The sequence below is a fragment of the Dendronephthya gigantea genome, unplaced genomic scaffold (genome assembly GCF_004324835.1).
Source record: "Dendronephthya gigantea isolate DGI-Jeju-01 unplaced genomic scaffold, DenGig_1.0 000037F, whole genome shotgun sequence".
In the NCBI taxonomy this organism is placed as follows: Eukaryota; Metazoa; Cnidaria; class Anthozoa; order Malacalcyonacea; family Nephtheidae; genus Dendronephthya; species Dendronephthya gigantea.
The window spans coordinates 390,610-522,975 of record NW_021163047.1 but is presented as its reverse complement, the minus strand read 5'-3'; the positions used below and the strand labels follow the sequence as shown (position 1 = coordinate 522,975).

Here is a 132,366-nt window from a genome sequence, read left to right as displayed (position 1 = left end):
ATTAAGTACTATTTCATATTGACGGACTAAAGTTCAATCAATCTGAATTGATTTAACTCTCGTGTCAATGTGATGACTGAATTAATCACTCGTCGTCCGTAAATCGTGATTGTTTTAATAAAGAGATTGGCGAATAGAAGAGTTTTAAATTTCTATCTGCAAAAACGCAAATATAGAATTTCAAGAGACATTATTCAAAAGCATCGCACTGGTCACTTTCATTTTGTTTTTGCGTGGAATCTTTGGTGTTTATCGATCATTTTCGTTCTGCTAATAGAAGTTGAGGTAAATCTTATTTTGTTAACCTAGATATCAAACTAAAGCTTTGCTTTCTTATCATATAAGTCACATGTCACCAATAATAGACGATCGGCATCGTCTGGCTGTTTTTACGAAGAAAATTTACTCACATAATAACATATTGACGACCTTAATTGTGCGAAATCATTGTCAAAAGCTATCTCCCATGATTGCAATATTTTATTTCCACGCTAAAGGTTCCCGTATTGATAAACTTACTTATGACTAAAAATATTTGGTTCACTGCAAAATGTATTAAATTTCACTACCCTCTCGTTCGCAGAAAGTATATAATATAATAAACAGGACTCTTGATTTCTAATTATTTCTGAATAGAAATACAACTTGGCCACCTAAATCCCCGTGTTGAAGAGGAGAATACCAAAGGATTCTATACGGAACTGAAGCGAGGTCAAGTAGTTTGACGTTTAGTATTTCGCCGTGCGATGGAATTTTCATTTAGTTTTCCTACTAGGTTTGATTCAGTCGTAATTGTCGTGAACAAGTCATTTTAAACGAAATACTGTTGAGGGAAATTGTTCGATATACTAATACTCTGTATGAAAATTGTAATTGTTGACTGCACTGCAGCATTCTAATATAAGAACCATCTTGACATGTTGACGAACAATTACGACGAAAAATGAAAACCAGCCTTGAGAGTCAATGTCATTGAAATATGAGAAAATTGAGAACTGACTACTTAATATTGATTGACTGCTGTGAATTACAATTTTACAGATGGTGTGAGTTGAAAAAAGTGTTACTAATATAAAACAAATTAAATGCAGACAAACACACTCTCGTATAGTTTAAAAATACAAGAAGTGCGACCAGGGTTCAATATATAATTATTAAGAAACATGAGAAATTCTTTGGCTGCCAGTCTGAAATGAACAATTTGATACGGCTACGGTTTATAATTACAGTTACGTCTTTGGCTGCGATTTACAATTACAAAAGCATACAAAAAATTGTAGCTACATGTAGCAAAATCTGTGGTGTAACTTTATTGCGTTTTATGGTAAATTAGTAACTGGTCATCTTTTGATGAATATTGTGTAACAGTTTGAAATCAGGAGAGTTAGCACATCATCAAGCTAAAGTATTTCACATGATGCTTATATACAATAACTTCATTTCAGATGCTTAAATTTGCAATTGTTACTGCAGCATTGTTCTTGCTCTCTTTATTCAACGCACAGGTATTTTTTCGTGTTTTGTTTTAAGCCCAAATCAAAACGAAAGGCAACTATATATAGAATTACCTACGTCTTAATGGACTAGAGGGAAATGAAAGTAACCCGACAAGAAAGCGGATGAATGTTGAATTACCGTGTACCATACCAATGAATACTCTAATCTTTCAGAAGCTGGTGTTACTGTGTTTAACCGTTAACGAAAGCACGTAAAGAAGACTATATCATATTCAACACAGATAATTTAGTACATTCCTACGATTTTCCTGTTTCCAATCAGTTTCGAAAGATGTGAAAAAAGTTTTTGGGGCTCTTTTAGTTATTTATTTCAAAACCCAATAATTTCTTTAAGATGTTGACAGTCCGAAAAACTCATGATCCCGGAAGCTGTTCAAAATCAAATCATGGCGAACAGATACTAATAAAAGATCGAGAGAACAGAGATACCATATTAGTTTGTACTGAGAATGATGAAGTTTTTAGTTGGAAGACGACTGACAGTAAGTAAAACAAACTACAAAGTAGAAAACGTTACCGTTGTTGTCGATTATCGAGCGTCGTTGTACTGAAATGCAAATACTTTATTTTCTACCTGTGATAAAATATTTCAGTTTCAAAATATTTATAATAGATTCGAAACCACCTGGAGAATTTTTTAATCCTGGTTACGACTGCCTGGATATTTTAAACAAGAACACAAAATCGAAAGATGGATATTATTGGGTAGATTTCAATGCAGGAAAACCAAAAAAGGTAACTTTTAACTTTTCGTGGTCATAAAGGTATGTATTCCTGCCCAATGCAAACCTTGTATGAACCTATGCTGATTGAAACGATTCACAGTCTAATAACCCCCTATTAGGTGGTCCAACGATGATTTGTTTCACCAACTATATAGTATTAGCTACATGTATCCTTTTCACGGTTCCACCCAGGTCTACTGTGACATGACAACAGATGGTGGTGGGTATATATTGTTTGGTTACATAAATGGCACTGTAACATGGGGCGTCCCATCAAATAATGAAACTGTTCAACCATTTGGTGATCCACACTGGTCAAGTGAGTTTGGCGATGTTTCTGTTCTGGATTTCAGAATTCAAGTTGCTTCAGACGATGATATGGAAAATACAAAGGCTCACTGGTAAATATAAGTTGTTCTAAAGTGTGATTCCGCGAACAACACTAGTCTGTTCATTTTTCACATTGCGAGAGTTAGAACATCTCTGACTATGTGTGTTAATTTGAGAAGGTCTCAGATGAAATGAAGCTAGACAAGTACCCTTTTTTCCTTATTAAAGGATTTTTTTACAGAAAAGGGAACGAAATATTTATCCTTCCACCAGATTGTGCGAGGGCTTGTTGAATTTTCCTATAATTTACCCGCATGCAAATCAAAAAATATCTTCCTGGGGGCGGTTGTATCAAGCCCGTATTTAGCTTAAACGGTGGATAAGTCAAAATTAAACAACACTCTTACATCTCTCTTGAATGAGTCAACTTGAATATTATGCACTGAATACGCAAATTTATGCATGCCCAATGCATTATAAAGTTAAGTCAATGGATCAAGTAGCCAGGTGAAAAGTCGTGAGATTTCTTCCTATCTTGAATTCAAAGTCCAACTCTGGCATGTCATCACTCATTTGTTGACTCCATATGGTCTTAACGCGCGGCCTATAGGGCAATTAAACGAAACCAATGAGATTCCTTAACACAAAACCCGCCAAAATGTCTACCAATGAATGTTTGGGTCCCCATGTAGCCTCGCCCATGCATATCGTCACAAGCTGCATTCTGTCTCGGGTTTTGGAAAGAGCTCCCATGTTTAAGGCAAAATATATACCACCGACTGACCCGCCCTCTTTCGTGAATCACACAAGATACGGTTACACACGGGTACATGCACGTTTTATGATATAAAAAAACATAAATGTAAATAAATAAAGAAAAAAAAATGACGTACACAATGACCATCTCGAGGATTTACGACCCCATTTAGGATGACCATCTTGGGGAGAATTATTGTATATTTCTAACATTCAGCATAACCTGTCTTTAGGGTAGCACTTTCACCATAATTTTGCTACATAGTCGGAGCATTTCTTTTCCAGTGTTTTTTCAACGTATGACGGTCTATGTTTACTTTTAGGGCATTTCGTTTCAAGAACAAACGCCAACTGAAAAATTTGATGATCGTTGATCAAGGAGGATGTCCCAGTGACTTTCCTGGTGTTGGAGATGTTTCTTATGTAAAAGATCTGATCAGAGATGAAATTGTTTCGAAAGATTTCTCTTGCTCAACATTTGGACCATACTCCCATCCCTTGGCAAAAACTGGTTGGGTAAGTTTTTTCAACTCTGCATCGCACATGCTACATATGAACTTTGAGGTTTTACACTGGGTATTGTTATATAGGTGCTGGGTATTTTAAATGTGATTGGTTCATTCATTCACATGACGTTAAATGAATGCAAATGAAAAAGTGAAAACTTGTCGCCTGCAAATTTCTATTATAAAATATAACCGCTATGGAGCCGAAAACTAAAAAACAACGTTCTTCAAGCTTGTCAAGCGATGAAATTCAACTTTTAACTAATACAAAAAGGTTTCAGAAAACACTTGGAAGTGAAGAAAAAATGTTGTGCCTTATAGTTATAGCATTTAGCAACTTAACGAAATTTCCTTGGACGAATCTCCGCGGCCGATTTTAATTCTGCTTTTGCCGGAGTAAATGTGACATTAAACTTTTACAAAAAATTACATCTCACAGTATATAACTATATTGTTTGTAAGAGGTTTAATAGTTTGCTGCATGCAAATTAAGGCGTGAGAAGGCTTGTTTGTTATATTTCAAAGCTACATACATAAAATTTTTGTGCAACATTATGTTTTGGTTTCAATATAACAAAGCACTTACAAGTGCTTAAGGGATATCACTATAATTTTATGAAATGACTCAATATTTTTATCATTTGGTGCAAAATATAGTCACAACATTGAAGTTGATGTCACCCGTTTTTCTTAGATAACTGTATAAATTTCAACATTTGGGGCTTCAGATAAAACATCAAAACAGTACAAAAGCTTTGACTTGAAACGATAGTTTACAAATATAAATTTACGTTTAAAAAATAATTTACGAAGTTAAAGCTATGGTGTAAAAGCCTTTCACTGCTTCATAGCACACTTTCCATTGGATCGGTTATTGTTTTTCCCATTTTATTTAGTATTTTTCGGTTTTTGGCGTCTATTCTTAAAAACATTCCTTTCATTATTGAAATAAAAAAATTCTGACTCAGCCAATCAGAAAGTTGCTGATTAACGGTTTCAACTCATTTAAATTTCGGGCATGAGCAACTAACAGAACCATCCAACGGCGATGACATAGAATTTGACAACTTTGGATTCCACTATGTTCTGTCACAATACCCCGGTGTATCTCCTAATCTCCGGATGGAATTAGTACCCAGGCACGGTGCTCCGCCCTGGCTCGGGAATTATATACATCTTAGCACGGCTGTGATTGGCGTATTTGTCGGGGCAGAGAGGTTGTACACTCAACAATCATTTTATAGCCATTTTTTAACTTCAAATACAAAATAAGTATGTCCCACTTGAAGCCAATCGTCTCTAATCCCGCGTAACGTCACTAATCTTAAATACTCTCCGTTACTGCAACGTTCTGTTATTACTGTGTGCGATCCTTTACACGGTATACGTTACTTGATAACCATGTTTTCTTCCATATTTTAATAGACCATGATGAATCTTTGTTTGCAAAAACCATGTCCAAATGGGTTTGCTTTTCATCCGATATTTCCATTCCAACTTGATTACTCAGGGGGATTCAGGTACTGTTCGTAATAATTCATAGATAAGGTGCAAAATGTGAATTTTTAAGTCTTGTTAATTAATCATTATATAAAAAAACATAAGGAAGTTTAATTTTTTTTAATAACTTATTTAACGTTTCAGTTATCTCGTCCGGAGAAACATTTCAACACCAAGTGGGGGTTCAACCGCATTCTTTGGGTGCGAGAAAAACAAGGTAGGTATGGATGGCTTTTAACACATAAATTTATTCCAGTACGACTGAGAGGATTCGCCCTTTTCGTGCAAAATGGCGTCCCATCACTATTAAAACGCACGACTCTTGTAAATATATTGTATATTTATTTTTATATTTGCATGCTCCTGTTCCTTATTATTTTATTTGTAATAAAAGGAGAGCAAATTGGGGCAAACAAAGTTTATCTTCATCACCATTTTCCCTATATATCACGCAGTAAGTCATTGGATCAGGACGAGTAAAAACGATCTTTCTATTGACAATCAAGCACTGAGTTTCGCCTCAAAATTTGATATATTGAATATTGTTGTTTGGTGTCGAGCACACGAATTATAAACAATTATTGGATGAGGCTGAGCACGATAACATTGACCGAGGCGTAAATTATTCTGGATATCAAGCGAAAGCCGAATTCAATAATTGTTTTATTATTCATTGGATTTTGAAAAACAAGCACATGAGCAGAAACAAATTGTAAATATTCAAAACAAATTTATTAGTCGATTTAAATGGTTACATTCAGTTTTCAAAAATAGTACTTTGCAGACTTCTTCCTGTTTTTCGAACCTTTATTAGCGAATAATTTTTCCATCTCATGCCTTGAAACTGATGTAAAATGAGCACCCGTGCTTGCAGCCATTGTAAATTTTATGTAAAAGAGAGGACAAGCCCCGGCGCGAATTTCCCACGGGCACCGACAGATAACACAATGTCCGCTGAAAAATAGCGCGGTTACCTGAAATTATCCGTACATTTTCAGCCAATCAGCAGACGATTACACTATCTAATGAATAACAAGACGCCTTCTAGGCGTTAAGGTCGTGTGATACGGAAAATTAGCATTTCGTAAGGCAGATTGCAGCACTTCGCAAGGCTATCCATTGACACAACTGTATAATAGAGTTTTCAAGTGATACTATATAGTGAGATCTCGTGAGATTGTATTGTGATTTTATTCAGTTTGATCAGAGTATTCAGCGAATTCAAGATAATCAACTTTGGTTCAACATATATTTTGATCGCTTTCTTGATTCTTTTATATCGCTTTGAAGGTGAAATGAAGTATGCCCAAAGTGAATAAGAGACGTGACATAATAATAGAGCCAATTATAGAAACTCGGTTAACCGTAGCCTAGCAACTTACCTGTGCGCAGGTCCCCGATTAGGATGATAAGGCCTGCAGCTAGCAACGCCCGGCTGAGACCAGAGAGGAAAATAATAAAAATATCAAAAATAACCAAGCCGAACCTATTGGTCGTTGTCGCTAGACGACGCGACTAAAAACACCGCTTATTATGCAGGATCGCTTGAATAATGAAGTATTAATTATACGAGCACAAAAATGTGGTATTGTGAATACAGACAGAGATTTTAAAACTTATATACGTTTTTCAATGAAAATTTGCAGCAATTGCTGGATTTATCAGCTTCGAGTCACAAAAAATTAGATTTAAGGCTGTTTTCCATTGTCGCGTTTTTCATACGGACGTACACGCACGTAAAAGTCTTAATGCTTACATAAGTGATCTTTAAAAAAAAAAGTGAATAAATCATTAATAAATAATGCATTTGTTGACCTATATGTTTAATAACAAAAATTTGAAAAATTTAAACCTTTACGCACATGCGTGCAAAAAAGCGAGAGTGGAAAGCAGCCCTTATAAAGGTAAAAGGCTAAACTACAGTATTTTCTCATGGTACGCATATTTCAGTGTTGTGCATGTTATGGACCACGTGGTGGAAGAGATGTTTATTGTCACAAAGGATGTCAAGCAACGAATGGTGGTACAATAACAAAACATGCATCAGCTTGGTTCTGGATCAGATCAAATCCACCTCGTAAAGTTTGGGAAAAATGTATGGAGTATAGAAGCGAAGACGAGAGTGGTGATAGTGCCTGGTATAAATTGGAAGGAGATAGGAATATTCCTGTCAAGGTGAGAAAGTACATTTTTGCCCTTCGTTAGGGAAGAGAAACTATAACTAGGGGAGTTTTAAAATCGCGATGAGGATTGCATTATATTGCAAACCAAAACCGTCAAATTTTCATTAAACTTAACGCAAAATAATTATCCTGAAGTAACTTGCATGTCACGTATTGCTGCGGTCACCAGTCGCCATTTTAAGGCAAAAGTTAAAGTGATAATGTGGTAAAAGATAACAGTCTAATACGATAACAGAAGAATGTTGCTAGTGCTTAGCTATTAAAATTAAAATTTGTCAAAATCGTATTGCACTAATGACGTGTTTACCATACCCCTTCCTTATCTACTCCAGTGATTACTTTTGTGACATCTTGCAATAACTAGTGGTGTACTTGCCTCTTACTCAGGGAAGATGCGGAAAAAGCGAACTACTGTTAAATGATGGAGTAAGTGTGAAGTTGTCATTGTGAAGTGGAAGTAACCCTTCATATTCCCTATTAAAATCCTGGTTACAATCTTTATTTAGGTTGTGGTCATAGAAGATGGCACGAAGTTGAAAAACGTTCCAGCAATAGAAGGATTGTTGGCTTATCGAGAAGACAATCACACTTTAAATATCAGAAGTAACAAAACCTGGAAAGCTCTCGCTGAAATTGAAAAGGTCCGTAAACAAGAGATTCATTGTCATATAACTTCAGGCTACACTTCGGTGATTTTTACTAGTCGCCGATTTTTCGCCGATTTTGAATTTCAGGCAGTTGTAACATGGGGGGGACAGTTGAAGCAAATCCTACGTTAATCCCATGTTAGAAAATAGGACATTGTGAGAAACATGGCGACAGCGCGACCATCGCCAAAGTATATCGCTGCTAAAAAATTTGGAACATTGGAAGACTTTCACTGTTTATTCAATTTTTAAACCGAAAGTGGAGTTAAAGAAACTACAGAAGACCCCTTTTTTGAGTTAAAATTACTTTAGTAATTTAAATCTCTATGCATGTACCTAATAGGCACTTTTCGAGTAAAATGCTTGATTTGAAAAGGAAGTTAAAATACCGAAGTATTGCTCCAAGAAAGCGCATAAGTGCTTCTCCTTTTTTGTAGTAAAACTTCAGCATTTTAATTTTTTCTTTAAAGTAATCAAGTATTTTACTCCAAAAGTGCCCATTAAGTGCATGGGATTTAAATTGCTGAAGGAATTTCAACTTCTAATGTTCTGCTATGTTTCCTTTCGTTTAAAGCTTTTCAGGAGCGATATTATTTTTATCAGTGCCAGTGGTTTAGCTGTCGTCATAATTTTTACCATGCACGTCCTGTTACTCTTTTCTAACGTATACGCTTTTTTTTCCAAGGGTTTTGCCTTACCTGTCCCCATCATGTTATAACTGCGTCATAGTTCGCGCCCTAAAATTGAGTTTAGGTGGCCTAAGTGAAATACATATAAATTACCTCTTATAAAGGCTCTTGACAAGCGATGAAGTGACTCATTTTCATGACGGAGAAGTTTAAATAGCAATTACTGTCTGGGTTGACGCACGTGGAGACATTTTTTCCGCAGTGTAGGACAGCTATAATGTCTAACAATAATTTAGTTATATATACGCATGGACTCTTACTCAAAATCCTGGGGCAGTTAAGGCTTATCAGAGTATTTTTTTCATTACTCAATGATATCTTTTTAAAGGTTTCTGACATAGAGGAAAGGCTTTCAAATTTTATGGAAAATATTTACAATTGTAAGTATTTATAAAATTATTATGCTAACCATAGCTAAACTTTAGTGAAATATGGATAGATAACAGAGCCACTATATATTTTTGAAGCCAAACGAGGTTTCATTGCCAATTTCTTTTTATATTGTTTTCATTAGCACCTCTTTAAAGCTAGTAAAAAACGTTCGTCTTTAAATTTTAATATTTGATCAGAAGAAATATCTATAGTAGATGTAGTTCACCCTATTAGGTAATTTACACGGGGGGCGTGTCCGAAAATGTAACAAAACATACACGTAAAATATGGTTTACTCTTTACAAAGTGTCAACGTTTTAAAAGATAAGGAATAACAGTTCAAAAAAGGAACAAATTTAGGAAAGGATTATAGAAATTATAAAGGTAATAATATATAATTCTTTTCATGCCTTATGCAAGCAATGATTTTTCTTTGATATTGAGAGATAATTCCAAAGGTGTGCCTTGTTATACATAAACTAGAACAAAATAACCAGTAACCAACTAAGTATAAACTACAACCAAATGAATTATCACAATGAAAATATTAACCTAAAATTACGCTGGTATGCTGATGGTTGTAGTGTTTTTATATCTCTTCATTTAAAACTGACTAACTAAATACAAAAATACACGTGCCTTTATATAAACTAATTATGTTAATGTCTAGTGTGTGCAGCCGGACACTTCCGGTTCCGGTCAATATACTACAATGGTATGACGATGTTGGTATATTTTCTTTGCTTAAGCTTACAGCTGCAAGTCATTGGGCCGATCAAAACCTCATCTTCAAAATGGAGTATATATTTTTGGGTCATTAAAGGTGGGTGGAAACATTTCTTTGTATAGTCAATGCAAAACTACTAATTTGCTGACTGTTATTAAAAATTAGCTCTTTAAGAATTTATTAATAAGGTCTGCCGAATTCTATCTGCATTTTTTTATTGATCCCATCATGTACACCACTGAGACAAATGAGATATAGAATTTAGTAAAAAATGTGTTTGCACTGTGCCTTGCTGGTATTTTGAACATGAAAATGAAATATAACCCAACCGCGTTAAAATATGTATTAGCTACCATAACCCACTTTTCTACTTTTCATACAAAAAAATTTAGCATCGATATTTTGATAATTAATTTAACCTTATTTTAATAAAGTTTTCTATTATAAAATAATCATTTGATGGTTTTCAATATGCTTTCTTTCTGCTTTATACGTAAAGTTGAAAAAGTATTTTTTTTTATTTTTTTTTTTTCAACAGGTATACTGTGACATGTCTTCAGGTTGGACACTTTTGGCCCGTTTTTCTAATAACGATGAGAAACACTGGATGAGTAATGCCCATTTATGGTATGACAGAATTGCGACGCATGGAGCAGTTGTTGATCCTTCCTACAATCAAGATATGTTTTCTGAGTCATTCTGGAGAACTCCAGGATATGAAATAAAAATCACCAGAAGTGATGATCCAACACACACAGCATTGTTAGAAACAACAAACAATTGTGTCAAAGGTAATACCTTTCGTGAGTTAATCACCTCTTTTGGAAACTTTCGTAATGGAACTGTTTGGTCGAACAACAAATGTCTGGGTAGTTGTGCGATCAAATATGGCGGGTTATATCAGAGCACGACTGGATTTGGGATGCATAGTTGCAGCAGTGATATTCAAAGTAGTAACTACATCGGGTTTTGGTGTAATTGGGGTCATGGTGATGGTGCAGTGATGATGATTGGTGGAGGTGGAAATAGTTGTCGTAGGGCGGATCATGGGATTGGAATAACAGAAGAGGATGAAGCAAAGTTTGGAGGATCTGGGGATTTTGTTGACTTTGGTCAGGACTGGATGCAAACCGACAATTATGAGCAAAATGAAGTACCAACATCTTATGCGCTAAATTTGTGGATACGCTAAAGTACGGATTGGGCTGATTATTTTCACCAGGAATTTTTAATCGTTTTAAACACGTAAATATTATACACTTTCTCATGTAAATGCAATATGTATGGTTTAAACTTCACGTTTACCGATATTATACTATAAATATTTGCTGACTATATACTTTTTTCCTGTGATAGTGATATGAAATCGTGGCTGTGGTCGAGAACAGTTACTTTTACCGTTGGTCATCACAGCTTAAGCTAGTTGTTATAATTAAGTAATTTATTGCTTTTAAGTTGAATAATTGAAGTTGTCCAGGAGAAGTCCACGATTCGGATTTTGACCAACGAATTTCAACTTTGAACAGCGAATTTCCCTTTCTAGATAGATATAAGTAATCCGTATTTAAAGTAGCGGCGAAGTGCAAGTTTTGTACCCGAAAAGAACTTCGCCTTCATTGCTTGTTTTTTAAGCTTTTATTCTTGAACATTCGGGCAGCTATGTCAAACATTTCACCTCCTAACCCTGTACAACAAGAGCTTATCGAAAAATGTCAATTGTGCTAAAAATTTGTTATTCGGGAAAAGGTCAAAAAACATGCACAGATGGGACACCAAAAGAACTTCTTACGTTTGAAGCTCTCCCAGCTGAACCATCCCTGTACATTATAACACACCTCAAAGAAATCTCGAACATGCGCCCGCGATGCCTTTCAGCGGTTAGTCACAGTTAATAGAATTCGTATTCAAAATGGCCATGTCATGTAGCCTGAACTTTGTCAAGCAACATTAACAAACCTAAACGGGTAATTACTTCAAATGTTTAGAGGAAGCCAACCTGATGTCGTGGAATATCAACCAGATGTCAGAACGCATAGTGTACCATTAAAAATGTCTGCAACGGTAAGTTTCTCAAGTTTATATCTGTACATCAATCACGTATGGATCCATATATATACAAATATTTTATATAAGTAATCCTCGCTCGAATATGATAAAATATAAGATTTTTTGAAGCAGAGCTAATACAAATGTTGCTTAGTAAAACGGGATTTTCTTTGTGCCGTCGACGTCAAACAGTTGATATATATCATTTTCTGAGATCGCCATGTTATAAACATAACACAAAAAATGTTACTTTTCGCAAAAAAAAGTTACAAATATGTAAATGTGTTAACTCTTCAGTGATATGTATTGTAATGCCATAATACTTGAGAGATATTTCGCGTGCGTAGTGACAGCATGTAAATGATTTCTGGCAATGAACCACAAATCCAACTTAGAGAATTCTGATAATTAAACAGCGTGGGAAGCACCGTACGAAAGGCAATTCCGCTAAGAGATTTAGGATTGCTAAAACATTAAATTTATAAGATCTGCGAGAGCAACGTTCAAGATCGTTTTATTTTATATAGTTGCTATATAGTGAATTCAATAGCGACTACCATTTTACTGCCATCACCAAACCCATTCAGAATATAATGTAAGTATATAATCTCTCTATATAACTTTAAAATAATAACAAACTCTATATATCACTGTAAAATTACCATACATTCATACTACGAGAAACAGATTTAATTGGAAGTGAGATTATGTGATAAATCCTTCTTAAATCGTTTCCGCATAAAACCTGCAGCATTAATGTTGTATAGAATTGGAACATATCCGTTCAATATTGTTGAGTAACTCTTTCAGTCGTTATATTATACATCCATAAGCTTCAATTATTGTGAAGCACTTTATCGTATTGACGAACAAAAGTTCAGTCAATGACTGTCAATGTGAATCGATTAACCCCGTACGTGTGAATGTGATGACTAAATTAATCACTCGTCGTCGGTTATTGTTTTAATGAAGAGATTGGCGAATAGAAGAGTTTTAAATTTCTTTCTGCAATGACACAAATATAGAATTTCAAGAGATATTATTAAAAAACATCGCACTGGTCACTTTCACTTTGTTTTTGCTTGGAATTTTTGGTGTTTCTCGATCATTTTTGTTCTGCTAATAGAAGTCGAGCTAATAGAATTTTATTTTGTTAACATCGATATGAAACTTAAGCTTCGCTCTCTTATATAAATCATATGTCAACAATAATATAGCCGATCAGCCATTGTCTGCCTGTTTTTGTGAAGAAAATTTATTCTTATAATAATAAACTGACAAACGTAATTCCGGGAAATCGTTGACAAAAGCCATCTCCGAAAATTGTAATATTTTATTTCCAGGCTAAATGTCCCAGCATTTACAAACTTATTTATGACTAAAACATATCTAGATTCACTGCAAAATGTATTAAATTTTACTACCTTCTCGTTCGCAAAAAGTATGTATGACAAACAAAACTCTTGATTTCTCATTCTTTCTCAATAGAAATACAAATTAGCCACCTAAATCCCTGACTTGAAGAGGAGAATACCAAAGGATTGTTTACGAAACTGAAGCGAGGTCAAGTACATAGTGTGACTTTCATAATTTTGCCGCGCGATGGAATCTTCATTTAGTTTTCATAGTAGGTTTGATTCAGTCTTAATTGTCGTGAACAAATAATTTTAAGCGAAATACTGTTGAGGGAAATCGTTCGACATACGTGTAATTCTCTGTGCGAAAATTGTAATTGTTGAATGCACTGCAGCATTCCAATTCATCAGCCATCTTGACATGTTGGCGAACAATTACGACTATAAATGAAAATCAGCCTTGAAAGTTAATGTCATTGAAGTATGAGAAAAATGAGAATTGACTACTTAAATTCGATTGACTGTTGTGAATTACAACTTTACAGATGGTGTGAGTTGAAAAAGTGTAATACTCATATACAGTAAATTAAGTGCGGACGAACAAACTCTCGTATAGTTTAAAAATACTAGAAGCGCGACCAGGGTTCAACATATTAATAAAATTGAGACATTCTTTGGCTGCCAGTCTTGATAAAATATGTAGCTATTAGGGTACTTAGTATGAATGTAATTTAGAATCGCTGGGCGATTTCTTTGAATTTTCCATAAGAGAAGCCAATATAAACCTCATTACTAGGGTGCCTTGCTGTTCAAACAAATGACTTTTAAAATGTCTCTTCAGGCTTCATATTTTGCATGTAACAAAATAGAATAGCACTATATTAGGTGTGTGACCAAAGAATCGTCCTATTAAATTTATCTGAACTTAAAGAATATAACTGATTAGCATTGGCACGTTTGTCACTATTATGTCATTAAATTTATTTGAACTAAAAATATATCACTGCTGAATTGCGCGTTTAATGGTAAGTTGGTAACAGGTCATCTTTTGATATAGCATGAACATTGCGCAACAGTTTGAAATCGGGAGAGTAATTAGCGCATCATCAAGCTAAAATATTCTACAATGCTTATATGCAATAACTTCTTTTCAGATGCTTAAATTTCCGATTGTTACTGCAGCACTGGTCTTGCTTTCTTTGTTCAACGCTAAGGTATTTTTTTGTGTTTAAGGAAAGTATAGAATTTTAATTAGCGACTTAGTCCTGGAAAGACCCGATATAAAAGTAAATGAATGTTGAATTATCGTGTACCACATGCACCAATGAATACTCTAATATTTCAGAAGCTGGCGTTACTGCATGTGTTTAACCGTTAACGAAATCACTGTAAATATCACAAAAACACATTGCAATAACAAGAAGAAAGCTATACAAAGGCCGATAATTTTTTACCATAGTTTTTTCTTTCAAAGGTCAATAATTTTTTACAGATGTTAACAGTCCGAAAAAATCATGATCCAGGAAATTGTTCAAAATCAAATCATGGCGAACTCATATTAGTAAAAGATAGGGAGAACAAAGATACCATATTAGTTTGTACTGAAGATGATGAAATTTTTAGTTGGAAGACGACTGACAGTAAGTTTAAAAAACTGCAAACGTTACTATTGTTACTGTTGATTTATTGAAATGCAATTCAAATACTTTTTTTTACCCATGATTAAATTTTTGAGGTTCAAAATATTTTAGACTCCAAACCCCCGGGAGAATTTTTAATCCTGGTTACGACTGCCTGGATATTTTAAACAAGAACCCAAAGTCTAAAGATGGATATTATTGGGTGAATTTCAATGCGGGAATACCAAAAAAGGTAATCCGGCTTTTCGTGATCATAAAGTTGACAAACAAAAAGCAAATCCGACGCCTTCAGCCCATGCAAACCTGGTATGCATGATCACACTAACAATCCCCATCAGGTACTTCCATAACAATTTGTTTCCCATACTAGTTTAACTTCATGTACTTCAACCTCCCATCAGGTACTTCCATTTGTTTCCCTTACTATAGTATTAATTAGCTACATGTATCCTTTCCAATCCAGGTCTACTGTGACATGACAACAGATGGTGGTGGGTATATATTGTTTGGTTACATAAATGGCACTGTAACATGGGGCGTCCCATCAAATAATGAAACTGTTCAACCATTTGGTGATCCACATTGGTCCAGTGAGTTTGGCGATGTTTCAGTTTTGGATTTCAGAATTCAAGTTGCTTCGGATGATGATATGAAAAAGACGAAGGCTCACTGGTAATTAGTTTATTCGAAAGCGTGGACCAGGGAGAAAACGTGTTTTGCTTGAACTTAGCTACATAATACATATTTTTCGGAAGAATAGTCTCCAAAATGGTGACCAGGCATGGGAATAAAATATCGGCAACATAATAAAATATCGGCAACATAAAACATTTAATTCATATTTTTTATATAAGAATTTATTTTATAGATCAATATTTGGAGATAAAACTGTTGTTCATTTCAGGGCATTTCGATTTAAGAATAAACGTGTCTTGAAGAATTTGATGATCGTCGATCAAGGAGGATGTCCAAGCAATTTTCCTGGTGTTGGAGATGTGTCTTATGTCAAAGATTTGATGACGGGTGAAATTGTTTCGAAAGATTTCTTTTGCTCAATATTTGGACCGTATTCTTATCCTACTGCAAAAGTTGGCTGGGTGAGATAATCTAATATTACTTCCAAACAACGAAAACTCGATAAAATTAGATATCTATCCAAGCCAGACAAAATATTAAAGGACAATTTGAGAATCAATTAAATTTGTAGGAATTTAAGGTGGGAAATATGAACAGTAATGCAGCTAAAAAATTGCGCTATCAAACTGACGAGGTTACCAATCATCCTTGAATTTGACGAATTTCCAATCGTGATCTCTAACTTTGAAATATTTCTCCGCTCCGTTCCAATCATTTTTTCATATCTCTTCTCTCTATATGCAAGCTGCGTCTGATCGCGTCTGCGCGATGATATTGTTATTGTCATCAAGAGATAAAATGTTTTCAAGTGTTTTGACAATCCATGTTAGTTAGGCCAAGTTTGTCGCTCCCATAACTAAAAAGAAGGCTCCGATTCAGCTTCTATAAATTAATATATAAGGCCAATCGGTTCAACTTTGCGAAATATGTGAAATTTTAATCAATAAAAAATCTACAAATAAAATTCTTCTCTCATGCAACCGCAAATGCGTTAATATAACAACGGAATAATTTAAGACTCGTTTAATTTACCATAGAAATTTGGAAGCATAAATACTTACCATACATAGAGAAACTGACAATTACGAGAATTAATACACAATTTAGGATTTTTAAGTTTAAACAGCAAAGAGACTTGTATAAATCCTTTTTAAAACAACATGCGTGTTATATCCGAATTCTACATCATTTTATATGTTATCTTAAAATTTTCACAGACAATGATGAATCTTTGTTTGGAACAACCATGTCCATATGGTTTTGCTTACCATTGGTTATTTCCAGTTCAGGTTGATTTCTCTGGGGGATTCAGGTATAAATGATCTAAATATGTTGGGAAATGTGTACATGATCAAGGCAAGAATTGCAGGTTTTTGTAATTGCGGACTGAACTGTAAAATAAGCTTTAAAGTGCCTATATCACTTGTGGGATCTTTACGGATTTGAATAGAGCTTGAAAAATTTGTTTATAAGTTCTACAACCCTTTTTTGATATAATTAAATAGTTTCGAAAATACGTTGGTTGGGGGGACTGGGACTCAGGAATGATTTGCAAACACGCCGTCTTTTATAATGTAAACATGAAGAGTTTCACTGCCGATATAGTTTGCGCTTTTCCATAAAAAAATGCGGGAACGGTGCGTTGTGTATGGCTGTAGTAACTGGGCGAGTTTTTCTCAAAATGTTTTACGTTATTGGAAGATCGAAGTAAAATTACAATTGATTATAATATGTTTGACAAGAACTCGGTTCCTGAGTCCCAGGCCCCCGAGCACGACGGAAATTTAGGCAAATCGTCATGTTTAGATGTAAATATTTCCGAAACTGTTTAATTTTATCAAAAAGGGTTGTAGAGCTTATAAATTAATTTTCAAGTTCCATTCAAATCCGTAAAGATCCCATAAGTGATATAGGCACTTTAATTTTCAGTTACGTCAGCAAAACAAACAACAGCAGTAGTGGTTTAACTGCATTTTTTGGTTGCGATAAAGGAAAGGTAAGGTTCTTTTTATTCAAATCCACTAATCAGTTTAGTTTAAAAGGTTGGGCGAGTTACGCCGAAGTGTAACGAACGAGCCAGGCTTAATAATGTCATGTGATTTTATCCCACCGTTATAATGAGGATCACTACTTTTGCCAATTGATTTAAACAATATCATAAGTATACTACTTTACTTTTCCTTTCAAAACTCATATACTCATTTAAAAACTCAATTATCAATTTTTGCGGTACACGGTATTTCAGTGTTGTGCATGTTATGGACCACGTGGTGGAAGAGATGTTTACTGTCTCAAAGGATGTCAAACAACAAATGGTGGTATAATAACAAAACATGCATCAGCTTGGTTCTGGGTCAGATCAAATCTTCCTCGTAAAATTTGGGAAAAATGTATGGAGTATAGAAGCGAAGACGAGAGTGGTGATAGTGCCTGGTATAAACTAGAGGGAGAGAGAAATATTCCTGTCAAGGTAAGTCTTATTCAGCAGTTGAAAAATTTGCGAATTCTAAAGCATTGTGTATGACTTATATCCAGAAAAAATCTGCAATTGAACGTTTGATAGAATTAACACTTTGATCTGTTTAGGGAAGGTGCGGAAGAAGTGAACCGTTAATAAATAATGGGGTAAGTGGATCTGAGGCATTTTTTCGCCAGTAATACATTCGCAATTTATTGAACGTTCTCACGGCCTTTATATAAAACTATATAACTGGGGGACAGAAGACCCCTCACCTCGCCCGCTTGTAGTGTAAATAATTCCTAGCCCAGTGACGGTGTTTAGAGTCAGTAGAAAGTAGCTAATAATGATCTCTCAACAAACCCTGCTACATGAATTAGTGTGCCATAATTTACCCGGAAATCAGGTCACCGCGACTTGCGAAAATGCTTTAAGGAAGGATGCCAGGAACCCTCCAACTGCCTGCATTTTTAAATTGTTAAATGTATGAAGGGGTTATCGTAAGCTTTCGATCCATAAGTTGACGGTGGTTACTAAAATTTTATTTTCACTGCGCCGTGTTTGTTTGTTAGTTACTTATCGCTACGCACTAAGCAGTTTATATGCACTAGCTGCAACACACTGCTATAATAAGTAACCTAATTCGTTAAACAGGAAGGGCTAATGGCTATCCACAATTTCGTCCCATACTCTTGTCAATAAGATAGAGCGTTGCGAACAGAGACCAGAATTGTCCAGGAAATACATAGCGATGACGTTAGTTCTCAGTCTCTTTTTTAGTTAAGAATTAGAACAACAACCTATTGTTCTAATTAACATGTTCTCAATACTCGTTTGAATTGACTAATAGCAGCTTTTCACCCTTTGATTGAATTGTGATTGTCTCGAACCTACTTTCGCGGGGCGGTTAGGAATAAGTCAACGTTGGAAGACATGTCATGAACAGATAATGTTGGCCTTAATTTTGACAAAATTAGAACACACAACATTTGACACATTTGAAATCTGTCTGAAAGATCAACAATCTTTTTCCAATAATACCTTATCTCGTGAAATATGAGGCTGCATGTAACACGCATTCTTATACATTATGGTAGTAAAAGCAATTTGATTGGCTAATAATTGACAGATAAATGGCGCAATCATGCAAAATTCAGTTATCTGCTAGCAGATAACTGAGTTATCTACAAGTGAACCTGCGGTGGTTAACAAGCGGTATTCATTTAAATGTATTATTTATGTATTAATAATTGATGTGTTTTTGGACGTTGCTATTAAAAAAGGTTTTTCATTCGTTAATACTATGTTTATTATTCTTCTTGTGTATAATAAAACAATTATTGAATTCGGCTTTGGTGATGTGCAGAGTTATCAAGGTGTCGGTAAGCGTTATCAGCCTCGCCTTTTGCTGGCTGATAACTCTTACCTCCACCAAAAACCTCAACCAATAATTGTTTATTACTAGCCTAGCCCACGTAATAACAAAGATGTACGAAACTTTTTAAGTCTTACTGGTTACTGCCGTAAATTCATTCCAGCATACAATAATAAACTCTCGCACTCTCTTTATGTTTATTGTAGGGTTTAATCGCTGTTATAACGGGGAAATCTTCCCAAGCTCCCATGCGTCGTACTTAATTAACTCTAGTTCTTCTCTGAACAGCATTATGTAATTTTTCAGGTGGTTGTCGTGGAAAACTTGCAGGACATTCCGGCAGTCACTGGATTGTTGGCCTTTCAGAAAGATAGTCAAACTCTAAATTTCAGAGGCAACGAGACATGGAAAACTCTTGCTGAAGAGGAAAAGGTGCGTAAAGATTCAATATTGCTGAGATTCAATATTGCGCTTCTCAAACTTGGCGAGTCTTGTATGCAAGAAGTTTCGCAACTGCATGACATAGACATAGACACCGCCACCGCACGAACGAGAATTCACGTTCATTACAAACGAGAAAGAAATTCAGTAATAGTAAAGCGGAATCTGGTATATTAGGTGACAACCACGTTTCGGTGATGAACATAATGTTAACCTCATTCAGTTTCGCAACCTCTTCAAGTTCATCAATTTTAGAAGCTAGGGAATAAACATTTGATAACAATAAGCTTGGCAAATATAATCTAGAAGATTTATCATCCTGTCTTAGGGCGGTGGAGGTAGCCATGTTAAAAATAGTGGCGTAGAGTCTTGAAGAGCTAGGCATCCTACCGCTACCGACCTTGGCGGTTCTAAAACATAAGGGGCCTTGCCGGGATTCCCATTATTAGAAAGGAATGAGAGGGGTAGTTCATAAGATGGTGGTAATTTGGTGATCTCTTACCGTGGAATGGAGGGAATCCTATATGCGGCAAAATATATGAATATGATAATGTGGGTCCGGAAAAAAAGGTACTCAACTGCATGCCTTAAATAAACAAAACACTTCTCAAGTTTCGACCTGAGGGCCTTCTTAAGGAGAGTTAGTATGAAAATAAATACGGGAGAATACATGTTTTGTATGGGGGCAAAACACGTGATAAAAATGACCCAATAGAAAATAAAAAAAAACAAATTGGAAAAGATTTCATTGCCAAAGAGAGGCCTGATTATGGGCTAAGAATAGCTCGCAATGAGGGAAGCCTCATCAGCAACGAAAATGCATTACAACCAGCTTTTATGTAAACAAAGAAATGGTAGTCATATTACTCTGGGTGAAGTTGCTTAAATGAAAGCTATAGTCTTTCATTATAAAGGAAGAGATGTAATGTTTTATAAACATACTATCATTAGGAATAATTTTGTATGAATAATTTAGTAGATATGTTTCTATAAACTGAATTATTACCTTTAATAATTCAGTTTATAGAAATATACACACTAAATTATTCATTACTTAGCGGTAACGGTAGTGAAAATTATAGTTCTCAACCACGATAAGACAACAGCATATCGTTCGTGATCTCTTTCTGCTAATTTTTGCGCCGAATGAGTAAGAACCTTGTGGCGTTTCGGTCCTATTCCACCATTGGTTCCGAAAACGAGTGGTGTAAAAGAGCCCATTTAAACGTCCATAACTGTCTATTGGTGTTTTTTCTTATTTTCGTTCTCATGTTCCTTGAAAATCGCCCGGGTGACCGGCCTTGGTTATGTTTGTAGTTTACATCTATCACGCATACGTCGAAAAATGCAGCAGCTCCACGTAACCGTAATCCGTCTGCCTTCATGTCCAATCTCGCTTTAGGACTTTTGATGGCCGATCTCAGGTCAAATCTCTCCTTGTTGAGGGGGTTATAATTGAGTTGAGTGCAATTCTTTATCGTTTATTGATGAACTCCATACATGTCACTACAAACATATAATATGACTTAATTTTTGCTGAAAATTAATAGGAACATCATGCAAAAATTTTAATACAGTAAACCTTAATACTGGCACGCTGTCATAACTGAGTCATTATCTTCCTCACTTATATAGATGATGCACACTGTGTTGGAGTAATTACGACTTTTACGACGATACTCCAACTTTTGCGCGTGCTTCTCTCTGCATTTTCACCTTTTAGGATTGTGAAGAAAAGATCAGTATAACCCCAAAATTTCGGTTTATCCGCGCTACAAATTCTTCATAAAGTAATTATATCTAGCTATATGTATGAAAATAATTTACAGATCACGCAAGGTGTGTCCGAGATTAATGGGCAATTGGCAATTGTGAAAGAGAGCTTAGAGGATTTGAAAAATCGTAAGTCTATAAAGATTTATGAGTTACTCTGTTACTGCTTTTTCATGCAACATGCGATTAACATTTATTTCTTCTTTTTTCAAATTATATAGAGACGGTGAAGAATTTCAGATATTTGGAGGTAACTATAAAAGCAGTTGAATTAATATTGTATAAAAAAATTATGAAGTATAAATCATTGAGCATAACGCACACAAGAAACTTACTGACGCTGGCTAAATACTTCCGTTAATATTGATCCCGGAATAATTTCCGTGCACATTTTATTCTTACGAGTTATGTTCAAAGGTACCAAACACCTCCCTTCAAGATGCATGGAAACGAATTATCTTCTTCTGCCCATAAATATAAACCCCCACTTACACCACAGTCAATTTATCGGCACAGCCAGGCTATTATTGATGCTCATGCAGGCTACCAAAACAAAGACTAACTTTAACCAACCTCTTACGAGTTAGCCTACATGTTATCCAAATGTTAAAAATTGATTAAATCGCTATTGTATTAAGATTTGAGAAAGAATATGGGTATCGCCATACCAATATGGAAAACGTAGGAAATAATGATCATATAAGTCGGTCAATATCATATGATTAATATACTCTGGAAAAAATATACCCACAGGTATATTTAGCTCCCCACAGTTCTCGAAAATTTTCACTAGACTCTAGACTCCGGTATAGTGTCTTGATCAGAGGTGACCTGACGTTTAAAACTTTGACCTTATATACTTTCAACATGCATGACGGCATATTCCGAAAGGAGGTAATTATTTTCTGGGTCACCCCTAGGGCAGTTTTACCATAGTTTTGCCCCAAAGGGCAGACCATATATGAATATTTTATACCCAAAGCTGCTAAGGTGGTAGAAATCAAATTTGGTGTTTTGTGTTCCATGGACATTGTTCTCTTACTATCAGCTCCGTTTTAGCGGTTTTGTCTGCTTACTTATGAGTAATTCACTCTTTTATATTTTTTACTTTTTTGCGCTTATAGCACACCCTTAGAAACCGATTTGTTGTTGTAAATTCGGCAATGAACGCTTGTTTTATAGTCTGATCGTAGAACCAAAAGTATTCCCACCTCTTCCCCCTTACATATATTTCATAAATGCCAAGCATTAAGGTACCTTGTAAAGACAAACTTCGGCAGCCATCTTGTCACAGTGTATATAATTTTGAACGTCACCAGATGCTGACACCGCAGAAATTGGTGTTTTAGACGTTTCAACCCGAAAATCTAATCGCTGGTTCACAATTGTGCATTTCTGTATCGCCCTATCAAAGAGAAACCTTTTGAATATCTTAAAAAAGTTCAATTTTTCTTCTGAATACGCATTCTGCAATCTTTTGACAGCTCATCATACACATCTGACCGCTGTGAAATGGCCATTTTGAGGCTTAAAGTATACACAAGGTTATTAATTCAGACGATTCGTTTTTACCGTGAGCAAGCTTCAAATCTTTTGTGCAAGACATATTTTCTTGAATATTTATAATTCTTTTTCCTCACCAAGTTTGAAGTCTAAGTATCGAGAATTGCGGTTAAGCCTATACCAATTTCCGCGGTGTCCCAGATGCTATTCCGGGTTTTCGCCTTCTGGATGATGTATGATTTAAAATATTCTGATCAAATTTTTATACTAACTAGATATTTTTATGACGATTACCCAACTGTGACATATATACATATATACATATATATACATATATATATATATATATATATATATATATATATATATATATATATATATATATATATATATATATATATATATATATATATATATATATATTATATATATATATGGGACACAGGACGTACGGTTACACATTGTTGGAGTTGTATATATATATATATATATATATATATATATATATATATATATATATATATATATATATAATATATATATCTATATATATATATATATATATATATATATATATATATATATATATATATATATATATATATATATATATAAATATATATATATATATAATTACTCTGGAAAAAAAAATATATATATATATATATAAACGTCACCTTACGGAAGTACAAGAGATCCTACCCTGAACCAGGACATGATATCCGAAGCATTTTGGTTTTCACCTGCGAATAACATAAAAATTACCAGAAGTGATGATCCAACACATACAGCATTATTACAAACAACCAACAAGTGTCTGAATGGGAAAACATTTCGTCAGTTTATCACTTCTTTTGGTAACTTTCGTAATGGAGCTGTTTGGTCGAACGAAAAATGTCTGGGTAGTTGTGCGATCAAATATGGGGGTTATATCAGAGCACGACTGGGTTTGGGATGCATAATTGCAGCAGTAATCTTCAAAGTAGTAACTATATCGGGGTTTGGTGTGATTGGGGTGATGGTGATGGTGCAGTGATGACGATTGGTGGGGGTGGAATTGGTTGCCGTAGGGCGGATCATGGGATTGGAATAACAGAAGAGCACTCAAGGTTCAATAGACTTCTCCGCCGGCGTTTTGACTTTGGTGACGACTTGAATGACAACAACCAGTTCGAGGAAAATGAAGTGCCAAAATCGTATGCGCTAAATTTGTGGGTACGCTGAAGAACAGATTGGGCTGATTAGTTTCACAAGGATCTTTTAATCATTTTAGGTACATTAAATGTTACACTTTTCTCTTGTAAAATGCAATATATGTATGTTTTAAACGATACTGATCACGTTTACTGATATTATACTATAAATAGTTACTAGCTGTACTTTTTTCGTGTGATAGTGATATAATTTTGATTTCCTGCGAAATCGTGATTGTGGAATTTTTTCATTGCCTTGTAGTGCGAACGAATTTCCTATCAATTTTGACAATTACAGGGTGCAATTTTACCAAGCTAGTTGAATAGCTTAACCTCTCGCATGAGCTTAAACTTATTGTTTTAATTACGTGAAACAATTGAAGTCGCCTGGGAGAAGTCTAAAATTCAGGTATTAACTGCCTATTACCATGCATGCATGCAGTCAAGCCCGCGGTAAGTACAGCCATGCAGAAATTCAATGAAAGATTTTTTTTGGCGAAAATTTACCGTAAAAAGACATTTTTCCAAAGTTCAGACAAAATTTTTCTTTTCCGGGCAACGTTTCAGAAATTCTTGTCGATTCGAATGTCGAATATCGGCTGCCTGCGAGTTTAAAAGCTCTGGCATTAGCGAGAATCTTGTAACCACTGAATCGAGAAGGGCATAGCGTCGGAGACGTTTCGATCAGCAGTTTTTGAATGACTGCTGATTTTACTTCTTTGTCGATATCTGCGAATTTACAGTTTATAAAATTCTTGTGATTTAATGATATCACATAATTATAAATTAGCTCGTAGGTACACCACGGAAGTATTTCAAAAAATTATACAACCCACTGGCATCCTGCACGGTAATACCAAAATGACCGAATCAACCTGGTATCCTCTCATTAGACTAATCCTATTGCAACAACGGCATTTTTCATTCCGATTTGTTTTATAGAACTCTACACGCTGTGCCGCCAAACAAATATAATCCCATTTGGCCAATACCCTCTTGTTAAACAGTGAATGAAGGGTATTTTCGAATTACAATGCGACACAAATCTATTTGGGACGAGAATATTGTTTTTAATCATTTGAGAAAGCAACCGTATGTACACGAACTGCCACTTAGTTCAAGCAACAATTCTGCTGTTACTTCTCAGCGGTCAGCGATATCAAACATTTCGCCTCCTAACGCTGGACAACAAGACCTTATCGAAAAATAAATGTGAGTGTGTTATTCGGGAAATGGTTAAAAGAACACAGGTGGGACACCACAATTATAGAGCTTTTTACGTTTGAAGCTCATCCAGCTGAACCATTCCTATGCATGTAACACACCCAGTAGCGTAGCCAGCCTGTCGATTTGTCATGCTATGCTAATATTTTGATATTCACTGACTGTAAAAACAATATATTTCTAAAGACATGAATAATTATAATAACTCGAAATTTATATAGCGGAACAAAATCGTTAGGCTGACTACGCCACTGAACACACCTTAAAGAAATCGCGAACATGCGCCCGTTGCCTTTCAGCGGTTAGTCACAGCTAATAGTTTTCATAATCAAAATGGAAATGTCATGTAGGTTAAACTTTGTTAAACAACATTAATTAATAAACCTAAACGGGAAAAAGCCAACCTGAGGTCGAGGAATATCAACCATGCAGAGCTTATTGCTCACATAGAGTGTACCATAGAAAAGGGCAAGGGTATATAAGTTTCTCAAGTATATCTGTACATCAATCTCATATGGATCCATGTAAAAATATAAGTATAATTATCGCTCAAATATGATAAAAATATAAGAATTTTTAAAGCGGAGCTAATACAAATCATTGCTCAGTAAAAAGGAATTTTCTTTCCGCTGTCAAGCAGTTTTTAAATCAACTTCTGATGTCGCCAAGTTATAAGCATGACACAAATAATTTTTTAATGTATAAATTATGTTAATGTTTCCCCATGCAGTGATTTGTATTGTAATAATATTGGAGAAATATTTCGTGTGCGTAGTGACATCAGTCCATCATTTCTGGCCATGAATCTCAAGTCAAAGTAGGAGAATTCTGATACTTAAAAAGTGTTGGAAGCACCGTGAAAAGCAAATCCGCCCACAGATTTCGTATTGCTAAAACGTTTTAGAAACTTTGAGTGCAACGATCGAGACCTTTCTACTTTGTGTTGCGCAATTCAGAGCTATCTATAGTAAATTCAATAGCAACTAACACTTTTTCTACCACAAAACCCATTCAGAATTAAGGTAATTCCTAAGTAATATTATATCTCTTGAATGACCAACTTTTTGCGATTGTACGTATTAAGGATATACAGGGTGTATCAAAAAAATATAATCCAACTTCAACACGCAATTGTACCTGAACTACTCAGTCTATGAACGAATTTTTTTCACATTCGGAAAGATCAGGCTTTTAACTATCGCATGACATGCTTTCAATACCAAACGGTGAAAAAAGTGAGCACATACGAGGCTGATAAAAAAGGTTAGTCACAATCGCATATTTTCACCTTTGAGCCTAATTAAAGCAGTGCATAACAAAAGAAAAAACAATTAGTCACGAACATGTCACAGCTTGCAATGGTTTTCCAACATGTTTATTGCAATTATTTACATTTACACTTTTAAAAAGTGATTATGCGCCGATGCCTTCAACTTGACCACCATCGCTATCGCTATCGATACAAAGTTGACATCGCGGCCGCATTGCTTCACATGCCTCTCCTCCAACCTCATTTATTGCATTTCATGCAACAAATTAATGTGGTTTACTATATAACGGCGAAACTGGAAGATCTCTAAGGGTAAAGTTTGGTGAACACCTTAGGTCGGTTAGCAACCACGTACGATGACACCAACCCTGTTGCTAGACACTTTACCTCTGGTAATCATTGTGTCAAGGACATGAAAATTAGAGCCGTCTGTCGCAATTTCCGGTACTAACGATAGCCGTAAACGACAAGAAATGCGACTCATCCACAGTCTTGGCACTCTCCATCCCTCGGGCATAAAAGACTCTCTTTCATTTAAGCTACTTCACCCATAGTAATATGACTACCATTTCTTTGTTTACATCAAAGCTGGTTGTAATGCGTTTTCGTTGCTCATCAGGCTTCCCTCATTGCAGGCTACATAATCTTAGCCCACAATCAAGCGTCTCTTTAGCAATGTAATGTATGCGAATTTGTTTTGACTTTTTTGTTTTCCATTTGCCCTTTTTTATCACGTGTTTTTCCTCCATACAAAACATGTATTCTCCTCTTTTTATTTTCATACTAACTCTCGTGACGAAGGCCCTCAGGTCGAAACGTCGAGAAGTGTTTTTGTCTATTTAGGCAGTTGTTATACCACATTTGATGCTATATATATCCTAGCTTTTTCAAAAGAGTGCAATTGGGAAAGATCTAATCAGTCCTTCGTGTAAGAGTAGTATTTCGGCCAAAAATAGCATTTCATGGTTAAAATTAAAGTAGATGAAGCATTGAAAATTTGGGGCCGGGTCGTTCTGCAGTTGCGGCACAAATATATAATATAGGCCTGTGTATACAAATTCAGCTACCAATTCTTAATAGCTATAGTTACTTTTTGCTGTGCATTACTGTTGCCAGAGACATGCTTGCCGGGCGGAAAGTGTATTCGGAATATAAATATCAAAGTCCAACGTAGTGCTTTTAGTAAAGTTATTAAAGACAATATCCACAATTTGAGTGCAATAAAAATATATTTTAACTTACGACATCTTCAGACTAAGTGATAAATTACATGCAAATCTGAATATGTAGATTAGTAATATATTTACAAGGTTTTAATTTACAAAAGGGTGATAAAAAGGACGAAGTAAGGACAAACAGTACATGAGAGGACAAGGGACAGATCGTCAAGACACGATGACAATTACCAAATAAGGACCAAAATAAATTGAGAGGAATAGAGTTGCCTTGAACAATAATAATAGAAGGCTTGAGTTTGGTGATGAAGAGACTCTAAAATGAGAGGATTTTAAATTTGTCAAAGGCTTTCGAACACTCGGCTAGCTTTGACGAATTTAAAATCCTCTTCTCTTCGTCTGACTCGTACGAGTTAATGATACATGAGAGTCTCCTCATCACCAAACTCAAGTCTTCTTTTAATGTTCCAGGCAACTTTGTCCCTCTCAATTTATTTTAGTCCTTATGTTTATCCTTACTTTGCCCTTGTTATCACCCTTCGTAAATTGATACCTTGTAAGTCTACATATTCAAATTTGCATGTAATTTATCACTTAGTCTGAAGATGTCTTAAGTTAAGACAAGTTATTACCCTCAAATTGTTGAAATTATCTTTTATGGCTTTACTAAAAGCACTATGTTGGGCTTTAATATTTATATTCCGAATAAGTACATACTTTATATTTAAACTTGTTCGTGCTTACTCAAACAGTTATAAGCTTAATTTGTTTATTTGTTCAAGCTGACGTCTATACTATACAGCGTCCTAGTAGTTAATATTCACCGAAGGCGTTAAACAAACGCAAAGTCTCGAACTGGGCAAAACAATCGTTAAAATACAGTTTCCTATTAGCTAATAGCGCTGAATCCGTAGAAAAGCATGCTCTTATTGGACAAACGTTTAATAGCGTCCGGCTTAATTTATTCGCACGAAAGTTGCTAGCTTGGAGAACAGAACGCTTGCTTGCTTACGTACGGGACGCGAACATAGAATTTGCTTGCATGAGATGTTATAACGTATAACTCTGGCCTGGCTGTGGCATGTCACAAATTTTATATTAATTTTCATAACTTGGGGAAACGGTATAATTATATTGCTTACTGACTCTAAGATCGTCGTGCATGTAGCTCTGTCCGAATGTATCCCATGCACGGCAGTTTTTTTGCTCTTTATTACGTTGTAAGGGCCGCACAAAAAACGAATTTTATTTCCTTGTCACTCTTGTGGCTGTGCCTAGAAATGTTTCTTATTTTTAAACTCTGCACGATTATGAACAACTTGACATGTACGAAACGATAAGTTAGGGAATGTAATGAATTATACTTTAGCCGTGTACATGCAGGTGCATACATAGCTACGTTCGATCCGAAATTGATATTGAGCAAATTGAAGCACAATAAATTCTTCACAATTTGCACATTCTACAGTACATACGATATGTGCATATGAACATTTACATATATTACAAATGCTGCCACTCAGAATTCAACTTCATACGTTAGATATTTATACATAACTGAATTACGTTCGTTTAACGCCTTCGGTGAATGTTAACTAATTATAGCTGCGTCATTTGTTATGAATTTAAATTTATTCGTGCTTACTCAAACAGTTTTAAGCCTAATTATTTTTTTTTGTTCAAGCTGACGTCTATACTACAGCGTCCTACTTATATACTGCGTCATTTGTTATGAACTTAAATTTATTTTTATGGCTTTACTAAAAGCACTATGTTGGGCTTTAATATTTATATTCCGAAAAAGTATATACTTTATATTTAAATTTGTTCGTGCTTACTCAAACACTTATAAGCTTAATTAGTTTATTTGTTCAAGCTGACGTCTATACATAAAAATTTATACATAACTGAATTTACGTTCGTTTAACGCCTTCGGTGAATGTTAATAACTAGTTATAGCTGCGTCATTTGTTATAAATTTAAATTTATTCGTGCTTACTCAAACAGTTTTAAGCCTAATTAGTTTATTTGTTCAAGCTGACGTCTATACTTCAGCGACGAACTGCGTCATACTTATAGCTACGTCTTTTGTTATGTATTTAAATTTGTTCGTGCTGCTCAAACAGCTATAAGCTGAATTGGTTCATTTGTTCAAGCTGACTTCTATACTACAGCGTGCTACTTATAGCTTCACGTGCATCTTTTGTTATGTATACCGTCTTGGAGATATTTTATTGAACAGATCAGTTCATGACACTTTTGGGGGTAAGTTGTAGTTTTAAAAATTTCGTATCATTTCCCATTTTTTATATGGCTCTTTTTTGCGGTAAGATTTTGCCGTAAAATTCTGAGGTTTTTTGGTGCATATTATATAGTTTCGCTTTAGACAGAACTTCATTTCAATTTGAAAAACATCTGATAGCATATGGCAGTTATTATGTTAACTTTCGCGACTAGTGCAATCCAATAGCTGTGAAGAAATATAGTATTTGTTTCCTGCTGATGATTATTGCCTTGGTTCTGGTACCCGCAATATTATCAAGAAATGAAAATTTGGTTTGTTTCAAACAACAACGTTGTTTCTCACTGTTTGTCAGACAAACAGAGAATAATACCTGGATGCTGAATATATAAAATTTATTTTATGTGATGAATGAATTTTCATTTGTCCCAACAAAATCATTACGCACATATACATGTACAATAACAGAGGAGTGTTATTTCCAGTGCTAGCATATTTATGCAGCCCAAATTTGTGCATGCACTGTACCATTTGACAGCGTTTATAGCGCTTGAAGATTTTGTACTGTTTTATTGATGTTTGTGAAGATTCATGCAAACGTTGAAATTTTAATAGTCATTTTAAGTTTGAAGGGTCCAAAAAAATTGAAGCAGTTTTTCAAATTTAAGTCGTCTGCTTCACTATTTATGAAATACAGCTTCATTAAATTTATTCACGATCGATTTCTAATTGTCTTGTTTGTCAAAAAAATTTCAGACTTGCGTTACAAAGTCCGAAAGAGAAGCTTTAAACGATGTTACAGCAACTTTTTACTGTATAAAAATTGTGCAAACGGTCGGAAAAAATATCGTGAAGTCGGTTTTTAATGTCTCAAAGATATTAGCTACCACACACCTAAAGTGACAAGCAGCTGCATGTGAGCCTGAATAGTTGGTTGAAGCCAATAACTGTATAACCGCGTTTACTGCATGCAGGCTGCGGTTTTGTATAACATCATTGAGAAATTTTATTTAACAGATCGTAATCACGAAATTGGCAAGTCGTTTTGAATATTTCTGTTTCAGTAGCTATTTTGTAACGTTCATGCATAATAAAAGAAGAAGTTATGTCAAAAGTCGTGTCATTTTATGTAGAACAAACTGCATTAAGTTTGAGAAAAGGAGTTGTGTGATGGTATAATATATCAGTCTTTGCATGTTATAGCTTTATCAAATAAATGCAATTCGAAAGACTTAATGGCCTTGTGTAAGAGTAGTATTCCAAAAAAACATCTCACGGTGGATGAAGCAATGAAAATTTAGGTTTGTTTTGGCGCAAATCTATAGTCCATGTAAAAAGACAGCTAGCAATTCTGAGAATAGGCAAAAATAAAATACGTTTTAAATATCTCAGAAAGATGATTACCATCCACTTTAAGAGACGGTGATGAGCAGCTGTGCATGAGCTGAAGTAGTATGTTTGTTTAAGCCCCGTTAAGATTGTGCTGTATATTGGGGGGGGGGGGATTGTGCTAAAAATTCAGAGGGAGAAGCAGTTGGGTTAATATATTTTCGGTTTAAAAAAAACTTCTGATCATCACAATTGACAAAGAGCTGATAGCATAGATCAGTATACACGTTAGCTTCCTCGACAAATGATGCAATTTAAACGACCCAATGGCCTCCCTGAATAACTATATCATTTCACGGATGTCCGAATATACGAAATTTATTTCCAGTGCATGTATTTGCAGCTTATGCAACGGAAATTTGCGTTATGCTGCAGCATTTGACGTTTATACTGCTTGGCGATTTTGTACTATTTTAAGATTTTATAGGCAGTAAGGTTCCAAAAAATTTAATTGAAAAAATACCCTACTTATGAGTGTAAGTACATGTCAAGGCTGTGGCAACAAAATTTAACTTGCAAAATTTTCATCAAATTAAATACAGCGAACATCATTATCCTCGATCAATTCTATTCGACTCCTTTTCTGGCATCTCTGGTAAAAAGTTTCAGACTGCGTTACAAAGTCGGACAAAAGACGATTTAAACGATGCTTGTAACAGGAACCTTGATCTTGCTGTTCCTTGACATTGGAAGTATTTCTGCAAACCATTGTTCCCCGACGAATTACGACACGATCATAAGAGGTGGGTCGTCTTTGCACGTTTGTTCAGAAAAAGTTATGTCGTTAAACACCTTTCGATACTTCATATTAATTATAAAACATACAAATTAAGTTGAAAATTGGACATTTTTCATTCTTTTTAACGAATTTTGATGATTTTATTTAGGAGGTCCCTCGTTGCCTTCGTATGAAATAATATCAAGACACAATATTACATCTTCAGACGTCATGTTAGGATGTCACACTCACTGCCAAGACAAAGAAGAATGTGTTGGATTCAACTACAGAACAACAAAAAATTTTGAAAACTGCCAACTGACCTACGTTACTAAAAAGAAAGAAGAAACAAAAACGGGAGATTGGATACTGATGCAAGATGTTGAAGCGGTAGGATTGACAATTTATATTTTTTAATTTCTAATTTGGACGCTGTATAATATCAGTTATTTATTATTTAATTCCATAAACAAAACAAAGTGAATCAATAGTCTGTTACGCAATAGTCTATGAGCATTGGAATTCCAATAATTACAGCATTACTTATCTGCACGGTATCACGGTATAGTCCTAATTAAGCATGAAAGTAAATATAAAATATATCAAATAATTAATTAAGTATTATATATATATATATATATATATATATATATATATATATATATATATATATATATATTAATAAGAAATTGTTGAAAAAAAGGGGCTGTGGCAAGTCAAATTTACCGTACTTAAAAGTTATTTAACAGGTATTAAAGATAGGAATTAAGGTCACTAAGGACCTAAGAAGCAAGTCGTTAAATTTAAAACGAGAAAAACTGGGATTCTAGACGGTTATTCACCAACATGCCTAAAATGTTTGTCCTAATAAGATTACCCAGACCATTATACCATTGTTGCAAAACCATGCAAAGAGTGTCGCTAATGCTAATCAAACTATCGTTAATGAAAATTAAAATACGTGATATAAGAGACAACGGTTGAAGGTCACTGGGAAGATGGATTATAGAGAAAAATTGGATTAATGTGTATAACAATGCCTCTTCTGAAAAAAAACTTTATTATGTTCATGAGAGAACTTCATCCTGCTTTTGACACTTTCCTGCCGACTATAACATTCAAGAAGCATCCTACAGATAAGCCATGCATAACAAAGAAAACTAAAAGTTTGATCTATAAACGCCAAATTGCCTTTATTAAACATGGGAAATAAAAATGGCTAAAAACCGAAACTATAAGAACAGAGTTACTAATTTGGAATTTACTAATTCCAGCGAGTGTTGGAAAGAAATTAAAGTCTCTCTGCAAAGGAAGTTCAGCAAAAATGGCACCATAGATATAAGGATTCTAAAGCGCTGGCAAAAAAAATAAATTATATGCTTAAGTTGATCTGACAGATAGTTTTGAACCACTATAAACCTAAATTATATTTTAACAATAGTCACCTATTGTTAACCCCATTCCCAAAGTAAACCGCCCGAAAGATTTGGAAAATGACCTTAGCCGGCAAAGGTTTCAATCTGACAAAACTAACCTCACAGCTGGAAGGCAAGATTGATTAAAGACAATATGCCCGGAAAGCATACGCCACTTGCTGTACTTATTACAAGCTATTTTCGAGACGATAGACAGTGTAAATGCAGCTGCCAGAATATTTTTATGCCGATTTTTCAAAAGGGTATGATCTAATAAACTCATGGCCAGAAATTGCGGACATGGAATATGCAGATTGCCGTAGCAAATTTGCATATCTGTTCAAATATTATTCGTTTGCAGAACTATAAATTATATTGCGCATTCTTAAATTTTGCAAAATTTAAGAAAATCATTGCATCTTTGCTATTTGCCCTGGTTGTTTCTTGTAACTCGTGTCATATTGAAGATCCTGAGGTAATATTTTGCTGGCAAAGGTTTATGTCGGCTCTGCATTTTTATTTTATTTCTACGCTATTACGGTTTTCGTTTTATATGGTATTCAACGTTATAAATGACCAAAACTTTGTTTTGAAAATGCAGGACGAATATTGATAAAACATTTTGAAATACTATATAAAAATATTAAGATTAACTTGCTCTGCAACGAGCAATTAAGGCAAATTATAATCGACCTACCTAAAGGTGTATTTTTAGCGTTTAGTACTGTGCACATTACAGTTTACTATAAACTCACGAAGCTTTATTTTGACACCGTATGCAAATTTAGGCGGAAGTAGAATGTTAAATATGTCCGAATTTTCTGGCCATGACGTTACACTACTGCGTGAGTTGGATAACAACCAGCTGTAAGGATTAAATGTTGTTTATCCGATTGGAAAACTTTAAAAGGAGGAACTCTGAGGGAAGAGACTTGGTCCTGGGAGTAACCCTATTCGCCATTAAAGTTCGTAGATGACACCTCAGCTTTGGAGATAATACGAAGAAATTCTATTAGTATCTTAAAGCACGCGGTAATGCATGGATATTCATCATTTTGCTAGGAGTCAACTCGGGGAAATATAAGGAAATATTTATTAACTTTATATAGGATCATAATAATTATGGGAATAAATAAATTGAACGAGTGATAAGCTATAAACTGTTGGGAGTTTATTTAGATGACGACTTAAAATAGAATAACCACGTTGACTATATATATCTCTAAAAAAGCATGAAAATACTCTATTCAATCCGAGTTTTAAGTAAAGCTATAGCGTTGCTCGATCCTTCAAGTATTGTAACGGTATACCTATCTACCATTCGAGATCGACGAATGATGGAATATGCCCTCCCGTGTGGCAATCTATTTAAAAGACTCGTCTGCTATGCTAGAGCCCATGATTATCTTCCCATATGCTGAATCATATCCAGAAGCGCTACAGCTAGCTGGAATTGAAAAACAATCTGACAAAAGAACTACAGATTGCGAAAAACTAGCAAATCACCCTTTACATCGATTATTGCCGAAGATAAAAAACAGGACTGCACCAATGTGCTAGGTAATAGAAGTGAAAAAGCGCGAATGTACCAAAGCATTTATTTTTGTAGAAGAAAAACAGCGGAGAACTTTTTTATCTTTAAACACTACTGATTATTAAACATTATGATTAATAACCTATATATTCTTTCGAGATATAATTGTAAGAAGAATAACTCACTAACCATTTCGATCAATTTTAATATCAATCAATTATCTATATTTATTATTTATATTATTTATATTAATTATGTACAATAAGGAATTAAATTATATATTAATAGGAATTATTGTTAGACCTCCCTTTTAATGTTGTAGCCAGCTCAGCCATTAATGTTGTCGCTGAATTTAAAACTAATAAATATACTAAGAATCCACAGAAATAATGAACAGGACTAACTATGTGTTTAGGAACTGCGTGTTTGGAAGCTTGTGGCTCGTTTTTCAAACAACGATGGAAAAAATTGGATGAAAGATGCCAATTACTGGTTTGACAAAACGTCACCTAACGGAAGTACAACGGATCCTTCCATGAACGAGGACATGATATCCAAAGCTTTTTGGCTTTCAGCTGCGAATAACATAAAAATTACACGAAGTGATGATCCAACACATACAGCATTATTACAAACAACCAACAATTGTCTCAACGGAAAAACATTTCGTCAGTTTATCACTTCTTTTGGAAACTTTCGTAATGGAACTGTCTGGTCGAACGACAAATGTCTGGGTAGTTGTGCGATCAAATATGGCGGGTTATATCAGAGCACGACTGGATTTGGGATGCATAGTTGCAACGGTAATATTCAAAGCAGTAACTATATCGGGTTTTGGTGTAATTGGGATGCTGGTGATGGTGCAGTGATGATGATTGGTGGAGGTGGAAGTGGTTGCAGTAGAGCAGATCATGGGATTGGAATAACGGAAGAGAATCACCCAAAGTTCGGTGGGAGCGACACTTACGCAGATTTTGGCTATGAGACAAAAGAAGCTAGGTATATCGAAAGCGACCTTCAAAGATCATACGCTTTAAATTTGTGGGTCCGTTAAAGTTATATAATGCATTTTTAATTTACAAAATCATTTTTCGTTGCTTAATAAAAATTCAGAGTTGTATAATTGAAATCAATGAATTGAACTAGGAGATGTTATAACACTGCATAGAAACTCGTCATTAAAGCTATATCGAGCAGATCACTGTTTTTTATATTATTTTAATTATGATTAAACGCTATAATTTTATTTGTTATTAATGTTTATTAGTTAGCGAAAAGTAAATTTGAACTGATTCCTCCAAGTGTGAAATTCCAATCAAGTTTTCAATGGCGAATATAGCAAATACCTCATGCCAGATCTAATTTAAAGATAATTTAAGGTTCGTTCCAACATAACCACGAGCAACGTGGTAGCAGCGTCTTTAAACTACTTCCGATCAAATGTGGTATAACACTTGCCTAAAATAGACAGAAACACTTCTCGACGTTTTAACCCAATTGTCTTTCGTCAGCAGAGTTAGACATGTAATAATAATCTGCGACTTCGTACATTATCATAGAGAACTCTGGGACATGCCTGAAGATAACCTAGGGCACTAAATAATTTTCTCCAATTTTTGGTTGGCACTGTGCGCCCTATAGACCTATGTCGTCCCATGCAGTGTCAATCAGAGAGACGTATTTTACAATACCAAATCGGATAATTGCTAATTTGTTTCTATCTGTATGTCGGTGAACAAATATATTTCTATGTTACATCACATTAACCATACATCAAATTTGTGTTCCTTATCAAAAGCCTTGCCAATTTCCGCTGCGGTGTCCATTTACCAATATACACCCAAGGAGCTGCGTCTGAAGTTTTTTCAATCATTAATATAGAAATTAATATGATATAAATGATAATTATTAAGACATGTGTTTTGGAATGTCAAAGGGATATGGGTTCTGTTTCTGTACTGTCTTGAAAGGAAACTTATCGATGGCACCAGTGCATCAAAACCCTGTTACTGGAGATTGTGTTGACCAAGATTTGGACCTGGGCAGTTGTTTTGTCACTGCGCATGCGTGGTGCCAGATAGCAACAAAATGAAATAACGCCACTCCAAAAAGCGAGGCCCATAAATAAAAGTAAATGCCTTTAAAGCTTACAATAAGCAATCGGAGCAAAATAAATAACGCAAGCTCTTATGAATCAAAGCGTGATGCCCAATAAGGTACCCCTGCGATGCAACCAGATAAAGCTTCTCCCAAGAAAATTGTAGGGTGATGGGGACATCTAGAAATTGAAAACTTGAAGTAAAGGCAGAGCCGCCCAGTGGGGAGGGGTCAAAGGGAACGTTTTCCACGGGACCAAGGGTTGCAAGGGCCCACGAAACGCTAGAAGAATAAAAATTAAGCTGTTGTTGGAAGTATATAGTCCCCTTTCAGAAAACATTTTTAGGTTATTTATAGTTCAGGTAAGCTGAAATCTCACCTCCAAAACGCAAGAAATCGCACTTTGCTACACTCTAAAACTTTAAAATTTTCTTTAGGGATTATACCCTTAAACCCCCCTCATCCTGCGTCTTCCCCAAAATTCACCTTTCCTACACCTCTCAATGCTCTGGTCATGGATTATCGCGCTACAGCAGTAAAAAAGCAGTGCAAAAGACTTTTACAAAATTATTGGTCTAAATTTTCCTTTTGCCGCGGACAACGCTTCAGAAATATGTCTTGATTCAAATGTTGAATATCGGCTGCCTGCGAGTTCAAAAGCTCTGGCATTAGCGAGAATCTCAAATAAGGTAACCTTGAATCGAAAATATTTCAAAAAATTATACAGAAAAGACCACCCGGCATCCTGGTAATTGGTATTACCGAAACCTACCGAAACAACCCCTTTCATTATCCTTTCAACTCTCATTACGCCACTTTTATGTTTGCAACACAGAAAATTCCGGTTTGTCTTAAGTCCAATGAACTGTACACGCAGTGCCCTGTCATCAATTTACTCAAACTCACACAAATACAACCCCATTTGGCCAACACCCTCTAGTAAAACAATTCATGAATTAAGGTTATTTTCGAAGTACGACCTCCCTTCGCGCGATTAAAGTCTATTTGGGACGCGAATATTGTTTTTAATCATTTGAGAAAGCAACTATTGGTTCACGAACTGACATTAAAAGCATCTCAGTTCAAGTAAAATTTCACCTCCTAACCCTGGACAACTTGACAATATCAACGTATCTTAGAAATAAAATAACAATGACTGTCACTCGTACTTTTGACTAGTTTGTGAATAATACACTGAGCCATACATTTTTTAAGGTGCTTTAATTTTAGGCTCTTTCTTAAGTCCTGGGTCCCTTCAGATTGTGGGCCAGGGGCAAAATGACCCCCTCCCCTCGCTTCTATGCGGCCCTGTCCGGTCACCATAAGAACTTCTTATGTTTGAAGCTCATTTAACTGAACCATTCCTGTGCATTACATTGATGGTGCATTATAACACACATCAAATAAAGCGCGGACATGCGCCCGATGCCTTTCAGCGGTTGGTCACAGTTAATAGAATTCGTATTCAAAATGGCCATGTCATACAGCTTAAACTTTGTCAAACAACATCAATTAGGAGACCTAAACTGGAAATTTTAAAATATTTAGACTTTAGTGGAAGCCAACGGGAGGTCGAGGAATATCAACCAGAGGTCGGCACACATAGAGTGTACTCTTGAAAACGGCAACGGTACGTTTCTCAAGTTTGTATCTCTATACATCAATCTCATATGGATCCATGTAAAAATATAAGTATTTATCGCTCAAATATGATAAAAATATAGGATTTTTTAAGCACAGCTAATACAAGTGTAAATTTTGCTCTGTAAAACGGCATTTTCTTCATGCCGCCAAACATTTGTTAAATCAACTTCTCAGTGATGTCGCCAGGTTATAAACATAACAAAAATATGTAATGTTTAAAATATGTAAATGTGTTCACTCCTCAATACCACAATATACTAGGAGAAATATTTCGCGTGCGTAGTGGCTTCAGTCCATCAATTCTGCCATTTCAATCGAAGAATTCATGGATACATTTACGAGGGGTAACTCTGCCCAGAGAATTCGAAATTTCACATTGCAAAACGTTAAATTAATAAGATATCCGTGTGCAACGATAACGAACTTTTAATTTTTTTGTTGCATAATTGGTATATCTATAATGAATTCAATAGCGACAACCATTTTACTGCCATCACCAAAGCCTTTCAGAATATAATGTCGGTATATAATCTCTCTATATAACTTTAAAATAATAACGAACTCTATATATCACTGCAAAATTACTATACATTCATACTACGAGAAACAGATTCAATTGGAAGTGAAATTATATGTTAACCCTCCTTAAAACGTTTCCGTATAAAACCTGCAGCAATCATGTTGTATAGAATTAGAACATATCCGTTTAATATTGTTAAGTAACTCTTTCAGTCGTTATATTATACATCCATAAGCTTCATCTTATTATTAATAAGCACCCTTTCGTATTGACGGACAAAAGTTCAGTCAACGTGGATCAATTAACTCCGTGTGTCAATGTGATGACTAAATTAATCACTCGTCGACGGTGATTGTTTTAATAAAGAGATTAGAAGAGTTTTAAATTTCTGTCTGCAATGACGCAAATATAGAATTTTAAGAGACATTATTCAAAAGCATCGCACTGGTCACTTTCACTTAGTTTTTGCTTCGAATCTTTGGTGGTTTTTTTGTCATTTTTATTCTGCTAATAGAAGTGGAGGTAAGTTTGATTTTGCTAACCTAGACATCAAACCAAAGCTTTGCTTTCTTATCATATAAGTCAGATGTCACTAATATTAGACGATCGACATCGTCTGGCTGTTTTTACGACGAAAATTTACTCTCATAATAACACACTGTCGAACGTAATTATGGGAAATCATTGGCTGACGACGGCCATCTCTGATGATTCTAGTATTTTATTTCTCAGGCTAAAGGTTTCAGCATTGATAAACTTGCATGTTTATGACTAAAACATAATTATCTAGATTCACTGCAAAATGTATTAAATTTTACTCTCGTTCGCAGAAAGTATCTATGACAAACATAACTCTTGATTTCTAATTCTTTCTCAATAGAAATACAATTTGGCCACCTAAATTCCCGTCTTGAAGAGGAGAATACCAAAGCATTGTTTACGAAACTGAAGCGAGGTCAAGTAGTTTGACTTTTAGTATTTCGCCGCGCGATGGAATTTTCATTTAGTTTTCATACTAGGTTTGATTCAGTCGTAATTGTCGTGAACAAATCATTTTAAGCGAAATACTGTTGAGGAAAATTTGTCTATATATTATCATTTCTCTGTATGAAAATTGTAATTGTTGACTGCACTGCAGCATTCCAATACATCAACCATCTTGAAATGTTGACGACAACTTCGATTATAGCTAAATGAAAACAAGCCTTGAGAGTCAGTGTCATTGAAATATGAGAAAAATGAGAACTGCCTACTTAAATTCGATTGACCACCTTGAATTACAATTTTACAGATGGTGTGAGTTAAAAAAGTGTAATACTAATATATAGGAAATTAACTCTCATATAGTTTAAAAATACAAGAAGCGCGACCAGGGTTCAACATATTAATAAACTTGAGACATTCTTTGTCTGACAGTCTGAATTGAACAAATTGATAGACCTACGGTTTATAATTACATGGAGTTACGTCTTTGACTGCGATTAACAATCACAAAAGCATATAAGCCCAAAACTCTGGCTGTAACAAAATCAGTGAATTAACTCTATATATTGCTTTTTAAAAAGAAAATCAGATTCTGATTTTCAACTCAATCTGATTGAGCTGATGTTCTTGTAGACTTTTCCCAATATTATTTGCATTGTTAGTAACTGCAGTAGGTTAAATAAACGTTTAGGAAATTTTAATACAGCAGAAAATTCGTTTTTCCAAATAGCTTTCACTGATCCTCTCATATTTGGATCAAAACTCTTAGAAACATAAAATATATAGCCATTAGGGTAGGATAAATGCAATTTAGAATCGCTAAGCGATTTCTTCGAAAGTTTTGCATAACAAAAGCAAATATAAACTTTTTGATATAGGGTTATTTTTTGGTCACACATGTAATATTGCTGTTTCTTCAAGCTTCATATTTTCCATCTAACAAAATAGAATAACATTGTGAGGTGCGTGACCAGAGAATCACCATATATCATTAAATTCATCTGAACTAAAAATGTTGGAATTGCGTTAGATGGTAAGTTGGTAACTGGTCATTTTTGATATAGCATGAATATTACGTAACAGTTTGAAATCAGGAGAGTTAGCACATCATCAAGCTAAAGTATTTCACATGATGCTTATATGCAATAACTTCTTTTCAGATGCTTAAATTTCCGATTGTCACTGCAGCACTGGTCTTGCTTTCTTTGTTCAACGCAAAGGTATTTTTTGTGTTTAATTATAAAAGCCTAAATCAAAACGAAAAGAAAGTACAGAATTTTAATTTAGCGACCTAAGACTTATTGGGAAAGAGCTAATGGGGATAACTCGATATAAAAGTAAATGATTGTTGAATTATCGTGTACCACATCAAAGAATACTCTAATATTTCAGAAGTTGGCGTCACTGTGTTTAACCGTTAACGAAGGCACTGTAAATATCTCAAAACTACATTGTAACAACAAGAATAAAATTATACCATAGTTTTTTTTATTTCAAAGGCCGGCAATTTTTTACAGATGTTGATAGTCCGAAAAAATCATGATCCAGGTAATTGTTCAAAATCGAATCATGGCGAACTCATATTGGTAAAAGATAGAGAGAAAAAAGACACCATATTAGTTTGTACTGAAGATGATGAAGTCTTTAGTTGGAAAACGACTGACAGTAAGTAAAGAAAACTGCAAAATATAAACCGTTACTGTTTTGACCGAGTGTCAATTTATTGAGATGCAAAATACTTTATTTTTTACCCGTGATAAAATTTTCGAATTTCAAAATGTCTTAGACTCCAAACCGCCAGGGGAATTTTTTAATCCTGGTTACGACTGCCTGGATATTTTAAACAAGAACCCAAAATCGAAAGATGGATATTATTGGGTGAATTTCAATGCAGGAAAACCAAAAAAGGTAACTCAGCTAAACTTTTCGTGTTCGACGTCATAGGTTGACAAACAAAAGGCAGATCTGACGCCCTTCGCCCATGCAAACCTTGTATGCATGAACTTATAGCTACACTGATTAAAACGATTCACTAACAAACTTCTATCAGGTACCTCCATTTGTTTCCAAGTACTATAGTATATTACCTACATATATCCTTTCCAATCCAGGTCTACTGTGACATGACAACAGATGGTGGTGGGTATATATTGTTTGGTTACATAAATGGCACTGTAACATGGGGCGTCCCATCAAATAATGAAACTGTTGAACCATTTGGTGATCCACACTGGTCCAGTGAGTTTGGCGATGTTTCTGTTTTGGATTTCAGAATTGAAGTTGCTTCAAATGATGATATGGAAAAGACGAAGGCTCACTGGTAATTAGTTTATTCGAAAGCGTGGAGCAGAGAAAATACTGTGTTTTGTTTGAACGTAGCTTCATTATACATATTTTTCAGAATAATAGTCTCCAAAATGGTGACTAGGCATCGGAATAAAATATCGACAATATACAGGGTGTATCAAAAAAATGTCCCAAATGTAAAATTTCCGTTTTGCAGGATATTTTGTAGAATTTGGCGAATTTTTGTTTTCCTAGAAATAGTTAAGACTTATCTGGTATACCTAGGCCAAGTTTGGTTTTTCATTAACAAAATTATGTTACCGGGGAGGGTGGTTCCTTTCCACTGCCTTCACACTCACTGCCAAGACAAAGAAGAATGTGTTGGATTCAACTACAGAACAACAAAAAATTTTGAAAACTGCCAACTGACCTACGTTAGAAATAGAGGTCATATTACTCTGGGTGAAGTAGCTTAAAATAATGAAAGAGAGTCTTTCATTTATGCCCGGAGGGATGAAGAGTGCCAAGACTGTGGATGAGTCGCATTTCTTATCATTTACTGCTATCGTTAGTGCCGGAGCGAAGGCTCTAGTTTTCATGTCCGTGACACAATGATTACCAGAGGCAAAGTTTCTGGCAACAGGCTTGGTGTTATCGTTGATGTTGACCGACCTACGGTCTTCACCAAACCTTACCCTTAAAGATCTTCCAGTTTCGCCGATATATAGTAAACCACATGTTGCATGCATGAGGTGAAATAAATGAGGTTGGAGGAGAGGCATGTGAAATGGTGCATGATAAAAAACTGTGAATTGGGATCCGAAATAACAGAGCCGGAATCGGTAAAGGAGCATGTTTTATGGCCAATGCCAATGTAAAACATGCTCTTTTACCTAAATTACTAACTACCTGAATAACTAAGAAAAGTTTGGAATGAATCGACTGCCGTATTGCGTTAGGCTATTTCGATCACACCTTTAGGAAACGAGCAGTCAATTCTTTTTTTCATGAAATTTCAAAATACAGAAAAAATATATACAAAATTAGCGTTATTCTCACTCTGCAATATTGGAGATAAAGGCGCGATCGAGGTTTTTTTTAATTACTTTTTAATATACAATCTTCGTGCACGGGCCTAAATCTACTCACGCGACTGATAAAAATCAATCACTTAGTTTCTTGTTGCCTCGTGACAGATCATTAGAATCATAGTTTATTCGCAAATGAAAATAATGGTTTATTTAAGAGTTAGAGACTGTAGTGAGTGTTTTGTTGACAAATGAACGCACGCGCTGACGACACAATAAACGAGAAATTTCAATATTACACGATCGCGCGCGAGGCCATAGGCTGAGTGCAATATTGAAATTTCTCGTTCCTTGTATGGTCAGCAAGTGCATTTATTTGTAAACAAAACACGAACATAAAGTCTTTAACACTTTTATTATACAATCTAAGTTCATTGATTGCTGCATTGAAGATCCAAGCTTCGTTGCAGGCTGTCATTTTTCAATAAACCACGATTTTAATGGGTTATTGCGAATAGATTATAATTCCCATGATCGGCATGTCGCTATAGGCAACAAGAAATTAGTATACAATCTTCGTGCATTGGCCTAAATCTACTCACGCGATTGGTCAAAATAAATCACGTGGTTTCTTGTTGCCTGGCCACAGATCATGGGAATCATAATTTATTCGCAATAACCATGAATATCGTAGTTTAATCGCAATAATAACCCATGAAAACCAAAAAACGACAGCCTGCTAGCGAAGCTTAGATCTTCAATGCAGCAATCAATGAACTCAGATTGTATATTAAAAGTGTTAGAGACTTTATGTTCGTGTTTTGTTTACAAATATAAACGCACTTGCTGACCATGCAATATTGAAATTTGTTGTTCATTGAATGGTCAACGCGTGCTTTTTTTGTGAACAAAACACTCACTACAGTTTTTAATCCTTACGGAAATGCTTTCCAGTGAAACTGCAAACTCAATTGTCATTTATGGTACACGGTATTTCAGTGTTGTGCATGTTATGGACCACGTGGTGGAAGAGATGTGTATTGTCTCAAAGAATGTGAGGCAACAAATGGTGGTACAATAACAAAACATGCATCAGCTTGGTTCTGGGTCAGATCAAATCCTCCTCTTAAAGTTTGGGAAAAATGTATGGAATACAAAAGTGAAGAAGAAAATGGTGACAGTGCCTGGTATAAACTAGAGGGAGAGAGAAATATTCCTGTCAAGGTAAGGAAAAATGGCAAAGTTATAAAATGTGACTTATTTGGAACAAATTTAAAATAAAAATTTGAAACTAGTCACACTTCTTTCTCTTTAGGGAAGATGCGGAAGAAGTGCACCATTGATTAATGATGGGGTAAGTTTATCTGAGGCATTTATAACTGGAGGGCGAAGGACGCCTAACCTCTGCCTCTGCCATTGAGAGAATTGGCCTCGTAATGAACATCCTTCTAAGTGTAAATAATAGCCAAGTGACTGCATGTGTTTAATGGCAGAAGAAAGTAACAATAATCTCTCAAAAAAGAGATCGAGAGAACAGGCACCAGAATTTTCAAGGAAATACATAGCGATGACGCATTAGTTCTCAGTCTTCTCTTTATTTAAGTATTAGATCTGAATCAGCCGTGTTCTCAATACCCTAATTTAATTGATTGCTCGTGTGATTCAGCATCCTTTGAATAAATCGTGATTGTATCGAACCAACTTTTGCGGTGGAATTGGGAATAAGTCAACGTTGGAAAACATAAGGCCATGAACATTTTGTAAAATTAATTTAAAAACAGCTTCATCTTATTTGCTGCTCAGCAAATACCTAGCAGATCGAAGATTTTTCTGGACGAAAAAGATCGTCATAAAACAGCTTCTCTTCGACACAACACTTGAGAAATGTACAATTGCGGCGCCAAAGCTTCATTATTAGCATATTCAGTCTGGCAGTTCTTCGAAATTGGCATGATGCCTGATCCTTCAAAATATGAAACTGCAACACACATTAATAGCCCAATTAAGTGGGATAGTAAGGTTTGTTGCAGTTTCATATTAAGATATTTAGGATTATGCCACGAAGGCTTTCATGCACTCGCTTTATCATACCTGAGGTAATCGAACATACGCTTTAAATTTATATTTCTACTTATTCAATTAGACTACAAAATCTTGAAACGTTCCCTTTAACAGTGTCTCTGTTTGTCCTCATGCTCCCGCCTGTACTCTTGTTATCTACAATGACCTGTCAAACACTTCAATACTAATACTTTCTACTAACCATACTGCTGTCCTCATAGGTCGTACTTAAATAATTGATTCTTCTCTGAGCAGCATGATGTAATTTTTCAGGCGGTTGTCGTGGAAAACTTGCAGGACATTCCGGCAGTCACTGGATTGTTGGCCTATCGGATGGATAATGAAACTTTAAATGTCAGAAAAAACGAAACATGGAAAGCTCTTGCTGAAGAGGAGAAGGTTCGTAAAGGAAATTTCAATTAATGAAGTTTTCTCTTCTTTTAAAATGCTTAGTTTCCTTCGCGGGGCTGCATTCCTTGGGTCCGATCCAATACTAAAGCTAATGCTCGTTTTTCCGTATTGCAGAAAGAACTCATCATTTAATTTTCATATCTCATATTCTGTAAATTAATTATTTCATGCACAGATTAAAATAAGTGTTCATGTTCTTAAGTAAGATCATTCACAAATGAAAATAAGTGTTAAACTGGCATGTTGTCAAAGTTGAGTCATTATATTCCTAGATCACCCACACTCTGTCGGAGATTTACGAGCAATTAACAACAGTGAAAAAAAGCGTCCAGAAACTAGAAAATAGTAAGTTTTAGATTACGAAATTACTTACGCCTCTACTCCGTAGGAGCTCACTCACACTCACTCTCAATGACTGAACGCTCTTTCACAATGAGTGCAACTCATTACTCACACTCCGACATCCCAGGTGCCCCCCAAAATGATACTCCTGTTGATTGATAATTACTTTTTAACCAGTAAAGCCATTGCATTGAAATATATTTCATTAAGGCCAGCGCACACTAGAGCTATGTTCTTAGCAAAAAGTCATTCGTAGCCATTGGTTTAAGCCAGTTGCTCTGGTGTGCGGGCGACTTTAATTTTCCGGCGACCTTGGTCATTCGTGTCAATGTTCATCAGTCATATCAAGATGAATTACAAAGTAACTCGGGGAATTTTAAAAAAACTTGGAAAACAAATAATAAATTGTTAAATAAATCCCGTAAGGATAGCAAGATACATAAGTTAAAAAATGAGGCAGGTGTGACAATAAATCCCACTGACATACCGAATTCATTCAATCAGTATTTTACGGACTTGTGTGAACAATAAAATTGAACGATATAGCTACCTTACACGGATAGAACTCCAGAAAGTTATCTTGTGGCGTGTGACCGCTCAAATAGCCCACTATCTTGCTTTAAAGAGATCTCGGAATTGGAAACCTTAATATTGCTACAAAATTTAATTGCCTCGAAGGCATAACATTGCAGCCAAATTCTTAAAAATTCCTGCCCCCGTTATTGCTTCACTGCATGCAATCAATTCAATCAATTTAATCAATCAATTCGCATCGGCTTATTTCCATGTGATTGGAAAATATCAAGAGTTACACCAATGTATAAAGCTGGGGAAAAAATTTGTACTGATACACAACCAGATCTATGATTACTTGATGTCTTCAAATTTGTTAACTAGTTCTCAGCACAGATTTAGACCATGCCATTCTACAGTTACTGCATTGCTTGACATCACCAATAGATGGTCTCAGGTCAAATCGATACTTCTAGTGAAAATATTAATAAAATTGTAGATAATCTTAAATAGGACTTGGAAAAAAGTATCAACTTGGATGGGAGCTAAAAAACTTACTCTAAATCATTCTAAAATGGAATAAATGATAATAGGTAGCAATCGAAGAATTATTTAAAGTCAATAACAAAATGTTACTGAAATCTTCACCAATACCAAATGAATTCAATACGTACACACAATACGAGAAATAGCGGATTTAATTTCGCATTACCTAAGTCTAGAAAAAACAATATGAAAAAGGCTTTTGCCTACAGAGGGGCTGGGGCTTTGAATATCCTTTCCACAATTCCACTGAAATGAAATCATCCAGTAATATCTCAAGCTTCAAAACCAAAATCAAGCGAAGATATACTAATTAATTGTTTTTATTATATTAATTATTTTTAAACCATTAATAGAGTTTATATAGTATATTTGTATAGTGCATGTATACGTCCTGTTGGAAGAACACCTCTCCTTTTTCCCCTTTTCCTTATCCCTAATAAATAATTAAACTGCTGAACTAGTGCCGTTTTTAATAAAGTCAATAAGTCAATTTCGAAGGTTTTTTAAACGGTCTTAATATCGAGTGGATTCATACACAACTCAATTCAAGCCATAGGAGCAGTTGAGAAAAATGACTCAACTATCAGTCCTTCAGCAGGAATCGAGCCTACATACGCTTATGCGATTCCGGGTAGCTACATGGGTAGCTGATAAGAGCTAGCGTCGTTAGTGTGTATTTGAAGGTGGTAATGCCAAGAAATGCAAAACGCAAAATCGTAGTTAAAGAGTTTTATACAACCAGCTCTAGTAAGTCACACTCGAGTTATCTCTTTCAGTACAATTTTCCCTTGCAGGGCCGTCGCTAGAAGCTTAATTAATTGGGAGTGGAGGTGGTGTATATTCATGTTTGTACAATCGTAGAAAGAATAGCTGATAAAAGAAATCAGTGGGGCATAAGACGAATATATGAATAAGCACCACCTCCCAAATTAAGGTTCTAGCGACGACCCTGTTTCTACCTAAAATTTTCAATATTTCAAAGTCCATTTTACACTTCGTTAAATCTCGCCGGGTAACCGTGCTCATGTGAACAGCCCTTATAGAATACAGGCGTAAGCTTCTGTTTACCAACAGGCATTTAATAAGATTTGATATTTCCCTTTTATACCTAGGGACGGCGAAAAAGTCGGAGACTTTTAAGGTGTAATGAGATTGTGTTTAAAGTATAAAGCCTTTGCATCTAAGCATTGACGCTACTGACGTTCAATTAATGCAATACAGCACCAACTAACATCTGGATAGTCGTAAAAAATTTCAACCTCTCGCCCGCGCTTACCTTTTAGGATTATTATTAAAAGATATAACCCCGACATTTAGGTTTATCATCGCTGCAAATTCTTCATACAATATGTATATCTAGCTATATATGTATTAAAATAATTTACAGATTCCGTATTGCTGAAATAACTCATTTTTATATCCCATATTCTGTCCAGTAATTCTTCTATGTAATTTTCTGTTTCTACATATGTATAACACGCATTAATTTTTGCTGAATAATAAGGATGAAAAAATCAAGAACAAATATAATACGCGTTAATACTTGCACGTTGTCCAAACTGATTCTTAATATTCCTATATATCTTTTCTTATCTTTCGTTATATTCTTAACTTAGATCATCCAAACTGTGTCGGGAATTCATCAGCAATTAACAACAGTGAAAGAAAGTGTTGATAAAGCGGAAAGTAGTAAGTCTTATATATTACGAAATTATTAAGCTTCTGTTTACCAACAGGTAAATAACATTAATTTTATTGTTTCCATTTTATAACTAGCGACGACAAAGAAGTCGGAAACTTTGAAGGTGAAAAAGAAACTTAGATGATATAACGTTTAAAATCTCTAAACATAAGATGTTTAGGGATTTTAAGCCTGCGCATCTAAGCAATGACGCTACTGACGTTCACTAGAGCCTCGACTAAAATCTGGATAATCGTAAAAAAATCCAACCTTTGCCCGCGCTTCTTACTGTGTGAATTTTACCCTAGAAAAATATAACCCCGATATTTAGGTGTATCCGGCCGCGCGCTGCAAATTTTTCGTACAATAATTATATCTATTTGTATGATAATAATTTCGCAGATCATGCAAGGTGTGTCGCAGATCAATGGGAAATTAACAATTTTGAAAGATAGCTTAGAGAAATTGAAAGATGGTAAGTAACTAAAGATTTATTGCCGACCTAGGTACTTCCTTCCAACATTCGATAACATTTCCTTTTTTCTAAACTGTATAGAGATGACGAAGAATTCCGAATATTTGCAGGTAGCTATAAAAGCAATGTTAATAATATTGCATTGTATACGTAGTATGTAACGTAACGCACAAGATAAACTTGCTGAGCGGTGGCTAACGCTAAACCTCAAGGAATAAATTATTTCATTTTATAGCCCATTAATTTTATTGTACAAATTAAAACGCGCTCATTGGCCTTAAAAGCACTTTTCCAGGGGGGGAGAAAATAGTGTGTTCCGATAAAAAGATATTTTTGTTATTCCTCATTTGTTCTAAATAAATTAAAGATAAACCTTTTCAATATATTAGCATAAAATGTGGTATAATAATTGCCGAAAATAGACAAAACACTTCTATTCGGAACTTATATATTGGAACTTTTCAATAAAGATTTCAGAACTTGCTTTCAACTTAATGAAAAGGATTGCATATTTTACTCTTACGAGCTATGTTCACTGATACAGTTTTTTCGAAATGCATGAAAAAAATCCAAAAATAAGTACGAAATCATGACTTCTTCTTCCAGATTTGGCGCCTGAAACTCGTTCTCGTCTAATTGTTTGTTTTCACATTTATTGTCACATTTACAAACTTAACAATTCTTTTTTGTGTATTTGTTGAAGAAGGATGCTTTAAAACTTTATAGAACCATAGATCTTGAGAATAAAAATAATTTGCAATCCCTTTTGTTCAATTTGTTTTATGTTAGAAACAACGAAACTTATGACGTAGTTCCAAAATCTGAAATCGTGAAGTCTACTACAGTCACATTTCGTCAAAATAACCTTTCGTCGATTTTTCACACGCGTCTAGTTGTATCGTTAATTTGCAACTTTCAAGCGCACTGGTAGCTCTCTAAAGTATAGATATGGCTCTTCCTAGATTGATATAGCTTTAAGCTGGTCTTGTAAATCCTCGAACCTTGGCTCCAAGTTGGCCCCATCAAGTGAAAAAAGTGGGCGATTTCATTATGAAAGTTGGTCAATATTACATGCGCCCCCCACCTTAATAGCTACTCCGCCAATGAGTCTGTTTTCATCCTTGGTTCAAACATTTATATTAAGCGCACTTTTTTATATTAAGCTATACTTATTGCTACACACACCCCTTGTCGATTTCGAAGGGTTGAAGAATATGTTTAATTATAAAAAGATTATATAACGTGGTGATCGCGAGGAAGAATTGTAAGTGAAGCAAAACCTCAGTTCTTTACAAGTTTAAAAGAATGTGGACCATCCTTTTAGTACGTACGCAAAATTTCAATAATTTTTAACCCCCTTCCCCTCCTTGCTACCTATGTGTCACGATTTATTACCACACGTCCCCCCTCCGCATACTCTTGCGTACAGAATTTTATTTATTTTGTAATGTAACTCAATAATAAGCGTCTCTGATAACTCTAAAAAGTAGTATTTAAGGAGCGTTTTAGATATGATAAGGCGCGACGAGTTTGATTGTTTTAAATAGACCTTTCTTATAATGACGAAAAACGTGGAAAATCTCATGTTACACGAAGACTTTCCGCGTTAAGCGTTTGACGTCATTATGAAAAAGGTCTATTACTTCACATTGTAGCCGCATTGTTTTCGACCAATATATTGGATTTTTGTTGATTGATTGATTGATTGATTTGATTGATTGAATTTAATAATCGTAATTTGCAGTTAGTAAAAACTGAATTATATACGATGTACATAAAAGACACCTAAAGGTATATACATGCATAAGTTTAACTAAATCTAATATATAATTATCTTACAATTATAACAAATTAGGCTATTGTTCGAGACTGTTAGCGATTATGAAGGAGTTCTTATACCGATCAGTTCGAATTCGAGGTAGAGAGAATTTTCTACATCGTCTTAGGGAATATTTACAAATTTTTTCCTGAGGAACTAACGAATTTAATTTATGATCTCTATCTTGGGCTTGTTCAAAAAGTTTGTGACACGCAGCAGATCTTCGATCAAACAATGAATCCAACTTCGAAATGTTAATAGCGTCATCATAACCGTGGTCCGGATATACTCTTCTCAAAAACCGTTTTTGTACCCTCTCAATCTCGTTGCTTAGGTACACCGGCAACGAGTTGTGAAAAACAGGTGACGCGTATTCCAAAATCGACCGTATACATGCACAATATATCATTATTATGTCTTCGATAGGGACATTTGCACGTTTAAGTTGTGTTATCAGATATAATCTCTTGGTAGCTTTCGACACAATTTGCTCCACATGTGCTCTCCACTTTAGATCACTGCTGACTGTAAGTCCAAGGATCTTTGCATGGTTCACTATTTCGAGTTCTTTTCCATTGACCAGTAATGGGGCTAGCGTGTTGCCATGATTATTATTCCTAGAAAAATCAATTCTGAGTTCTTTACATTTATCTTCGTTTAGTTCAACTATGGTAATTAGGATGAAGCACTATAGTTATAAAGAATACAAATGAACATGACAAATTATGTAATGTTTCACCCTAATTAACATTGATAGTACTTTGCGATGAATATACTATGGTTGATCTAACAGACTAAAAATGTTTAATCAGTATTAATCAGTTTTTAAAAATTCAGAAACGGGGCGCATGACTTTATGGTATAATAATATATGATGAGGAAATGTTGGGAGAATACTAGAGAAGCTTGTAAAAATCTACCCCCTACACCCCAACCCTTTCATTTATAGCGGACCAACCCTTTGTGGTGTCGTTGAATTTATGATAAATATTATAAGAATCCACTGAAATAGAATTTGATTAATTGCCTTACATGATAGCAATCGGGACTAAAGCATCCAGCAATGATGAAAATGTTTAACTATGTATATAGGTACTGCATTCTGATGTTTGGAAGCTTGTGGCTCGTTTTTCAAACAATGACGGAAAAAATTGGGTGAATGATGCCCGTTTTTGGTATGACCAAATGTCGTCTTACGATCCATCCAGGACATGATATCTGAAGCTTTTTGGAAAACACACGGAAATGAAATAAAAATAACACGAAGTGATGATCCAACACATACAGCATTGTTAAAAACAACCAACGGTTGTCTTGGAGGGAAAACGTTCCGGCAGTTAATCACTTCTTTTGGAAACTTTCGTAATGAGGTTTGGTCGGACGACAAATGTCTGGGTAGTTGTGCGATCAAATATGGCGGGTTATATCAGAGCACGACTAGATTTGGGATGTATAGTTGCAGCAGTGGTATTCAAAGTAGTAACTATATCGGATTTTGGTGTAATTGGGCTATGGATGGTGCAGTGATGATGATTGGTGGAGGTGGAAGTAGTTGCGGTAGAGCAGATCATGGGATTGGAATAACAGAAGAGAATGAACCAAAGTTTGGTGGGAGCGAAACTTACGCGGACTTTGGCTATGAGACACAAGAAGGCGTCAAGTATGTCGAAAGTAACCTTCAAAAATCGTACGCTTTAAATTTGTGGGTCCGTTGAAGTTATATGATGCATTTCTAATTATAAAATTATTTTGCCGTTGCTGAATAAATATTCAGAGTTGCATAATTAAAATAAATTGATCCCCGCGGGGATATTACGACTGTAACAGTGCACCATGCACTATAGTAACTTGTAATTAGATTATGACAGATTTGACCGGTGAGCACATGTGCATGTATATAGGAAGCACAAGGATGAAATAAATGACACACATAGCAACTGGATTCAACGTGTGTGTTGTCTCGTATAATCAAGCAGCTCTGTCCGTAAGCTGATTACTATTTTAAGTAATAGTTTTGTTATGATTAAACACTATAATTTTATCTGTTATTATTGTTTATTACTTACCGAACCGTAAATTTGAACTGATTCCTCCAAATTTCAATTAGGTTTTCCCGGGCGAATGTAAAAAATACCTGCCAGATTTAATTCAAAGATAATAATTTTTAAGCTTCGTTCCAACGTGGCAGCGTCTTCCAACAACTTCGCATCAAAATTTGTATATATATAACAAAACTGTCAAAACACTTCTCGTCTTTTTGACCTCGTTTCGACTTAGCTTTACTGACGAAGGCTCTCTAGTCGATACGCCGAGAAACGTTTTGTCTGTTTTAGGCAGCTGTTATACCAATTTGATGTACGGTTGGTTCTTCATATATTTTTGCTTATAACAAACTACGCTACATTAAAAGAGTGGCACTATAAAAAAAATTACGCAGTTATATAATAGTAATAAATCGTTAAAATATATTGGAATCCCTGTTTTAATGTAATTTTGCATACATGCAAGTAATGCCGTAGCCAGTCAGCATGTCAATTTGGTCCTGCTGCATGCGCTTTTAGGTTTTTATCATTATTCATTTCTTTAGAAATTCTATGTTTTCACAGTCATTGAGTACCAGAATGTTGATACAGCAGGCATGTGAACAGCTTGTAAACAGACGTGTAACAACTTTTTCGCAGACTTGTTTTCCCTTATAATGCGCAAAGAACAACATGTTTATCAAACATTTTATATACTTTTACGTGAAACATACATACAGGAACATTCGTTATTCATGTTATGATTCCTTTTTATTTACCTTATTTTGCAGCATTGATTTAAAAAAAAACAAATTTACAACGTTACGCATGCAATGCTTTGTCCTGAGATTACCTTAACATCGGATTGCATGGGCAAGACCGGTATGAGGCATTGATGGGTCATGAAGATCAATATAATTATGTTATAATTATAATAACCTTTCCTGAATAATACATCTTTAAAAGATTTTAAGGATTTTCAATAAAGTCTGATAGTTGGATTATGTTCTGGTAAGTCATTTCACCCGGCAAGAATCGATATTGGTTCGATTTATACTAGAGACGGATTATCCGTACAGGCGAAGTTGGGAAAGGAAAAGATAGTTGGTCTGTGTATAAACTTTAATTTTTTAACAGACGGACCGTCCGGCCAAATATAAATAATTCTCGCTCGAATATGATATGAATATAGGATTTTTTAAACAGAGCTAATAAAAATGTTGCTCGGTATGTAAACCGGCATTTTCTCCTCTATGCCGTCAAACACAATTCTTCCAAGATATTTCGCATTGCTAGCTAAAACGTTAAATTAATAAGATCTCCGATCGAGTCCGTTTTTATTTTTGTGTTGTATATTTGGTATCTATAATGAATTTATTACAGACTACCATTTTACTGCCATTCACCAAACTCATTCAGAATATAATCTCTATAACTTTATATAACGAACTCTATAAATTATATAACTGTAAAAACACCTAGCTTACGAGAAACTGATTTATAATTGGTGGTTAAATTATATAATAAATCCTTAATAAATCATTTCTGCGTAAAACCTGCATTAATGTTGTATAGAATTGGAAGATATCCGTTTAATATTGCTGAGAAACTCGTTGAGTCGTTGTATTATCCATCCATCAGCTTCATCGTATTATTATAATTAAGCAACTTTTCGTATTGACGGAAAAAAATTCAATCAATGTGAACTGTTCATCTCTTGTGCCAATGTGATGACTAAATTAATCACTCGTTGTCCGTGAATTGTGATTGTTTTAATGAAGAGTGTGGCGATAGAAGAGGTTTAAATTTCTGTCTGCAATGACGCAGATATAGAATTTCTACAGACATTATTCAAAAACATCGCACTGGTCACTTTCGCTTTGTTTTTGCTTGGAATCTTTGGCGTGTTTCGATCATTTTCGTTCTGCTAATAGAAGTGGAGGCAAATTTTATTTTGTCAACCTACGTATCAAACTAAAGCTTTGCTTTCTTATCATATAAGTCTTTACGAAGAAAATTTATTCATATAATAACAAACTGACAAACGTAATTCCGGGAAATCATTCACAACAGCCATCTCTTATGATTGCAATATTTTATTTCCAGCCTAGCTAAAGGTTCCAGCATTGATAAACTTATTTATGACTAAAACATATCTAAATTCACTGCAAAATGTAATAAATGTATTAAATTTCACTACCCTCTCGTTCGCAGAAAGTATATATAATAAACAGGACTCTTGATTTCTAATTCTTTCTCAATAGAAATAGAAATTCGCCACCTAAATCCCTGACTTGAAGAGGAGAATACCAAAGCATTGTTTACGAAACTGAAGCGAGGTCAAGTAGTGCGACTTTCATAATTTCGCCGCGCGATGGAATTTTCATTTAGTTTTCATATACTAGGTTTGATTCAGTCGTAATTGTCCTGAACAAGTCATTTTAAGCGAAATACTGTTGAGAGAAATTGGTCCATAGATTAATTCTCTGTATGAAAATTGTAATTGTTGACTGCACTGCAGCATTCCAATACATCAACCATCTTGACATGTTCACGAACAATTACGACTATAAATGAAAATCAGCCCTGAAAGTAAATGTCAAGTATGAGAAAAATGAGAACTGACTACTTAAATTCGATTGACTGCTGTGAATTACAATTTTACAGATGGTGTGATTTAAAAAAACGTGTAATATACAGCAAATATACAGCAAATTAATTGCGGACAAACACACTCTCATAGCTTAAAAATACTAGAAGCGCGACCAGGGTTCGACATATTAATAAACATGAGGCGTTCCTTGCATGCCAGTCTGAAATGAACAACTTAAGACGGCTACGGTTTATAATCACAGTTACGTCTTTGGCTGCGATTTACAATTACAAAAGCATATAAGCAAAAAATTCTAGCTGCATGTAGCAAAATCTGTGGTGTAACTTTATTGCTTTTTAAAAATGGATGAAAATCAGATTGTGGCATTATGATTTTCAATTCAATCTGAATGAGCTGATGTTCTTTCAGATGTTTCCCAATATTATTTGCATTGTTAGTAATTGCAGTATAAGTTAACTAAACCTTTACGAAATTTCAATGCATCAGAAAATTTGTTTTTGCAAAATTAACAGCTTCCACTTATTCTCTCATATTTGGATCAAAACATTACACTTGTTGACATTATTCTTAGAAACATCAAATATGTAGCTATTAGCCTAGGGTTCTTAGTATAAATGCAATTTAGAGTCGCCACGCTATTTCTTTGAATTTTCTATTTCAGAAGCAAATATAAACTTTATTATATCATTAAATTTATCTGAAATAAAAAATTATATCACGTAGCTGAATTGCGTTTTATGGTAAATTAGTAACTGGTCATCTTTTGATGAATATTGTGTAACAGTTTGAAATCAGGAGAGTTAATTAGCACATCATCAAGCTAAAGTATTTCACATGATGCTTATATACAATAACTTCTTTTCAGATGCTTAAATTTGCAATTGTTACGGCAGCATTGGTCATGCTCTCTTTATTCAACGCACAGGTATTTTTTGTGTTTAGTTTTAAGCCCAAATCAAAACGAAACAAACGATGAATGTTGAATTACCATGTATACCATACCAATCACCAATGAATACTCTAATCTTTCAGAAGCTGGCGTCACTTTGTTTTACTAATTTTTAAAAAATGTAAAAAAACGTTTTGGGGCCTGTTTGGTTTTTTATTTTAAAACCCAATAATTTCTTTCAGATGTTGACAGTCCGAAAAACTCATGATCCCGGAAGCTGTTCAAAATCAAATCATGGCGAACAGATATTAATAAAAGATCGAGAGAACAAAGATACCATATTAGTTTGTACTGAGAATGATGAAGTTTTTAGTTGGAAGACGAGTGACAGTAAGTAAAATGAACTGCAAAGTAGAAAACGTTACTGTTGTTAAGACATGTAGATTATATCGAGCGTCTTTGTACTAAATTGCAAATACTTTATATTCTACCCGTGATAAAATATTTCAGTTTCAATATATTCATAATAGATTCCAAACCACTTGGAGAATTTTTTAATCCTGGTTACGACTGCCTGGATATTCTAAATAAAAACACAAAGTCGAAAGATGGATATTATTGGGTGGATTTCAATGCAGGAAAACTAAAAGAGGTAACTCTTAACTTTTCGTGGTCATAAAGGTATGTATTCCGCCCATGCAAACATTGTATGAACCTACTGATTGAAATTATTCACAGTTTGATAACCCCCTATTAGGTGGTCCAACGATGATTTGTTTCACCGACTATATAGTATTAGCTACATGTATCCTTTCCAATCCAGGTCTATTGTGACATGACAACAGATGGTGGTGGGTACACATTGTTTGGTTACATAAATGGCACTGTAACATGGAGCGTCCCATCAAATAATGAAACTGTTCAACCATTTGGTGATCCACACTGGTCCAGTGAGTTTGGCGATGTTTTTGTTTTGGATTTCAGAAATCAAGTTGCTTCAGATGATGATATGGAAAAGACAAACGCTCACTGGTAAAAATAAATTGTTCTAAAGTGTGATTCCGCGAACAACACTAGTCTTTTTATTTTACACATTGCAAGAGTTAGTACATCTCTGACTGTGTGTGTTAATTTGGGAAGGTCTCAGATGAAATGAAGCAAGACAAGTACCCTATTTTTCTTATCAAAGGATTTTTTTTACAGGAAAGGGAGCGATATTTTTATCCTTCCATCAGATTGTGCGAGGGCTTGTTGAATTTTCCTCTAATTTCCCCGCTTGCAAAAAAAAGAAATCTTCCTGGCGGAGGTTGTATGAAGCCCGCATTTAGCTTAAGCGGTGCATGGATAAGTCTAAATTAAATAACACTCTTACATCTCTCCTGAATGAGTCAACTTGAATTTACGCAATGAATAAGCAAATTTATGCATGTCCAGTGCATTCCTAACTGAGATGTTTTCCTAACCTGAATTCAAAGTCCAACTCTGTCATGTCATCACTCATGTGTTGACTCCATATTGTCTTCACGCGCGGCCCATAAGGCAATTAAAAGAAACCAATGAGATTCCCGCCAAAATATCTACCAATGAATGTGCAGATCTCCATATAGCCTCGCCCATGCATATCGTCACAAGCTGCATTCGGTCTCGGGTTTTAGAATGAGCTCGCATGGAAAGAGCTCCCAAGGCAAAATATATACCACCCACTGACTCACCCGCCCTCTTTCGTGAATCGCACAACTTATCTCATAACAGGGTATGTTAGTATAAGACTTAGATACGGTTACACACGGGTGCATGCACGTTTTATAATATGATGAAGACTTTATTTAACGAGAGTTAAATAAAGTCTTCATCATATTATAAAACGTGCATGTATATAAAAATACATATAAAAATAAATAAACAAAAAAAATGACGTACACAATGACCATCTCGGGGATCTAAGAGCCCATGGACATTTAGGATGACCATCGTGGGGAGAATTATTGTATATTTCTAACAGCATAACCTGTCTGTGGGGTAGCACTTTCACCACAGTTTTGCTACATAGTCGGAGCATTATTTTCCCCAGGTTTTTTTAAACATATTACGGTCTTACGTCTATGTTAACTTTTAGGGCATTTCGTTTCAAGAACAAACGCCAATTGAAAAATTTGATGATCGTCGATCAAGGAGGATGTCCGAGCGACTTTCCTGGTGTTGGGGATGTTTCTTATGTCAAAGATCTGATAAGAGATGAAATTGTTTCGAAAGATTTCTCTTGCTCAACATTTGGGCCATACTCCCATCCCTTGGCAAAAACTGGTTGGGTGCGTTTTTTCAATTCTGTATCGCACATGCTACATATGAACTTTGAGGTTTTATACTGGGTATTGTTATATAGGTGCTGTGTATTTTAAATGTGATTGGTTCATTCGTAGTCCCATGACTTTAAATAAATGTAAATGTTTCCCGCCAGGGAAACAAGTGAAAAATTGTTGCCCGCATATTGTTATAACAAATAAAAAACAGCTATGGAACCGAAAACTAAAAAACAACGTTCCTCAAGCTTGTCAAGCGATGAACGTCAACTTTTAACTAATACAAAAAGGTTTCAGAAAAAAGAAGTCAAAATGCTCTGCCTTGTAGTTATAGCATTTACCAACGCACGAAATTTCCTCGGACGAATCTCCGCGGCCGATTTTAACTGTGCTTTATTTACAAAAAATTACATCTCACATAAGTGGCTATATTGCTTGTAAGAGGTTTAATCGTTGGCTGCATGCGAACGCTGGAGAAGGCTTGTTTGTCATATATTAAAGCCACATAGGCTTTCTTGATGTAAAGTGTTTTTATGAAATGAAATTGTTGTGTAACATTATGTTTTTGTTTCACTATAACAAAGCACTTAATGTACACTCCCTCCGGAAATAGTGAGTTTTGTTTTTCTTAGAGTCTCAATGTTTTCCTCGACTTCGTCTCGGGAAAACAAAACTCATCCACTATTTCCCTCTGGATGCATGTGTATACTAGAAATACATGCATGCAGCACCCCTCGCCATTTTCAACCAAGAAAATAATCTCCTGGACCTAGATTAGCTATCACTATAAGTTTATGGACTGACTCAATATTTTTATCATTTCGTACAAAATATAGTCACAACATTGAAGTTGATGTCACCCGTTTTACTTAGGTAACTGTTGAAATTTCAACATTTGGAGCTTCAGAAAAACATCAAAACAGTACAAAAGCTTTGACTTGAAGCGATGGTTTACATTCAAATATAAATTTACGTTTTAAAAATCATTAATTTTACGAAGTTAAAGCGATGGTGAAGCTTTTCACAGCCCAAAATGACTTTGGAAAATGACGTGTCAAGCTCATATATAAATAAACTGCATACTTCTTGATACAGCAAACACAGAATATTGTAAACAACTATGTATATTATAGACACGTACCAATTTAAAACATTTCATATATGTAAAGCATAAATCGTTCCTTTTCGCTTTTTAATCTTGAAGAGCACCCTTTTGTTTTGGATAAATGAATTGCTGAGGTTATTATTGAAATAAAAAATTTCTGACTAAGCCAGTCAGGAAATCGCTGATTAACGGTTTCAACTCATTTAAATTTTGCCAAACCATCCAACGGCGATGACATAGAATTTTGACAACTTTGGATTCCGCTATGTTCTGTCACAATACCCGGGTGTATTTCCTAAACTCCGGGCGGAATTAGTACCCTGGCACGGTGCTCCGCACCGGCTCTGGAATTATATACATCTTAGCACGACTGTGATTGGCGTATTTGTCGGGGCAGAGAGGTGTTTAAACTCAGCAATCAATTTCCAGCCATTTCCTAACTTCAAATACAAAATATGTATGTCCATGCACTTGAAGCCAATCGTCTCGAATCCCAGGTAACGTCACTAATCTCAAATCCTTTCCGTTACTGCGTCTTATTATCCCCGGAGCCGGCGCGAAGCGCCATGCGAGGGTACTAATCCCGGCCTGAGATTAGGAATTACACCCGGGTATTCTGACAGAACATAGGCGAATCCAAAATGTCATGGACGTTCAATGGTCATGGTAGTTGTGCGCATGCGCGAAATTTGAACGAAGAAAGAACGGCCGTCTACAACTTGCTTATTGGCTAAGAGAGCATGCATGAGAGCGTCAGCATTTTAACCGTCATTTAGCAAACTATTGTTCAAAAATATAAAATGAAATCATGGAGTCAAATATTAAAACAATAATTAAAGATTTAGAGATCATCACAGCACAGAAACAGTTGGTGAAATAGGAACGACTCGTATTTTATAATCTTTGAAGTGGTAGCTAGGTGTCTATATTTTGCTTATTCAGTGTTTGCTGTAAGAATGCATTGTTATTTTGACAAGTACGAGCTTGATATGTCGTTTTACAAGGAGCTAATTATATATATATATATATAATATTATATATATTATATATATTTATATAATATATATATATATATATATATATATATATATATATATATATATATATATATGCTATTATATATATATATATATATATAGCATATATATAGCATATATATAGCATATATATATATATATATATATATATATATATATATATATAGCACATATATATAATATATATATATATAATATATATTATATAATATATTATAATTATATATATATATATATATAGCATCAAATGTGGTATAACAACTGCCTAAAATAGAGCCAAGGAGCAGCGGGGCAGCGTTTTCAAACAACTTAGCATCAAATGTGGCATAACAACTGCCTAAATGGACAAAACACTTCTCGACGTTTCGACCTGAGGGCCTTCGTCAGAAGTGTTAGTAGGGAGTCAGGAGAGTTACTATCTCTCCTGACGAAGGCCCTCGGGTCAAAACGTCGAGAAGTTTTTTGTCCATTTAGGCAGTTGTTATGCCACATTTGATGCTAAGTTGTTTGAAAACGCTGCCCCGCTGCTCCTTGGCTCTCAAAAGAGGCAAAAATCAACGTCTCAGATTTTCAGTCTTTAGTGAAGGTTAAAGTGCCTATATCACTCGTGGGATCTTTATGCATTTGAAAAGAACGTAAAAAGTTAGTTAATATATTAAAAAACTTTTTTGATTTAGTGCAATAATTTTGAAAATATTAGCCTTTAAACTACCTGCAGTTCCTGAGTCCCAGGCTCCTGTAAACAATGGGCAGTTTCAAATTGAATAGCCGTGTTTAAACCCAGGAGGTTGGGACTCAGGAACCGCAAGTAGTTTAGAGGCTTGTATCTTCGAAATTGTTGCACTAAATCAAAAAACTTTTTTAATATATTAACTAACTTTTTACGTTCTTTTCAAATGCATAAAAATCCCACCAGTGATATAGGCACTTTAAGAGGGTAATTGTAGGATAATTGAGGGGAGTGTAATTCTTTATCTTTTATTGATGAACTCCATATGTTACTACAAACATATAACATGACTTAATTTTGCTGAAAATTAATAGGAAGATCGTGAACAAATTACAATACAGTAAACATTAATACTGGCACGCTGTCCAAACTGATTCATTATGTTCCTTACTTATATAGATGATGCACACTGTGTCGGAGCAATTACGAGATTTACGAACAGCAGTGAAAGAAAGCGTAAAGAAACTAGAGAGTAGTAAGTCATAAATATTAGTAAATGACAAAGTTTCTGTTTACGAGAAGGCAATAAACGTTTAATATTTCCCTTTTGTTCCTAGTGACGGCAAAGAAGACGGAAACTTTGAAGGTGTAAAAGCTAGAAACTAAGATCATCTGAATCTCTAAGCATAAAAAGGATAAAGCCTTTTTGCATCTAAGCAAGGGTGCTACTAATGCTCACTAGAGCACCGACTGAAATTCGGATAGTCGTTAAAAATTCCAACTTTCACCCAGGCTTCTCTCTGCATTTTTACCTTTTAGGATTGTGAAGAAAAGATATAACCCCAAAATTTAGGTTTATCCGCGCTGTAAATTCTTCATACAATAATTATATCTAGCTATATGTATGAAAATAAATTACAGATCACGCAAGGTGTGTCCCAGATTAATGGGCAATTGGCAATTGTGAAAGAGAGCTTAGAGGATTTGAAAAATCGTAAGTCAATAAAGATTTATGAATCTCTCAGTTATTGCTTTTCCATGCAACATGCGATTAACATTTATTCCTTTTTTTTTCAAATTATATAGAAACGGTGAAGAATTCCAGATATTTGGAGGTAACTATAAGAGCAGTTTAAAAAATATTGCGTTGAAAAATTATGAAGTATAAAACATTGAGCATACCGCACACAAGAGAAACCTACTGAACGCTGGCTAAATACTTCCGTTAATATTCATTCCGTAAAAACTTCCGTCCACATTTTATTCTTACGAGTTATGTTCAAAGGTACAAAACACCTCCCTCCAACATGCATGGTAACGAATTATCTTTTTCTGCCCATATATATATAAGCCCCCTTATTTACACCACAGTTAATTTATTCGCACGCTACGCTATTATTGATGCTCAGGCTACCAAAACAAAGACTAACTTTAACCAACCTTCTACGAGTTAGCCTGTTATCCAAATATTGAAAATTCATTATATCACTATTTTATTAAAATTTGAAAAAGAAGAAAAAATTAGAAATATAGAGAAAAAAAGAGGTAATTATTTTCTACGTCACCCCTATTTACGGCACAGGGCGGTGTTACCACATATGAATATTTTATAACCAAAGCCGCTGGGGTGATACACTACTAGAATTTCATGAAATGTTCAAATTTTCTAATTTGGTGTTTTTGTGTTCCATGGACATTTTTCTCTTATTATTTGCCCCGTTTTAGTGGTTTTCTTTGCTTACTTTTGAGTAATTCGCTCTTTTATATACGTTTCTTGCTTTTTTGCGAACGACCTTAGCAACCGAATTTTTTTGTAAATTCGGCAATAAACGCTTGTTTTATAGTCTGATTGCTCAACCAAAAGTAAGAACCAAAAACGAGTTGAGTAAAAGAGCCGATTTAAAAGTCTAAAACTCTCTGTTGGTGTTTTCTCTTCTTTTCGTTCTCATGTTCCTTTAAAATCGCCTGGGTTGACCGGCCTTCGTTACGTTTGGACTTACGTGCGTCACGCTTACGTCGAAAATTGCAGCTGCTCCACGTAACCAAAATCCGTCCGCCTTCGTGTCCAATCTCGCTTTAGGACTTTTGATGTCCGATCTCAGGTCAAATCTCTCCTTGTTGAGGGTGTAATTTTAGAGTAATTGAGTTGAGTGTAATTCTTCATCGTTTATTGATGAACTCCATATGTCACTACAAACATATAACGTGACTTAATTTTTGCTGAAAATTTATAGGAACATCATGCACAAATTATAATACAGTAAACCTTAATACTGATACGCTGTCATAACTGAGTCATTATCTTCCTAACTTATATAGATTATGCACACTGTGTCTGAGCAATTACGAGATTTCCAAACAACAGTGAAAGAAAGGGTAGACAAACTAGAGAGTAGTAAGTCCTAAATTTTAATAAACGACAAAGTTTCTGTTTACCAAAAGGCAAATAAAATTTAGTATTTCCTTTTTGTTCCTAGCGACGGCAAAGAAGACGGAAACTTTGAAGGTGTGAAAGCTAGAAACTAAAATCATATAGCGTTTGCATCTAAATCTCTAAGCATGAAAAGGATAAAGCCTTTGCATGTAAGCAATGACGCTACTAACGCTCATTAGAGCACCGACTAAAATTTCGATAGTCGTTAAAAATTCCAACTTTCGCCCGTTATTCTCTGTGCATTTTTACTTTTTAGGGTTGTGAAGAAAAGATTTAACCCCAAAATTTAAGTTTACCCGCGCTGCAAATAATTCTTCATACAATAATTATATCTAGCTATATGTATGAAAATAATTTACAGATCACACAAGGTGTGTCGCAACTTAATGGGCAATTGGCAATTGTGAAAGATCGTAAGTCAGTAAAGATTTATGAATCACTCAGTTACTGCTTTTCCAACATGGATTAACATTTATTCCTTCTGTTTTCAAATTACATAGAGACGGTGAAGAATTCCAGATATTTGGAGGTAACTATAAAAGCAGTTGAAATAATATTGCGTTAAAAAATCATGAAGTATAAATCATTGAGCATAACGCACACAAGAGAAACTTACTGAGCGCTTGCTAAATACTTCCGTTAATATTCATTCTGTTAACAACTTCCGTGCAAATTTATCCTTACGAGTTATCTTCTAAGGTACAAAACACCTCCTTCCAACATGCATGCAAGAAATAAATATAAGCCCCCATTTACACCAAAGTTAATTTATTGGCACGGCCAGGCCATTATTTGTGCTCCGCAGGGACCGGTTGTTCAAAAGCCGGTTAACCCTGGGTTAAAGCAAATCTCTACAATATTTTTTTTAATCGCTTGTTCAAAAGCCGGTTAGCTTGACCATGGGTTAAAGCAAAATCTCTACATTATTTTTTTTAATCGCTTGTTTACAAAGTTGAATATCTTTTTCCATAAATATTTTCTGGACAGACAAAGCCATATTTTGTAAAGGTTTTAAAACGAACAGTGGTTCAGAAGAACTTAAACCAAAACACAGGATTAAAATTTAACCCATGCAGCGTTAGCACTAACACAGCTTTCAACAACCGGCCCCAGGCTACCAAAACAGAGACTAACTTTAACCAACCTCCTACGTGTTAGCCCGTTATCCAAATAGCTAGGTCCTAGGGACGAGGATGCTTCTGCCAATAAATATAAGCCCCCATTTACACCACAGTCAATTTATTCGCACGGCCAGGTTATCATTGATGCTCGTGCAGACTACCAAAACAAAGACTAACTTTAACCAACCTCCTACGAGTTAGCCTGTTATCCAAATATTGAAAATTGATTATATCGCTATTGTATTAAAATTTGCAAAAGAATGTGGGTAGTTCCATACCTATATGGAAAAAGTAGGAAATTTCATTTTATAAGTTGGTCAAAAGCACATGAATAATACACTCTGGAAATAATATACCCACAGGTATATTAGCTCCCTACAGTTCTCGAAAATATTCGGTAGAAGTTAATAAATTCAGGGGAACCAAATGTAAAATCCATCGTTATTATCGTTATTCTTAAATAATTAGGGTTATAAAAAAATAATCAGCCAAACATTACATCACGACCCAACGTTTTGACACTCCGGTCTAGTGTCTTCATCAGAGGTGACCTGACGTTTAAAACTTTGACCTTATATACTCTCAACATGGCAGCTTCTTCCTAAAACAGGTAATTATTCTCTGCGTCATCCCTATTTAGGACACAAGGCAGCGTTACTGCATATGAATATTTTATAACCAAAGCTGCTTAAAGTCTATTTAGACTGCCCTCCTGGTATAGACTTGGTAATAATTAAAATCATGTGGGGCTGGTTATGTGCATCCGACCGAATCTATAGTAATAAAGATACAAGCTCTGGCCAAACTGGTACAAGGACTTGCATTAAGATTCTAGAATTCCAAACAACACTTTCGTCCAACTCATTTGTGCTGTGCATGGTAATGATCAGATACTATTAAATAAAACGGTCAAAAACCAACTGACAAAAAAGTACTGTCTTTTTTCAAAAACTTTACTAATTGCAGGTGGCTAAATAGCGTGATAATTATTGTCACCATGTCTTGCGTTTAAACCGTAAATCGTGGCAAAGAACGTCACTAGATGCTATTCCGGGTTTTCGCCTTGTGAGTGATGTATGATTTAAACAATTTGATCAAATTTTTATACTATCCAGATCATTTTTATGACAATTACCCAACTGTTAGACAATAGCCTATGATATGCACGTTCCGACATATCATTTCCTATATAATTATATCTGCACGGTATCACTGTTATTTTAAGTTCTTCTGTTTATGGTGCAGATTATAAATTATATAAAATATTATATATAACTTCGGCCAGTCAAATTTTTGCAATTAAAAGTAATTTAATAGGTATTAGAAATAGGAAATGAAAACTGTTAAACCCACAATTTTAAATTATGTATATATATAGGCACTACGTCCTGACATTTGGAAGCTTGTTGCTCGTTTTTCAAACAACGACGGAAAAAATTGGATGAAAGATGCCAATTTCTGGTTTGACAGAACCTCACCTTACGGAGGTACAAGGGATCCTTCCTTGAACCAGGACATGATATCCGAAGCTTTTTGGTTTTCACTCGCGAATAACATAAAAATTACCAGAAGTGATGATTCAACACATACAGCTCTGTTAGAAACAACCAACAATTGTCTGAATGGGAAAACATTTCGTCAGTTTATTACTTCTTTTGGAAACTTTCGTAATGGAGCTGTTTGGTCGAACGAAAAATGTCTGGGTAGTTGTGCGATCAAATATGGCGGGTTATATCAGAGCACGACTGGATTTGGGATGCATAGTTGCAGCAGTGATATTCAAAGTAGTAACAATATCGGGTTTTGGTGTGATTGGACTGATGGTGATGCTGCAGTGATGATGATTGGTGGAGGTGGAAGTGGTTGCGGTAGAGCAGATCATGGGATTGGAATAACAGAAGCTGATTCGGCAATTTTTGGTGGTAGCATAACTTACGCGGACTTTGGCTATGAGACAAAAGTAGGCGTCCAGTATGTCGAAAGCGACCTTCAAAAATCGTACGCTTTAAATTTGTGGGTCCGTTAAAGTTATATAATGCATTTTAATTAAAAAAATCATTTTGCGTCGCTCAATAAATATTCAGAGTTGTACAATTAAAATTAATTGATCCAGAAGTTATTACTTCTGCCTAGAAACTCGTCGTCAAAGGTATATATAAGCAGATCACTGTTGTTCCGTATTATTTTGGTTATGATTAAACACAATAATTTTATTTGTTATTAATGTTTATTACTCACTGAACTGTAAATTTGAACTAATTCCTCCGAATTCCAGGAAACAAGTGCCCCCAAATTCCAATTAGGTTTTCCGTGGCAAAATGCAAAACTGCAGAATTACCTTACAACGGATTGGGTGAGACCCGTATGAGGCATTGATGGGTCATGATTTTGGAAAATCGTAATATATTATAATTAGAATAACGTTTCTTGAATAATACATCTTTAAAAGATTTTTAAGACTTTCAACAAAGCCTATTAGTTGGGTTATGTGTGAATCATTTCACCAAGAGTGGATATTGTCTCGATTTATACTACACTGTTAATTCAAAAGAGTCATTTTGACTCCTTCAAAGGAGTCGTTTTCTTGACCCCAGGACGACTCTTTGAAGAGAGTCATTTTGACTCATTTTGGGTTGACACCTTTAAAGAGTCATTTTAACCCTTTAACTAGAGTCATTTTGACTACCCATGGAGTCGTTTCAAAATGACTCTTGCAACAGTTAAAATGCAAATTAACTCCTCAAAAGTGTCGTTTTAAAAGAGTCATTTTGATTTTTGACTCTACTTTGGCATCAATTTTACTCTTATTTGGAGTCATTTCGACTCCTTTTTGTCATCGATTTTACTCTTATTTAATTTGGGGTCATTACGACTATTCTGTGGCATCAATATTACTCTTATTTGGAGTCATTTCTTTAGCATCGATTTTACTCTTATTTGGGGTCATTACGGCTATTCTGTGGTATCAATATTACTCTTATTTGGAGTCATTCGACTCTTCTTTTAGCATCAATATTACTCTTATTTGGAGTCATTCGACTCTTCTTTAGCATCAATTTTACTCTCATTTGGAGTCATTTTGACTCCTTTTTGACATCGATTTTTCTCTTATTTGGAGTCATTTCAACTCTTCGTTGGCATCAATGTACTCTTATTTGGGGTCATTTGAACTCTTCTTTAGCATCATTTTTGCTCTTATTTGGAGTCATTTCCACTCCTTTTTGACATCGATTTTACTCTTATTTGAGGTCATTACGACTATTCTGTGGCATCAATTTTACTATAGTACTGGTCACCAATATTAGTTTCATGAAGCTTGCATATAATACAAAAGCAGAGTTTGAGTAGACGATGTTTAATAATGTATATGCAGTGAGTATTACAGCATACCATACATGCATCCCGCAAATATGTTTCTTTGAAGAGAAATTATTATATAAATATCTATATATAAGCATGCAGGCTTTAAAATATCGGCCAACAGGCCATCTGTCAACTGTCCGGTGTCTTTAAAAAATGGGTTGGATATACATTTTTAAAATTAAAATATGGTAAATGGCCATATGTTAGCAGCAATTAATTAAGTAATGGTTTAAAATCGAAGTTTCAAACGATTAAAACAGTACAAAACTTCAGAGACAAAGAAAAAGCCTCAAATGTTATTTTATTCTGTAATTACAGTCGACGGCTAAACGTTTTATACTTCATAGACATAGTGTGTATTTTTCATATCAAAGTTCAAATTACACTTTCAAAAACACTTTTTGAAGTTATAGCAAAGGTGTAATAGCCTTTCACAGGTTTATCGTTTGCATAAAAAGCTGAAAATTAATAAATAAACGGCATACAAAGCTGAAAATTATACAAATACAGCTCATCCTTACTGCGAAGCAAATACGAAAGAAACAAAGTAAACACGCACCCTTTGAAAACACTTATAAGCTTGCAGATTATGAATTATTTCTCTTACACGGCTTTCGGTCTTGATTGTATCCCTGTTCATCTTTGCTATCTGTCATGCTTCATATATCTTGTTTCTTCCCGTTTTACTTTGCACAAAGTTTATGAAACGCTTTTACAAAAAGGTTTACGAAATGACAGTTAAATTGCTGACGTTCTCGTTGAAATTCAAACTTTCTGTCTTAGCCAATCAGAACGTTTGTTGATTATTTGTCATTTTTGATATCAGCATATATAGTTATCAGCATGAGTCAGAACTATTAAAATGGATTTATGTATAATATATTTGATTTATGTATTATATATATATGTGTGCATATCCTGTTCCAGCTGACATTTTCAAGAAATATAAAACCTATATACATGCAGTGTAATATATTTTTTATATTTTTTTTATAAATTTCCCATGTTAAAAAGTTAGAATGAACTACACATAAACTACAAATGAACTACACACATGCAATGGCTGGAATCACCACACAGAGATATGTCTCCAATAACGGGGTTCCACAACTAACTTACAAATAGACAGACACAAACATACACATATAAGCAACTTAACAAATTTATAAGACTTTTTCGATACATGAAGAAACGATAACAACTAATATCAAGTGTATTTGTGTCATAATAATTGAGTATTTTTTTAATGTGTTGACTGGTTATTTGCTTCAAATACAAAGGATTTGTAATACATGTAACATGCCTAATGACTTCAACTTAATATTTTAAACATGCAAATTATTTGTTTTGTATATAAGTGGCTGTTATAAAAGGCAGAATGACTCTAAGAAAGAGTTCCACCACTCCAACAAAGAATCATATGGCTCCAAGAACGAGTCACATGACTCCATGTGAACTCTACTTAAGAGTCTATTGACTCTTGCGAGAGTCTTGTGACCCTTCAAATGAACTAAACGAGTCCTCCGAATTGTCATTTTAACCCAATGTCGGAGTTAAAACGACTATTAGAGTCGAAACGACACATTAGAGGAGTAAAAATGACATTTTGAATAAAGGTGTTGAAATGACTCGCCCTGGTCAAAACGACTCTTTTGAATTTACAGTGTAGAGACGGATCATCCGTCTAGGCGAAATTGGGTAAGGAAAAGATAGTTCGTCTGTGTGTAAACATTCGGATCATCCGTCAACACGAGTTATCCACATGCTCGATCATTGAGACGAATTTGAATGTGTAGTTCGTCTTGACCCATCACCCGTCTGTTTGTTTAAATATGGGGTGGGGACAAACTACAGAAAATTTCGTCATAAAAAGGCTCTTGTGCACTCTTTTTACCACATATCTTTTTTCATTTAATTTTCTTTTACTAGATAAATGTTTCACTATAATTACATTCTTCTGTTCATGGTATTAATCAGCCCAATGCTTTAATGGCAGGCCTCTGAAGCAAAGTTTCGAATTTGACCTAATACTGTAAGATGCATTGTGGTTTACTATTTTAAACACTGTGAATCAAACTAGCAGAGGTATGTGTTCCTGCAAAGGTGCAAACCGGGGAATATTGTTATTAGATATAGATGATAACAATGTGAATCAAAGAGACGTATTTACGCGGGTTCATGCGCTACAATTTCAATCTGTTGCAACATCAAATCGGATAATCGATCATTTGTTTCGCCCTCAACTTTGATACCTTATTATAGCGATGGAGCTATTTAATTTGTTAATAAGATCATTCACAATTGGAGTCGGATGCAGTGAACTCTAATAAAACTGAAATTTGAATATTAATAATTCTCTGGCTAATAGCGGATATCGCGCAAGCAAAATTACCGCTGAACTGCGGAGAGCTTCGAGAAGAGAGAAAGTCCGTAAAAATCATTTTTTGTGCAAAATTTTGCTATTAAAGTACATTATGTCAATTGATCACTTCAACTTTGAACAACGAATTTATACCCTTTCTAGACGGTTTAAAAAATACGCCTTACCATGCAGTCTAACGGAGAAACCGCCGATGTATCGATCAGATATACTGAATTTGCGGAATTTGAACGAGCTGTAAAAGACTTTGCCTTCATTGGCAAAAAAATAGGTTTAAATCTTTCCACATTCAAGAAACTTGTTTTCTACTAAAATCGGAATGTCATTGCTTTTATTCTTGCTCAGATGAAATGGGCTTGTGTATAAAAACCAACGTTTTTTTGGTGATGAAATTTCAACTTGAATTGGGTTTCGAAGATGGCGGCCAAAATATCGTTGTATCGAGTTCACTGGTCGGATGTCGTTCGGCATTCGCGTTGAAATGCTTGATTAGCCTTGGAAATATTAACCTCTGAAGTTTTTTCGATAATTGATATAGTAATCAATATAACTTAGCATCAAATGTGGTATAACAACTGCCTAAAATAGACAAAACACTTCTCGACGTTTCGACCTGAGGGCCTTCGTCAGGAAAGTTAATAAGGTTCATACTAAGTCATAGGCGTACGAGGCGGGGGGGCTGTCAGAAATATTAATTTTTGTCAGAAATATTAATTAGTCGGGCAATTTGTATTTACGAATCGGGCAATTTGTACTTATGTTCTCCACACTACATAAAAATATTTAAGAATGCTCAAATATGATAGAATATGGTAGAATATATATGTTTGCAGCTTGCGTAAACCTGAATTAAAGGAAACGAAAATAATTGAAATAAACTTGCTTTTCCATTTGTGCCACTGGCTACCCTATGTGCCACAACTGATTGGCGCAACAAAACTCACCATGTAGTTACGAAACACTTCAATCGTTTTGTAAGTTTGTAACTTTACTAACTTTTATAGCAACTGTACATAATTTAATCCGAGATTTAATCGAAGTTGGGGGGGAGGAAATCATGTCCTTTATGCACTAGATAGACCTCAGATTCCTGACTTTATTCTGCAAAATCTCACGCGGAAAATGCAGGAAATCACATTTGCGGGTCATTAAATTTCAAAAATTTTCGGGGGGCATGCCCCCGGACCCCCCTAGTATGGCTCACGCCTTTGGCGTTTGCATCTCGGCTCTCCAAAACAGTGACCCTGGCTACGCCGCTGCCTAAACTCCGCAAAACGATTTCCCCTTTCCGATTACGCGCTTCGCTATGAGTGAAAATCAACTTATCAAATTGCCTAAATAATGTGAAAGCTATTAAAGTTCTGCGCTCGTCGGGCAGACTATCCTCCGCCCCCCCAAAATTTCTAGGCCCGTACGCCTATGTACTAAGTCCATACTAACTCTCCTGATGAAGGCTCTCAGGTCGAAACGTCGAGAAGTGTTTTGTTTATTTTAGGCAGTTGTTATACCACATTTAATGCTAAGTTGTTCGAAGACGCTGCCATGCTGCTCTCTGGTTGTATAGTATTTAATTTATCGCTTCCCTTCATATCTAAAAGATACCTTGTCATGACGAGCTCGGTTTTCTGTGTTCTAGATCTCGTACAAAAACAACTCAGACACAGAGTTGGAATAATTTTGGCAATGTGCGTAATTGTCTAACGCACATGCCGATTTATTAATTTTTACTTAACAACAAATTAATTATTAATCAACAAACAATAAATTCAATTACTAAACAATTTGCACAGAAAAGGTGGGGCTAATTTAAACGCCCTACCGAATATACTAAGATACCTTTACATTAAGCTCGCGTGAGAAAACGGGGAGGAGGGCGGGTTCAAATTTGATCTGTAATGACCTTGTCGAAGCGAGGAGCAGAATGAATTGGCAGCACATTCTGCTCTTTATCTATACTGACCCTCATCTCCGCTTTCCCAGGCGTTACCTATATGTCATCAGAATTCCAGGGAAATTACCTGCGCGTCAAACTAAAGTATTTAATCTACTTTATTATAAAGTCTCAAGTGCAGGAAGCAATAAATTCTTTATTGGTATCCCAATAATTCCTATAATATCAATAATAATGTGTTTTGGAATGTCGAAGGGTTATGGGTTTCTGTTCCTGTAGTGTCTTGAAAGCAAACTCATCCATAGCACCAGTGCATCATGACAATGTTACTGGAGATTGTGTTGACCAGGATTTGGACCTGGGGAGTTGTTTTGTCACTGCGCATGCGTGGTGGTTTTAGGATAACAATAAATCCATCCTTGCTGATGCTTTCACTCTAGGATGGTTTGCCAAAAATGTTTGAAAATTTTGTGGTATTTTTTTTTGAAAAGTTTCGAATTTTCTGATGCCTTGCGCGAGTTTTGCGCGCACTGCAACAGATTTTCCCAAAATTGAGAAAGCAACTACTGGTACACGAACTGACATTAAAAGCCGCTCGGTTCAAGTAACACTTCACTTCCTCACCCTGGACAAGATAAGCTTATCGAAACATGTGACTTTATTATTCGGGAAAAGATTAAACAAACATGCACGAGTGGGACACCCAGGGCCGCCGAGAGAAATTGTGGGGCCCTGGGCAATTTTTTTCTTGGGCCCTATGACGTCATGGTTTTAGATACCTGCGAGGCATAAAGTACTTCAAAGTGATTTGAAAAAGTTTCATATACAAGCTTGTTTTACAAACAATATCAACGTATCTTAGAAATTAAAATGACAAATAACAATGACTGCAACTGGTACTTTCGACTAGTGTGCGAATAATACACCTATAGCCCAACATTTTTAAGGTGCTTTAATTTTAGGTTCTTTCTTAAGTCCGGGGTCCCTTCAGATTGTGACCCGGGGCAAAACGCCCCCTCTCACCGCCTCTCAGCCTCCTACTTGGACAACATAAGAACTTCTTACGTTTGAAGCTCATCCAACTGAACCATTCCTGTGCGTTACATTGTTGGTGCATTATAACACACATCAAAGAAAGCGCGGATATGCGCCCGATGCATTTCAGCGGTTGGTCACAGTTAATATAATTCGTATTCAAAATGGCCATGATGAGTAGCTTAAACTTTGTCAAACAACATCAATTAGGGAACCTAAACTGGAAAATACTTAAAATATTCAGAGTTTAGACAACCGGAGGTCGAGGAATACCAGAGGTCGGCACCAATAGAGTATACCCTTGAAAATGGCAACGGTAAATTTCTCAAGTGTGTATTTGTACATCAATCTCATATGGAGCGATATCCATGTAAAAATATAAGGAATTATCGCTCAAATGTGACAAAATATAGGATTTTTTAACCAGAGCTATTAAATACAAATGTAAATGTTGCTCTGTAAAACGGCATTTTCTTTATGCCGCTAAACATTTGTTAAATCAACTTCTCAGTGAGGTCGCCAGGCTATAAACATAACAAAAAATATGTTAATGTATAAAATATGTAAATGTGTTCATTCCTCAATACCACAATATTGGAGAAATATTTCGCGTGCGTGGTGACATCAGTCCATAATTTTTGGCAATGAACAACAAATGGAAGTTTTCAGTCGAGGAGTTCGTGGATAATTAAGCCTTGGCGAAGCCCCTTACGCGGGATAATTCAGCCCAGATATTTCGCATTGCTAAAACAGAAAAAGGTTAAATTAATAAGATCTCCGTGTACATAATCGCGACCTTTCATTTTTTGTTTCATAATTGGTATATCTATGATGAATTCAATAGCGACTACCATTTTACTGCCATCACCAAACCCATTCAGGATATAAGTAATCTGTATCAGGGCCGTGGCTAGAAGCTTAATTGGGGGTGTATATTCATTTAATTCGACTTATGCCCGACTGATTTCTTTTGTACGCTATTGCTCTTACGGGTATAAACATGAATATACATGAATATACACACACACCCCCAATTAAGCGGCTTAATAACTATGTACAGGGTGTCCCAAAAAAACCGAAAACATTGAAATCACCCATAACAATGCAATTGTTAGAGTTTGAATGCCTAAGCACTCTGTTGGGACCCACAGGTGTATAAGTGTTTGCCATACTCATTTTTATGCATGCATATGATGCAGTAAAATTTGCTTGTTCGCAAAAATGATATTTATTAACAATATTTACAATTTAAAAATATGGATAACAATATTTAAATGTGCATCTCAAGGACCATGACCTTCGACATGTCCACTTTCTCTAGCAACACAAAGCATTTAGCATTTTATAAGTTGCATGAAATTCGTCAACACGGCATTCAAATTTTAACAATGAGTGATTTCAATGGTTTTCACACCCTGTATAACGAACTCTCGATATATAACTACAAAAATATGATACAGACTACGAGAAACAGATTTAATTGGAGGTGAAAATAGCTTTATCATAAATCCTTCTTAAAATCGTTTCCGCGCAAAACCTGCAACAGAATTATAAGATATCCGTTTATTGTTGAGTAATTCTTTCAGACGTTATATTACCTACATGCACATTCTTCATCCATAAGCTTCATCTTATTATTAAGCGCCTTTTCGTATTGACGAATGTAAATCGATTAATCTCGTGTTGCAATGTGATGACTAAATTAATCAATCGTCGTGGGTGATTATTTTAATGAAGAGATTTGCGAATAGAAGAGTTTTAAATTTCTGTCTGCAATGACGCAAATATAGCATTTCAAGAGACAGTATTCAAAAGCATCGCACTGGTCACTTCATTTGGTTTTTGCTTCAAATCTTTGGTGTTTTTCGATCATTTTCGTTCTGCTTAAAGAAGTGAAGGTAAATTTTATTTTGTTAACAAAGATATCAAACTAAAGCTTTGCTCTCATATCATATAAGTCATATGTCACCAACGATAGACGATCGACAATGTCTGGCTGTTTTTCTGAAGAAAATTTATTCATATAATAATAAACTGACGAACGTAATTATGGGAATTCATTGGCTGGCGACAGCCATGGCATCTCTGATGATTCTAATATTTTATTTCCCAGGCTAAAGGTTCCTGCATTGATAAACTAATTCCATGTCTATGACTAAAGAATATCTAGATAGATTCACTGCAAAATGTATTAAATTTCACTACCCTCTCGTTCGCAGAAAATATACAGAACTCTTGATTTCTAATTCTGTCTCAATAGAAATTCAAATTCGCCACGTAAATCCCCGTCTTGAAGAGGAGAATACCAAAGGATGAGTCTAGGTAATTGTCAAGAGTCGAGAGTCGAGAGTAAAAGGTCGAGAGTCGAGAGTAAAAGGTCGAGAGTCGAGAGTAAAAGGTCGAGAGTCGAGAGTAAAATGTCGAGAGTCGATTTCGCGCACAAAATGATGTTATTTATGTATTAAGTTTACTTTTACTTATATTCACTGCACGTTACCTATGCTAAGAGACTATGGTGACACTGTTTTTTTATCAATTGACGCTTTATGTTTCAACTTCCGACCTGGATGCGTCAAGTGACAGAACTCGACGCACACCTTGCGCTTTTTGTCTCGTTTATCAAGCGCGATCGATTCTGTTAAAGATTATATACTCATATTTCTGAGCGTTTTAGCATTTCTGACACACACGCATGTAGACCTCCACGAAATAAAATGCCTGCATTGAATACGCCACAGACAGCGATGTTTGTAAGTGTTATATAGATCTTGGCTTCCTTTATCTGACCCTTCAGATAAAGGTCAATCACAGCAGGTAAAAGTCTAAAAGTAAAAGTTTATAAAAGAAACTAGTGTGAAAAAGGCGTGTTTGTTTGATGAACAAGTCGCAATATATTTTATTTACGTTACGTTCTAGGGCTTTCGCCAGAGCAACGTCTTCGGACTCAATCATTTGGTATTCATTTTCCTCGCCCGAGTTTCCCGAGTTACCGCTCAAAATATCGGAATATAACCGTTTCAACATTTTTTTATATTTATGCAACACTTTTAAAGACAGAATCGATCGTTTCATAAACGAGACAAAAAGCGCAAGGTGTGCGTCGAGTTCTGTCACTTGACGCATCCATGTCGGAAGTTGAAACATAAAGCGTCAATTGATAAAAAAACAGTGTCACCATAGTCTCTTGGCATAGGTAACGACTCTCGACATTTTACTCTCGACTCTCGACCTTTTACTCTCGACTCTCGACCTTTTACTCTCGACTCTCGACATTTTACTCTCGACTCTCGACTCTCGACAATTACCTGGACTCCCAAAGGATTGTTTACGAAACTGAAGCGAGGTCAAGTAGTGTGACTTTCAGCATTTCGCCGTGCGATGGAATTTTTCATACTTTCATAATTTAGTTTTCATACTAGGTTTGATTCAGTCGTAATTGTCCTGAACAAGTCATTTTAAGTGAAATACTGTTGAGGAAATTGTTGGATAGATTAATTCTTTGTATGAAAATTGTAATTGTTGACTTCACTGCAGCATTCCAATACATCCGCCATCTTGACATGTTGACGAACGGTTACGATTATAAATGAAAACCAGCCCTGAAAGTCAATGTCATTGAAGTATGAGAAAAATGAGAACTGATTACTTAAATTCGATTGACTGCTGTGAATTACATTTTTAGAGATGGTGTGAGTTAAAAAAAAATAATAATTCTAATATACAGCAAATGAAGTGCGAACAAATACACTCGTATAGTTAAAAAATAATAGAAGCGCGACCAGGGTTTAACATATTAAGAAACTTCAGACATTCTTTTGTGTTATATATTGATTAATGACGAGCTTTTGGCTGCCAGTCTAAAATGAACAAATTGATACGCCTACGGTTTATAATTACAGTTACGCCTTTAGCTGCGATTTGCAATCACAAAAGCATATAAGCAAAAAATTCTCGCTGTAGCAAAATCTGTGATGTAACTCTATAGCTTTTTAAAAGAAAATCAGATTCTGGCATTATGATTTTCAACTCAATCTGATTGAGCTGATGTTCTGGCAGATGTTTCCCAATATTACTTAAATTGTTAGTAATAATTATTGTAGTGTAAGTAACTAAACGTTTAAGAAATTTTAATGCAGCAAGAAATTTGTTTTTGCAAATATATAGCTTCCACTTATCCTTTCATATTTTGATCAAAACATTATACTTGTTGACAAAATTCTTAGAAACATCAAATATGTAGCTATTAGGGTACTTAGTATATAAATGCAATTAGAATCGCCACGCAATTTCTTCGAATTTTCGATATCTGCAGCATATATGAACTTGACCTATAACATTAAATTTATCTGAACTAAAAATTTATATCACGTTGCTGGGTTGCGTTTCATGGTCAGTTGGTAACTGGTCATCCTTTGATAAGGCATGAATATATATTGCGTAACAGTTTGAAATCGGGAGAGTTAATTAGCACATCATCAAGCTAAAGTATTCTACAATGCTTATATGCAATAACTTCTTTTCAGATGCTTAAATTTCCGTTTGTTACTACAGCATTGGTCTTGCTTTCTTTGTTCAACGCAAAGGTATTTTTTGTGTTTAGTTTAAAGCCTAAATCAACACGAAAAGAAAGTATAGAGTTTTAATTAGCGACCTATAGCTGTCTTAATGGGAAAGAGCCAATGGAGAGAACTCGATGTAAAAGCAAATGAATGTTGAATTATCGTATACCATACCAATGGATACTCTAATATTGCAGAAGCTGGCGTCTCTGTGTTTAACTGTTAACGATATCACTGTGAATATCTCAAAAATACATTGCAATAACAAGAAGAAAACTATACCATAGTTTTTTGTTTCAAAAACCAATAATTTTTTTTACAGAAGTTGATAATCCGAGAAAATCATGATCCAGGAAATTGTTCAAGATCAAATCATGGCGAACTCATATTGGTAAAAGATAGAGAGAACAGAGATACCATTTTAGTTTGTACTGAAGATGATGAAGTTTTTAGTTGGAAGACGACTGATAGTAAGTAAAATAAACTGCAAAGTATAAATCGTTACTGTTGTTAAGACATGTCGATTATTGAGCGTTGTTGTGCTGAAATGCAAATGCTTTGTTTTCTACCCGTGATAAAATATTTCAGTTCCAAAATATTTCAAATAGATTCGAAACCGCCCGGAGAATTTTTTAATCCTGGTTATGACTGCCTGGATATCTTGAATAAAAACCCGAAATCGAAAGATGGATATTATTGGGTGAATTTCAATGCAGGAAAACCAAAAAAGGTAACGCCTTCCACTCATGCAAACCTTGTATGAACTTAAACTGATTAAAACAATCCACACTCAAACAACTTCCTATCATATACTCTCACGATGAATTGCCTCGCTATATAGTACTGAATGTGTCCTTTTCAATGTAGGTCTACTGTGACATGACAACAGATGGTGGTGGGTATATATTGTTTGGTTACATCAATGGCACTGTAACATGGGGCGTCCCATCAAATAATGAAACTGTTGAACCATTTGGTGGTCCACACTGGTCCAGTGAGTTTGGCGATGTTTCAGTTTTGGATTTCAGAATTCAAGTTGCTTCGGATGATGACATGGAAAAGACGCAGGCTCACTGGTAATTAGTTTATTCGAACGCGTGGAGCAACCTGTGTTTTAATTGAATGCAGCTATATAATACATATTTTTCAAAAAACAGTCTCCAAAATGGTAAACGGTCATTGGAATAAAATATCGACAATATAAAATTATAGGGATATAAATAAAACATTTGATTTATATAATTTATATATAAATGTATTTTATAGATCAATGTTTCGAGATAAACTGTTGTTCATTTCAGGGCATTTCGTTTTAAGAATAAACGTGTCTTAAAGAATTTGATGATTGTTGATCAAGGAGGATGTCCAAACAATTTCCCTGGTGTTGGAGATGTGTCTTATGTCAAAGATTTGATGACGGGTGAAATTGTTTCGAAAGATTTCTCTTGCTCAATATTTGGACCGTATTCTTTTCCTTCTGCAAAAGTTGGCTGGGTGAGATAATTTAGTATCAATAATTTTCCAAACAGTAAAAACTCTCCCAAAGGTGACAAGTTCAACAAGAAAAATAATATCATATATTTATCCAAGTCGGGCCAAATATTAAAGGACAATTTGAGAATCAATTAAAGTTGTAGAAAATTAAGGTTGGAAACATGAACAATAATGTAGCTAGAAAATTGCGCTGTCAAGCTGATGAGGTTATTAATTATCCTCGAAATTGACGAATTTCCAATGATCTCTCAATTTGAAACATTTCTCCGCTCCGATCCAATCCTCTGTGCGATGATATTGCTTTTGTCATCTAGAGCTAAAATGTTTTCAAGGGTATCCATGTTAGTTAGGCCGAATTTGTCGCTCCCATAACTAAAAAGGAGGCTCCGATTCCTGTGTTAGCAGCTTCTTCAAATTAATATAAGGCGAGATGTATGAAATTTTAATCTGTGAAAAATCTACAAATAAATTTCTTATCTCATGTAACTGCAAATGCGTTAATATAACATTTAAGACTCGTTTAATTTGGAATAACGAAATTTTACCATACATAGAGAAAACTGACAATTACCGGAATTAATACACAATTTAAGAATTTTAAGTTTAAATAGCAAAGTGACTTGTATAAATCCTTTTTAAAACAACATGCGTGTTATACCCGAATTCTACATCATTTTATATGTTATCTTAACATTTTCACAGACAATGATGAATCTTTGTTTGGAACAACCATGCCCATATGGTTTTGCTTACCATTGGTTATTTCCAGTTCAGGTTCATTTCTCTGGGGGATTCAGGTATTCATGATCTAAATATGTTAGGAAATGCTAGAGGTTGAAAGAGTCTTAATTCCGAGTGGAATTATACACACTTCAAATGTGTGTAAAGTGTGTATAATTCCACTCGGAATTAAGACCCTTCCAACCTCTAGAATGTATCTTCATCCAGTGAAGTGCCAAAAATCATAATTGTTGGGAAATGTGTAGATGATCAAGCCTAAAAGTTGCAGGTCTTTTCAGCTGCTAACTGAACTATTAATAATCTTTAATTTTCAGTTACGTCAGCAAGGCAAACAGCAGCAGTAGTGGTTCAACTGCATTTTTTGGTTGCGATAAAGGAAAGGTAAGGGTTCTTTTATTCAAATCCCCATATTTAGTTTAAGAGGTGGGGCGAGTTTTGCCAAAGCGTAGCGAACGAGTCAGGCTTAGTGATGTCATGTGATTTTATCCCACCGTTATAATGAGGATCACTACTTTTGCCAATTGATTTAAAGAACTTCATAAGTATACGACCTTCGTCTCCTTTAAAAACCCGTCTACTCGATTAAAAACTCATTTATCATTTTTTGTGGCACACGGTATTTCAGTGTTGTGCATGTTATGGACCACGTGGTGGAAGAGATGTTTACTGTCTTGAAGAATGTGAGGCAACAAATGGTGGTACAATAACAAAACATGCATCAGCTTGGTTCTGGGTCAGATTGAATCCTCCTCGTAAAGTTTGGGAGAAATGCATGGAATTCAAAAGTGAAGAAGAAAATGGTGATAGTGCCTGGTATAAACTAGAGGGAGAGAGAAATATTCCTGTCAAAGTAAGTCTTATATAGCAGTTGATAAATTGCGAATTTTAAAGCATTGTGACTTATATATAGAAAAAATCCAAAATTAAACCTTTCATATAATTAGCACTTTGATCTGTTTAGGGAAGGTGTGGAAGAAGTGAACCATTAATAAATGATGGGGTAAGTGGATCTGAGGCATTTTTTCGTCAATGATACATTCGCAATTTATTGATCGTTCTCACGCTCTTTATATAAAACTATATAACTGGGGGATAGAAGACCCCTCACCTCGCCCGCTCGTAGTGTAAATATATTTTAGCCCAGTGATGGTGTTCAGTGCCAGAAAAAAGTAGCTAATAATGATCTCTCAACAAACCCTTGTACATTAATTAGTGTCACAATTCAGCCGGAAATCAGGTCACCGCGACTTGCGAAAATGTTCTCAGGAAGGATGCTAGGAACCCTCCTACTCCCCACATTTTCAAATTGTTAAATGTATGAAGGGGTTATCGTAAGCTTTCGATCCATGAGTTGACGGTGGTTACTGAAATTTTATTTTCACTGTGTTTTTTTAATTCGTTCCCTGAGTAATCGCACATGAGCAAGTCACGTGCCGTGGGCCAAGTGGTTTGTTTGTTAGTTACTTATCACTACGCACTAAGCAGTTTATATGCACTAGCTGCTACACACTGCTGTAATAAGTAACATAATTTGTTAAACGGGAACGGCTAATGGGCTAGAAGGCCGAAGGGCTAATTTCGTTCCATACTCTGCGAAGCCCAGCGAAGGGCTAATTTCGTCCCATACTCTTGTCAATGAGAGAGAGAGTTGCGAACAGAGACCGGAATTGTCCAGGAAATACATAGCGATGACGTTAGTTCTCAGTCTCCTCATTAGTTAATAATTAGAACAATCACGTGTTCTCAATACCCGATTGAATTGACTGCCGGTGGGAATTTGCTGCCGGAGTGGCAGATTTTTATCCTTTGATTGAATCGTGATTGTCTCGAACCTACTTTCACGGGGCGGTTAGGAATAAGTCAACGTTGAAAAACACAATTTTATCATGATCAGATAATGTTGGCCTTTTTGACAAAATTAGAGCACACAACATATGACACCGATCTGAAATCTGAATGACGCATGTCTTGAATAGTGGAAAAGATCGTAATAAGCGAGACGACTAGCCACGCGCAATGTGTTTCAACATTATACTTATGTTAGATTTCCTTGTCACACACCATGGTATGGTGTGTTTGAATAGCTTGCAATTAATTGTTAGAAAGTGCGCCTCATTGCCGCAATAGGCCTAGATGATGATGATGATGAATTCTTAGAAAGACTGCGTTCACATGCATGGTTTTCGCGTTAAAACTGAAAATTTTTTCGGCGCACAAAGCTGTATTCTGAAGACACTTACAGTAATTTCTGGCAGTTTTCCGAATCTTTTTAGAATAATACCTTATCCCGCGAAATATGAAGCTGCATGTAACACACATTACTAGCCAACGTAATAACAAAGATGTACGAAACTTTTTAATTCTTGCTTGTTACTGCCGTAAATTCATTCTAGCAATAATGAGTTCTCGCACTCATTTAATCGCTGTTATCATGCAGGGGGAATCTTCCCAATCCCCAATGCGTCGTAGCTACTTAATTGATTAGTTCTTCTCTGAACAGCATGATGTAATTTTTCAGGTGGTTGTCGTAGAAAAGTTGCAGGACATTCCGGCAGTCACTGGATTATTGGCCTTTCAGAAAGATAGTCAAACTCTAAATTTAAGAGGCAACGAAACATGGAAAACTCTTGCTGAAGAGGAAAAGGTGCGTAAAGGCAATTTATATATCTATATATCACAAAGCCCGATCCACACATACCTAACGCTAACGTTTGGCCGTCGGGGCGTCGTTAAATAAATGTTAATAATAATTCCGTATTTGCAGAAATAAATCATTTCCATATCTCATATTTTGTGCAGTAATTCTTTACCGTTTATTGAATTCCATGTTACTACATACGTATAACTGGACTGGATTTTGGCTGAAACATATAAATTGAAGGAAGATCAATCACAAATTAAAATAAGCGTTAATAATGGGTTGTTCAAGTTGCGTCATCATGTTCCTAACTTATTCCATCTTATCTATTATGAATTATTATATTCCAAACTTATATAGATCACGCACACTGTGTTGGAGATGTACGAGCAATTAACAACAATGAAAGAAAGCGTTGAGAAATTAGAAAATGGTTAGTTTTAAAAATTAATAAATATCTAAACTTTTGTTTACCAATTGGCATTTATATTAATTTGATATTTTCCTTTTATACCTATAGGGACGGCAAAGAAGTCGGAAACTTTGAAGGTATAAAAAACTAAGATGATAAATTATATAGCGTTTGAAACTTCTAAAGATAAGAAGTTCATGTAGTTCCCTTTCTACGCATTAGCGCTATTGACGCATCTGGATGGAAATGAGTGAATCACTTTATTGCATTTTAGTATTTTTGCACAAGAGAATATATCAAATCCTACACATAATCAAATTTGAGGTATTATGCGTATATATTCACCTTCTGGTGAATATGGCAAAACCGAAAATGCGAAATGGCGGCTAACCGTTTTGTGGACGTTTCTTACAAAGAGATAAGCGAACAAATGCAGTTCTTTTGTGCAAAAATACTAAAACAATTATTCGCCTTAGGCCCGTTGAATATTGGGGAATTATTCCCCTATAATCACATCCCCTTCTGCGAATAATTGTTAATTAGTATAATTACAGAGGGGACTATTGCACATTCTGGCACTGATTGGTCGAGCGACCTCGGAATATTGCGCTATAATCACCTTTCCGGATTTTTCAAAATGGCGGCGAGTTCTTTCTGTATGTCAAAAGTGACAGATGAAAAAGAACGTTATTTTGACAAAAATACTGTACCTGCAAAAGCACAAAAGTTTGGCATAAAATTATTTTCAAGGTAAAAACTATTTTTAGAACGTTTTTCAACTTTATTTTTCCAAGAACATTGTTTATTTGAATCGCCGTAAAACTGTTGAGATATTTGTTTACGTTTGTAAAACATATATTTTCTACAACAGATTGGTTTTTTCAAAAAATCACCTTTAACAATTCAAAAAACAATTATTCACCACAAACAATTCCTTAACTTTCTTACGGAAACCTCTACGCCTAAAGCAATGAACCTGGCCGCGTATTAAATCAGCAACGCTATACAAGCTGTCGGGAAAGCCATACGAAAACTCAAAAGAGGCGTCTCAGATTTTCAGTCTTTAGTGAGTTTAAAGATGAGCTGTGTAGCTTACCTGATCTGGTCCTGAGAGAACATAGAATTGTAATTCCTGAAAGAAAACGAGAGAAAGTTATAGATATTGCCCATGAGCTAGGGTCATATTGGAATAGTTAAAACGAAAGCCTTGATACGCGAGGAAGTTTGGTTTCCTAGGATCAGTCGTTTGGTTGAAAGTGAAATCTTGGCTTTTTTGTCACGTAATAACACCACGAAATGAGAGAGAACCATCACAGATGTCTCAGTTACAGAAAGCACCATGGAGTGAGTTGAGTATAGATTTTAGCATGGCGCTGCATTGACGGCTATTCAAGGTTCCCAATCGTGGAATTGATCAGGTCATATGCTGTCATACCTTTCCTGGATAAGATATTTTCTAAGTATGGAATACCTGAAGAATTGCGGTACGATAGTGCATGGTCTTCCATTTAGCAGTCGTAAATTTAAAAAGGTTGCAAAACATTTATAGGTTTCGCACACACGAAAGTTACTCCATACAGTCGTCGTACCAACAACAAAGTCTGGAAGTAAGAAATGCAAGTTTTCACGGAATTATCGCGCTACTCCTGACACGTCAACCAAAACCCCGCCAGCCACCGCATTAATTGCCCGAGAAGAGTATCTAAGAAGAGTAAGAAAAACCCCAGATAGATATCAAAGTTGACAATATGGACAAGTGTATTTATGTAATTGTGTATTGGTGTATCAACATGTAATAGTTACTAACTAAATTTAATTTATGAAAATTGGAAGAAAACTCTAAAAATGCGTGATACTTTAATATGAACTTGGTTTTAATTTAGAAATTTACATATAGATTTTGACATTTGGGCTTTCAACTCCAGAGAGGGAAGAGATGTTATGTTTAAACCTACTATCATTATAGGAATAAATTTGTATGAATAATTTAGTAGTCTTTCGTGACCTTTTTCTGCTAATTTTTGCGCCAAATGAATAAGAATCTTGTGACGTTCAGGTCCTATTCCACCATTGGTTCCGAAACCGAGTTGAGTAAAAGAGCCCATTCAAACGTTTAAAACCCTCTGTTGGTGTTTTCTCTTCTTTTTGTTCTCATGTTCTTTGAAATTGCCTGGGTTGACCGGCCTTGGTTATGTTTGGGGTTTACATGTGACACGCATACGTCGAAAAATGCAGCAGCTCCACGTAACAAAAATCCGTCCGCCTTTGTGTCCAATCTCGCTTTAGGACTTTTGATGGCCGATCCCAGGTCAAATCTCTCCTTGTTGAGGGGGTAATTTTAGGGTAATTGAGGGGAGTGTAAATCTTTATCGCTTATTGATGAACTCCATAACTATGTCACTACAAACATATAAGATGACCTAATTTTTGCTGAAAATTAATACGAAAATCATGCACAAATCAAAATACAGTAAACCTTAATACTGGCACGCTGTAATAACTGAGTCATTATGTTCCTAACTTATATAGATGATGCACACTGTGTCGGAGCAATTACGAGATTTCCAAACAACAGTGAAAGAAAGAGTAGACAAACTAGAGAGTAGTAAGTCCTAAATTTTAATAAGTGACAAAGTTTCTGTTTACCAAAAGGCAAATAAAATTTAGTATTTCGCTTTTGTTCCTACACTGTTATTTTCAGGGAGTTATTTTAACTCTCCCATTATCCTTTTTTAGTGGAGTTAAAAATTTAACTATAGTTTTGGAGTAAAAATAACTCTCTTTGAGGGGTTAATAATTTTTAGACCTTATTAACTATGCAGAATTAACTCCTTTTGGGGGAGTTAAGCAATCTAACCCTCTTTTATGAGTTATTTTGACTCACCTATTACCCTTTTTTGGGGGTGATAAAAATTCAACTCTCTTTTTGGAGTTAAATAAAATTCAAAATGGCGTGCACAAGAGGAGCGGGTTAATAGTTTATTATAAATTTTAGTCTTATAAACGTGAATTGATTTAACTCTGGAGTGAAAAAGGCGGAAAAGGCTTGTAAAAATTACGAATGTTTGTGCCACTAATATAATTTGACTTCTAAACCCTATATTTTAACTTATATCGCTTTCTTCATCCCGATGTATAAAGTTTCTTCCTACGGCATTTAACTTTTAAGTTCAAGTTTATAAGGCTGTTCTGTTCATCTGTATATAAAAGCCATTCCCCCCATAAAATAGGGAAAAATGGCAGGGCTGACGATGATCTATTGATTATATATGTTATTTCTGGCTGTGAGGTCGTTATTTCCGTTTTCGAGACCGTCGGCACAGTTTTTTGTATCCGGTAATCCGGGCCGAAGCTGCCGGTAAAATATAATGTGTTTATTTTTTAACCTTTGCCGTAGGCCGAGGGAAGTTTTCGAGACCGAGAGGACAGATTTTTGCCTCCGGGCTGAAGCTGCGGTATATAACGTGTTTATTTTTTTACCTTTACACTATTGACTTCATGAAACACAAAAAAAGCAAAAAAATTAGCAAATAACTATATAAAAACTATAATTTCTGCAATCTACAAGGCTACAAGCCATTTCAGAATTTTTATACGTCAACAACTCCTTAAAAGGATATCCTAGTCGGGAAACAGCCAATGAAATGGCAGATATTGTTACCATAGCAACTAAATCACGGCAAATTCGGGCAAATCGACTAGAAAAACAACGTAAAATGCAGCGAAAAAAGGAGTAAAAAATCCAAACTAAGACGTTTTTCGGGTATGTTTTTTATTTCTAACATACTTTTAGTCTTTTCCGGAAAGGTTTTTACACATTTTAGCCTTACGTTGCTTTGGTTTGGCCGTTTTATTCACATTTCACACCGGGCCGGATGCATTTCAAGCGGGCCGGATGCAAAAATCAATATTAAATAGGTCATTTTATCACTTTAAAATTTACAGTAATCAAAGTCTTTCAGAAGTAATTCATAATTTAGGGTATAGGAAGAGTATTATTGAGGTTAAAAGCAACAACTGATGTTAGAATTATTTAAAAGTGGGCTATAAAAAGGTGATCCTTTCAGACAATTAATATAGCAATTCAGAGCTTTTGTATTGATCTGTCTTTTCAAATATACAACTCACAATATTATACAAATGCATGTGAATTGATAATAAGAAATTTTGTGAGATAAATTTACCAATATGACATTACGAGAACCTTTCGCTTTAATGTTTTTAGTTTAATAATCCAATACACAAACACAATTTGCATCAGAACTCTGAAAGTAGAAATAATATAACTCCGATAGTGGAGTTACCACTGCTTAACTCCTTTTTAAGAGTTACATTTTAACCCCTAAATGATAGTTATTTTGACTGCAAAAACGGAGTTAATATTTTACTCCAAATCTGGAGTTACTTTTAACTCCAAAAAGTGAGTTGTTCTGTACCTTTTTCCGTAACTCCTATTTTAGGAGTTAAAATAACTCCCTCAAAATTATAGCGACGGCAAAGAAGACGGAAACTTTGAAGGTGTGAAAGTTAGAAACTAAAATCATATAGCGTTTGCATCTCTAAGCATAATAAGGATAAAGCCTTTGCATCTAAGCAATGACGCTACTGACGCTCACTAGAGCACCGATTAAAATTTGGATAGTCGTTAAAAAATCCAACTTTCGCCCGTTATTCTCCCTGCATTTTTACCTTTTAGGGTTGTGAAGAAAAGATTTAACCCCAAAATTTAAGTTTACCCGCGCTGCAAATTCTTCATACAATAATTATATCTAGCTATATGTATGAAAATAATTTACAGATCACACAAGGTGTGTCGCAACTTAATGGGCAATTGGCAATTGTGAAAGATCGTAAGTCAATAAATATTTATGAATCACTCAGTTATTGCTTTTCCAACATGCGATTAACATTTATTCCTTCTTTTTTAAAATTATATAGAAACGGTGAAGAATTCCAGATACTTGGAGGTAATTATAAAGCAGTTCAAATAATATTGCGTTAAAAAATCATGAAGTATAAATCATTGAGCATACAGCATACAAGAGAAACTTACTGAGCACTGGCTAAATACTTCCGTTAATATTCATTCTGTTAGCAACTTCCGTGCAAATTTATTCTTATACCAGTTATGTTCAAAGGTAAAAAACACCTTCTTCCAACATGCATGCAATAAATAAATATAAGCCCCCCATTTACACCAAAGTTGATTTATTGGCACGGCCAGGCATTATTTGTGCTCCGCAGGGACCGGTTGTTCAAAAGCCGGTTAACCCTGGGTTAAAGCAAATCTCTACATTATTTTTTTAATCGCTAGTTCAAAAGCCGGTTAGCTTGACCCTGGGTTAAAACAAATCTCTACATTAATTTTTTTTTCAACAAAGTTGAATATCTTTTTCTATAAATATTTTGTGGACCGTCGACAAAGCCATATTTTTTTAAAGGTTTTGAAGCGAACAGTGGTTCGGAAGCACTTAAACCAAGACACTGGATTAAAATTTAACCCATGCAGCGTTAGCGCTAACACAGCTTTCAACAACCGGCCCCATGGGGCCTGCAGGCTACCAAAACAAAGACTAACTTTAACCAACCTCCTACGAACCAGCCTGTTATCCAAATATTGAAATTCAGTATATCGCTATTGTATTAAAATTTGCAAAGGAATATGGGAAGCCCCATACCAATATGGAAAAAGTAGGAAATTTCATTTTATAAGTTGGTCAATATCACATGAATACTTAAAATAATATACCCACAAGTATATTGGCTCCCCACAGTTCTCGAAAATATTCTCTAGAAGTTAATAAATTTCAGAGGAACAAAGTGTAAAATCCATCGTTATTATCGTCATTCTTAAATAATTAGGGTAATAAAAAAATAATCAGCCAGATATTACATCACCACCCAACGTTTTGACACTCCGGTCTAGTGTCTTCATCAAGAGGTAACCTGACGTTTAAATCTTTGACCTTATATACTCTTAACATGGTGGCTTCTTCGAAAAAGAGGTAATTATTTTCTGCGTCATCCCTATTTAAGGCACAAGGAAGCGTTACTATATATGAATATTTTATAACCAAAGCTGTTTAAAGTCTATTTAGACTGCCCCTCTTGGTATAGACTTGGTAATAAATAAAATCATGTAAGGCTGTTTATGTGCATTCAACGGACCGAATCCATAGTAATAAAAATACAAGATCTGGCCAAACTGGTACAAGGATTTGCATTAAGGTTCTAGAATTCCAAAAAAACGCCTTCGTCCAACTCATTTGTGCTGCGCATAGTAAAGAGCAGATATATTAAATAAAACGATCAAAAACCCAAATGGAAAAAAGTACTGCATTTTTTCAAAAACTTTACTAATAGCAGGTAGCTAAATAGTTTCATAATATTGTTACTATGTTTTGCGTTTAAACCATGAATCGTTGCGAAGAACGTCACTAGATGCTATTCCGGGTTTTCGTCTTGTGAGTGATGTCTGATTTAAACAATTTTGATCAAATTTTTACATGCACTATCCAGACCATTTTTAAGACGATTACCCAACTGTTAGGAAAATAAATAGCCTTTGACATGCACGTTCCGACATATCATTTCCAATATATCTGCACAGTATCACTATTATTTTAAGTTCTCCTGTTTATGCGCAGATTATAAATTATGTAAAATATTTGTAACGGCCGCAGCGCAAGCTGTTCGAAACGACGACGATTTGCCTACGTCACGACGTTTTAGAGTTCGAAGAAACAAATTCAGGGATATATTTTACAGGCAACAATTTATTAGTCTTGACCAAGTAACAACCTTACTCCTCGAGAATCATTAAAGTTGTCGATTATATAGTTGTCGTAAACTGAAATAACGAATATATAAAACTAAGTTCATGCATTCCTAATTACTATACCAGCTAAAACTACTAAACTGTATCTTAAACTAAAGGAATAATAAGCTATACAGATTATGAATACCTATCACATGCACCAAAACATGTTCTAAAACAGCTCAATCTTATCATGCAATTATTGAGACTAACACACTAAAAGAGAAACTACCAACTAACTAAATAACAATCGTAAAAGATAAACTTACATAACAGTCCCGCTTTGTCAAGGCGAACGATGCACAAACCGAGATGTTCGAACAGATGGATGAGCTACGAAAACTTGTTCGAAACTTTTATTACAAGTTTTCTCGACGAATACACATACCAACTGCGCGAAAAACAAGATTGTGCAAACCTTTACCTGTCCCAAATTGGAACTAGTTACCGCGTCATAACTAACCACTAATTAACCAAAAAGTTCCTGCTATTGTTCAATCGAGCTGAAAGCCGCCACAATATTATATATAACTTCGGCCGGTGAAATTTTTGCAATTAATAGGTATTAGAAATAGGAAATGAAAACTGTTAGACCACAATTTTAAATTATGTATATAGGCACTGAATCCTGGTGTTTGGAAGCTTGTGGCTCGTTTTTCAAACAACGACGGAAAAAATTGGATGAAAGATGCCAATTTCTGGTTTGACAAAACGTCACCTTACGGAAGAACAACGGATCCTTCGTTGAACCAGGACATGATATCCCAAGCTTTTTGGTTTTCACCTGCGAATAACATAAAAATTACCAGAAGTGATGACCCAACTCACACAGCTCTGTTAGAAACAACCAACAATTGTCTCAACGGAAAAACATTTCGTGAGTTTATCACTTCTTTTGGAAACTTTCGTAATGGAGCTGTTTGGTCGAGTAACAAATGTCTGGGTAGTTGTGCGATTAAATATGGCGGGTTATATCAGAGCACGACTGGATTTGGGATGCATAGTTGCAGCAGTGGTATTCAAAGTAGTAACTATATCGGGTTTTGGTGTGAGTGGTCTGCGGATGCTGCAGTGATGATGATTGGTGGAGGTGGAAGTGGTTGTGGTAGAGCAGATCATGGGATTGGAATAACAGAACAAGATCCCGCACAGTTTGGCGGGAGCGACACTTACGCGGACTTTGGTTATGAGACAAAAATGGGCCCCAGGTATGTCGAAAACAACCTTCAAAAATCATACGCTTTAAATTTGTGGGTCCGTTAAAGCTATAGTGCATTTTTAATTAAAAAAACACTTTTTCGTTGCTGAATAAATATTCATTTATATATTCATTTATTATTAAAATCAATTAATTGAACCAGGAGATGTTATAACACTGAATAGAAACTCGTCATCAAAGGTATATAAAGCAGATCACTGTTTTTTATATTAATTTAATTATGATTAAACGCTATAATTTTATTCTTATCAATGTTTATTAGTTAGCGAAAAGTAGATTTGAACTGACTCCTCCGCATTCAAGAAAACAAGTGCCCTCAAATTCAATCAAGTTTTCAATGGCGAATGTAGCAAATACCTCATGCCAGATTTAATTTAAAGTTAATTTAAGGTTCGTTCCAACATAACCACGAGCAACGTGGCAGCAGCGTCTTCAAACAACTTCCAATCAAATGTGGTATAACACCTGCCTAAAACAGACAGAAACACTTCTCGACGTTTTAATCTAATTGTCTTTCGTCAGCAGAGTTAGTGTAATAATAATCTGCGACTTCTTTCATTATCATAGGAATCTCTGGGACATGCCTGAAGATAACCTAGTGCACTAAATATTTTTTTCGGATTTTTGGTTGGTACTGTGCGCCCTATAGACCGCCCTATATGTCGTGCCATGCAATGTCAATGAAAGAGACGTATTTTGCAATATACCGAATCGGATAATTGCTAATTTGTTTCTACCTGTATGTCGGTGAACAAATATATTTCTATGTTACATCACATTCACCATACACTAAGTTTTTTTTTATATATGAAGTTTCAATTCATTCTCTTCAAAAGTCTTACCAATTTCCACCGCTGTGTCCATTTACCAATATACATCCAAGGAGCTGCGTCTGAACTTTTTTCAATAATTAATATAGAAATTAATATAATATAAATGATAATGTGTACTGTGTTGAAAGATGCCTGCCAAATCGTGGGTTAAGGTCGCTGTAAATCTAGAAACCGATAAAATGAGATAGATACATAAAAAAATTCGGTATTTCCACACGAAAAGGCAAGATGAAATTCAGCCCTAGAATAAAATCGATGTCAATCAGCGTTACAGGATTACGATATGTATGGAGTAATACGATACTGAGAAGATAACCTAGGGCACTAAATAATTTTCTCAGATTTTTGGTTGGCACTGTGCGCTCTATAGACCTATGTCGTATATGAAATGTCAACGTATTTTCAAATACGGAATCGGATAATTGCTAATTTGTTTGTATCTGTATGTCGGTGAACAAATATATTTCTATGTTACATCACTTTTACCATACACCGGAGAAATTTGTGTTTATATGAATTTTCAATTGCTGCTCACCGAAAGCCTTGCCAATTTCGCCGCGTTGCCGATTTAGCAATAGAGAGCTTAAGCATGCGACGTTTTTGTCAACACGGACGTCACGCGTACAAAATTTAACGGCTAAAAATGGCGTCAGCCGTTCTTGCTTAAAATCTACGACGGGAAACTGCACGGACTGCGGTTTCTGATTTTAAACAAAAACGGCTGACGCTATCTATAACGCCAAAATTTTGTACGCGTGACGTCCGTGTTGACAAAAACGTCGCATGCTTAAGCTCTCCAATATACACCCAAGGAGCTGCGTCTGCAGTTTTTTGAATAATTAATATAGAAATTAATATAATATAAATGATAATCTTTAGGGCATGTGTCTGTTTGGAATGTCGGAGGTCTATGGATCCCGTTTCTGTACTGTCTTGAAAGCAAACTTATCGATAGCACTAGTACATCATAACCATGTTACTGAAGATTGTGTTGACCAAGATTTGGACCTGGGCAGTTGTTTTGTCACTGCGCATGCGTGGTGCCTGATAGCCACATAATCAAATAACGTCACTCCAAAAAGCGAGGCCCCATAAATAAAAATAAGTGCTTTTAAAGCTTATAATAAGCTATCGGAGCAAAATAAATAACGCGAGCTCTTATGAATCAAAGCGTGATGCCCAATAAGTACCCCTGCGATGCAACCAGATGAAGCTTCTCCCAAGAAAATTGTAATGTGATGGGAACGTCAGGGGGTCAAAGGGAACGTTTTCCACGGGACCAAGGGTTGCAAGGGCTATAAGAATAGCTAAAAGCTGTTTTTAGAAGTATATGTCCCTCAGAAAACGTTTTTAGATTATTTATAGTTTAGGTGATGCAACCTGCGTCTTCCCCAAAATTCACCTTTCCTACCCTCTCAATGCTCTGGTCATGGATTATCACGCTACAGCATTAAAAAAATAGTGCCGAAGACTTTCACAAATTATTGGTCTAAATTTTCCAACAACGCTTCAGAAATATGTTTTTATTTAACTGTTGAATATCGGCTGCCTGCGAGTTCAAAAGCTCTGCCATTAGCGTGAATCTCAAATAAGGTAACCTTGAATCGTAAGTATTTCAAAAAATTATACAGGAATAGGCCACCAGCATCCTGGTAATTGATATTACCGAAACCTACCGAAACAACCCCTTTCATTATCCTCTCAACTCTCATTACACCACTTTTATATTTGCAACACAGAAAATTCCAGTTTGTCTTATGTCCAATGAACTGTACACGCATTGCCCTGTCAGCAATTTACTCAAACTTAAACAAATACAATCCCATTTGGCCAAGACCCTGTAGTTCATGGAGGTTATTTTCGAAGTTCGACCGCCCTTCAAGATTCAAGTCTATTTGGGACGTGAATATTGTTTTTAATCATTTGAGAAAGCAACTATTGGTACACGAACTGACATTAAAAGCCTCTCAGTTCAAGTAACATTTCACCTCCTAACGCTGGACAACTTGACAATATCATCGTATCATAGAAATAAAATAACAATGACTGTCACTCGATCGTACTTTCTACCAGTTTGTGAATAATACACTGAGCCATACATTTTTAAGGTTTTTTAATTATTTTAGGCTCATTCTTAAGTTCAGGGTCCCTTCAGATTGTGGGCCAGGAGCAAAATGTCCCTTTCTCCCCTCCCCCACTAGGCGGCCCTTTTCGGACACCATAAGAACTTCTTACGTTTGCAGCTCATCCAACTGAGCCAATCAACCATTCCTGTGCATTACATTGATGGTGCATTATAACACACATCAAAAAAAGCGGACATGCGCCCGATGTCTATCAGCGGTTAGTCACAGTTAATAGAATTCGTATTCAAAATGGCCATGTCATGTCGCTTAAACTTTGTCAGACAACATTAATTAATAAACCTAGACCTATACCAAAAATATTTAGACTTTAGAGGAAGCCAACTGGAGGTCGAGGAATATCAACCAGAGGTCGCGACGCACACATAGAGTGTACCCTTGAAGAGGGCAACGGTAAGTTTCTTAAGTTTGTATCTGTGCATCAATCTCATATTGATCCATGTAAAAATATGTAAAAGTAATTATCTCTCAAATATGATGAAAATATAGGATTTTTTAAGCAGAGCTAATACAAATGTAAATGTTGCTCGGTAAAACGGCATTTTCTTTATGCCGTCCAACATTTTATTAAATCAACTTCTCAGCGAGTTCGCCAGGCTATAAACATAACACAAAAATATGTTAATGTATAAAATATGTAAATGTGTTCACTCCTCCGTGATTCGTATTGTAATACCACAATATTGAGGAATATTTCGCGTGCGTAATGACTTCAGTCCATCATTTCTGCCATTTTAATCGAAGAATTCATGGACTGATAATTTTAGGAGGGGTAATTCTGCCCAGAGATTTTTATCTATAATGTATTCAATAGCAACTACGATTTTACTGCCATCACCATGCAAACGCATTCAGAATGCAGGTAATCATTTTATATATCTTTATATAACCAACACTAAAACTGCAAAAATAATACCATACATTCATACTATACGAGGAACAGATTTAAGTGGAAGTCAAATTATTTGATAAATCCTTTTTAAATCTTTTCCGCGTAAAACCTGCAGCGTTAATGTTGTATAGAATTAGAAGACATCCGTTTAATATTGTCAACTCTTTCAGTCGTTATATAATACATGCATAAGCTTAATCTTATTATTAACCACGTTTTCGTATTGACGGACAAAAGTTCAATCAATGTGAATAAATTAATCCCGTGTTGCAATGTGATGACTGAATTAATCACTCGTCGTCGGTGATTGTTTTAATGACGAGATTGGCGAGTAGAAGAGTTTTAAATTTCTGTCTGCAATGACGCACATATATAGAATTTCAAAACACAGTATTCAAAAGCATTGCACTGGTCACTTCATTTTGTTTTTACTTCGAATCTTTGGTGTTTTCGATCATTTTCGTTCTGCTTAAAGAAGTGAAGGTAAATTTGATTTTGTTAACAAAGATATCAAACTAAAGCTTTGCTCTCATATCATATAAGTCATATGTCACCAACGATAGACGATCGACAATGTCTGGCTGTTTTTCTGAAGCAAATTTATTCATGTAATAATAAACTAACGAACGTAACCCGGGAAATCATTAACAATAGCCATCTCCATTAATTGTAATAATTTTTTCCAGGCTAAAGGTTCCACCATGCATTGACAAACTAATATATAACTAAAACATATCTAGATTTACTGCAAAATGTATTAAATTTCACCACTCTCTCGCTCGCAAAAAAATGTATAATAAACAGAACTCTTGATTGGTAATTCTTTCCCAAAACAAATAAAAATTGGTCACCTAAATCCCCGACTTGAAGAGGAGAATACCAAAGGATTGTTTACGAAACTGAAGCGAGGTCAAGTAGTCTGACTTTTAGTATTTCGCCGCGCGATGGAATTTTCATTTAGTTTTCATACTAGGTTTGATTCAGTCGTAATTGTCCTGAACAGGTCATTTTAAACGAAATACTGTTGAGGAAAATCGTTCGATATGCGTGTCATTCTCTGTGTGAAACTTGTAATATTGTTGACTGCACTGCAGCATTCTAATAAATCAGCCATCTTGACATGTTTGCGAACAATTATGACTAAATGAAAACCAGCCCTGAAACTCAATGTCATTGAAGTATGAGAAAAATGAGAACTGACTACTTAAATTTGATTGACTGCTGTGAATTACAATTTTACAGACGGTGTGAGTTGAAAAAAGTGTAATACTAATATACAGCAAATGAAGTGCGAACAAATACACACTGAATATAGTTAAAAAATAATAGAAGCGCGACAAGGGTTTAACATATTAAGAAACTTCAGACATTCTTTAGCTGCCAGTTTGAATAAAATATGTAGCTATTAGGGTACTTAGTATGAATGTAATTTAGAATCGCTACGCTATTTCTTCGAATTTTCCATAACAGAAGCAAATGTAAACTTGATGATATAGGGTGATTTTCTGGTCACACACGTGACTTTGCTGTCTCTTCAGGCTCTTAAGTTGGTAACAGGTCATATTTTGATATATATAGCACGAACATTTGGACAGTTTGAAATTGGGCGAGTAATTAGCAAATCATCAAGCTGAAATATTTTACAATGCTTATATGCAATAACTTCTTTTCAGATGCATAAAATTGCGATTGTTACTGCAGCACTGGTCTTGCTTTCTTTGTTCAACGCTAAGGTATTTTTTTTTGTGTTTAAGGAAAGTATAGAATTTTATAATTAGCGACTTAAGTCTTAATGGGAGAGAACCAATGGAAAGACCCGATATAAAAGTAAATGAATGTTGAAATATCGTGTACAACACCAATGAATACTCTAATATTTCAGATGGCGTCTCTGTATTTAACCGTTAACGAAATCACTGTAAATATCTCAAAAACATATTGCAATAACAAGAAGAAAACTATACAATAGTTTTTTATTTCAAAGGCCCAATAATTTTTTACAGATGTTGACAGTCCGAAAAAATCATGATCCAGGAAATTGTTCAAAATCAAATCATGGCGAACTCATATTGGTAAAAGATCGAGAGAACAAAGATACCATATTAGTTTGTACTGAAGATGATGAAGTTTTTAGTTGGAAGACGACTGACAGTAAGTAAAACAAACTGCAAAGTATAAAACGTTACTGTTGTTACCGTGAGTGTCGATTTATTGAAATGCAATTCAATTACTTTATTTTTACCCGTGATAAAATTTTCCAGTTTCAAAATATTTCTAATAGACTCCAAACCGCCCGGATAATTTTTTAATCCTGGTTACGACTGCCTGGATATATTGAACAAGAACCCAAAATCGAAAGATGGATATTATTGGGTGAATTTCAATGCAGGAATACCAAAAAAGGTAACTCGGCTTAACTTTTCGTGGTCATAAGGTTGACAAACAAAAGATCTGACGCCCTTCGCCCAACCTTTGCAAACCTTTTATGCATGAACTTATACACTGATTAAAACGATTCACACTAACAACTCCCATCAAGTATACTTCTATAACAATTTGTTTCCCATACTACAGGGTGTATCAAAAAAAATGTCCCAAATGTAAAATTTCCGTTTTTCAGGATATTTTGCAGAATTTGGCAAATTTTTGTGTTCCTAGAGATAGTTAAGACTTATCTGGTATACCTAGGCCAAGTTTGGTTCTTCATTAAAAAGATTACGTCACCGGGGGGGTGGTTCCTTTCTACTGATATTGAGAGGGCTTGCGCGCGAAAATGTGAAGCTGAAATTGAGATATTACTTAGCTGTCTAAAAGTAGGAAAGCTTTTTAATAAACTGTCAAAGTTTCAGGAAAAATATTGCAAACTGGGAGCAACGCGCGATCCCTGAAAGTGACAAATATTTCATTGCGCGCAGTGGATTAAATGCATGGTTGATTTTAGCGTGACCGATCTCATGCAAGGCTGGGCAAATGAATAAATTAAAGCGAGAAACTGAACAAGAAGACGAAGCGATTTAATAACAAGATTTTTATTCTTGATGTTAATCCTCAACATTTCCACCATTTCTTTCTAAGCAAACTGCGGCTCGTCTGAGCATGGTAAACACTGAACGGCGAACCACATTTGTCTGTCCTGCCTCCTATTATCCATTTCGTTCGAAATTCTTTCTTGCAAATCGCCTACTCTACCGCCGGCAAATCTAGGCGAATGGACAGACAAATGGTTCGCTGTTCAGTGTTTAGTATGCTCAGACAAGCCGCAGTTTGCTTAGAATGAAATGGTGGACATGCTGAGGATTAACATCACCAATAAATCGCTTTGTTTTTGTGTTCAGTTTCTCACTTTAATTCATTCATTTGCCCAGCCTTACATGAGATCGGTCACGCTAAAATCAACGATGCATTTAATCCACTGCGCGCAATGAAATATTCGGCACCTTTAGGGGTCGCGCGTTGCTCCCAGTTTGCATTATTTTTCCTGAAACTTTGACAGTTTATTAAAAAGCTTTCCTACTTTTAGACAGCTAAATAATACCTCAATTTCAGCTTTACATTTTCGCGCGCAAGCCCTCTCAATATCAGTGGAAAGGAACCACCCCCCCGGTAACATAATTTTGTTAATGAAAAACCAAACTTGGCCTAGGTATACCAGATAAGTCTTATCTATCTCTAGGAACACAAAAATTTGCCAAATTCTGCAAAATATCCTGAAAAACGGAAATTTTACATTTCGGACATTTTTTTTGATACACCCTGTATATATAGTTTTAACTACATGTATCCTTTCCAATCCAGGTTTATTGTGACATGACAACAGATGGTGGTGGGTATATATTGTTTGGTTACATAAATGGCACTGTTACATGGGGCGTCCCATCAAATAATGAAACTGTTCAACCATTTGGTGATCCACACTGGTCCAGTGAGTTTGGCGATGTTTCAGTTTTGGATTTCAGAATTCAAGTTGCTTCGGATGATGACATGGAAAAGACGAAGGCTCACTGGTAATTAGCTTATTCGAAAGCGTGGAGCAACCTGTGTTTTAATTTAATGCAGCTATATAATACATATTTTTCAGAGAAATAATCTCCAAAATGGTGACCAGGCATCGGAATAAAATATCGACAATATAAAATTATAGGGATATGAATAAAACATTTGATTTATATAATTTATATATATAAGTGTATTTTGTAGATCAATGTTTGGAGATAAAACTGTTGTTCATTTCAGGGCATTTCGATTTAAGAATAAACGTGTCTTAAAGAATTTGATGATCGTCGATCAAGGAGGATGTCCAAACAATTTCCCTGGTGTTGGAGATGTGTCTTATGTCAAAGATTTGATGACGGGTGAAATTGTTTCGAAAGATTTCTCTTGCTCAATATTTGGACCGTATTCTTTTCCTTCTGCAAAAGTTGGCTGGGTGAGATAATTTAGTATCAATTAATTCCAAACAGTAAAAACTCTCCCAAAGGGGACAAGTTCAACAAGAAAAATAATATCATATATTTATCCAAGTCGGGCCAAATATTAAAGGACAATTTGAGAATCAATTAAAGTTGTAGAAAATTAAGGTTGGAAACATGAACAATAATGTAGCTAGAAAATTGCGCTGTCAAGCTGATGAGGTTATTAATTATCCTCGAAATTGACGAATTTCCAATGATCTCTCAATTTGAAACATTTCTCCGCTCCGATCCAATCCTCTGTGCGATGATATTGCTTTTGTCATCTAGAGCTAAAATGTTTTCAAGGGTATCCACGTTAGTTAGGCCGAATTTGTCGCTCCCATAACTAAAAAGGAGGCTCCGATTCCTGTGTTAGCAGCTTCTTCAAATTAATATAAAACGAGATGTATGAAATTTAAATCGTGAAAAATCTACAAATAAAATTCTTATCTCATGCAACTGCAAATGCGTTATATAATATAACAACGGAAAAGAAATTTGGAAGCACGACATTTTACCATACAAAGAGAAAACTGACAATTACCGGAATTAATACAAAATTTAAAATTTTCAAGGTTTAATAGCAAAGTGACTTGTATAAATCCTTTTTAAAACAACATGCGTGTTATATCCGAATTCCACGTCATTTTACATGTTATCTTAACATTTTCACAGACAATGATGAATCTTTGTTTGGAACAACCATGTCCATATGGTTTTGCTTATCATTGGTTATTTCCAGTTCAGGTTCATTTCTCTGGGGGATTCAGGTAAGCATGATCTAAATATGTTGGGAAATGCTAGAGGTTGAAAGAGTCTTAATTCGAAATGGAATTATACACACTTCAAATGTGTTTAAAGTGTGTATAATTCCACTCGAAATTAAGACCGTTCCAACCTCCAGAATTTACCTTCATCTAGTGAAGTGGCAAAAATCATAATTGTTGGGAAATGTGTAGATGATCAAGCCTCAAAGTTGCAGGTCTTTTCAGCTGCGGACTGAACTATTAATAAACTTTAATTTTCAGTTACGTCAGCAAGGCAAACAGCAGCAGTAGTGGTTCAACTGCATTTTTTGGTTGCGATAAAGGAAAGGTAAGATTCTTTTTATTCAAATCCCCAAATTTAGTTTAAGAGGTGGGGCGAGTTTTGCCAAAGCGTAGCGAACGAGTCAGGCTTAGTGAAGTCATGTGATTTTATCCACCGTTATAATGAGGATCACTACTTTTGCCAATTGATTTAAAGAACTTTCTAAGTGTACGACTTTCGTCTCCTTTAAAAACCCGTCTACTCGATTAAAAACTCAAGGATAATTTTTTGTGGTACACGGTATTTCAGTGTTGTGCATGTTATGGACCACGTGGTGGAAGAGATGTTTACTGTCTTGAAGAATGTGAGGCAACAAATGGTGGTACAATAACAAAACATGCATCAGCTTGGTTCTGGGTCAGATTAAATCCTCCTCGCAAAGTTTGGGAGAAATGTATGGAGTATAGAAGTGAAGACGAGAGTGGTGATAGTGCCTGGTATAAATTGGAAGGAGATAGGAATATTCCTGTCAAGGTAAGTCTTAGCAATATATAGCAGTTGAAAAATTGCGAATTTTAAAGCATTGTGACTTATATATCTAGAAAAATCTAAAATTAAACCTTTGATATAATTAACACTTTGATCTGTTTAGGAAAGGTGCGGAAGAAGCGAACCATTGATAAATGATGGGGTAAGTGTATCTGCATGAGGCATTTTTTCGTCAATAATACATTCGCAATTTATTGATCGTTCTCACGGCCTTTATATAAAATTATATAACTGGGAGACAGAAGACCCCTCACCTCGCCCGCTTGTAGTGTAAATAATTCTTAGCCTACTGACGGTGTTCAGAGTCAGAAGAAAGTAGCTAATAATCATCTCTCAACAAACCCTGCCACATGAATTAGTGTCCTATAATTCAGCCGGAAATCAGGTCACCGCGACTTGCGAAAATGCTTTCAGGAAGGATGCCAGGAACCCTCCTACTCCCCACATTTTCAAATTGTTAAATGTATGAAGGGGTTCTAATAACTGAAAGGGGTTATGGTAAGCTTTCGATCCATAAGTTGACGGTGGTTACTGAAATTTTATTTTCACTGTGTTTTTTAATTTGTTCCCTGAGTAATCGCACATGAGCAAGTCACGTGCCGTGGGCCAAGTGGTTTGTTTGTTAGTTACTTATCACTACGCACTGCTGTGTTTCAGTAAGCAGTTTATATGCACTAGCTGCTACACATTGCTATAATAAGTAACATAATTTGTTAAACGGGAAGGGCTAATGGACTTCCCCAATTTCGTCCCATACATCTTGTCAAAAAGAGAGAGAGAGTTGCGAACAGAGACCCGAATTGTTCAGAAAATACATAGCGATGACGTTAGTTCTCAGTCTCCTCATTAGTTCAGAATTAGAACAATCACGTGTTCTCAATGACCGATTGAATTTACTGCCGGTAGGAACTTAGCAGATTTTTATCCTTTGATTGAATCGTGATGGTCTCGAACCTACTTTTGAGGGGAGGTTAGGAATAGGTCCGGCAACGTTGGAAGACATATCATGATCAGATAATGTTGACCTCTTCACAAAATTAGATCACAAAACATTTGACAAATCTAAAATTGAAATGACAGATGTATTGAATAGTGTAAAAGATCGTAATAAGCGAGACGACTAGCCTCGCGCAATATGTTTCAACATTATACTTATGTTACTGGCAGATTTCGTTGTCACACACCTTGGTGTGTTTGAATAGCTCACAATTAATTCTTAAAAAAACTGCGTTCACATGCATGGTTTTTGCGTTAAAACTGAAAAATTTTGCGGCGCGCAGAGCTGTATTCTGAAGATATTTACGGTAGTTTCTGGCAGTTTTCTGAATCTTTTTCGAATAATACCTTATCCCGCTAAATATGAAGCTGCATGTAACACACATTATTAGCCCACGTAATAACAAAGATGTGCGAAACTTTTTAATTCTTGCTTGTTCGTTGTTATCAAGGCAAATCGTCCCAATCCCCAATGCGTCGTACTTAATTAATTAGTTCTTCTCTAGATCTGAACAACATGATGTAATTTTTCAGGTGGTTGTCGCAGAAAACTTGCAGGACATTCCGGCAGTCACTGGATTGCTGGCATTTCAGAAAGATAGTCAAACTCTAAATTTCAGAAGCAACGAAACATGGAAGACTCTTGCAGAAGAGGAAAAGGTGCGTAAAGGCAATTTAAAGGCCCGATCCATACATATATATATATATATATATATATATATATATATATATATATATATATATATATATATATATATATATCGAGACCCTGACTTTTAATAGAAAAAGACTTCTTGGTAAAGTAAACGATTTTAAGCGCAGGAATAAATGGAAATACGTTTTGACGATGACCGGAAAGATTTATTTAAGGGAATCTGAAAACACTAAGGCCTATGAGTTTAATAGCATACATCAGTTTGAAATTTTCTTGGGACAGTTCGAATAGTGCATAATAATTTAACATATCTTGTGACTGCACGCGTGAATGCACGCGTGAATGCGCGCGCATATCGTAATAAGATCAAATGTTCTCCATGAATGAACTCGATTGTAATTACCTACAACAACAACTACCCTTTGTTAATCTGAGTGATAGGGAATTTAATTCTTTGTTTAATTGTTGAACTAGAGAATTAGACGCAGATATGGATTTGTTTAATATACTTCCAAATTCAGATAAATTGGATGAAAATGACCCCGATAACATGTTGACTAATCTAGTTTCAGATTATTACTTGCTTGATAAAATCAATAATATATTGAATACAGTAGGTCCTAAGGCACTCTCAGTTTTCCACTGCAATATAAGAAGTCTCTTATATTGAAAATCTTACTTTATTACATGACTTGATATACTCTATTTCTTCCAAACCGGATATTTCAGCAGTCACCGAGACAAAATTGAATGAAAACACTGTAACTAATGTTGATATCCTTGGTTGCAGTTTTTACCACGTTGACTCGCCAACTAATGCGGGAGATGCAGGAATATATGTTAAACAAAACCTAAAATCGATTGCTAGACCGGATATCAAACTGTCTTTAGATGGTGTGGAATCTTGTTGGATTGAGATTGAATCCAACAATACTTGTGGTATTAACAAGAATATTATTATAAGCTGTATTTACAGGCATCCTCGATCAAATACTCAGGCTTACATTGAACGTCTTGATGAATTAATTACTAAGGCATCTTAATCAGCTCAAACATCAAGTTATAACATTAGGCGATATCAATATTGATTTTCTACGTTTTTGTTACCCATCAAGCCACGGAAAATTATTTAGATATGTTAGACACAAATAACTTTATTCCTATTATTACTAAGCCTACTAGATTAACTGATCACACTAAAACACTAATCGATCATATTTATAATAACAAGTCTATATCTCAAGTTAAATCTGGAATTGCCGTACTCGATATATCAGATCACCTACCTGTATTTAGTATTATCAATGTACCTTGCAAGAGACTACATGAAAAGCGGTACTATCGTGACTACAAGTTTTGTCATGTCATCTGTGACTGAATCACAAGTAAGACAATTGTTTCTCTCACTCGATGGAAATAAGTCTTCCATCAGCATCCCTAATACCATTATTAAAATCTCATCATCTATTATAGCCCCAATTTTCACTTCAATTTATAATGAATCAATAAATACTGGTGTTGTCCCAAATGTTCTAAAAATCTCGCGTATTACACCAATTTACAAGAACGGCATAGAAACTGACCCAAACAATTATCGACCAATATCGATACTATCACCATTTGCAAAGGTGCTAGAATGTTTAATATATGAACAGCTAGAAGGTTTTCTCACTAAAAACAAACCAATTTTTAATTATCAATTTGGATTTAGAAAAGGCTATTCCACAGAGCAAGCCATTCTGGAAATTACAGATAGAATAAAGTTAGCAATTGATGATAAGAAAATAACCCGTGGTTTGTTTTTAGACTTTTCTAAAGCATTTGATACGGTTGATTACAAAATTCTTTTATCGAAACTATATAAATATGGCATACGTGGTACTCCCTTGACATGGTTCAGTAATTATTTAAATAATAGACAACATTATGTCAAAATAGGAAACACAGAATCTGATAACTTAAATATGAATTTTTGCCGATGACTCCAATGTATTCTACTCAAGCACGAGCATTGATGATGTTGAAAAAGTGATGAATGAAGAACTAAATCATATATTTCAATACTGCGATGCTAATAAATTATCAGTTGATATAAATAAAACTAATTTCATGGTAATAACTTCTAGTAAGAGACGTGAACGCAAAATACAACTCATCAGAAACATTAAACAGAAAAACCATATTAAATATTTAGGTATATATATATTGATAAAAATCTAACATGGGATCAACAGATTAGCCATGTGAATAATAAAATTTGCAAGAATACTGGAATTATTAATAAACTTAGATATTATATTGATTTAAAGATGCTAAAACAACTCTATTTTACTGTCATCTATCCCTATATTAATAATTTATTATGGCTTCATGAGTTGGGGAAATGCTTATACCTCAAAACTGAAGAAATTGAGAACATGTCAAAATAAATGCATTAGAAGCATATTCTTTGCAGGCAAAAGAGAGAATGCTTCACCGTATTACAGCCTATTAAGTATTCTAAAATTAGATAGCGTTTTCAAACTCAAATTAGCTTTATTCACTTATAAAGTTTTAAACGAAAAAGCTAAATTACCTATAATATTTTCGGACACTATTACTCTTGCAGCATCCCAACACTCATACAATACCAGATTTGCTGCACGATGTAACTTTTCCAGACCAAATGCGCGAACTAATTATGGAACACAAACATTTCTATTCACTGCGTCTAAACTCTGGGAGTCCATCGATAATAGAAATAAACAATCCAAATCAATTTCTTTATTTAAGAAAGCATATAGTCAATCTTTGCTTATTTCACAAACACAAGTGTAAATAGATTAAATGGTAATTTCTACTTATGTAGAGATTTAATTATATATTTAAATACCTCCGGTCTGAAATTTTTAATAGTAATTAAATGTAGGCAGTGACCAACTCGAAAGCATTTAGCTACTTTGGCCACTTCGCACGATTAACACCTTTATATATTAACTTCTCCTTAGTTTTATTGCATTTTATAACTATTGTAAATATCTTTGTAATCTACGCATTTCAAATAAGCGACAAAATTTTTTAAGGCAAACATGTTTCGACTTAACTATAAGCCATCTTCAGTGCGATTGAATAGATTATTTACATTGTGAATTATATAAAATAGAAATATGATATATACATGCGAGGTGATACTCAATGAATAACTAGATTATTTACAAAAATGATTGACAACATAACAGGATACAGAATATGCATACTAAGTGAGACAACACAAAAGGCAGAACATAACAACAACAAAAATTATTTATAGCTGGAAGATAGTATTAAAATGCTGAACCTGTTTGTTAAAGTCTGTTTTGTGTTTACGAATATAAAGAGCCTCTTTGAGTTTGAGAGAGAAGGAAGTTTTAGCAGTGTCTAAGATAGAAAAGCAGGATCGGGTGTATTTAGATTTGCAGTTAGGGTTTTGTAGGCGTTTGTAGACGTGTGAATTTTTGTCAGTGGAGGTGTGTTCTTTGATCTTTGTGGCGAGATGTCTGGTGGTTTCACCAATATAACAGGAATTACATCCTGCGCAAGTAAATTTGTATACCACAAGGGATTTTAGATCACTGGGGATTGCGTCTTTAAAGTTGAAAATGTTTTTTTATTTTATAAGAAGTGAACACCAGTTTTAGGTTTATGTCACTGCAGAATCGTTTGGCAATGTTGAGAAGTTTCTGTTCTGTAATTTGAGAGTAGTGTCCTATGTATGGGAGTTTGAAATAATGAACGTTGGGTTGTTGTTGATCATGCAAATTGGTGTTCAGAGTGTTAGTAGTTTGTGAGTTTTGTCTGTTATTGTAGGAACTAATTGTGCGTTCGATCAGATGTTGCGGGAACGCGTTGCGTTGAAGCGTGTTGGTGAGTTCTTTTAGATCGTTATTGAAGCCAACTTCGGTGTTATTGATTTTATAGATGCGATCTATGAGTGTTTTGATGAGACCCGATTTGTACCGAAATGACGTAAAGCTAAAAAAGTTGGTCAAAAGGCCGGTGTAAGTTTTCTTGTGATAAACTATATGGATTAACAACTACAGCGGAAACAAACCTCTTTCTACCGACATTATGTTGATGACACGTTTTGCATGTTTGAAAATGAAACTGATGCTAGACTCTTTTTTGATTATCTCAATTCTCGCCATAATGATATTAGGTTCACTTTTGAAACGGAACAAGATAGCAAAATTTCTTTCCTTGATATACTTATTAAGAAATCTTCTACTACGTTTTCGAACTCCGTTTATCACAAGAAAACTTCCACCGGCCTTTTGACAAACTTTTTTAGCTTTACGTCATTTCGGTACAAATCGGGTCTCATTAAAACACTCATAGATCGCATCTATAAAATCAATAACACCGAAGTTGGCCTCAATAACGATCTAAAAGAACTCACCAACACGCTTCAACGCAACGCGTTCCCGCAACATCTGATCGAACGCACAATTAGTTCCTACAACTAGAAATACATGCATGCATGCAGCAACCCCTCGCTATTTCAAACCAAGTACACAATTTCCTGAGTTAACCTGACCTAAACTTATATTATGAAATGACACAAAACTCAAATCAGTCTTAAAGTTTCCATCATTCAATACAAAAATAATCACAAAGCTAGTGTAAACATTGCCCGTTCAATTTTGCTGCATTATACCATGCCAGCAATTAAGTAACGGTTTAAAATCGAAGTTTCAAACGATTAAAACAGTACAAAATCTTCACAGACAAAGAAAAAACTTCAAATGTTATTTTATTCTGTAATTGCAGTCGACGCCGGCGGCTAAAAGTTTCAGTATACTTTATAAATATAGTGTGTATTTTTGATACCACTCCACCAAACTCCACTATGGAGTGTTTTGATCTGTATGAAGAGTGTATTATGAAAATGGACTCTGAAAATAAAGAAACTATCTTGGTGGGTGATTTCAATTGTGATTGGAACAAGAAAATTGATAATAATGCCCCAGCACATACAACAAGGTTGGCAGATTTAACGACTACTTTCCAATTTGAGCAACTAATTGAAGAATCCACCCGAGTAACAGCTATTTCAAGAACACTAATTGACCTTGCTTTTTGTAACAGACCTGAATTAATTACAATGTCAGGTGTACAGCACATTGGAATAAGTGATCACAGTTTAATTTTCATATGTCACAAATTATCTATCCAAGGCAAAGAGCCCAAAATTATTAAGTCACGCCAATATAAACACTACAATAAAAATTCTTTCCTTACTGACTTAAAGAATATTTTGCAGTTTTTGTCAAGTGACAATAATCCAGATGTTCTTTGGGAAGATTTTAAAATAAGATTTCTATCAGTGGCTGACTGTCATGCACCTCAAATTACTAGAAAGATCAAAAATGAGTATTCACCTTGGATGACTCACAATATTAAAAAACTGATATATCACCGAGACTTTCTTAAAAAAAAGGCTGTTAAAACTGGGTCTGAATATATGTTTACAGCATACAAAAAAGCCCGAAATCAACTAAATAAGTGCAGTCAACGCCGGCGGCTAAAAGTTTCAGTATACTTTATAAATATAGTGTGTATTTTTGATACCACTCCACCAAACTCCACTATGGAGTGTTTTGATCTGTATGAAGAGTGTATCATGAAAATGGACTCTGAAAATAAAGAAACTATCTTGGTGGGTGATTTCAATTGTGATTGAAACAAGAAAATTGATAATAATGCCCCAGCACATACAACAAGGTTGGCAGATTTAACGACTACTTTCCAATTTGAGCAACTAATTGAAGAATCCACCCGAGTAACAGCTATTTCAAGAACACTAATTGACCTTGCTTTTTGTAACAGACCTGAATTAATTACAATGTCAGGTGTACAGCACATTGGAATAAGTGATCACAGTTTAATTTTCATATGTCGCAAATTATCTATCCAAGGCAAAGAGCCCAAAATTATTAAGTCACTCCAAGATAAACACTACAATAAAAATTTTTTCCTTACTGACTTAAAGAATATTTTGCAGTTTTCGTCAAGTGACAATAATCCAGATGTTCTTTGGGGGGATTTTAAAATAAGATTTCTATCAGTGGCTGACTGTCATGCACCTCAAATTACTAGAAAGATCAAAAATGAGTATTCACCTTGGATGACTCACAATATTAAAAAACTGATATATCACCGAGACTTTCTTAAAAAAAAGGCTGTTAAAACTGGGTCTGAATATATGTTTACAGCATACAAAAAAGCCCGAAATCAACTAAATAACCTTATTAGGGATACAAAAAGTAATTATTATACCAGTCTGATCAAAAATACAAAAAATAATCCAAAGGACATATGGAATACGATAAACAGGCTAACAAATAAAAAATCTAAAACAACTAAGATTACCAAGCTTAAAATATCAGAAGAAAATTTTACTGAAGATTCTAATGAGATCTCAAACACTCTTAATACATTTTTTAGTACAATCGGGTCAAATCTAGCTAATGATTTACCCGAAACTACTGTTACACCTGAGTCCTATGTTATTCCACATAACTCAAATTTCCATCTACAAAATGTTTCGGAAGCAGATATATTTAAACTACTGTCTACATTTAAGCTGTCCAAGGCGTGTGGGCATGACAGAATATCACAAAAAGTTTTGCTTGATGCTGCCGAAATAGTCACACCAACATTAACCAAAATTTGCAACCAATCAATTAACACTGGTATATTTCCACATGATTTAAAAACAACAATAATATCGCCTATACATAAAAGTGGTAGTAAAGTAGAATGCAGTAATTATAGACCTATGTCAGTTCTTTCAACTGTAGCTAAAATTTTTGAGAAGCTGATATCAAACCAATTATATGAGTATTTAGAAAGCAATGGAATACTTGTTCCCCAGCAATCTGGATTCAGAAAAAAATTTTTCACGGAAACTGCAATGCTTGACGCAACCAATAGGTGGTTAATAAATATGGACCGAGGTTATTTAAATGGAGTAATATTTTTAGATATCAAAAAAGCATTTGATTGCGTAGATCATGTTATCTTATTAAAAAAGTTAGCTCTCTACGGTTGCACAGGGACGACGTATGAGTGGTTTCGATCTTATCTTTCAAATCGAACCCAGATGTGCAAAGTAGGTCAAACAGTGTCCTCTCAGGCTGTTACTCATTGTGAAATACCCCAAGGGTCTAACTTAGGACCTTTATTGTTTCTTATATATGTTAACGACCTTCCAAACTGTTTATCCTTTTCCGATATTAATTCATTTGCTGATGATACGAATCTAACAACTGGTGGTGAAACTATAGGTGATATTCAAAATAGACTAAATGCTGATTTAGAAAAGGTCCATCATTCATTGTTAGCAAAAAAATTAACTCTCATCTCAATACTGAAAAAACGGAATACATGTTAATAGGCTCTAGGCAACCACTGCAAAACAACAAGAGCTAACAATTGGTCAATTTAAAAATATTCTTTTATTCCTTATACTTTCATAAATTTATATAATTGTGTGTGTTAATTTTTGTAAATAATGTATAGATTGATTTTTACTAGCGTGTGAACGGCCTCTTGAAAATCAGTTTTTAGTACTGAAGGGTTACCGTTTTGTAAATAAGGTTAAATAATTGCTGCCGTGCACCAGCACGGCAGCACACTATTCTTGACATCGGACGTATATATAGTCGAAATCTCGATTTTTTGTCTGTCCTTCTGTCTGTCACAGATTTCCGGGGGGTTTTTTTACGGAATGAGGAGGAGCGTGCATTTTTAATATTTCACCCGTATGCTTTCACCCGTATGAGGAATCGGAAGAGGATTTTTTAAATAGGCTTTTCGATACGGCTGATTTACACCAAAGTACTGAACATTTTTGTGTTCAATATGAAGGTAAGCAACAAAGCTGTTTATTCGAGCGAAAATAAGCCGTTTATTTCGAGCGAAAATAAGCCGCGGCTTATTTAAATCGCGAACAGCGCGTTTGTTTGGGATATTGTTTGTATTATTTCAAATTGGTCGCATGCAAACATTCGTATAAACGACTCAAATTCGCGATCGCAAGTCCCGGCGGCCAAGACAGTTTTTGCAGTGTAAACTGATGCTGAACACCAATGTTTGCCGCGGCTTATTTTAGACGAGCTCTATACTATAAAAGGTTGGGTTTATTTAGGCTGCGATTTATTTTCTCTTTCTCTGTCGACAATGATTGTGATATAGCCTATACAAAATGTTTCAGTTGTACATCAGGACAGAGGAATAAAATTATGCGGAGACATTACATGTTTTTCACTATTTGTTTGAGGCATACCACATTTGGAATGTGCTTGTAATAATTACTATATGGTTTCATCCTTTTGTATGTGCATATAGCACCAAATGTAATTTTACTTAAATTTGATAGAATGTTGCAAAAGTGCTTAGCATGTGTTGTTTTGATTTTCAATCAATGGTAACAATTAAATATACTATAGCTACTTTTGTCTACTCTGTTACTTTGTTTAACATCAGAAAGGTAGAGCTGGAGCCAGTGGTATAAAGAACAGTTATAAGTATAGTTAGGAAAGAAATTAGCTAAAACGAAATGTATAGATTGATCAAAAACAACTTTGAATGTCTTACTGCAACTAAAATAATGTAATTAACAGCTCTAAATAGTGGCTTAATTGTTCTAGACCCAGGTGTTGATCTATTATCTTTTTCTAGCTGTGGACAATGATTGTGATATAGCCTGTACAAAATAAAATTATTAACAATAATGAAAATGTTTCAGTTGTACATCAGGGCAGATCTCGAGGTATAAAATTATGCTGATCGAGACATTACATGTTTTTCACTATTAGTTTGAGGCATACCACATTTGGAATCCATTGCATGTAATAATTTTGCATGATTATTACATTGCATGTAATAATCCTTTTGTATATGCATATAGTACCAAATATAATTTTATTTTAATTTAATAACATGTTGCAAAAGTGCTTAGCATGTGTTGTTTTGATTTTCAATAATGGTAACAATACTATAGCTACTTTTGTCAACTTTGTTACTTTGTTTAACATCAGAAAGGTAGAGTCGGAGCCAGTGGTATAAAGAACAGTTATGTATAAGTATAGTTATGAAAGAAATTAGCTAAAAAGAATTGTGAATTTTGGAGTTACTACAATTTAGAAGTTAAGAGTTTTACACAAATGACCACAGGATTGGTCCAATGGAGACAACCAAAGTGTGGACATAATAAAAAATAAACATGTATTTCAGTTTTCGTATTGAAAACAGAACAGCTATATTCCAACAGCACAAATTATTTTCACCCGAAGTAAAACAACCTGAACTAAAAGAAGAAAATCTAAATTCTATGTAATTGAATAATGCTTGAAGCCTGATGACAAACAGTTATATGCTAATGATTGTTGTTAAAAAAAAAGTAAAAAACCTCTTAACAAATCCCTCTAGCTAGAAACTATTTTTTTCTATAGTACAAATTATTTTCTACCCCAGCTAAAACAACAAGAACAAAATCTGAATTCTATATATAATCCAATTTAATTTTAAGCAGGATACAACTTGAAGCCTGATGACAAACCGTTATCTGCCAAAGGTTAAATTGTTGTTGAAGCAACCTCTAAACAAATCCCACTTGAAACTAAATTGAATATATATGTATATGCTGCTATTATGTTATTCTGGCAATCAGTAGAGTACATGATAAAATATTTAAGTTTTGAAACTGATCTAGTTAAAAATATTCCAAGTTTAAAGCGGTAAAATTCTTTAAATACAACTTAAATTTCGGCTGTAAACTGCAAGCCTTCATCAGAGCAATCATGTAAATAAAAACAATTCAACATGATTCATGTTGAATTGTTTTTATAACGCTTGCTGGTCTAGTTGACTTGATTAAGGCTGCTTTTGCACGGTCAAATACTCTTTGTCTTTGACAAATTTCTCATCTTGATGCATGTGATTGAGCGTATTCAAGTTCAAAACAATATGGTTGCTCAGTAAAGCGAATTATAAAATACATTCATAACTAATCTACTTAAGGTGGCTCGATACAATTTTTCGAAATTTTTAGATGGACTTTTTAAACAGGGATATTAAGCACCTAAATATTTCACTATAAGGCTAAAAGTTAATACACATTGCAGGAGACATATCTAGAGCGAAAATATTCTCAGAACTTTTGCCTGGCACTCGTTACCATGGCAACAGAGACGTTTCAAAATGGCCGCCAAACAGAGTTTAATCGTGTTTATATCACAAACGAGTTCGGTGACCCCCAATTTTTTTTTCATTAAACGTTTACGCCATAAATGCTTTATCTATAAAAAAGTTTTTAAAAAATTCTAACATGGGGAATTTTTTCTATTTACAAAAACGTTATTTTTGTTTATTAAAATATTCCCCCATGTTAAAATTTTTTTAAAACTTTTTCATAGATAAATAATCTATAGCATAAACGTTTAATGAAAAAAAAATTGGGGGTCACCGAACTCGTTTGTGATATAACCACGATAAAACCTTGTTTGGCGGCCATTTTGAAACGTCTCTGTTTCCATGGTAACGGGTGCCCGGCAAAGGTTCTGAGAATTTTTCCGCTCTATATATGTTTCCTGCAAAGTATGTTAACTTTCAGCCTTATAGTGAAATATTTAGGTGCTTTATATCTCTGTTTAAAATGAGCCCAAAAAAAATTCGAGAAACTGTATCGAGCCACCTTAACATACAACAGCAGAAAAAAATTGTCAAAGGGAATTTTGTCGTGTAAAAGCAACCAAAAGGCAAATAACAGGATGAAATTCAGCATGTTCAGTAACAGTGTCTTTGTTAATCATCGATCCTTGTTTGTACAAAATTCTTTTTGCGCATGGCAGCACTCCCCTTGCGATAGTAACTTCTAGTAATAATAAATAAAGATGATGTGGCCGTGTATGGGCGCGTTGACACGTCGCGTAGTTGCACAGGATCGAAGATTTAATATAACTATATAAGCACGAATTCTAAAGGCAAAGTGTAAGACGAAGCGAATGTATCATGCGGTTTATTTACATTTTTGAACAATTGAACATCTATACTGCGATGTGCTTCTGAATTTCGCGATCGAACATTAAGGTTCGCAAGGCATCTAAATGCGAATATGTATGCGAAACAATACGCGAACTGTATTGTTTATGTTCAGAAGCTCTATATTGAAGACTGTCACGTGCGCCGGAGTTAACGCCAGAACGGCGTTTTGTTTTTGCTAAAAATTAATAGGAACATCATGCACAATTTATAATACAGTAAACCTTAATACTGGCACGCTATCATAACTGAGTCATTATGTTCCTAACTTATATAGATGATGCACACTGTGTCGGAGCAATTACGAGATTTCCAAACAACAGTGAAAGAACGGGTAGACAAACTAGAGAGTAGTAAGTCCTAAATTTTAATAAATGACAAAGTTTCTGTTTACCAAAAGGCAAATAGAATTTAGTATTTCCCTTTTGTTTCTAGCGACGGCAAAGAAGACGGAAACTTTGAAGGTGTGAAGGCTTGAAACTAAAATCATATAGCGTTTGCATCTCTAAGCATAAAAAGAATAAAGCCTTTGCCTGAAAGCAATGACGGTACTGACGCTCACTAGAGCACCGACTAAAATTTGGATAGTCGTTAAAAATTTCAACTTTTGCCCGTTATTCTCCCTGCATTTTTACCTTTTAGGGTTGTGAATTAAGAAAAGATTTAACCCGAAAATTTAAGTTTATCCGCGCTGCAAATTCTTCATACAATAATTATATCTAGCTATATGTATGAAAATAATTTACAGATCACAGAAGGTGTGTCGCAACTTAATGGGCAATTGGCAATTGTGAAAGATCGTAAGTCAATAAAGATTTATGAATCACTCAGTTACTGCTTTTCCAACATGCGATTAACATTTATTCCTTCTTTTTTCAAATATATATGTATAGAGACGGTGAAGAATTCCAGAGATTTGGAGGTGACTATAAAAGCAGTTGAAATAATATTGCGTTAAAAAATTATGAAGTATAAATCATTGAGCATAACGCACACAAAAGAAACTTACTGAGCGCTGGCGAAATACTTCCGTTAATATTCATTCTGTTAACACTTTCCGTGCAAATTTACTCTTACGAGTTATGTTCAAAGGTACAAAACACCTCCTTCCAACATGCATGCAAGAAATAAATATAAGCCCCCATTTACACCAAAGTTAATTTATTGGCACGGCCAGGCATTATTTGTGCTCCGCAGGGACCGGTTGTTCAAAAGCCGGTTAACCCTGGGTTAAAGCAAATCTCTACAATATTTTTTTAATTGCTTGTTCAAAAGCCGGTTAGCTTGACCCTGGGTTCAAGCATGCGAATCTCTACATTACTTTTTTTAATCGCTTGTTGACAAAGTTGAATATCTTTTTCTATAAATATTTTCTGGACCGTCGACAAAGCCATATTTTGTAAAGGTTTGAAAACGAACAGTGGTTCAGAAGCACTTAAACCAAGACATTGGATTAAAATTTAACCCATGCATGCAACGTTAGCGCTAACACAGCTTTCAACAACCGCCCCAGGCTACCAAAACAGACACTGACTTTAACCAACCTCCTACGTGTTAGCCTGTTATCCAAATAGCTATAGGTCCTCGGGGCGAGGATGCTTCTGCCCATAAATATAAGCCCCCCATTTACACCACAGTAAATTTATTGGCACGGCCGCGCTATTATTGATGCTCAGACTACCAAAACAAAGACTAACTTTAACCAACCTTCTACGAGTTAGCCTTTTATCCAAATATTGAAAATTGATTATATCCCTATTGTATTAAAATTTGCAAAAGAATGAGAGTAGCTCCATATTATATCGCTATTGTATTAAAACTTGCAAAAGAATATGAGTAGCCCCATATTATATCGCTATTGTATTAAAACTTGCAAAAGAATGTGAGTAGCCCCATATTATATCGCTATTGTATTAAAACTTGCAAAAGAATGTGAGTAGCCCCATATTATATCGCTATTGTATTAAAACTTGCAAAAGAATGTGGGTAGCCCCATATTATATCGCTATATTGTATTAAAACTTGAAAAAGAATGTGAGTAGCCCCATTTTATATATCGCTATTGTATTAAAACTTGCAAAAGAATGTGAGTAGCCCCATATTATATCGCTATTAAAACTTGCAAAAGAATGTAGGTAGCCCCATACAGGGCCGTCCTCAGGATATTTTACAGGGGGGGTGTAAGGTAATCTAAACCGACTGATCCACGGACTTGTACCGATTACACTCTGGATGAAACTTTGTCAAGTTTATATTGGATCGGTCCATAGTGTCAACAGTATGTTTGTCTGCCGACTAAAATAGCAATTTTACCGACTAAACCTAAGAATAAACTTTCTGGGGGGGTGTGACCCCCCCCTACACCCCCCCGTAGCTCCGGGCCTGGCCCCATACCAATATGGAAAAAGTAGGAAATTTCATTTTATTATCGCTGCTCTTAAATGATTAGGGTAATAAAAAAATAATCAGCCAAATATTACATCACGACCAAACGTTTTGACACTCCGGTCTAGCGTCTTCACCAGAGGTGACCTGGTTTAAAAGTTTGACCTTATATACTCTCAACATGATGGCTTCTTCAAAAAAGAGGTAATTATTTTCTGCGTCATCCCTATTTAGGGCATTTGGCAGTGTTACTACATATGAATATTTTATAACCGAAGCTGCTTAAAGTCCATTTAGACTGTCCCTCCTGGTATAGACTTGGTAATAATTAAGATCATGTAGGGCTGTTTTTGTGCATCCGACCGAATCCATACTGATAAAAGTGCAAGATCTGGCCGTAAAAGGACTTGCATTAAGATTCTAGAATTCCAAACAACGCTTTCGTCCAACTCATTTGTGCTGTGCATGGTAATGATCAGATACTATTAAATAAAACGTTCAAAAACCCAACTGACAAAAAAGTACTCTAATTTTTCAAAAACTTTACTAATAGCAGGTAGCTAAATAGCGTGATAATTATTGTTACGATGTTTGGCGTTTAAACCATAAATCGTGGCAAAGAACGACACTAGATGCTATTCCGGCTTATGGGTGATGTATGATTTAAACAGTTCTGATCGAATTTTTGTACTATCCAGATCATTTTTATGACAATTACCCAACTGTTAGGCAATAGTTTATGACATGCACGTTCCGACGTTCCGTATATATATATATATATATATATATATATATATATATTATATATATTATATAATTATATATATATATATATATATATATATATATATATATATATATACAGTAGAAGGCAAAAGTTTGAGTCCAGTCGTTGTAGAATTCCAGTATTAAATCCTGGCAGCGTATTCGAGTTAAGGCATGCGTGCTAGTGTTTCGGTACTGTAAACTATATTAATCTCAACCGGTTTTGGTCCTAATGATCTAAATAATAACCAAATAAAGTTCTCGTTCCTTTACACTGCCCAAGATGGGTGGGGAAAAGGGCAAAGTGATGGTGCACAAGGACAAATAGTTGCATTAAGTATTGAAGGATTCTTTCCTCGTAAGATCGCAGAAAAATTGAGAATTTAAAAAGGTGGCATGCAACTAATCTTGGAGAGGTTCGAAGAAACTGAATCCTACTCAAGCAAACTTTTAGCTGCTTCGGTCATGTTCGGTTTGGCAATATTGAGAGAAATAAATGATATGATAGGATCATAATTAAAGAAAAGTATCATCCAATTCTTCAAGTACATGGAATTTCATCTGGTATACAAAGAGGATCGCGCGTCTAACTACATAACAATCACCCTAATCACATGTACATCTTCTATGTGCCAGAAATCTTTTAAAAAGAAACTCATTTTGTTGATCTCTTTCTCATGGCTTTCCACCTCAAAATCAGATCTAAATCCTATGGTGCACATGTGGAACAATTTTAACCGGAAAAGGGCGAGCCACAGACCCGCCAGCCAGGATGACTTGAGGCAAGTGGTCAACGAATGCTGGAAAGGTATTGAACGTGCGACTTTAAAAGCCTATGGAATCTATGCGAGCAAGATAAAGGTCATTTCAAAAGCAAAAAAGAGGGATACTAAGCATGGACATGTAATGCATGTTTGCACATTAACATACGTAAAATGGATATCATAACATCTCATAATTGTTGTGCAGCATGTATTTTTCTGTGTACTTATTTACTTTTTTCTAGTTCACTTATCGGTAAGGTTTTCTGTAGAATATTAATATATGCTGCTAAAACAATGAAATACAGTCACTGGACTCAAACTTTTGCCTCCTACTGTATATATATATATACACCCATTTGCAAAAACGTTGGCCGCAGATAGATAGATAGATAGATACCCGAAATCTAATTAGAATTGCATATGATTTGTAATATGATTGAAATCCCATGCAAATGTGATTATATGCATTTCTAATCAGACTTTGAGTATCTATCTATCTATCTATCTGCGGCCAACGTTTTTGCAAATGGGTGTATATATATATATATATATTTGTGCTTTTTTTTTTTTTTTTTTTTTTTTGCTCTTAATTGAGCCATATATATATATATATATATATATATATATATATATATATATAAAGAAGTGTCACAGTTGTGAACCCGCTAAATGTTGTTCGACATTCAGAAACACGACGTACTTTGAAAAATATAGAAGTTCAGCGCTATTATTAAAATAGAACCAGAATCTACATGTATTAAATATATTCTTACCCCAATTAAACCTAATTTTACTCGACCAGCATCAAAAGAACGGTTTATTCGAAGAATTTCCGTATCATGCGACCGAAATCAAATCGCGCATTTGAAATTTCGCCAGAGATTTCCACTAGTGCACCACGACTCTTGCGAGACGGAACTTTCATGTAAATAAATACGGTCACATGCGCTCTGCAACGAGCGTCGCATCCAGTTAAGTCCTGGGTGCAAATGAGCATTTAAGTTTCAAATGCTGGATTATTTCGCGCCAAAACACAATTGCGACGACGAAAAATATTAAAAAAACAAAAACAAAACAAAACCCAGCCGAATTTTCAACTTTGTCGCTGTCGTCGAATCAATTATAAAAACAATTATAATTGATTGCGAAAATTTAAAAATAAACAATTTAAGATGCGTCGCTTTTATTTCTTTGGGTTTTGATACTTTCGATAGTCATTAAATAATCGACGGCTATTGAGACCTAAAAATGTAAGCTGTTTACTTGTACTCGGAGTTGTTTGATTCCGACTCTAATTCACAAATAATAAGATAGCTCAATGTTCTTATACCTGCCCACTTTATTGCTTTCATAGATGTTTACTCCAAACTGGAAACAATGTACATGGAAAGTTGGTGATGATAGAGATTATGGACTTCTTCGTGTAAGATATTTTTAATTTGCTATATGCATATAAGATTATTTAGTTTACGCACATGGAAGAATCAGAGGAGGTTGGACAAGCAATTGGCAAGTTGTCACGTGAGCTCTCGACCAATGACATCGCTCTATTTTCTCATCGCGTCTCAGAAAAATTTTGGCTAAAATTTTTGCATTCGTCGCGAAACAAATAGAGAGAAATATATAAATATTTGAATTTTCGAGTAGTGTTCTTACAGAAGAAGTAAAGATCTAGTGGTTTCTAGAGGTAAATGTTATATTCTATCTTATATTGAGGCTTGAACTTGGACGACTCCCCGCGAATGGCCGACTTAGGAGTAAATCTGTTTACAATGTTTAAAATCAAATACCTAGAATTCCCATGACTCGATTTTCTTCATTCTTGGTAATTCGAATGACAATCATGTAAGCTTGAAATCTGCTGTAATGATTCCGGTGATCCCCAGGCATTTTCGGTCGCGAAAATGGTGTCAATACTTTTGAGAAAAATTGCCCCTCTATACCTTGTGCTATTTTCAATATTTTTTTAAGTATCAAATTGCTTTTATAATATTATTTCGGAGAGTTACAAGTTGTTTTAATGTTTTTTAAAACTTATATTACAATTTTTTGGTGTGTATTACTATGTATCATATATCATGTATCATTCTCGCATTTAGACGATCCATTTGCTTTGTACGAAGTGACAAATCAGTCAATACTGGAACCAGTTTATCAGCGGTTCAGTTAAAGTTATTACGCAAGCAAAAGATTGCCCAGCGAAATGAAGCCGAAAACAAGCATAAAACTTCCGAAAGCATTTTCCAAAAGAATGAGCAAGGCAGAAAAATGTTGTAATGTACTACAGAAGGAAACAGAAAATTTTTCTAAACGAATGAAAATTATTGAAGAACGGGCGGTTCTGTGGGATTCAAGTCAAGACCGGTTATCGAATCAGTCCAAGATGAGCTGCATGGTTAGCGAAATGTACATGGAACTACAAAAAAATATCGAAATAAGTTTGACGCAACCGAGTGTGAACGCACGGAGCTGGGAAATGAGTTGCATAAATTGAAACGTTCGTTAAAAGATGGAGTAAAAATAATGAACGCACAGTCAGCACCACGGTGTTAAGCGACGACATTTGAACCAACGCCGGTAGCCTGTGGCAAGAAAAAATCTACCATGGAATTTAACCGGGGCAGTGGTTATCAGATAGCGGAGAATTCGAGACCTGTTCAGCGACCAATTCCCTACAGTGGAGATTCTTTTATGAGAGTCATATTTGCCTCAAAAAACATTGTTCCTCGCAACAAGTTTAAAAGGATCAGCTTTGAATGTTCTCAGCAATCTACCATCTGATCGGCGAGATGCTGACGTACAGAATGTGCTAAGTAGAGACCAATTTATCGATGCCTTGCCGGACAAAGAGATGCGTTTGATCCGTCAAAAGTAAGTTGTTAGGAGTGTAGTGCTCTGGGTCATATTAGAAGGAACTGCCAAGTAATCGGATAACACTAAACTGTAACTTGCTACGAAAAAAACTCCGCGGTAAAGATTGAGAACGTGGAAGACATGACCAAGAACGTGACCTACGTAGTAAACAATATGATAGCCGTGAGAAAGAAAACGATGACTACGAGCCTGAACGAGACCGAGGAAGAGGGATTTAGATCACCGTGAATGTGAAAGAGATCATGATCAGGACACAGACGTTTTGAGCACAAACAAATTAAAGATGACAGACACGGTAAATGTCCAGGAATTTCAAGAGAATGATGTTGACATTGGAACGTTGCTGAGTTGGTTAAGAGCCCCAATTGTCCTAGTTGGTCAGTCGTAGCACCTTACAGTCAAGTGACGAAAATTCTGTGGGCACCGCAATGGGACATTTTATGTGTTCACAATGGTAGTCACTACTGATTGTGGGATCATCAACCCTCGGATTCTCGTTGTCAACTTATTGTACCAAAGAGCCAGGAAGAGAAGCCTTTACAAGAGCTGCATGGTAGTCAAACTGTTGGACATTTCGGTATAAACAAGACTCTGCTACGACTTAAACAGAAATTTTATTGGCCTTTAAGTGTTAAGATGATGTAAAGAAATGGATTGAACAATGTGATACTTGTTGTTCGAGAAAAATACCTCAAAAGAAGCAGAAAGCCCGATTACGAGGAAAAGAATCGCCATCGATATCATGGGACTGCTACCTATATTGTTAAGCGTGGTAATAAGTATCTGTTATAGTAACTATGGATTATTTTTCAAAATGGCCCTATGTTTATGCACCAAATTAAGAAGCAAAAACAGTGGCAAATGTATTGGTTCGAAAGTACTTTTGTAGATTCGGTATACCTCTAGAACTGCATTCAAATCAAGGAAACTGTGAATCAGAACTTATTAAAGAAATGTGTCAAAGTTTAGGTATACATAAAACAAGAACAACTGCATACCACCCCGAATCGGATGGAATGGTGGAACGATTCAATCGTACATTAGTAGTTTGATTGCTTCTCGAACACCTTTCAACACTTGGTCTTCATCCTTCCCTTTTATAAATTCCTGAATCGTGATGGTCTTCGGAATGCTGTTGAGTGCGATAAAGTTCACGTACTCTTCTATTATATACGTTGCTGTTTGAAGCTTGAACATGTTTCCACTGGGTGCCTAGAGAGATAGTCAGCAGGGTTCGATCGTTCTGGTTTATAAATAACTCAAAATAAGATTGAAGTCTCAGAGCCCAGCCCTCAACACGGGCAGATGCTTTTGCGTCTCTGTTTCCGTAGATTACCTCAAGAGGCTTGTGGTCAGTGACTAGTGTGAACTGTGAACCATATTATAGTCATAGTTCATAGTAAAAGCTTTTCATATTGAATCATATGAGCCTAGAACAATAATTATGTAATAAATAATTAAAACCACAGGTTTTCCCTGCACAATATCTAAAACATTTTTATTTGAATAAATTATTAATGTAAAAGCAAATGTTTCGTTGGCAATGAAAACTTTTTGGATCACAGGATTTAATACTAATACTTTTCTAAACGAGAACTAGGATATATTCCAAAATTCTATCCCAACACAAAGCTGTTTTCAAAGAGCGAAGCTTTTAATTGATTGCAACTGTTAGTTACTTACAGATTATTATTGTATGTTTTTAATCAGCCTCCAGTCATTAAAACCTTGGGTGAGAATGCCAACCGTTTATTTACAATCTGAGTTAATTTAGGTACAAAATACACTGAAATATTTTCATTTTCTATACAATTATACTTATAAGCAAAATTATGTTATATTTGGGTCAACAAGTGTAGTGCATTGTTCAGATGTAATATGATTCAATATATGAAAAGCTGCTACTCTGAACTATTACTATGTATTGGAAAATAAGTTATATACCACTTATTAACCGAATTTGAGGTCCGTACTAGAAAAATATCAGACCGAGGTCTTGACAGTACGGACCGAGCAATAGCGAGGTCCGTACATAAAAGACCGAGGTCTGATAATTTTCCAATACGGACCGAACATTTCGGTTAATAAGGGATTTATTATATGGCATACAGTATTTAGTTTATTTATTTATAATGCGCTGCAGCATTCTTGCCGGCTCTTTCGCCAGCCAGTCGCCAAGCAAGAATTAAAGTGGCTTCCAAAACTTTGTTTTTTTGCTCGTTAAATAAGAATGATACAATAATATAAACATAAATCAAAGATGAATAAATATAATAATTATTCACATGTACCAAATAATGCTCTTCTTCGTCCATTCTTCGTCGATATTTTTCGTGTCAAAAATAAAAGTGCAAGCTTGTTTTTGTTCAGAAATATGAGAGTTGGACCGTTACTACGGCAACGGTCTAATACTGGAGGATTCCAGACCGGCAAAGAACCAATCAGCGCACGCCATTTTAGTCACGACCGCGTGCCATATAATAAAGGTGTGTATTAAATGCAGCAAAATTGTTGCTAACATAGATTTATACTTTTATATTAAGTAGCTGTAAATACAATGTACGGAATATGAAAAAGATAAAGCTAAGATATTGTGTTTTAGTGAAGTTGTTCTTGCATATTTTTATATCATGCAGTAACAATAATTAATATATGAAAATTTGCAATTCAAATTTGGATACAAAAATTTTTCATTTCCAACCAACTTTACTATTACTTTTATTCAATTAACTATTACTCAATTTCAATAGCAATGTATAGATATTAAACGGTAGATAACAGATGAGACCAAATCAACCAACCTTGTGTTTGTTTGCATAATTGCTGCCGTGCACCAGCGTGGCAGCGCACTATTCTTGACGTACTTCGGCTCCCTGGACGTATATATAGTCGAAATCTCGTTTTGTGTCTGTCCTTCTTTCTATCACAGATTTCCGGGGGGGGTTTACGGAATGAGGGGGAGCGCTGCATTTTTAATATTTCACCCATATGCTGATAAAAATCGGAAGAAAAATTTTTAAATAGGCCTTTCCATACGGCTGACTTACATGAAAGTAATGAACATTTTTGTGTTCAATATACAGGTAAGCAATTGGGCTGTTTTTTCGAGCGAAAACAAACAGCGGTTTAAATAAGTCGCGAACAGCGCGTATATTATGGGATGTTGTTTTTAAATTATTCCAAATTGGTTGCATGCAACCACTCGTATAAACGAGTCAAATTCGCTGTCGCAGTCCGGGCGGCGAAGACAGTTTTTGCAGCGTAAATTGATGAACACACCAATGTTTGATTTAGGATTTGGTGGCCGCGACTTAAATTAGCCTTATTTTGCAAGAGCTCTACTAAAGGCTCGGTTTATTTAGGCCCTGATTTATTTATTATTTATTATTTATTATTTATTATTTATTATTTATTATTTATTATTTATTATTTATTATTTATTATTTATTATTTTATTTATTATTTATTATTTATTATTTATTATTATTATTTATTATTTATTATTTATTATTTATTATTTATTATTTATTATTTATTATTTATATTTTATTATTATTTTATTATTTATTATTTATTTATTTTATTATTTATTATTTATTATTTATTATTTATTATTTATTATTTATTATTTTATTTATTATTTATTATTTATTATTTATTATTTATTATTTATTATTTATTATTTATTATTTATTATTTATTATTTATTATTTATTATTTATTATTTATTATTTATTATTTATTATTTATTATTTATTATTTTTTATTATTTATTATTTATTATTTATTTAGGCCGCGGTTTAAATAAGTCACGAACAGCGCGTTTATATGGGATATTTTTTTAAAATTATTCCAAATTGGTCGCATGCAAACACTTATATAAACGACTCAAATTCGCTGTCGCAAGTCCCGGCGGCCAAGACAGTTTTTGCAGTGTAAACTGATGCTGACACCAATGTTTAATTTAGGATTTGGTAGCCGTGACTTAAATTAGCCGCGGCTTATTTTTGGAAGAGCTCTACTAAAGGCACACACACCGGACGCGAGGCGGCGACGCGACGCGAATTTTGAGTTTTCAGAAGCTTATAAATTCTAGGTATAAGTTCTCATGTAAATTAAATTCTGGAAGCAAAATTTAGAATCTATATGGACGCCCGAGCAGTCAAAATGTATTATGGTTATGTAATATACAAGAATATTAGGATAGATTAAAATTCATTTGCTTTTGAAAAATAAAAAGTGTTGAAAATTCGCACCGTGTTGCCAATTCGCGTGCTGTCTGCGTGGGTTTTAAAGGCTCGGTTTATTTAGGCCGCGATTTATTTTCGCTCGTACAAATGGCCCTAATGTATAGATTGATCAACAAGTTTGAATGTCTTAATTACTGGTTACTGCGACTAAAATAATGTAATTAGCAGTTCTAAAGAGTGACTTAATTGTAGTAGACCCAGGTGTCAATCTATTATCTTTCTCTGTGTACAATGATTGTGATATAGCCTGTACAAAATAAAATTGCTAGCAGTAATGAAAATGTTTAAGTTGTAGCTACATCAGGACAGAGGAATAAAATTATGGGCAGACATTAGATGTTTTTCACTATTTGTTTGAAGACGCTGCCACGCTGCTCCTTGGTTATATTGGAACTTATTTTAATTTCATAAAATGTTGCAAAAGTGCTTAGCATGTGTTGCTTTGATTTTCAATCAATGGTAACAATACTACAGGGTGTATAAAAAAAATTTGAATCCAACTTTGACAAGCTGCTGTGTATAAAATACTAAAGTAAACGATATAATTTTTACATGGCAACAAAGATTAGCTCATTTACTTTACGATTATACCGTTCTTACATCGACACGACCAAAACTGGCCGAGTTATCGTCTTTTAAAAATTGTTGCTCAAAATCAAATTTTTCCGTTGATGGGAATTCGAAATGAGACCTCCAGATAAAAGAAAATGCAAATTTAATTAATGGAGGCATTGTGTTATTCAAACTTCTATCGTTGAACATTGAATAAGCAGAATTTTTGCGATGAATTTGCGGTTTAGTTTTCAGTAATAATTAGATTTTAAAGCCCTTTGAGACTAATTTTCAATAAAACAAACGTCCAGATCCCATCGGCGGAAAATGGTGATTTTTATGAACTTTTTTTGTCGAACCAGTACTTCTTCATTTTTCAACTTAATTACAAGTACAACGAGTCATTTGAAAGAGAAATAAATGTACTTAACAATAGCGTAAAAATCAACCAAATTTGTCAAACATATTTTGCATTATTACACGCTAAATTTCGATTCGAATTTTTTTTATACACCCTGTATAGCTACTTTTGTCTACTAGTACTGTTACTTTGTTTAACATGAGAAATGTAGAGGCGGAGCCAGTGGTATAAAGAACAGTTATGTATAAGTATAGTTAGGGAAGAAATTAGCTAAAAAGAATTGTGAAATTTGGAGTTCACTACAATTTAAAAGTTAAGAGTTTTAAACAATTTACCACTCAGGTTTGGTCCAATGGAGACAACCAAAATGTGGACATAATCAAAACTAAACATTTACGTCAGCTCTATATGAGCTTTATATTAGTTATAAACTTCCGTACGTATAATACAAAAGTATACAAAAATGGACAACGTTCTCATTCCTGGTTTTAAAGATTGCGGCATTTCTCATTCCTGGTTTTAAAGATTCCGGCTTTTCTTATTCCTTGTTTTAAAGATTCCGGCTTTTCTCATTCCTTGTTTTAAAGATTCCGGCTTTTCTCATTCCTTGTTTTAAAGATTCCGGCTTTTCTTATTCCTTGTTTTAAAGATTCCGGCTTTTCTCATTCCTTGTTTTAAAGATTCCGGCTTTTCTCATTCCTTGTTTTAAAGATTCCGGCTTTTCTCATTCCTTGTTTTAAAGATTCCGGCTTTTCGAATTCCTTGTTTTGAAGATTCCGGCTTTTTCTATTCCTTGTTTTATCGTTCTGCGTTCTGTTTCCCGTCCCCCTCCTCGATTTCCCGTTATATTACAATATTTTTTCCGCAAAAATAAAATGACATTCACATAACTGTGGCTCTTATTACTTCAGATCTTATATATTTCAGACGTGTACATTTGTCGTGTTTTCTACGAGGGAAATCTTCGCATTTACGGTTGTAATAATTGTTGCAAGCGATGGTATTTCACGTTTGGGGGCGCTGAATGTGATGTTGCTATTGAAGGTGTTTATTTTATATGGAAAAGGGCGAACTATGAAAGCCTTCACCGCCATCGACATATTGAAGGTTATTGTGGCAGTATTCGCAAAGGCATTGTCCGTGTTGGGTTCAATGTTGGCAATTGCAATGGATTTGGAAACTTTGACGCGTATTCCGGCTGGAATTCTATCTCGCGTATTGTGATTGAAGAAGTCCCGCCTTCACAGTAGTTGAAATGGGAAATCTCGTAAATCACTGATGTCGTTCTTCAAATATGATTATAATATGATTTAGTTGAGTTATTGCTTGTAGTTTTCGCATGGAGGACAATGAAGGAATGCAATAATAAAAATTTGAAAAGGTAATTTTGAATACCACTGCAGATTGCTTACGTGAGTGAGCCCTTTCCTGCCGAATAATAGTATTCATGCATTCATCATTATTTTGATCTTAATTTTTAGTTTTAGGGTATGTTATAAATCATTTAGCATCAAAATGTGGTATAACAACAGCCTAAATAGAAAAAAAACTTCTCGACGTTTCGAACTCTCCTGACGAAGGCCCTCAGATCGAAACGTTGAGAAGTGTTTTGTCTATTTAGGCAGTTGTTATAATACATTTGATGCTAAATTGTTTGAAGACGCTGCCACGCTGCTCCTTGGTTATAATAAAAATTATTATATCATAATTATTACGATTACAATACAATGCTTGGTATTATACTAGAAATACATGCATGCAGCAGTCCCTCAGACTAAAATTATAATCATTGACCTAAAGTTAGGTTTAATTTTTCGAATATTTTTTCTATGATTGCTGCCGATCCTAAAAGTTTTGTATAGTGACATTTGTTTTACGGAAATTGAGATTACCCTTTCAAAAGCCCTTTTTAAAATGAAACGATGGTATGGTAGCCTTTATAGACGGTTGGATATTTGTATGGAAACATGGGTTTAAATATTGTCTAAAGCCGGTTTTCCACTAGCGATATTTTTCGCGCGAAGCGACTTTATTTCTTTGTATTTGAACAATTTGTTCCAGATGGTTGCATGCAGTTGAGAGCTCTGAAACAAAAGTAAAATGTGGTTTCGCGCGAAAAATATCGCTAGTGGAAATGCATGCTGCACGTTGCTGGTATTAAATTATACCGAAGTCAAAGGAAATGCACGATAACTCGATGCATGAAGAAATTTCGTGCGCTATTGAGCGACTGCAAGTTATCGGCAGATATTTCAGCAACTCCTCCTTGTGCGGGACTTGAAATCACACTTTTTTCACACTGAGCCAAAATATTAGTGTACTGTACTGCGCAGTTTAAAGGAAAATGATGGTCGTGTTGGCTGACACAAATCAATTCACGATTCAATTCCCAAGGATTTAGCATCGGTCGGATCCTCTTTTCTAAACTTAAAAACTCACTTATAATTAAAATTCTATTATCATCTCTCACTGAGAAAATATTTACCAAAATGCACTAAGGCATAACTGTTATAGACACAAGTTAGACTGCATGAAACATGCACCACAGCCACAAACACGTATAGTCGCAGGAGCTGGCATTTGGTTCAACCCTCTCCTTTAAGACGAAGTAATAAGAATGTCAGGACCAATGTTGGCCGCTGCTTCCTCTGTAATTCCCGGTCGTAGAACACAAGAGTCACAGGTTAGATGCAGATACAAGTGAGATAGGATATTCGAACTCAACAACGAACGTATAACTAATAAAAATTTATCAACTAGAAACAAGGGCCTTTGTACAAGTCACGCAACGTGTCGAAGTAGCGAGATATTTGAACCGGTATAGCACGTCGATGTGCAACTCGTAGGTTAGGCGTAGATAGTATACTGTAGATGCGTAGAATTGTAGCTAAATTTTTGATTGATGAGTAGACGCAGACGTAGTATAGTTGTGGCAGGTTTATAAGTTCGAACTAAAATATGACAGTAAGAACTACTAACCTAAATTGCTTAAACCATGCAGCAAAACACAATGTCAATGTCATTAACCAACTAACTATAAACAATAAAGACTATAACGAATAACTATTAAACTTAAGTACTTTGGTTTACACTTGTACTCCAATTGTCGTAGATAAATTTTAGTTGAATAATTTGCGCGTAATTAAACGTCTTTACTATACGACAGTCAAACTTAGATTAAATGTGTGACCTAGTGTCACGCAAAAGTTACCAAGGCAGTGTAGCCTGAAGGCAATTAGCTATACAATAAGCACAATAAAGCACAATGCTGTATCATTTCGAACTAACATCCTCAACCAACTAGACAAAGTTAAACACGTCCCACCTAGCAACAAGCAGCATAAGATCTTTAATAGGAACACAGTTAAGGTAAGCTACAGTCGTACGGACAACGTGAAGTCCGTAGTAACCAAGTAGAAACATAATTAGAAACAATCAACCACACAGCATAATTAACCACATGCAGACAGTTGCAACTGCACCACGAAGAACAAATGTCCCCTAGGAAATCAGAGTCCCCTAAAAACATAGTATACAGGCACAGAATTAGTTTCCATTGTTTGAACGTCCACCCACCCTCGTTTCGAAGAGATTTCCTTATTTCTATAATAAACGTTTATTATCGAAGTAAAACTAAAACGGAAAATCTATTTAATCCTATAAGTACATGCATGGATTTTTTGTACCTTATACCCAGCAATCCTTAGTCAGTCGTAAATTAATATTAATCAAAACATTACACATTATTACATAGTTTAAAGCTATATATATATGCCTAGTAGTGATATTACTCAAATTGAAATTGTGAATACTGTCGAATAATCGTACCTTATCTAAAGGACAATCGTTCTAAATCCTAAGGTCTTCCCTTACGTTTTCCACATGGCAGACATGGCAGCTACATCGAGCTCTGTTAGTTACACCCAATTAAACCCCTTCAACTGGGATTTAAATGAGATATTTCGTTATAAAGAAGAGAAGTGTTAAAGGGCCAGATTCCTTCAAAATGTTAAAGTTATTTACAAATTGCTTTGTCAGCCAACCCGGTTAATGGACGGCGCCGGGAGCCAAATAATTTTATAAAAAGTTTTGTAGCTTTATATAATAGCGACCTAATTATCTCTTGGAACTATATGATCTCGGCAACCTGTCAAAGGTGAAACGGGATTTTTAAAATCTTTACTTATTCATATAGGTGTAACAAAGGCGACCACATTGATGGAAAGCCTACATTCTAGCCCTAGCCTAGCTTTCCAACAAAGATAAACTGTCGTGTGTCGCCCATTGAACTGTAAACAAACTGGAACGAAGCCAGTGCTTTTTACTTTTCCCGAGTTTTGAGCTGAAATATTTCACGCCAAATGTTGAGCCGTATATGAAATTAAAGCCATTAAAAAGTTATAATTATTTCGTTTAGAAACTTCGAGAGTTTAGCTTAAAGGGAAATATCTGAAAATTATTTGAAAATTTCCGTTTTTTTCCGCATAAGCTGCTAACGGAGGCTTATGTTAGCAAGAAAAGGATGGCGCGTCATACACAGTTGGGCTCCGTTTTTGATTGCAATTTTTTTACAGTCTTAATAGTGAACATTGTTGACATATGTATATATATAAGAGTATAATAGAACAAACATTGATATTGAGGGATATAGATAATTACGGACACGTGACCGAAAAACGTTCGAGAAACGTTGACAATATGTCGTTTATGTTTTGAACACATGTTTGTATATATTAAGTGAAATAAACCACCAAAGTTAACAGGTTATGCGCCCAGGATTGCCCAAGATGCCCAGAATAGCTCAATAAAGGCTATAAGAAAGCTCAAGACAGTAAATAATGGATGGTAACTCGTTCAAGTGGCTATGTTTTAGCGGTGAAGCTGAGGATTACCCAGCTTGGAGCACCAAGTTCACGGCGTATATGCAAACGACGGGTCTCTACAAATCGTTGTTTAGCAGAGAAATTATACCAGAAGAAATCGCCCCTTTGCCTGAAGATGCTTCGGCTGAGCAAAGAGCGGAGAGAGAGACCAAAGTAAGTCAAAGAGACAAGGAAATCGAGAACATTAAAGAGAGAAACAACAGTGTTTGGTGCTATCTCGCGTTAGCATTAGACAAAACAAGCCTGATATATATTCGACACGATTGTTTATCTCAAGATGGCACTGGCGACGGAGCGAAAGCGTGGCGATTACTACAGCAACGTTATTCGAATGTAGAAAAGCCTACAGTGGTAAGTCTAGTGAGACAACTATCACGTTTACAACTCGGTGAAGAGGAAAAACTTCACGAATATTTTATACGATCGCAAGAGCTGA

General features: G+C 35.1%; 5 protein-coding genes, 1 long non-coding RNA gene and 1 pseudogene across 9 annotated transcripts; all 7 read left to right on the top strand.

The window, feature by feature from the left end:
• The first annotated feature begins 14,845 nt into the window (after window positions 1-14,845).
• LOC114526092 lies at window positions 14,846-18,287 on the top strand. Its single transcript, XM_028547593.1, has 8 exons — window positions 14,846-14,993; window positions 15,089-15,225; window positions 15,457-15,665; window positions 15,898-16,090; window positions 16,847-16,941; window positions 17,559-17,625; window positions 17,875-18,099; window positions 18,216-18,287. The coding sequence occupies exons 1-8, from the start codon at window positions 14,846-14,848 to the stop codon at window positions 18,285-18,287; spliced, it is 1,146 nt and encodes a 381-aa protein (XP_028403394.1).
• A 1,487-nt stretch (window positions 18,288-19,774) lies between these two features.
• On the top strand, window positions 19,775-21,927 carry LOC114526205. The gene is made up of 3 exons (XR_003687328.1): window positions 19,775-19,894; window positions 21,733-21,805; window positions 21,898-21,927. It is a non-coding gene; the product is annotated as an uncharacterized LOC114526205 (long non-coding RNA).
• A 1,927-nt stretch (window positions 21,928-23,854) lies between these two features.
• On the top strand, window positions 23,855-24,485 carry LOC114526204 (annotated as a pseudogene).
• Window positions 24,486-30,129: 5,644 nt separating this feature from the next.
• LOC114526203 lies at window positions 30,130-36,394 on the top strand. The gene is made up of 4 exons (XM_028547720.1): window positions 30,130-30,306; window positions 32,215-32,415; window positions 32,560-32,780; window positions 35,755-36,394. The coding sequence occupies exons 2-4, from the start codon at window positions 32,319-32,321 to the stop codon at window positions 36,391-36,393; spliced, it is 957 nt and encodes a 318-aa protein (XP_028403521.1). The 5' UTR covers window positions 30,130-30,306; window positions 32,215-32,318; the 3' UTR covers window position 36,394.
• A 5,348-nt stretch (window positions 36,395-41,742) lies between these two features.
• Window positions 41,743-128,530, top strand: LOC114526201. Of its 4 annotated transcripts, none has more exons than XM_028547717.1 (16): window positions 41,743-41,804; window positions 98,359-98,506; window positions 98,637-98,758; window positions 100,151-100,359; window positions 100,589-100,781; window positions 101,482-101,576; window positions 101,835-101,901; window positions 102,145-102,369; window positions 102,488-102,526; window positions 103,915-104,040; window positions 115,374-115,449; window positions 115,532-115,560; window positions 115,845-115,896; window positions 115,990-116,018; window positions 120,365-120,433; window positions 127,975-128,530. In XM_028547717.1, the coding sequence occupies exons 4-16, from the start codon at window positions 100,163-100,165 to the stop codon at window positions 128,269-128,271; spliced, it is 1,494 nt and encodes a 497-aa protein (XP_028403518.1). In that variant the 5' UTR covers window positions 41,743-41,804; window positions 98,359-98,506; window positions 98,637-98,758; window positions 100,151-100,162; the 3' UTR covers window positions 128,272-128,530. The 4 variants fall into 4 exon arrangements, with proteins under 4 accessions (XP_028403518.1, XP_028403519.1, XP_028403516.1 ...); XM_028547718.1 differs by lacking the exon at window positions 41,743-41,804 and adding an exon at window positions 98,027-98,088 and having other exon boundaries at window positions 115,845-115,854; XM_028547715.1 differs by lacking the exon at window positions 41,743-41,804 and adding an exon at window positions 98,027-98,088.
• LOC114526091 lies at window positions 67,326-67,963 on the top strand. The gene has a single exon (XM_028547592.1). The coding sequence runs from the start codon at window positions 67,379-67,381 to the stop codon at window positions 67,961-67,963; it is 585 nt and encodes a 194-aa protein (XP_028403393.1). The 5' UTR covers window positions 67,326-67,378.
• On the top strand, window positions 76,392-93,093 carry LOC114526090. The gene is made up of 19 exons (XM_028547591.1): window positions 76,392-76,504; window positions 79,130-79,189; window positions 79,488-79,635; window positions 79,774-79,895; window positions 80,033-80,241; window positions 80,467-80,659; window positions 81,362-81,456; window positions 81,715-81,781; window positions 82,026-82,250; window positions 82,362-82,400; window positions 83,919-84,044; window positions 84,399-84,471; window positions 84,559-84,587; window positions 86,980-87,055; window positions 88,940-88,968; window positions 89,249-89,300; window positions 89,389-89,417; window positions 91,886-92,475; window positions 93,054-93,093. Exons 2-19 carry the CDS (start codon window positions 79,130-79,132, stop codon window positions 93,091-93,093), a joined length of 2,202 nt encoding a protein of 733 aa, XP_028403392.1. The 5' UTR covers window positions 76,392-76,504.
• Window positions 128,531-132,366: the final 3,836 nt, after the last annotated feature.

Bases quoted from the DNA above. Each gene is read 5' to 3' on its own strand.
- LOC114526092 (XM_028547593.1), top strand. From the start codon at position 14,846: ATGTTAACAGTCCGAAAAAATCATGATCCAGGAAATTGTTCAAAATCA. The intron at 16,942-17,558 runs GTATAAATGATC...TTTAATTTTCAG, and splicing joins GATTTCTCTGGGGGATTCAG to TTACGTCAGCAAAACAAACA. The intron at 18,100-18,215 runs GTAAGTCTTATT...TGATCTGTTTAG, and splicing joins AGAGAAATATTCCTGTCAAG to GGAAGGTGCGGAAGAAGTGA.
- LOC114526203 (XM_028547720.1), top strand. From the start codon at position 32,319: ATGCTTGTAACAGGAACCTTGATCTTGCTGTTCCTTGACATTGGAAGT. The intron at 32,416-32,559 runs GTGGGTCGTCTT...GATTTTATTTAG, and splicing joins TTACGACACGATCATAAGAG to GAGGTCCCTCGTTGCCTTCG. The intron at 32,781-35,754 runs GTAGGATTGACA...CTATGTGTTTAG, and splicing joins TGATGCAAGATGTTGAAGCG to GAACTGCGTGTTTGGAAGCT.
- LOC114526201 (XM_028547717.1), top strand. From the start codon at position 100,163: ATGACAACAGATGGTGGTGGGTATATATTGTTTGGTTACATAAATGGC. The intron at 100,360-100,588 runs GTAATTAGCTTA...TGTTCATTTCAG, and splicing joins GAAAAGACGAAGGCTCACTG to GGCATTTCGATTTAAGAATA. The intron at 115,450-115,531 runs GTAAGTCCTAAA...TTTTGTTTCTAG, and splicing joins GGTAGACAAACTAGAGAGTA to CGACGGCAAAGAAGACGGAA.
- LOC114526091 (XM_028547592.1), top strand. From the start codon at position 67,379: ATGAAAGATGCCAATTTCTGGTTTGACAGAACCTCACCTTACGGAGGT.
- LOC114526090 (XM_028547591.1), top strand. From the start codon at position 79,130: ATGCTTAAATTTCCGTTTGTTACTACAGCATTGGTCTTGCTTTCTTTG. The intron at 82,251-82,361 runs GTAAGTCTTATA...TGATCTGTTTAG, and splicing joins AGAGAAATATTCCTGTCAAA to GGAAGGTGTGGAAGAAGTGA. The intron at 89,418-91,885 runs GTAATTATAAAG...TTATGTATATAG, and splicing joins AGAATTCCAGATACTTGGAG to GCACTGAATCCTGGTGTTTG.